Source organism: Panicum hallii, chromosome 2 (assembly GCF_002211085.1).
Source record: "Panicum hallii strain FIL2 chromosome 2, PHallii_v3.1, whole genome shotgun sequence".
In the NCBI taxonomy this organism is placed as follows: Eukaryota; Viridiplantae; Streptophyta; class Magnoliopsida; order Poales; family Poaceae; genus Panicum; species Panicum hallii.
Window position 1 is genome coordinate 50,594,482 of NC_038043.1, and position 124,245 is coordinate 50,718,726.

At 46.7% G+C, this 124,245-nt stretch overlaps 17 protein-coding genes and 1 non-coding gene across 30 annotated transcripts; 8 read left to right on the forward strand and 10 right to left on the reverse strand.

Moving 5' to 3' along the window:
- Positions 1 to 1,503: 1,503 nt before the first annotated feature.
- LOC112879589 (squamosa promoter-binding-like protein 13) lies at positions 1,504 to 4,213 on the reverse strand. The gene is made up of 2 exons (XM_025943924.1): positions 3,737 to 4,213; positions 1,504 to 2,031 (listed from the first exon to the last, which is right to left on the reverse strand). Exons 1-2 carry the CDS (start codon positions 4,192 to 4,194, stop codon positions 1,857 to 1,859), a joined length of 633 nt encoding a protein of 210 aa, XP_025799709.1. The 5' UTR covers positions 4,195 to 4,213; the 3' UTR covers positions 1,504 to 1,856.
- A 5,973-nt stretch (positions 4,214 to 10,186) lies between these two features.
- LOC112881486 (transmembrane protein 184C-like) lies at positions 10,187 to 15,393 on the reverse strand. The gene is made up of 5 exons (XM_025946192.1): positions 15,236 to 15,393; positions 12,467 to 12,762; positions 12,257 to 12,379; positions 11,364 to 11,654; positions 10,187 to 10,718 (listed from the first exon to the last, which is right to left on the reverse strand). The coding sequence occupies exons 2-5, from the start codon at positions 12,755 to 12,757 to the stop codon at positions 10,515 to 10,517; spliced, it is 909 nt and encodes a 302-aa protein (XP_025801977.1). The 5' UTR covers positions 12,758 to 12,762; positions 15,236 to 15,393; the 3' UTR covers positions 10,187 to 10,514.
- Positions 15,394 to 16,764: 1,371 nt separating this feature from the next.
- Positions 16,765 to 17,700, forward strand: LOC112881224. The gene has a single exon (XM_025945903.1). It carries the CDS (start codon positions 16,765 to 16,767, stop codon positions 17,698 to 17,700), a length of 936 nt encoding a protein of 311 aa, XP_025801688.1.
- Positions 17,701 to 17,914: 214 nt separating this feature from the next.
- LOC112881225 lies at positions 17,915 to 19,539 on the reverse strand. Its single transcript, XM_025945904.1, has 5 exons — positions 19,468 to 19,539; positions 19,354 to 19,422; positions 19,024 to 19,276; positions 18,743 to 18,939; positions 17,915 to 18,657 (listed from the first exon to the last, which is right to left on the reverse strand). The coding sequence occupies exons 1-5, from the start codon at positions 19,537 to 19,539 to the stop codon at positions 18,058 to 18,060; spliced, it is 1,191 nt and encodes a 396-aa protein (XP_025801689.1). The 3' UTR covers positions 17,915 to 18,057.
- Positions 19,540 to 26,392: 6,853 nt separating this feature from the next.
- LOC112883179 (filament-like plant protein 3) lies at positions 26,393 to 31,773 on the forward strand. Of its 3 annotated transcripts, XM_025948439.1 has the most exons (6): positions 26,422 to 26,555; positions 27,038 to 27,223; positions 28,942 to 29,125; positions 29,216 to 30,658; positions 30,752 to 31,134; positions 31,276 to 31,773. In XM_025948439.1, the coding sequence occupies exons 2-6, from the start codon at positions 27,119 to 27,121 to the stop codon at positions 31,489 to 31,491; spliced, it is 2,331 nt and encodes a 776-aa protein (XP_025804224.1). In that variant the 5' UTR covers positions 26,422 to 26,555; positions 27,038 to 27,118; the 3' UTR covers positions 31,492 to 31,773. The 3 variants fall into 3 exon arrangements, with proteins under 3 accessions (XP_025804223.1, XP_025804224.1, XP_025804221.1); XM_025948438.1 differs by having other exon boundaries at positions 26,393 to 26,529; positions 29,216 to 31,134; XM_025948436.1 differs by having other exon boundaries at positions 29,216 to 31,134.
- Positions 31,774 to 32,316: 543 nt separating this feature from the next.
- Positions 32,317 to 37,151, reverse strand: LOC112883180 (WD repeat-containing protein 74). Its single transcript, XM_025948440.1, has 12 exons — positions 36,962 to 37,151; positions 36,740 to 36,855; positions 36,609 to 36,638; positions 36,389 to 36,525; positions 36,073 to 36,246; positions 35,893 to 35,956; positions 35,691 to 35,798; positions 34,345 to 34,498; positions 33,711 to 33,800; positions 33,514 to 33,569; positions 33,310 to 33,367; positions 32,317 to 32,824 (listed from the first exon to the last, which is right to left on the reverse strand). The coding sequence occupies exons 1-12, from the start codon at positions 37,041 to 37,043 to the stop codon at positions 32,505 to 32,507; spliced, it is 1,389 nt and encodes a 462-aa protein (XP_025804225.1). The 5' UTR covers positions 37,044 to 37,151; the 3' UTR covers positions 32,317 to 32,504.
- A 348-nt stretch (positions 37,152 to 37,499) lies between these two features.
- On the reverse strand, positions 37,500 to 41,174 carry LOC112883181 (probable protein phosphatase 2C 62). The gene is made up of 5 exons (XM_025948441.1): positions 40,863 to 41,174; positions 39,253 to 39,504; positions 38,535 to 38,820; positions 38,178 to 38,332; positions 37,500 to 37,854 (listed from the first exon to the last, which is right to left on the reverse strand). The coding sequence occupies exons 1-5, from the start codon at positions 40,899 to 40,901 to the stop codon at positions 37,714 to 37,716; spliced, it is 873 nt and encodes a 290-aa protein (XP_025804226.1). The 5' UTR covers positions 40,902 to 41,174; the 3' UTR covers positions 37,500 to 37,713.
- A 1,825-nt stretch (positions 41,175 to 42,999) lies between these two features.
- LOC112881848 (protein TPX2) lies at positions 43,000 to 48,113 on the reverse strand. Of its 2 annotated transcripts, none has more exons than XM_025946743.1 (23): positions 47,719 to 48,113; positions 47,499 to 47,587; positions 47,337 to 47,398; positions 47,198 to 47,234; positions 47,054 to 47,115; positions 46,862 to 46,959; positions 46,570 to 46,756; positions 46,387 to 46,495; positions 46,200 to 46,301; positions 45,956 to 46,051; positions 45,629 to 45,799; positions 45,451 to 45,513; positions 45,283 to 45,363; positions 45,123 to 45,199; positions 44,950 to 45,028; positions 44,740 to 44,868; positions 44,557 to 44,646; positions 44,347 to 44,466; positions 44,099 to 44,265; positions 43,906 to 44,014; positions 43,712 to 43,771; positions 43,535 to 43,629; positions 43,000 to 43,438 (listed from the first exon to the last, which is right to left on the reverse strand). In XM_025946743.1, the coding sequence occupies exons 1-23, from the start codon at positions 47,870 to 47,872 to the stop codon at positions 43,354 to 43,356; spliced, it is 2,322 nt and encodes a 773-aa protein (XP_025802528.1). In that variant the 5' UTR covers positions 47,873 to 48,113; the 3' UTR covers positions 43,000 to 43,353. The 2 variants fall into 2 exon arrangements, with proteins under 2 accessions (XP_025802528.1, XP_025802527.1); XM_025946742.1 differs by having other exon boundaries at positions 46,570 to 46,759.
- A 739-nt stretch (positions 48,114 to 48,852) lies between these two features.
- LOC112882229 (serine/threonine-protein kinase svkA-like) lies at positions 48,853 to 56,724 on the reverse strand. Its single transcript, XM_025947238.1, has 20 exons — positions 56,443 to 56,724; positions 55,167 to 55,223; positions 54,609 to 54,636; positions 54,375 to 54,497; positions 54,107 to 54,218; positions 52,668 to 52,705; positions 52,495 to 52,548; positions 51,935 to 52,003; positions 51,746 to 51,862; positions 51,570 to 51,638; positions 51,242 to 51,321; positions 51,025 to 51,153; positions 50,712 to 50,955; positions 50,545 to 50,640; positions 50,284 to 50,448; positions 50,070 to 50,194; positions 49,841 to 49,967; positions 49,498 to 49,622; positions 49,244 to 49,405; positions 48,853 to 49,167 (listed from the first exon to the last, which is right to left on the reverse strand). The coding sequence occupies exons 1-20, from the start codon at positions 56,535 to 56,537 to the stop codon at positions 49,128 to 49,130; spliced, it is 2,055 nt and encodes a 684-aa protein (XP_025803023.1). The 5' UTR covers positions 56,538 to 56,724; the 3' UTR covers positions 48,853 to 49,127.
- A 2,036-nt stretch (positions 56,725 to 58,760) lies between these two features.
- On the reverse strand, positions 58,761 to 62,589 carry LOC112882230 (protein MAIN-LIKE 1-like). Of its 4 annotated transcripts, XM_025947243.1 has the most exons (7): positions 62,311 to 62,373; positions 61,212 to 61,301; positions 60,474 to 61,127; positions 60,222 to 60,383; positions 59,759 to 60,142; positions 59,409 to 59,675; positions 58,761 to 59,275 (listed from the first exon to the last, which is right to left on the reverse strand). In XM_025947243.1, exons 1-7 carry the CDS (start codon positions 62,356 to 62,358, stop codon positions 59,252 to 59,254), a joined length of 1,629 nt encoding a protein of 542 aa, XP_025803028.1. In that variant the 5' UTR covers positions 62,359 to 62,373; the 3' UTR covers positions 58,761 to 59,251. The 4 variants fall into 4 exon arrangements, with proteins under 4 accessions (XP_025803028.1, XP_025803026.1, XP_025803025.1 ...); XM_025947241.1 differs by lacking the exon at positions 62,311 to 62,373 and adding an exon at positions 62,434 to 62,589 and having other exon boundaries at positions 58,761 to 59,675; XM_025947240.1 differs by having other exon boundaries at positions 58,761 to 59,675; positions 62,329 to 62,373.
- A 158-nt stretch (positions 62,590 to 62,747) lies between these two features.
- Positions 62,748 to 69,548, forward strand: LOC112882231 (transcription factor GTE9). Of its 2 annotated transcripts, none has more exons than XM_025947245.1 (11): positions 62,748 to 63,002; positions 63,341 to 63,385; positions 63,463 to 64,095; positions 64,182 to 64,230; positions 64,338 to 64,384; positions 64,503 to 64,557; positions 64,637 to 64,681; positions 64,826 to 64,947; positions 65,045 to 65,111; positions 68,766 to 68,887; positions 68,976 to 69,548. In XM_025947245.1, exons 3-11 carry the CDS (start codon positions 63,538 to 63,540, stop codon positions 69,243 to 69,245), a joined length of 1,335 nt encoding a protein of 444 aa, XP_025803030.1. In that variant the 5' UTR covers positions 62,748 to 63,002; positions 63,341 to 63,385; positions 63,463 to 63,537; the 3' UTR covers positions 69,246 to 69,548. The 2 variants fall into 2 exon arrangements, with proteins under 2 accessions (XP_025803030.1, XP_025803029.1); XM_025947244.1 differs by having other exon boundaries at positions 63,341 to 63,375.
- Positions 69,549 to 69,902: 354 nt separating this feature from the next.
- Positions 69,903 to 69,974, forward strand: TRNAH-GUG. The gene has a single exon. It is a non-coding gene; the product is annotated as a tRNA-His (tRNA).
- Positions 69,975 to 70,139: 165 nt separating this feature from the next.
- Positions 70,140 to 78,789, reverse strand: LOC112880346 (pre-mRNA-splicing factor ATP-dependent RNA helicase DEAH7). 4 transcript variants are annotated; one of them, XM_025944916.1, is made up of 16 exons: positions 78,460 to 78,789; positions 78,233 to 78,362; positions 77,831 to 78,046; positions 77,368 to 77,435; positions 76,983 to 77,247; positions 76,713 to 76,892; positions 76,458 to 76,588; positions 75,730 to 75,827; positions 75,243 to 75,348; positions 74,582 to 74,759; positions 73,758 to 73,987; positions 73,492 to 73,671; positions 72,725 to 72,973; positions 72,346 to 72,407; positions 72,066 to 72,218; positions 70,140 to 71,975 (listed from the first exon to the last, which is right to left on the reverse strand). In XM_025944916.1, exons 1-16 carry the CDS (start codon positions 78,463 to 78,465, stop codon positions 70,379 to 70,381), a joined length of 3,849 nt encoding a protein of 1,282 aa, XP_025800701.1. In that variant the 5' UTR covers positions 78,466 to 78,789; the 3' UTR covers positions 70,140 to 70,378. The 4 variants fall into 4 exon arrangements, with proteins under 4 accessions (XP_025800701.1, XP_025800702.1, XP_025800704.1 ...); XM_025944917.1 differs by having other exon boundaries at positions 70,379 to 71,975; positions 77,368 to 77,429; XM_025944919.1 differs by lacking the exon at positions 78,460 to 78,789 and having other exon boundaries at positions 70,379 to 71,975; positions 76,511 to 76,588; positions 77,368 to 77,429.
- Positions 78,790 to 80,051: 1,262 nt separating this feature from the next.
- LOC112881226 lies at positions 80,052 to 80,623 on the forward strand. Its single transcript, XM_025945905.1, has 2 exons — positions 80,052 to 80,101; positions 80,155 to 80,623. The coding sequence occupies exons 1-2, from the start codon at positions 80,052 to 80,054 to the stop codon at positions 80,621 to 80,623; spliced, it is 519 nt and encodes a 172-aa protein (XP_025801690.1).
- Positions 80,624 to 81,464: 841 nt separating this feature from the next.
- LOC112882306 (protein FLX-like 1) lies at positions 81,465 to 84,960 on the forward strand. The gene is made up of 5 exons (XM_025947332.1): positions 81,465 to 82,035; positions 83,284 to 83,516; positions 83,903 to 84,066; positions 84,444 to 84,520; positions 84,607 to 84,960. The coding sequence occupies exons 1-5, from the start codon at positions 81,535 to 81,537 to the stop codon at positions 84,700 to 84,702; spliced, it is 1,071 nt and encodes a 356-aa protein (XP_025803117.1). The 5' UTR covers positions 81,465 to 81,534; the 3' UTR covers positions 84,703 to 84,960.
- A 176-nt stretch (positions 84,961 to 85,136) lies between these two features.
- LOC112882307 (SH3 domain-containing protein 3) lies at positions 85,137 to 90,547 on the reverse strand. Of its 3 annotated transcripts, none has more exons than XR_003226639.1 (11): positions 90,399 to 90,458; positions 88,870 to 88,992; positions 88,582 to 88,651; positions 87,764 to 87,912; positions 86,970 to 87,071; positions 86,681 to 86,878; positions 86,529 to 86,591; positions 86,355 to 86,444; positions 86,201 to 86,275; positions 85,454 to 85,868; positions 85,137 to 85,357 (listed from the first exon to the last, which is right to left on the reverse strand). XR_003226639.1 is itself a non-coding variant. In XM_025947334.1 (10 exons), the coding sequence occupies exons 1-10, from the start codon at positions 90,456 to 90,458 to the stop codon at positions 85,752 to 85,754; spliced, it is 1,047 nt and encodes a 348-aa protein (XP_025803119.1). In that variant the 5' UTR covers positions 90,459 to 90,547; the 3' UTR covers positions 85,397 to 85,751. The 3 variants fall into 3 exon arrangements, 1 of the variants encoding a protein (XP_025803119.1); XR_003226640.1 differs by having other exon boundaries at positions 85,168 to 85,321; XM_025947334.1 differs by lacking the exon at positions 85,137 to 85,357 and having other exon boundaries at positions 85,397 to 85,868; positions 90,399 to 90,547.
- Positions 90,548 to 90,833: 286 nt separating this feature from the next.
- Positions 90,834 to 96,904, forward strand: LOC112879590 (mitotic checkpoint serine/threonine-protein kinase BUB1). Its single transcript, XM_025943925.1, has 14 exons — positions 90,834 to 91,107; positions 91,614 to 91,773; positions 91,872 to 92,029; positions 92,127 to 92,220; positions 94,168 to 94,272; positions 94,445 to 94,532; positions 94,743 to 94,846; positions 94,927 to 94,998; positions 95,084 to 95,173; positions 95,305 to 95,462; positions 95,882 to 95,936; positions 96,025 to 96,159; positions 96,263 to 96,384; positions 96,480 to 96,904. Exons 1-14 carry the CDS (start codon positions 90,980 to 90,982, stop codon positions 96,667 to 96,669), a joined length of 1,659 nt encoding a protein of 552 aa, XP_025799710.1. The 5' UTR covers positions 90,834 to 90,979; the 3' UTR covers positions 96,670 to 96,904.
- Positions 96,905 to 115,123: 18,219 nt separating this feature from the next.
- LOC112882694 (dof zinc finger protein 2-like) lies at positions 115,124 to 117,528 on the forward strand. Its single transcript, XM_025947811.1, has one exon. It carries the CDS (start codon positions 115,673 to 115,675, stop codon positions 116,699 to 116,701), a length of 1,029 nt encoding a protein of 342 aa, XP_025803596.1. The 5' UTR covers positions 115,124 to 115,672; the 3' UTR covers positions 116,702 to 117,528.
- Positions 117,529 to 124,245: the final 6,717 nt, after the last annotated feature.

A 124,245-nucleotide genomic window follows, 5' to 3' on the forward strand; every position in this document is an offset into this window, starting at 1 on the left:
CTCCCCTCCCTTCAGGGACTGTACCGCGCCCTGCCGCCATGGCTACGGCGCTAGGTAGGCGGCAAGGACGCTGGGCCGGGGCTATACCCCATAGCCTGCGGTGCTTTTGCGTCGCTGACACGACGGGGGCGAATCGCGGGCAATCGCCGTCGCCAGTCGCCTCGCAGTCGCAGCAGAACTAACAGAGGCCTGAGGCTGTGAATGGTGATGATGATGAGGCCGCCACAATTCCACGAAGAACGGAAAACCACCCGCTTTGCCATCACTTTTGGAACTCTGCGAGATCAGTTTAGTGCCGCCTCTGTAGACACCGGGACTGTAGCTTCGTTGATGAAGGATTCCCCGGAGAGCCGGGGGCACAAGATGAGCGGTGCTTGCTACGTGGCCTCGGCGTTCAAGAAGACAAGAGCTGTCAAAACTATTTAGTTCAAGCATGGTGCAATTTTGCAGCACGGTCCTACGTTCATGAGACGCACTGGACTTATTCGAGGAATTTGGAAATTTGCCATCGTCGTCTCGTCGAAGCTGGGTTTTGTTTCAGTGTCATCATGTCCATGATAAAGAGCATGATAAAATAGTGGCTTCAGACTACAATTTCTCTTATCCAGCGTCGTGCCACAGGACGACGATATGCCGAGACTGAGCGCCAGTATGGCGCTACTGGCCACCACAAACCAGAGCAACTCTGCCGGATGGATTGGACGCATAGATAAACACACACCAAAACGGCACGAAGTAGATTTACCATGATGTATCCTGTGTCCTCGCCAATGTTTGTTGTTGGAACCTTGTTCACCTGCATGTGCTGAACTGGGGTAGCCCCTTTCAGATTCTTCAGTCTTTCCATTTTCCAACAACAACTCCAAGTGCTCTTCTTCATGGAAATAGTTATCTTAGCGCCATGGAGGATCGGGACAATGAGGAATGGCTGCATCTTTAACAATGTCTCACCCACTTCAGAAGGTGCCAAATTCAGGTCTGTGCCAACGATTAGTGACTGGCTAATAATCAGTGTTGCTTCCTAATAGGCACCTGCTGCCTTTCTGCACTTGACTACTTGTAAAACTAGTTTTTAATATTGAAAACCAGTAGGGGCATATATAACCACGTGCCTCTCTCGCCCCCCCCCCCCCTCTCTCTCCAAAAGCAAATCTCAACAGAATCTAAACAATTTATTAGAACTGGGGGGCAAATCTCTAGAGTGTTGTTGGGTACCCTCCAGTTCTTTTATTTACATATCGTATTAGGTTTGTTCTAAATCAAATTTGATCAACTTTGACCAAATTTATAGAAAAAATAATAACATTTACAATATCAAATTTGTTTTATTGAATCCACTATGAAGTATACATCGATAGTGCATATGTTGGATAGTATAATTATTGCTATATTTTTCTATAAATTTGGTCAAAATTAGCTAGCTTTGATTTAGAACAAATCTAATACGATATGTAAATAAAAATGGAGGGAGTATCTACCAAAAACCATGCACAATCGTGTGAGAGCCAGCCAATGTACCACTGGAATAAACAGCAATTGCTACCACAGTTACCAGAGCACATCACATACACAGCCTGCACAGATTACTACTACTGTTTGGCACAGGCGAACGAATAATTTTTTTTTGCGAGAATAATTCCACATCAGAATAATCCATTCTTAATGCTTGCACACACAATTACGTAGTACCCGTTAATTAGCAGGGTCCCTGCTTAATCACCTGCTGGTTAGGTTACAATCAGCATAATCAGCTTGATTATTTTGTGGCAGATCGACACAGCACACACCTCTGGGTGGTGTGTATACCGGTAATGCTAGCTGCGTGACAGAAGAGAGGGAGCATGTTTTAGATAGGTTTATCTGATCTGGAAGTGGTTCCGCGACGGGTTCCCTGGGTGGCTCCGGCCGTCCTGGTCGCCGCCGCCGCCGCCGTGCCTATCCGCCGAGCTCTTCCGGCGCCGTGCGTTATGCCCCGCCAGGCGCCGGCGGCAGCTGTGCTTGTCGCCGTCGAACTCCAACAGCTCATGGAACCTTGGAAAAACGGAGACCAAGATAGGGACGGAACACATGCACCAGACAAAATTAGACAACGGCATCTGGAGCAGTACAGTTTTTACTGGATAATAGTACCCTGAAATTTCTAAGTTTTAACGGTAAACTGTTTTAGCATTCAGCACGTCAAGTTGGATAAGAGCACCATAAGAAGATCAGAACGACAAGTGTTGTGTCTTAGCTGTTTCTAAGTTGTTGTTTTTTGCTTGATGATATACATGGGAATGCTCCTAAACATGTAACTTGCGATATTTGCATGTCTTTCTCAGAGCCTCAACAGTCAACAGCATTAGGACAGCATGAACAGTACTACCAGGGACCAACAAGAGCCATTCATCAGGCACATTAACATCAGGCTACAGATTAAAGGCTACCAAGATGCATGTCCTGCTCGATCATGTGATGCACATGCAGACTTGGAAAGACTCAATATGCTGAAAGCCACAAGAATAAATAGGAGAACGAGATTAAGAACTTTTTTTTTTGAAATGAAGAACGAGATCAATAGTGAAATGAGTCAAATATGAACATCAATAGCCGGCAAGTGCTTGCCATTTGCAGTTTATGCTCCGGAACATAGAGCAAGACAAATGTAGATAAGCATATCGTCAGGGACAGAGACCAAAATTATTCCGTGTCCACACATGACACTGATTAGCAAAGCTCACACATTTGGCAAAGACGTGCAGGCTGTCGCAGCTCAATCGGGAATGCCGAATCTGCCTGGGAGAGCCAGATCGGCCGGCTTGGATCCGGCCGGCCGCTGTTGTTCTGGCAAGAGGCTGGGCGGCCTGGCCACTCCTCGGCCGGTCAAGCTCAGCTCTTTCCATCGGCTTCCGCCATGCTCATCACCCCACCGACAAAAAGCAAGAAGGGGAAAGGACAATCATGTCCAGTTGGCCACCATGCTCGCTCTCATGTGAACGTACGAAACACGAAGGGGGCTTTGGCGCACAATCAAAGGCAAACATAATCCGCTGAAGTGAAAGCATGAAAACCGAGCCTGTCCCCTTGTCCTGCTTCTCCTCTCTCTCTCTCTCTCTCTCTACTACTACTACTACTACTAGCTAGTACTAAGCTGTGCTGGGGGTGAGAATAGATGCACACAAAGGTTAGTTTCTACTACTAGCTTAGTTTCTACAAGTACAGCGTCCTAGAACAGTAACTTCATTTCCACTGATGATCCATTTTTTCAGTGCGTCAGGGTATCAGTTAGGAGGCTCAGGATTAGACCGCTAGCTAAACCAGTGGCTGCTGCAGCCACCAAAAGAGGAACTGAGATACCTAAATTAATCCAGATGTTATGTGACGCTTGAATCTGTAAGGCTCGGGGGTTTGGGGCTATTTTACACTTTAACTAGTTGTTCCAGTTCCAGAGCCAAGAAGCGAACAGAGCATGGTCGACCAAGATCTTGCATGCATGAGAGAGACAGCAAGATCGATCTTGACCTGAAACAAGGACGAGAATCTAACAGCTAGCTAGCTCATCATGCAATCCATGATCCAAGAAAAGCTATGAGCCTTTGAAGATCCATGCACATCAAGCGAATTTTTTTTAAAAAAGAATTATGCTAATCTAATTTAGTAGTACGAACTCAAAGTGGTCGGTGCTTTTGAGCAATTCATGCCGTCTTTCAAATTTTCACCCATGTGCTGCGAGCAATATCGGGAGGTTTCGGCTTACCGGCTGCATTGCTGGCAGAATCGCTGGCGGAGGCCGGCGACGAGCACGGCGGGGGCCTTGGAGTGCGGCTCGCACACCTTGTGCCTCCGGTAGTACCGCCTCGCATCGTTCAGGTCGGCGGCGCACCGCTCCACCTGGCAGCTCGGGCCGCCGCCCGCCGCGCCCCTCCTCGCGGCCACCGGGTCCGAGGAGCTGGAGGCGCCGCCACCGCCTGCCGCAGCCAGCGTCGCGGGCTTCTCGTCCTCCTCCGCATGCGGCGACAGCGCCCCGTTGGCATGGCCGGAGCTCGGCTGGCTGGCCGCGGCGGCGGCGGCGAGCGCGGCCATGGACGCCGGCGCCGAGCTCGAGGGGCCCTTGCGGTCCATGGCGGCGCCGTCGGGGGATGAGGCGATCGAGGAGAGCTGGCGAGGTGGAGGTGGAGCTCGGGAGCCGCGCTTGCTAGCTTGCTTAGCTCTCATGAGCGGAGGACGATGACACGAAGGGTGATGGCGGGGGGAGGTTGAGAGGGATATAAAGGTGGGTGCCGTGTGTGTGGAGGCAGGGCGCACATGTGGGCCCCGCACCACATACAGAGGGTTCGTGTACGAACATGTATGTTCATACACTTGTGCTTGCGCAGAGGGTGTATGCGTATGTCTGTACACACGACCATTCTTACTAGTGTCTTTGTCAAAGAAGCAAAGATCGGCTGGACCGGGCATAATGGTACGATGGATCTGGAGACTTCGGGAGACATAATATCGAGCCATGTCGTAGAGCTAGAAGCCTTGGATGAAAGTTCTCGAATGAAAATCCAAAGCCGTGTAACTAGCCTTGAATTGAAGCTAAGTAGCACAAGCAAAGCGTATATATTGGCGTTTTTTATTAGGCGGGTCTTCCAGCTGCTTGGAAGTTGCAACTTGCAAGCACAACCTTTAGGCTCTTACTAGAGAGCTAGCAGCCAGGACTGGGCACCAGCACCACTACAATCGCGTCGCATCTCGCCATGTTCCCTTCACCGTCGCATGGCCGGCCAGTCGCTCGATCCGGCCTCGATCGCGTCGGAATCCCACGCACCACGGACCACGGCCCAGTCGCCACTCCCCAAGCTAGCTAGGAAGGTAGCCAGCACAGCATTCCAGCTAGTTGTCCTCGCGCGGAGATGAAACGAGACCCTATCATCTGACGGAACGCGAAGACCCGCGTCCCGTGCGAGACCGGCCGGGACTCGGAACACTCATCAGCAGTCACCACCGCACGGCCGGGCGAGCGAGCGCGATGGGGTCGGTGCCGGGGCCGATGGCCGCAGATCGAAGCGTACCACGCACGCGTTCATGCGTGCGTGGGTGGTGGGGCTGGGGCGCATTCCTCGCTGCCCCCTACGCCCGGGAACGCGGCGCCGTACGCCGGTGGCTGCCTCGGCGTGGTCCGGCGCGGCTCCATCGTCGTACCGCGCCAGGGCGCCACCGAAGCTGACGCGCGCGGCCGGGCCCCGCCATGTTGCCGCCCGTCGACTGGGCGAGGGCGCCGTACCCGTACCGTGGGGGTGGCCCTGACGATCGACGGGGTGCAGCGAGGAGAGGCGACGACGAGGGGCACGGGGACGGAGAGGGGCCCAGCCGGACGGACGACCGGGCCTCGTCTCCCGCGCGCCGTGCGCCGGGTGCCGCGGCTCCATCAGCTGGCAAACAATTAGCCACGGTAAATTTCCGGTGAAGTTAACAGCGGAGCAGCGACCGACGACGACGACTGCCGGCGGTGGATGCCAAGCCAAATTTTTGACGTGCATCAGGAAATTCGACCGTCATTTGTTAAAGAACTTAGCCAAATATGTTGAAGTTTTTCTTTAAGAATATAAGTTACCACGTACCTTTTTTTTACTACGACTACAAGTAGATGCTTTACGGTTTTTTTTTTTAAAGTGAAAGGACATGCAGTTGGTCATCGTAAGGCCATGACGATCTGTAAACAGGTTATGCCTTCCCTTTTTCTTCTGTAATAGAATGAGCAACGTCTCGTAGTGTGGCTGCTGGGTATCGTTCTCAATGGCCCATACGTACTATGTGGAATAAAATTGGGAATTATCATGGCCAGAAAGTGTGTAGAGTAAAAGGTCGGAATAAATTCTAGCCTTGCGATTCGTATTTGACTGTTCTAACGGGTATCAAGAGCTATCAATCTCGTACCCCTTTTGTCATGCCGAATTTGAGCCTCTTTGAAATTCTGGAGAACCTAGAAACTCGGTTGCCGGTGCATTCTTTTCATGGAAGTCATAGTCCTCACGAGTTGGTGTATTTGGACCGTAAGAAATGACCTTATTCTCCGGAACATTCAGCCCACCATTTCAAGTTGCAAGCAACAGTTCAACAGACAAATTGCTCTAGTTATTCAGAGTGCAAAAGGAAAGTATTCGCCCCATCTAGAGCAATGGTTAGAGTCGTTTTCGTAATATATAATTTTTCTAATTTTTTATTTGGAAAAAGTCTACTTTATTTGCACCCTTGAAATAGCACAAAAGTCTGGTTTTCAACATTAAATAATAAAATCGGACGTTGAGCACCCTCAACGGTCGAAACCGGACGAAATGCAACCCAAAACCCAATTTAAGGTGGTTTTGTTGTGACGTGGCCATGACATGGTAAATTTGGCCGGTTTTTGTGGTGCTGATGTGGCAATTCCTCTCACCGACAAGTGGGACCCACTGTTCAGTCGTCCCCTCTCCTCCTAGCCAAAACTCATCGCTGCCGCCCTCCGCCCTCCTCTTCTCCGAGCCAGAACTCGCCGCCACCGCCCTCCGCCCTCTCCTGGCTGGACCTTGCTCGGCGGGGCGAAGCCGCGAGGCAGGCGTAGGAGCACATGAGGGCGCCGCCACATCCGACAGACCGACAAGCCCCCTCCCCTCCCGCTCCGAGCATGTTCGCGCCGGCTCCACTACCCACGCCGCACCCGACCCGCTCCACCTATCCACCATTGCTCGAGCTCGGACGCGGCGGCCTCGATTCACAATGCCGCCAACCCGATTTGCTCACCAGCCGCCCCGATTCGAGGCTCCTTCGCCGGATTAGCCCGACGCCAGCCATGATTCGTCCTGCACCCGCGACTCCCCACTCAAGACAGCCTCCCATGGCGCCATTGGAGCACGGCGGCACCCAAGGGCTCAGGGCTGATGGGGTGGCTCAAGCCTTGCCGTCGCTCTGCCCCTCCGTCCCCACCGCCTGCATAAGGTGCAAGCGATTGGGCCACTGCCACCTGGAGAAGGTCGGGCACACGCCGCACACCTCCTACATGCGCTCGAGCCACCTCGCCATGGGGGGATCGGCGAGAGATCAGGAGGAGGGAGAGAGATTGGGAAAGAGAGGTGGACCGAGGGAGACCGGTCAGGAGGAGGACGATGGCGATGGCTGTGATTGGTTTTGAATGACATGTGGGTCCGCTCAAGGTCTTTCTCTCTATCTTGTGAGAATGACAAGTGGATCCTATTATTTTTTTGTGTCTTGATTTTCCAGTGTGATGGACACCTCATCAAAACCATTGCCACATTGTACCAAAATCAGAGCGGTTTTGGTTTAGGGTTGTAATTTATCCGATTTTAATAGTTGTATGGTGGAAGTTATCTGTTTTAAAATTAGAGGGTAAAAATCGGACGAACCTGATGGTTCAGGGTTCAAATATGAACTTTTCCCTTTTTATTTTTCCTTCCTTAGCTTCATCCTTAATTTTCTTCTTCTGTTGGCTCGTACTCTTGCTCTCTTTTGGGGGAAACCCCTCTTGTTTCATAGAAAAACAGTTATGCCCAATGTCCTTTAATCTATGATGTGTATGCATATACTAAGGTGCTGTTTGGATCCAAGGGCAAATGGCAAAAGGGCAAATGGCAAAATTTTTACTCCTGTCACATCAGATGTTTGGACGCTAATTAGAAGTATTAAATATAGTTTAATTAAAAAACTAATTACATAGATGAGGACTAAATGACGAGACGAATCTATTAAGCCTAATTAATCCATAATTAGCAAAATTACGGTAGCATTTGCCCTTTTGCACTTTGGGGTGTTTGGATCCAAAAGTGCAAAAAAAGTGCAAAAGAGCAAAAGTTTTACACTTTCTCTTTCTCTTCCCATTGGATCCGAACAGGCCCTAACTCAGACGATCGAGAGCATACGAGGAGCGATGATTAGCTCCCATCGTAATCATGTCGTGTCCCTCCAATTACCGCACCCGCAGTCCGCACAGCCGATGTGGCCAGGTAACCGTCACGAGTTTACGCGAGCCGTCACAGCCTGCTGGCTATCGGTCTCTGCTGAGCGGAGAAGGAGGAGGTCGGCACACACTGATTAAGTTGGGGCTAGGTATGTAACTAGGTTGATCGACGTGCGGAAAGCAACAGCAGTGGACCGGGTCGATCAGCTAGCCTTTGGCCGGCGCATTTACGCGGAGGGCTAGCAGATCAATCACTGCTTCCAATTCCAAAGCTCCGGCGGCCTCCGGGGTCGCTAGGGATGGCAACGGGTCGGGCTCGGGTCGGGTAGAGCAAATACCCGCCCGCGAGCGTACCCGCGGCCACAGCTCATACCCGCCCGCGAGCGTACCCGCGGGTAAAATCTCGTACCCATGCCCGAACCCGTCGGGTTTTAAAAAACAGCGACCCCTGGCGGCCGGGCGCGGCGGCCTGGGCGGCGGGCGTCGAGCGGCCGGGGCGGTGGGCGGCGGTCGGGGCAGGAGGCGGCGGCCTGGGCAGCGGGGGCCGGGTGGCCAGGGAGGCGAGCGGCAGCCGGGGCAGGAGGCGGCGGCCGGGGCGGCGGGCGCCGAGCGGCCGGGCCGCCGGGGCAGCGGGCGGCGGCCTGGGCGCCGGGCGACGGCCTGGGACGGGGTCACGGGGAGGGTGGGCTGGGTGGCGGGTGGTCTGGTAGTGGGGTGGGTGGTGGAGGACTGGAGGTGGAGTGGTGCTGTGAGAGTTAGTGTTTTTACTGAGCTGCGCCAAATCTAAATATGGGCTGAATTCGGTTACCCGACGGGTTACCCGCGGGCGGGAATTAAAACCCGCGCCCGACCCGATTTTTTCGCGGGTTGGGTTCGGGTAAGACCCACGGGTCAAAATACGTACCCAGATCCGTGCCCGTCGGGTTGGGTACCCGCGGGTAACCCAAATCCGCGGGTTAAATTGCCATCCCTAGGGGTCGCGTGGGGACGGGGACGGGGACGGGGACGAGCGCGGAGCCGCGGGGGAGGGGACGGGCACGGACCAGCCTGTAGCTGACTGGCGCTGGCGCGTGCACGTGATCCGAGGCGGCTTTACCCTACCCGGCCACTGGCGACTACTGGCTGGCGAGGACGGACGACGGCGCCAGGAAAAAGCTGATGCCAAGAGAAAAGTCTGCCCCTCTCCCCTCGACTGTCTCCTTCACATACTCAGCAGCAACGCCACGGCATACTGAATGCTGATCCCTCTGAATCTGTGATCAGCGATCGCCACTGATGCTACGGCCGGGGAGGGAGGGAGGGCGACGACGACGACGGGCTAGCAGCGGCGACCGCACTGCTCGGTCGGTCGCGGGCCGGCGTGAAGACAAGGCTTCGAGTCAGCTGCCGTCATCCTCATCGCCGGGCCGATGCCCCGTCGTACGACCTCCCGCCTCGCCTCGCCTCAGTAGCCTTTGCGGAGCGGAGGGCACACCTCCAAAAGGAACAGTAGCCTTTGCTGCCATGTCTCGTCGGCATGTTCCCTTCACGATCCGCTGTTCCTTGCTCCTTTTTTTCTCACGGAGCCGAACACACACACGATATGCTACGCCTCCTTTTCTGGCTCTACCACTACCACCCAGCAAGCACCAAATCTCTCTCTCTCTGTGGTTTTTTACTCTGCTGTAAGCAGCGCATGACCGACAGCGGTAGCAGCAACATTGCGACAACAATAATCGCCCAAACAAAGTACAGCGCGAGCTGGGGCCTGGGGGCGCAGGAGAAAGTCACGAGAAGACGGTTCTGCCCCTGGTTAAAGTCACGACAAGGGGGGCCGGTGAGTGCCGTACTAGGAATCTACAGGAGTTGCATGGGCCCACGCACACGCCACCACCACCACCACCAGCAGTGCGGTGCAGTCAGTGGGCGGTCCACGGCCTACCACCCCCGCCAGACGCTGGGCCGGGCCTGCCTATGGCTGTAGCTGGCTCCCCGCGCCCCTGCAGACCCCTGCGTCGCTGACACGACGGGGTGCAGCACCACCAACAGCAGCAAAGACGGTGACCATGAACCATACAAAAATTTCACAAAAGAAAAAAAAACACTATGTGCGACCAGATCCCAGATATCTCCATCTTCATGCACAAAATGTTTAGTCAGAGACCTCAGAGCTACTGCATACACCAAAAAAGTTTCCTCAAACAACCATTCCAATAATTGGGGGAGCGTATGAGCCAGCGGGATGCGAAGTCATCGCTGCCAACAGTTGTTGGCAACGGAGTTCAGGGTGCCTCTGTAGGACTGTAGCTTTATTGATAAAGGATTCCCCAATAGTGGAGCCTACGTACAAAGATGAGTAGTCCTTGCCACATGGCCTCAGAGACAGCGTTCAACGAGACAGAACCAGCAATTATTCAGTACAAGCAGTACAACCGTAGTGCGATTTTACAGCAGCGGTCACGTTCGTGTCTGTGCCTGATCATCCTGACTTCTACTAGCTATCAAATATGCTCATCAGATCGTCTGTCCGTCTGTCCGCAAGGAAATACAGGTCCTCCGGTCCAACAGAATACTAGAATAACAGAGCAGCGCGGTATTTTTACTCTTTTGGGACCCTGGCTCATTCGTTCTTCTTCTCGAACTTCGCCCTGTCGGCGCCGCTGTAGGGGGCGACGTGGTACGCGTATTGCTGGATGACGGAGAACACGACCATCTCGAGGATCACCAGGACGTTCTGGATCGCCTCCTGGATGTGCTCCACGTCCAGCCAGAAATGGTGGGATTGGATCACGCCTACTTTAGTCAAAACATCGAGCGCAAGACCCTGCAACGAAAATAGGCAATGGCGGTCCATGAAAAAAACTGGAGAGCAAAAAGGTACTGTAACCAGGTTCCCTCCAAATTCGAATGTTGCCTGATGTACCCACAAGAGGGAGTGCCCTGGCTGACTAATAAGAAAGGTGAACCGTCGAATGTGTCCTTCAGCAGGATAAAAGAGAAAGGATGAAGTACCTAATATCGACTGGTTTGTTTCAAAAAAGTTTTTCAACTTTAGCTTTCTTTTCAGGTACACCTTCTCTAGAGCTCTTGCTTTCTTGTCACAAAGTAACAGGTACTTGTGATACTGTTTTATAACCGAAATTATTGAGTCTGAATATTTAAATGCGATTGCATGGAAACTAAAACTGCAAATGGAGCTCCTAAATTGGCAATTATGGAACAGAGGTCCACAACGTGGTTATAAGCTTCAGGTGAAGGCATGCCAAATTGCTCCAAAGCAACAAAAAGGCCATCCAAAACTATCAGCACCACACTAATTGATATGAGCTTTAGCTTTCGGATAAATCATCTGGTGAGTTGTCTAGATGCCATCATCTAGAGAATCACCACGCAAATTTATAAATGAGAATTCAGAAAAAAAAAGAACGATTATTCTAAACTACATGCCATTCAGGTCAAGATGATTTACCTGCCAGAAAGAGAAGAAGACAATCCCTTTGATGCACAAGAACTTTGCAAGGGGCTTGTGCGGTGCCAGCTCTTTAGCAAACAAGTGGTAAAAAAGAACCAGGGCATAAAGTGCCATGGAGACTGAAAAGTTCAGTATAATTGTAAACGTCCAGCTGACCCAGCTTGGGTACATCCCAAGAAGCTGGAGTGCAATAATCAGAATGGAGCATACTGGCCTAATAACAACAAATTGCCACGTCCAGTACTTCAGAAGCTTCAGTGTCTTGTGCTCCAATCGAACAGTGCGGGGCTGCCATAGTAGAATGCATCAGATTATTAGTTCCTTTCAGCAAAGATAGAAATTCAATCAACAAAAACAAAAGGAACATGTACACTCAAGTACAAACTGAGCAGCCAACAGTTATTGAAATTCAGATGTAGATTATAGGTGCAAGATACGACCGTTTAAGGATTATGCAAAGAAAGGTTCTAGACACAGCATTATTTAAGTATATAGGCTGTGGAAAAACTGGAATTAAAGAACCGGAATTCAAACACACCAAAATTAACATTTAAGTACACCAGAAAATTTGGAAAGCTATAACTGATGAAACTGGATCTCAAATAGAAGATAAAACTGGTGAAAAGATTACTCACCGTTAAGTATATAGTTCAATCAGCCTACCAAAAGCTACACGAATAACTTTGCTAATGGAGAAGTCTAAATGTTCTTATAGTTCCACTGAAAAATAAAAATGCCACATCCTTCAACTACAAAACGTTTCTTATAAACATCTCAGGTATGGACCTAATATAACTCATCATAACACAAGATAAATTGCAAAAACTTAAGCAAAGATTATAAAGTTCAGTTATAGATACGTATTCTGTACCAAGGCAGCAGAAAGGTACCAGGAAAAGAGAAACAGGGAAGGAATGATGAAGAACCCTCCCTTTAATCTCATCAGGGACTATGTTTTTGCTGATGGATATATTCAAGTAGCTGTACATCAGTGCCATAAACTTAGCAATGACCTGTGTAATTGAAAGGAAAATATAATCTTAGTGAAACACCAAGCTTCATTTAGGCCCAAGAATGTTGATGACCAAAGGAAGACTCACCAGTGCCTCATAGCATTCTTTAACAGCATCCAAGAATGTGAAAAATGTCTTGCTTCCTTGGATATCAAGAAGACCCACAAAGGAAGAGACGGCATACAATGGAGCCATTAGAACAATAATAAGTATAGCTTTCTGCTCCTTGGGGTTTTTCCAGTAGAAAAGATGTTGTGACACCAATTGCACAGTAAAATGCATAGACAGCATTACACAACCAGCTGCCCCAAGGAGGGTCAGAGTTGGGGCGTCCATTTTACTTAGATCCATCCCCGGGAATGGAGACATGAGTGACATGGTGTCTGAAAAATATAGAGATTTTAGGTTCTTCATCGAACGATACATTTATGCTAATGACAACTCAAGCATAGCCCTTTGTAACAGGGGAACCAAGGACATTTATACAATATGATACCGCATAAATATTTGATTGAGCCCAGGTGTAGTACACCCCCATTTAAAATGCACTTTGTGCACTTAAAAAATTGAAAGAAAAAAAATACATGTACTTTGTCACAAATGTCAGAAATGCACTTTGTGCATTTTTTTTAAGAGGGTGTCGGTGACCTTGAGCTCAGCCTGCCTACACACTCTACGGAACAAGTGATCAATCACATGTTTTGCAGGCACAATTTAAATTTAGTTAGAGCTGGATTTTGGCTTTTTAATTAATCGAGCTACCATCTTTCTGTAACTATATTTGTTTAGTGAAGACCAAGCACAGAACTAAAAGCCTGTAGGGATCGATTTTGAACAAATAGAAAAAGGTCTAGAGATACATTAATGAACTCGTCCCATGGTAGTTAAAAAGGATATATAGAGCCCGTATATAAAACTATAAATATGTATAAAGAAAGAAAAACAAGAACTTCACTCTATATAGGGTATCGTCTCTACTATAATAGCTGTGTCCTCATCTTGTGTTCCCCCATTGGATACCTAATCTTCTTAAAGAATAGCAGGACTCCTTAGAGGAAATCTAGAGCCTGACTTCTCTTCAGCATGAACACTAGTACCAGCAGAAGCGGTATAGAAATTACAAATTAGCACTACTGTTCAAAACCTGAAATTGAACGCTCCTACCAGCCATGCCCTAAACCTAAATGCTAAAACTAAATCAGAACCGGTGTTGGAATCAACATCATACATGCTAATTCATAATTAATAGGAGACTCAGGCACTACCCTCAGGACAGATCTAGCAAAGGGAGGAGGTGGTGGCGAATTCAAGGCACCTAAAGCTGCTGCAAAGAAAGAGAGCTGGGAGGAACTAACGGTAGGGCACGAGGGAGGCAATAGAAAGGGGTAACTGTGGGAATGAACCACTACACACCGGGCATGTGAATGAAGGCAGTGTCATACAATATGTCCGGTTGTATTATACATACATTTCAAGTAATTCAGTGGTACCGATCTGAAGTCAGTTTCTGGCCTACTAGTTTGTTTACTTAACTCCGGAGTGCAGTAAGAAGACTATTTGCTAAACATTTGAATGGAGGATTATTAAAGGAAACTAAACAATCAAGACAAAGACCAACCTTATGCTCCTTATCTTAGGGAACATGCTCAGTTCAAGTAACCTAATTCATATTCTAAGAAAATAAATAGCACTATGCCTCTATCCATCACCAACTAATGACTTTACACTATCTGCTTAACTAAAATGGGGGCAATTAAGGCACACTGTTTCATTAGTTGAAAGATAAGGAAGCCACCAATTATGTGCAGAGTGCTATAACTTAGAAACTACTGTTTGGAACAAGGATTGCATTCATCAGAGATGATTTCCAGAACGAAAGGACAAGTACTATACAGCTATGACATTTTCTAAACAGCTTTTGCAAACTACTCATCACAATATCAGCATAAGCCTTTCATATATGCACAAGACAGGAGACACCAAAGACAATACTGAGAGTATTCCACTCTTGACAGACCCAAACCTTAGCTTCTGTTTAGGGGATATGGGACGAGGCATTTCCCCCCTATACATGTACAAGGATATAAAACAAAACAGACTGTGTGCTTCGAACACTGATAACTTCTGCAGCAATTTTACTAAAACATAATTTTCCAAAGTCAGTCAAGTAAGTAGGACATAAAGGCCGCGGATGGGAAGGTTTATTCAAGCAAGCAAGATTTCTGCATTAATACAGTGGCATGAGCACTAAACACATATGAAATTACAATACAGTAACCAGAGCCTCTATACATAGAACAGAATCTCCTAACAATTCCAAACAGGAATTGGGACCCAGGGCCACATGATACACAAACCATGGCTTGAATCATACATCAGGCAACACATTAGTAGGGGGATTAGTCAGTTGAAACAGAAATGAAGATCCAAAGGGTGTTCGAGAGAGAAAAAAAAAGATCCAAAGGGCACAGAGTCGTGGTTTGCAGACGAATCACTCTTATAGCAGTCGTGTTGCCACGGCGATTCCAGGAACTACCGGTCAAATGCATCAGCTCTGCAGCGCAAGCAAATCAGAGAACTTATAGCGACAGGTAGGATGCCAATTGGCTGCACGAAGCTCAGTAGCTCACGATTCCTCGCCTCTGCCTCTACCACACTCCCTTCCCTAGTTCCCTCTCTCCCCAAATCTCTGCACGGTCAGGGCGGCTCACCCCCCCCCCCCCCCAGGGAGCCGGATCAAAACCCCGGCGAGAAACCCCAGACCCAGAGCGAGGCAGCCATACGGAACAAGCAGTCCACCGACAAGAGGGGAAGACCAGCGCGCTCATCGCCGGAGAGAAGCGAGGGAGCTCTCACCTGGCTGGAGCAGTGCAGCCTCCGCGCCGGGTCGTTGGAGTCGTCGCTGCCGCCGTCGGATTGAGCTCGCCTCGCGACGCCTGGGCCACTCGGTTCCTTCCGCCCGCCCGCGCCGGTATAAAGGACGAGGACGAGTCGGCCTCACGGCTGTGTGACTCTCACGTGGCGACCTGGCAAGTCAGCAGAGAGAGAGGTTTCCTTTCCTCTTCTGCTAATGATTTTTTTCTCCGTTAATTATAATGATGATGTGGCTGCAGGTGGGCCCTGTGACAGCGAGAGGCGCGCGATCTGGGTTTCTGGTAGCATCCGCGGCTCCGCCCGCGCCGCCGACGCCCGGTCGCCAGCAGCGAGACAGGTGCGCAGGCTCGGGTTTAATGCCCACCGGCGGATCCCCGTCGCACGTGGCTCCGACGAACCGCCCACGAGAAAACGACCGACGGCTGAGGCTGCCTCCAACAATGGGCAGCTATATTGGCCAGCTATTTCACGGTTTACCTGCCCCCTGCATTTTACCTGGCCAGCGATGGACCTCCTGTTTGCAACAAAGCAGGCAAAATAGCTGTGGCTGTTGGCCTTTCGCGCCAATGAATTGAAGCGCCACTTTTTCCCTCGCTTGGACGCGAGTTTTGGTCAAACCTTCACCTGCGTTCTTCCTCGCTGCTGCCACCGTCTTCGATGCATCGACAACCTGACGCAGCATCTTGCCAGGGGAAGAAGAGATTCGTAGCCTCTAGCTCACGGTTCGTTGCACAACCTTCAACTCTCCGCACGGAACCTCTGATTTTGCTCTGATTTTGGGGCATGGCCTAGGGTTCCATCCCTCCCACACGGAACCTTTGGGTCAGGCCATCAACAGACGAATCAAGAGCTCAGTAAGGTTACACGCGTTGCTCAATCCTTGCAGATTTCTCAATCGTAGCGAAGTCTCTATTTACCTCAAGGTCCGATTATTTTCACATTTGCTATATTTGTGGTCGTGCTTTGAATATGGCCCCAATTTCTTATGATTTCACAAAAGCATTTATATTATCTGTGTACTAAAACTCTAGGTGTAATCTTTGTTGTTCAGACTTCTCGAACATGACAGCTTGGTCATGCCTAAAGGACTCACATTTTAGGCAGAATAAACGGAAGAAAGATGAACAACGCATGCTAGCTTCCATTATCGTGGCTTTGGAACCTTCTAAACGTAGGAGGGGTGGTTCAGTTCCAGGACATAAATTTCTGCGTCGCGATAGAGAAGCAGCTTTTGCACAAATCATGAGGGATTACTTTGTTGATTGTCCTTTGTACAGCGAAGAGGACTTTCGGCGACGGTATGCAACTCTTCGCTGTTGTCCCTTTCAATGTGTAAAAAGTCTATAAAGTAGTTGCTAACATACTGTTTTGTCATGCATAGATTTAGAATGAGGAAGTCTTTATTCCTTGACATGGTCCGCAAGATCACCGAGAAGAATTCTTATTTTCGTCAACGATTGAATGCTTGCGGGCACAAGGGTTTTCATCCCATTCATAAATGCCTTGTGGCTATGAGGATGCTTGCATATGGCAGTCCAGCTGATTCGTTCGACGACACATATCGCATGGCTGAGTCAACAGTTCTAGAGACTGTGAAACAATTTGCAAGAACCATCATTTCTGTTTATGAGTCTGATTTTTTGCGTCCACCGAGAACAAGTGAGCTTGAGACCACTTTACAAGTCAATGAGGCTAGAGGTTTTCCTGGGATGATCGGCAGTATTGATTGCATGCATTGGGAATGGTCTAATTGCCCAACCTCATGGCTTGGTCAATACAGGGGGCGCAAAGGCAAACCGACCATAATCTTGGAGGCTGTTGCAACGCAGGACCTACGCATATGGCATGCATTTTTCGGATTGCCTGGCTCCCATAATGACATCAATGTGCTCCATAGGTCTCCTGTGTTTGATGACCTCGCTGCTGGACAGAGACCACAAACTGAGTTTCATGTTAATGGAACCAAGTACAACATGGCTTATTATCTTGCCGACGGAATATACCCTGATTGGGCTACATTGGTAAAAACATATAGTGAGCCAATTAGCCAAAAGGAAAGAATATATGCTGAGACACAGGAGTCAGCAAGGAAGGATGTTGAACGAGCTTTTGGGGTGCTTCGGTCCAAATTCAGGATAATTTATAACCCTGCTAGGTTGTGGAGCCATAGTGATCTAAACAACATCATGCGTGCATGTGTTATTCTACATAACATGGTGATCGAAGATGAAAGAAATTTGTACAGCGATCACCAGGAGTTTGAGAGGTCTTCAGACCCTCCAATTTCTCAGAATAGAGATGTGCCAGAAATTTCTCAGTTGATTAAGTCGTATGCAAAAATTCGTGACAAGGTTGTGTCTAACAGGTTGCAAAAAGACCTCATGGAGCACATTTGGCAGCTCTATGGCAACAATGCAGGACCTTTTACAAATAGACAAGGCCGGTAGTAAGCTTTTGGTTCTTTTGTTGGTTCACCTAGATGGAGTTCCTGGAGAGTGACTTTTGTTGCTTTTGTTGGTTTACCCAGTCCCAGATGGAGTTCCTGGAGAATGACTTTTGTTACTTTTATTTGTAATATAAGTTATCAGTAGTCAGTGAACAGCAGCAGTCTCAGCTCTAAATTATGATTGCACTTACAATATGAAGTCTCACTCACCGGTGCATAATTCAATTTAGAAATGATACATGAGCCACAAACAATAGTATCTGATCAAACAAATCTTAACACTCAAACAAGTTCATCGAAAAAAATGCACATACACAATTCTCATACAACAGAATTAAGCCTCGTCACATACAACAGCTTAGGATTCACTAGTTGGAGGGGTGTTAATGCCTCTTCTCTTCATGATCTCCATCTGTTTCTGCTCATACATCGCACGCAATGGTGGAGCCAACTTGTCAAGATCCTGTGACATGACTATAAGGTCTGCATTCCACTGGTTTAACTCGTACTCATTCTGTCGCAACTTGGCATTGGACTCCATTACTGCCCATTTCTTCTCCCAGGCAGCCCACTTCTTCTCCCAGTTCAGCTTCTGTAGATCGAGCCTCTCTCTCTCCATCTGGAACATTTCTTGCCTCAACTCATCTTCCTTCTCATCATTCTTCTCTCCTCTTTCATGCATTTTCTGTAGCATTTCCACAGCTGTACTTGACGATGAGGTATCAGCCATTACCCGAGCCTTCTTCTTGGCGCTGTCCCTTCCTTCCGGTCGTTCAGGGAATGTACTGTCTGTCTGCAAAGAATTTATTTCTATTTCAGACTGCTTTCGGTTAACTTTTTGACCTGAGTTACATTCCACCATCTTCTCATGCCACTTTGGCTCTCCTCGAAGAATCACCCAACAGTGATGGAATTGCCATGGCTCGGTTTCCTCGTACATCCGGACGGCATCATTAATCTGTCCAAACCAAAAAAATTCATTGCTGCAAGAATCATCATAGCAAAAATGTGTAAAGGTTGGAGTCATGTATAAAATGGTGTACCCTGTCCTGCTCATTCTTGCCGCTTTCATTCCTCCTTTCAATTGCAGCATAGAAACCACAAAATTTGTTGACAGCCTTTTGAATCGTGGTCCAACGATTTTCTATTGAAACCTGAGTCCTCTTACAACTCACTTCAACGTTTTCCTTGAAGTGTTGATGCATTCTTGCATAATAGCCGGCAGCAGTTTGGTTAGTTCCTGCAATCATAACATGAAACAACATGTCCCATAAGGGTTTGAAAATTGAAGAGTGGAGTACTCAAGTCATGGGCCAGAACTTACCTATAATAGCATCCGTGCTAACATGCAGAAATGCTGAGCAAAGTGCTCTATCTTCCTCCTTGCTGAATGATTTTCCTCGCTGGGCAACCTTCTTCTTCCCCTTATTGTTTGAGACTTGACTCCTGTCGACTTCTTGAACCTCCGGGTCTTCAGTGGGTTGATGATGAAACGATGCAATAGCAGCAGGGCTCACAGGCTCAATTGGTACATCCATGTTATGCATTGATCCAGTAAATGCACCAGTAAGATTGTACTGAAATAAATTATTTTTTGATCAATGAAGCATACAAAGTACATTAACCATAACCCAAAATAAAAAACAAAACATACCTTCTCAAGTTCCTTCATGGTTGAGGACATAGGGAGCGTCCACTCTTGGGTGTTGAACTGGTTGTCCATCTAAAATATAAGTGTATCATTTGTTAAATAAGAGAACTCTCAAACTTCAGAACTGCTCAACTTCTTCAGGTCGGAGTCCGCTGCCGTCGTGCTCCTCCTGGAAGATGTTGAAGTCATGACCTTTTACCCAGATGACAAAAGGAAGTCAACACATTTTGTAGTTATGTCATACTACACAAGGAGATGGGCACCCAGGCTAGGCCTAGGATCCAGACTGGAATTAGGGGCGCTTCGATACTTTTGAACAATACAAGAAAGCAACTATTTTCAACCACTGTGATTAAATTAAAATCAAAATTGGGGCTTTTTTTTCAAATGCATCATCACAATTAACCTAGCAGCATCAAGAATCTGGATTTCCGAACCTTTTCACTAAATTGCATGACCAGTAGAAAGTCTGCACAGCACAAATCAAGAAGCCTCCAAGGCTCCGACCCCCAAATGACCAACAAAATCAAATCTTCCTCTTACAACAACGGACCAAAGAGAGTACTCGGGAAGGGAGTCCCGTCCCTATGCCTCTACGATCTCCTCAGATATAAGTGCAACAGAAGAATACAGATCGAATTCGGTCCTTCTCGGCCGGAGCCCACCAAATTCTCCCGACCCCAACAAAGCGTTCGATTAAGGCTAAAAAAATTATCAGGGAACCAGTTGTTGGAGCTTACCAGATCAGAGGATTTCCAAAGGGCGGGGTAGCTCTAGTCGAGGGATCGAGGAGAAGATTCGACCCCAATCCGTTCGGCTCCCCAGCAGACATACAGTTTGACCCTGCTCATGGCGCCGGATCCATGGGAAAGAGGGGGAAGGGATTTGGGGACGCACCTCGTCGCCGACGGAGCCGCGCCGCCGCAGATCTTGTCGAGCTGTGTCCACCGCCCGCTGAATCCCTCGCGAGGTCCCAGGTGACGGTTGTGTGCGGGAGAAATGCCTCGCGTGGCCAAGAGCAGCCAAATTGCCGGTTCTCTCTCTTCCCATGTATTTTGCCTGGGCTGTATAGCTGGCCCATTGGAGTATCTACAGTACCAATTGGCCAGCCAAATTGGCTTTGCCTGTCCCGATACCTGGCCTATTGGAGGCAGCCTCGGAAAGGCAAAATGCCTGCCCGGTCTGGTCATGTTCTAGAAACGGGACGGCTTTCTTCTTCTTCGTGTAACCCGTAATGGTTGCGTCTGGCTCCGGCAGATCGGATTTGGGGTGGGTTCTAGTTCGCGTTGCGCCGTCCGCCGGACCTCTCCTACAACCGCCGGCGGCGGCAGCGGAACACGATGGAGATGGACACGGCGGATCGCGGTCGGACGAGGGCGTGGCGGGCCGCTACTGATCGGCGTTTGGAGGCTCGCGTCAGTCCGGCTCGGGCGGGTGGGCTGTACTTGGTCTTGTTCCTGCTGGTTGGGCCGAAGGCCAGCCCAGTTGTTCAGGTACGACATCCATCCCTAGAGGCCCACGTCCGTGACACCTGCGTTTGGAAAAAGTCCAATTTACCTGCCTGAGGTTTGGGATAAATCCGTGTTTCCTCCTTAGATAATAAAATCATCCGTCTGAACTTCTCAGACTCGCAATACCGGACACATGACCTCCCTACCTGGTTTCACTCGGTGGTTTTCCTTTTTTTCTTTTATATTTATTTTGGCTGAATCTTTAAAAAATTATAGTAAATTAAAAATAATCACAAAATGGAAAATTCAATTTTTTTGAACTCCACATAAGTAAATCTATGCAGTGAACATATGATATAATCTACTAAAAAAATTATTGTACTTTTAAATATATATATTTTTAATTAATTCATAGCTACAGTTTCTGTGGTCCAGTCATGGTGAACTTTTTATAGTGGGCCTGTCATTATATGCTTGTAAAAATTTCATGCTTATTGGATCATGTATGCTTGAGCAAGATCTAATGAGCATAAAATTTTTACTACAGATCAAGAATATAATAATTAGACCACCATAAAATTTCACCATAATTGGACCATGAAAACTGTATCTATGAATTAATTACAGAAAAGTATATAATTTTTAATTTACTATAATTTTTTAAAGATTCAGCTAAAATAAATATAAAAAAAAGAAATACCACTAAGAAAAACCAGTTAGGAAGGTTATGTGTCTGGTATAGCGAGTTTGAGAAGTCCAAGTGAACGGTTTTATTGTCTAGAAAGGAAATACGGATTAGCTCTAAAATTTAGGAATGTAAAAAGTAACTTTTTTTCTGCGTTTTGGGTTCTGTGTGTAGTGTTGTTGATTCGGCGAGTGCGAAGTTGGGCCAAGCTCTGTGCTGCTGGTTCGCTTCCTCCTCCCCTCGGCCCTCTCTTTGATCCCTCTCGCAGTTGTCCCTGTACCGAGAGGTTCGATGATCACCCTCTGCTTTTGCTAACGAGCGACTGGTTTGCCGCTCTGCAGCTTTGGTCCGTGCGGCCTTTCCTATTTTAATTCCAGCGGTTAAGCGATAAGGTAGAGCTATTATTAGTTGATCTTGTTGACGAGTGGGGACTGCACATATGCTATCCGATCCCTAACAAACAGAGTACACACTAGTCACGCATGCGTGGTAGCTGAGAGCCTGCGATGTGACCCGAGAACCTGCCTGCGGCACGCGTCGTCAGTCGTGGCGAGGTGAGATGACCGATCGAGTCCGCTGATCCCGGGCGGCACTCGTATGCATCCGGCAGCAGCAGCATCACTACTAGTCCTGACGTGGGCCGCTCACTGCCGGTACATACGAGAGACAAAGACGCGACGACGGCGCGTGATCCGCGTGACATGATTGGCGGGCGACTGACGGCCGGCGCCGCACTCGATCGCCGCCGCCGGTGGTCTCCGGGCCGGCCGGCCGGGGCCCAAATTAAAGACACCCCCGGCCGAGTCAAGGATTGCTGCCGCGTCATCGTTGAGTACTACGCATGATATGGTTCAAGCAAGCTACAAGCAAGGAGAAAGGAACTACATCAGGCGCGGGATCGCCACCAGCTAGCGCAGCAGCAAACAACGGCGACAGCAGTCAGGCACGCACGGTAGCTAGCTTGCTGGTGCTGGCTGGCCGAGATGAGCTAACGACAGGCATGCATCAGTCTCGGAGACTAATAGAGAGGTTGTTGGTGATCGAGGAACTCATTCTCTCGTTAGGAGAAACGGATGATGCAGCATGATCGACCGGTATGCAGCAGCAGCACCATCACGGGTCGGACCAGGAGAGCCGAGACCATTCGTCGCTGTCAATCGATTTGAGAGATCCTCCGCGTGCTCTCCGCTCGCTTGTCCTGGACCCGTGCGCCAATAATGGCGCCGCAGCAAGCACGGATCCAGCGACTTGGACTGAACAAAACACCAGTACATAGTAATATAATGCACTATTACCTTTTTACGGCCAGGACAGTCACCTTCGGAGCGCACTCTGTTCTCCTTCCAGATCACAACGCATCGCTCATCGTTGGCGCGCGCCTGACACGACGCGGGCTGCTGACCTGGCGCCGACTTCGCAAGAGATGCTCGCGCGGCAGGCTGCTGCCGCGTGGGCGCGCTCGTCCTGGCTCGGCGCGGTCCGTCGCGAGGCTGATCGACAACGCGGCCGCGGGACCACGCAAGCAGGAAGCGCCGCCAATGGCGAACCGATCGGCGACTGCTGCTCTGTCGGCCGGCAGGGGGAGACGGCGATGCCGCGGTGGCACCGGTAAGTGCAGACGCGGGGGGGGGGGGGGGGGGGGGGGGGGGTGGGCTGTGCCTGTTTTGCGTGCAGCGGTGCGTGCGTACACACTGCGCAAGCAATTGAAGCAATGCGCTCGCGACGACGGAAGTGGCAATGGGCTGGGTCGGCGTTGGTGGGTTGGACCTCCACCACCGGGGCCGAGACCACGCTGGGTGACACAACGCAGGTATGCTCTGCTGCTTCTATAATAAAAAAAAAGTCCTGCGTCGCATCCCCTCCGTTCCGGGATTTCTCAACACTTGGTCACCAGAAGCTTTAGTATCACCCCAAGCTTTAGTAGGAGGAGTATTTAGGTTCGAACCACTTCGAAAGCGAATTTCAGAGGAATTTTCCAAAAAAGTTTCTGGACTCCTGCAGCCTCATGTTGGTTGTGTGTGTCTATATGTAAGTTTAAATACTACAACTCATACCCTCGTAAGTGAGGCTATTAAAAAACACTTAGCCGACCAGAAAAATATCTTTCCCATTTTTTTTGCAACGATATCTTTTCACATCCCAATGCAACCTTTTTCAAACCATGGTGATATATGTTAAATAAAATGAGGCATCTAGACTAGGAAGAAAGTATACTTGTACTGTGTGCCACGCAGTTGGGGGGAAAACAAAGAAGCATCGTCTATGCTATGTGCCTTGTGTAGTTGTGTTCAATTAAAACATTATCCTCTCAAGTAGGAGCGGAGCTAGGGGTTTTTATCAGGGTCAGCCGACTCCAATAAAATCTAGAAAATTCAGTGGAAATCACTGTTTTTTTGCAGCTTCGACCCCGACCTTCTAGTGGAGAAGACCCCAATGGTTAGCCGGGCTGGCCTCGCCCCTGCCCTCAAGGCCCTAAACGAGATTACAAAAGTGACGTTCGCCTTCAACAGTGGTTGAGTTTGAATTCAATATCCATACATCCTTTCTTTTCCTCCCCTCCCCAATTTATAAGAAACTGTTACGAGACGGACGTGCCGCGAAATGCATGGCAGCTCTGCAGAATCTGTTCGCCATCGGCGCCGTCGTCCCTATTCTCCGGCCGAAATGGTAGCTCGAACATGCATTTTTTATTTAATATTTTAATTTTCGGCCACTACCGTAAGATGTCTCCATCACACGGAGAAGCATAATTAGAACTTTGGTAGAGTAGAGCTCAAAGTCAGCTAAAAGATCAGTGCAGGATCCAAGGCGACAGGAACCGTGAGAATGGATGACAAGAACCCCAATTTCTCAGCAGGTTTTGTCAGGTTGTCGGAGAACGATGGGAGAATCTACAAGTACTAGTATATATTTAAATATCTTTTAGCTGCATTTTCCAATGGAATAAACAAGTTGGGCGAGGGCTTGTTGTTTTGTGGATTCCTGAGTTGTGGCTTGAAGGATTTTGCGACAGGATGCCACGCCACTACACCAGCACAACTCCAGGTTTAAAAGATGCTGCCTGTAAGGATCAGCCTCAAACGCTTCGACCATCCTAGGGCTACACAAAGCCATAAGATTGCTGAAGAGGATAATCGATGGTTGGCAGCCAGCACACGTCAAAACTCCCGTCACGGATGAGCTACGACGATTAGAAGGATGATCAGAAACAAAGAAGGCTTGATTAATCAGTACATGTCTGATTGTCTCCTTACTTATTACAAAAGAAAAGTTCATAATACGAAAAGGACATTTTGATTGCGACCCTACACTTTTCGACACCATTTCTTCCTCCCAAAAATAAATTCCTCCTCCCGCAGGGCGCTCTCAGAGCCCCCACAAGATGCCAACCTGACGATTCGGACGTCAGCATTCATCAGTTTTCTCTGTCATATATAAATAATATTGGTTATATATATATTTTTCTCGAGCATCTTTTTCTTTGGGGTGTCTTGTTGCAAAGATAAGATGCAATTTGGCGTCCCTGCCCGTAGCATGACAATGACCACACGTCGACACCACTCACCTTGCTTGAGGAAGACATCGGAAGGGAAGGAAAGAAATGCTGCTCGTGTGGTGGCTTGCAAATATTTGCCTGCCGTACCGCAGCGCGAGACGGCGTGTCGCCCTCGCTGTACAGAAGGGTACACTTGCCCATCGTTGACGTTGCCATCCCCCATGACTCGATTGGTTGCAGTGACAGCAGTGTCCAAAGTTTTGAAATTGATTGCTTACATGCATGTATTCCCGTGGCATTATTTGCTGTAGCTAGTGACACGTTTCTTTTCTGTTTGGCAGTGCAAGTGGGAAAGAAGTCACCAAATCTAGGAAACTGTAAATGTTTTGATGGGAATATACAGAAATCACCGTATAATGGCATACTATAATCATTTAGAATTCAATAATCCTGCGAATTTCAATGATCACGACAATTAATTTCACGGGGATTTTGAAGTAATGATATTGTAGTTCATGAGGGAAATAAGGAAACTATTAGGTTGTTTATTATAAAACTGGAGTATACATATATCGGTAATGTTCCCGAATGCGTATGCGCTCTTTAGTGGGATGGCTAAATATTGCAGAAAAAACAGCTTCACTCTTGAATCTTGCTTGTCACCAAAATTTCAGAGGAACACTGCAGTTGATGCAGAGCTAGGAAATCTTATGTTGTGAACGGTACCGGCATCTTTTGCGGCATTAAAGTGGGGCGGCTAAATACTGGGAAAGAAAAAGAAAAAGAATTCAACACTCTTGAATCTTGATTTTTCTTCAGACTTAAAATAATGGTAGAGAACACAATAACTCGCCATAAAACTGTCATGTGCCCCATCCTGTCAAAGTAAGTACGCAATGCACCATCAAACCAAACGCTTCCGAACAAATTTTTTTTTCTAAAATATCTTTACCATCTTTATGAACGTATGGTCTGCCCACCACATCGAAAATCTTCTAACTCTCCCAATATATATATATCTATATAAAAGCAAACAAACGTTAAGGCGACCGTGCAAACAACAACACGAGCGCTGCAACGAGAGAAACGGAGGAGGCAGCTGTTTGTATGTGTACGATGTTTTTTTATCTGAAATAAATCTGTATGTGTATGTGGTCACTGGACAGTATACGTACATGCAGACTTATGACAGCACACTCGCCTGCACGACTACCGATACGGCCGGCGTCGCAGCGAAGCCTCCATTCCTGAAACGGCCACGGCTTCAGACGCTCTGTCGCTCTGTCCGCCGGCCTGTCCGAGCAGACGGGCGGTTTTAAAAGGGTCCGTGCGGTGCGGCGTGGTGTGGTGTGGTGTGGTGTGAGAATCTCGGAAGCAACCGCAGAGGAGACGAGACATGCCCCCTTGCATCGGGGTCGCGCTTCGTGCGCCGCGCCGAGCAGGTGGTGCTGGGGGAGGAGGAGCGGGGAGGCGGTGACGGAAGCGAAACGGAAGGCCGCGGGTCTTGCGGGGCGGTCTGGTTCGTCCTCGCGGGTCACGGGGTTGAGGTGAGCCTCCTCCCCGTTTCGTGGAGGTAATCCTGCTGGGTCCTCTCTTCAGTTTCTGCGATTGGAGTTGCTTGCCTCTCTGTTCCCGGATGTTTTGCTCTGTTCCTTGTCCCTTTTCTCGGCGATTTATGCGCGGTGGTCTCTGAATTGCGCGGTTTCTATGTGATTTTGGCTTGTTTCCTGGGAACCCAAGTGAAGTGATTCTGGTTCTTCAGCCGACGCAATTTCGGTTCCGATCGACGGGTAAGGTGTTCTAGGTGAATGCGATCGATTACGATTCATCGGCAGTTCGTGTGGAAGGGCGCACAGCACACCGAGTCACTGACACACATGAACATAAGAATCGGTGTGCAATTGAATTTGGGTGATTAAATTTGAAAAAGATTTGATAGGACCATTTGAATTGGATTGCGTGTAAGTTGTGTTCTTTAAGGTCCGGCTTCTAGCCTTGTGTTCACTAATTGTTCTTGAAGGTCCGGCTGAACTCTTGTCCCTTTTCATTTTCCAGCGTGATCATCAACTCTTCTGGAGGTCGCGCTGAACAAAGGAGGAAAGGAGACCGCATTGGTTGGTGTAGGGGACTCCGGGGATGGACCGCCGGAGCTGGCTGTGGCGGCGCAAGTCGACGGACAGGAGCCCGGCCGAGACCGAGACCTCCGCCTCCTCAGCATCCGAGAGGATCACTGGTGAGCAGGTGCACAGTTCCTCCTGGCCTCACCATATCAAGCCTCACATTCTTCTGAAATTCGATTAGTATTATCAACTATGCAGAAACGTTCATCATTCATCTGCTCATATTCTGAATCCTGCATTCATACAATGCTACACCCAATTTCAGAAGAAAACATGGGGAAACTCATTTCCCCAACCTATGTAGTCAATGCTAGATGGTTCAGGGAGAAGAGAGGTGTAAATCAGACAACAGTGTCAGTCTTCACATTGAAGAAGAATAATCCCCAGTCTAGGAGTGAACCGCAAGCAAGCATTGCTGGGCGTTCATTTGACTTTCAGAGCCCTGCAATCCTTCAGTTAACAGGTCATGTAGCATGTGCAGTGCATGTGAGGTTTCATCCAGCACCAGATCCGTAGGGCCTCTCTCTGAAAGCCTGGTAATCTACCGCCAAGTTGCAGCGCGAACTCTCCAAAACCCCAGTGCTCCGATAGGGTTACACCGGGATTTCCGATGACGGGTCAGTTATCCCATACAAATTCCCTGCCGTCCCTGGCCCCTGAACCCTGACGCTGTGAGCTATAGGAGCCTTGTACCTTCAGATGTTTCGGCAGTTCTGTATGGGCGTAACTCCCTGTCTGCCAAAAACAGGATAATTGCGCGGAATACGGCGTAGACCCCCGAACAGCAGATCAATCATTTTTGGCAAAGGCACACCGACCGTACTCATCACCTATGCGCCCACATGGCGCCGAGGGCCAGTAAGATTCAGTTTCCCATTCTTTCCTCCTGCATTGCTGTGCTGGGCAGCAAGAGGAGGAGCGATGCTGACCAGATCTCCCTGTTCATGATCATGTGAGAAATTCCATGCCGTAATGTGGGGGTAGAGACGGCGACCGAGGCTGTCCTGGTGGCTTCCATGCCATGCCAGGGAAGGGAAAGCCAAGCCCTACCTGGCCTCGCCGCTGCCGGCCCTGCCCATGGACAATGAGGATGTGGGTGTTGGTTGGGACTCGCTTTTCCTCTGACACCATCATGGCTGAGCTTAACAGGATGCAATCTCTTGGTTGGTTGGCTGGCCGTTCGGCCGTTCCATGTGCATGTCCGTGGCATGGCCTTTGGCCCAACCCAAATGGCTCATCCTGTTGCTGCTGGGTGCTGGCACGGAGCAATCAAGATGCCCCCCTCTCTCTCTCTCTCTCTTCCTTCCAGCTCTGGTCCTGCGCTGGGCGGTGCATCAGTACCTGGCGCCATTGCTCCTCTTCTTTGACCGGAGCTTCCATTCTCCTCCATGTCCATGGTAATGTCAGTAGGAGCTTTCAACACTCTGAGCAAGTGCTGAGTGCCCTGCCGTCTAGAAGTTACTCCGTGAGTAATTGGGAGTTATGGAGTAGTGATGTGTGCTGAAAGCTGGGGCTGACAGCAATTAGGCTGTAGGCTACCATGGTCTCGCCAAAGTACCATGCCGTGCGTTTCGATGCGACGGTGTTTGCCTGTTTGGTCATTGGTGCCTTGATGGCGATTCTGACAGAACTTTCTGATGCTTCTGGTAGAGCTTATTGTTATTGCATTGCTGATATTTCAAACATCTCACTGTTGTGTAGTACTGCTCCAAGCATAATACTATTTCAAATCTTAAGAACAAAATCATGGTACTGACCTACGTTTGAGATCGATTAGTTTCTGCAAAATGAGAAAAGTTAATCTGCAGGATGTTTGACAGTTTTGGGTTTCTTGATCAGGATACTGCCAAGAGTTCTCCGAATTCGACGCAATCACCAGAGATCTCGTCGAAGGAATTGGAGGAAGACAGCAATGTAAAAGTGAAGGTGTTGAGCGAGAGGCTGTCATCCGTGGTTCAGGATATCCGTGCCAAGGATGATCTCGTGAAGCAGCATTCCAAAGTTGCAGAGGAGGCTGTGCTAGGTACGGTCTAACACAACAGTGAATCAGAGATTTGCAGTTTTCCGGACATAAAGTTCAGACAAATCTTAACTGTATTACCCTCTGTAATAGGATGGGAGAAGGCCGAGGAGGAGATCGCGTCACTGAAGACGCAGCTGAACGCTGCAACGGCCAAGAACTCAGCGCTGGAGGACCGGCTCGTCCACATCGACGGCGCCCTGAAGGAATGCGTCCGGCAACTCCGGCGAGCCAAGGAGGAGCAGGACCAGACGGTGCAGGACGCGCTGGCGCAGCAGGCCCGGCAATGGGAGTCCCATAAGACCGACCTCGAGCTGCGCATCGTCGAGCTCACGGCGAGGCTGGAGGCCAAGTCCGAGCGCTCGGTGGCCACCGACGGCGACACGGGTTCCAAGTTGGCTGCCCTGGAGAAGGAGAACTCGGCTCTGAAGGTGCAGCTGGTCGCCAAGACGGAGGAGCTGGAGCTCCGGACGATCGAGAAGGAGCTCAACCGGCGGGCCGCGGAGACGGCGAGCAAGCAGCAGCTGGAGGGCATCAAGAAGGTGGCCAAGCTCCAAGCCGAGTGCAGGAGGCTGCAGGCCGCGGCACGGCGACCGTCCATGAACGTCGAGCTCAGGCGCTCTCCGAGCTCGGCCTGCGCCGAGTCGGTGACGGACTGCCAGTCGGACTGCTCCGACTCGTGGGCCTCAGCTCTGATCACCGAGCTCGATCAGTTCAAGAACGACAAGAACAGCGCGAGCACCAGGGCCGCGAGCATCGCGGCCGCGGACATCGGCGTGATGGACGACTTCCTCGAGATGGAGAGGCTCGCCTCCGCGAACGATTCGTCGAAGGGCGACGCCGCCGTCGAGGATGCGAGCGGGCAGCTGGCGAAGCTCGAGGAGAAGGTCAAGAAGCTGGCAGTCGAGAAGGCCGAGAGGGAGAAGGCGCTGTATGAGGCTCAGCGCGAGCTGAGGACTTCACGCCACCGGGTGATGGTGGCCGAGGAGAAATCAGCTGAGCTACAGCGGCAGCTGAACCTTGCTAATGGCGAGAAACACGCCATGGAGGCCGAGGTGGAAGCCGCTGAGGTGAAGAGAAGCGAGCTTGAGGGTAAGCTTGAGCTGGCCCGCGCCGAGATCGCGGGCTTGCTGGACAAGGGGCACATCCTGGAGGAACGGCTCGAATCGGAGAAGGCTCTGACGCTGGAGCTCGCAGCCAAGTACCATGATATGGAGGCCTTGGGAGCGGAGAGGAGGGAGATAAGCGCTCAGCTGGAGGCATCGCGGTCCGAAACCAAGAAGTTAAGTGACAAGATCACTCTGCTCGAGAGGAAGCTGGAGGTTGAGAAGGCCTTGTCGATCCGGCTAGCCACGAAATGCCATGGCATTGATGCTCTGGAAGCGAAGAAGAAGGGCGTAGAGCTCGAGCTGGCGACGGCACGGGAGGAGATTGCATCGCTGCACAAGAGAGTGAGTAGTTTGGAGCTGGAAGTTCAGGAAGAGAAGACGTCGTCTACCGAACTCGCAACACGGTGCGAAGAATTGGAGGCATTGGGTAAGCACAGAGATGATCTTAGAACCCAGCTTGATTCTGCAAATTCAGAGATTGTTAAGCTGAATGAGAAGGTTAAAATGCTCGAGGATGCAGTGGAGAAACAGAGGCCAGTGACAGCGGAATTGGAGTCTCAGCTTCAGTCGAGGCAAGCAGAAATTGAGAGTTTGAGAGAGTGTGTCAGCCTGTTGGAAAAGAAGCTGGAGAGCCAGAAGAACCTGTCATCGGCTTACATATCTGCACTGGGTGCTTCTGAAACTGAAAAGAAGGAACTGGCTGCCCGTTTTGAACTCAAAGAGAAAGAAGCCGATGAGTTACTCAGGAAGATGAGTTTTCTGGAGGAACAGATTTACGAAGAGAAGGCGCGGTCGTCGGAATTTGAAGCAAAATGTGTGAAGATGGAAGAAGAAGTGCCAAGCAGATCTCTGGGTCACCAACCAGTGAAGCCTACGGCAACCGAAGATCTTCAGACCAGAAAGGTAAATTGTACAGAACCAATTGACATTTTATTACTGTCCATTTATGTTTACCTTCCATCGTGATAAATTATGGTAGTGGATACAGTAGTTTCAGAACTTTCAGTGGTGTTGTGACTCATGAAAACCCAATCCTTTTTGCAGGAGAAAGAGCTAGCCAAGGCCGCCGGGAAACTAGCTGACTGCCAGAAGACGATAGCTTCACTGAGCAGCCAACTGAAATCCTTGGCCGATCTCGACGAATTCCTCCCTGGAACCGAGACCAGTGGCGCCGCCTCAGCCGACACTTGGGACGGTGATCTGAAGCTGCTCCATCCAGCGAGTTATCCCGCGCAGATTGGCTATTTGGCAGTCACATGATCCTCGTGGCAAGTGGATATTTTTGTTTGGCTTTTGCCGCATGATGGCCTGATGAGATTGCCATGATCTTCCCCCCACATGTCATATAGAGTTAAGTTAATAGTCTATAGGTGAGCAAAAATGTTCATAGGGAAAGCTGTTTATAGAGTTGGTGATGAGCCTTAAGGGAACTCATATTGAAGATTATCTTTGATCTCCCTGTCCCTTGGAAATGGCTTTTTCCCCCAACATGTGCTGCATCTTGATTACCGCTTGCTTAGGTTGGAAACATCCTCACTGTCAGAAGACTCCAGAAATGTGATCAGGCTCCAGAAATCGTTAATATTTTACCCAAAAAAAAAAACAAAGCTAGCGTTGCTCAAACCGAACTAAACCCTCATTGCCTAGATAAGGAACTTTGAATGAAGAGAACATGTGGGGACAGGTGTCCATGATGGCAGCAGCCAGTGGAGGTAATCTAGTATTCCTTCGGGTTATAAATACTTAACGTTTCAAATAAAGATCCAATAGTATTTCAATATTTCTCAAGAACTTCTGCCTACTGAGACGAAATCACCGTCGTTCAAGGAGTGTCATCCACTTCATTGTGGCGATCAGTCACCATAGGGTGTGATCTGTTGCACGGGCAGCCTTTTAGCCAGCCTAGGTCCTAAACTGAGGCAAAATACAGAGAGCTGGAGAGAGACAAAAGAGAAGTGGATGATAGGAGGCAAATTCTTAGCATCTTGAGGGTAGTCTGACTTCAATCTCAGTTAGTAAGCTTTGTTGGATTAGGTCTAACAGAAATAGAGCAAAGGTATTGTTTCAGGTGGCAATCAGGCGTAATGACGTATATGCAACAATTCCCCCTTTTTTCATATTAATAATTAAGACGAATGGATGGTGAAATTCCCTCGCAGAGTTTCAAGTGGGTTCACTAAATTATATTTCGAATAAACAAAACTACAAATCAAAAAAATGCATGATTCTACAAAATCAAGTGAAAGGCAGGTTTGAGACCAAAGATACTTGTCCTAGGCGACATGCTGTTTCTTGCTCTTCTTCATGCATTTGCTTCTCTCTCCAGATTTTCTTCTCTTGGTAGTGCACATTTCATCGCTGTCTCGCTCCTCATCCTCTTCAGTTGTTCTACTCTTTTTCTTCTTTTCTTTCCGGACTTCAGCCACATCCTCTTCAACTGTTTTACTCTCCTTTTTCTTCTTTTTCTTCTTTTCTAATTGGACTTCAGCCTCAGCCTCATCCTCTTCAATTGTTTTACTCTTCTTTTCTTTTCGGACTTCAGCCTCAGCCTCCACCAAAAATTCTGGTTGCTTGGAGTTTGTCTCTACAGGCGCTGGAGCATAACAGTGTTAGCATATGACCACCCAGATGTCCTTCGAGGAAATGCAATTTGATGAGTAATGCCATTTCAGGTCTATGAGTTTATTGTTCTAATGATAAGAAAAATAAAGTGCTGTTCTCACAACCACTATATTGTCCATGATTAACATTGCCCTATGTTAAACTTCATCAAAACTACTCCCTCTACCTCATAAAGAGTGCACTTTTAGCTTTGTCCTAAGTCAAACCATCAAAAGTTTGACCAAGTTTATAAAAAAAGTACTAATATTTATGATACCAAATAAGTATCACTAGAATCATCATAAAATATATTTTCATAGTATACATATTTGGTGTCATAAATGTTGATACTCATCTCTACAAAACTAATCAAACTTGAGACTTTGACTTAGGACAAAAATAGAAGTGAGGGAGCATGAAATGCAATGAATAGGAAACATTAGGGAGCAGTTACAGCTGTTGAGAATAGATAATAACCTTCCACAGAAAAATGTGAATCAATAACCACAGTTGTAAGATGCTGCTTCAGAAATACCTGCACAAGAAAAAACGAGACAAGTTAGCCATAGAAATAGCTCAACATGCACTACGAACAAGTCATGAGGCCCAAAATTATTTTGCAGTGCAGTAAAGAAAAATTAACTCCAAGATGTGCTTGAATTTTATGAAAGCAGTTCTTACCGCAGAAAGCAACTGTCTTGTGTTTGTGTCCCAGATACGTAAGTAGCTATCCAATCCTACAAAGATGGACAATATCCTGAGTTATCCAGAATTCTGAAACTTGATGTTTTAATTTGTAACAGAAGCTATCTGGAATGCTAAGTGAAACCAAAGCACCCCCAATGGACAGAAACAGGCCTCTCTGGAGGTAGTCTCACCACAAGATGCTATCAAAGGTAGCTCCGGATGCCTAATAATTGATCTAATACTTCCACTGCATTTGCCAATATAGCATCCCAGCAATTTTCCTGAAAAGGGGGGAAATGTTGATTTTGCAGTCCTAGTAACAAAGAAAAAGGAAATGACACTAATAATAAAGCTGTCAATTAGTAGCTCATCATAGCTTGCACATATGATTCTTTTAACAACACAAACATAAGGACATCTGAAAAGCTCAGCTAGTCATTACATGTATCAAGAAATTTCCTTCCTGTTACTGATAGCATTTGCCTATAATATCTATACTTGAACTAGCATCTGAAAAACAGTTTGACAAATAATAATCCATTTCCAGCCTGACCACAATATGTATCACTAGACTTGTAGTCAGCATGGTTTAGTTGCAATAGACCACCTTAGCTGCATATTATTGGTTAACTGAGATAACAAACAAATAAGTCGACCAGAACCTAAGTAGGAACAGTGAACAGAAGGCACATTTCAGTTGAAACCATCCAAAGCAAGTTGCAAAAAATAAAAACTAAACTAACATGACATTCTAAAGAAGGAAAATATGATCAAGTTTTCAATTCTGTGTGTAAGCAGAAGATAACATATAGCAGCTTATGATACCTGTTCTCATGTCAAAGGAAGCAAGGTCCCCTGTTCCTGTACCGATATAGACATCATGTCCATTAGGATCAGCAGCAACTGCCTTGATTGGTGCCTCCCTAAAATCAACAGAGATTGCAGGTCTTCTTTGCAATGAAGTATCATATAGGCGGACCTGAAAAAGTCAAACACCATTTGCATAATGTGTCCAGTATCATCATCATTGCATTAAAAAAAGGGAAAAGTCTGATTTACACCCCAGAACTACCACAAAAGTCCGATTTCCAACCTTCAACTACAAAACCGGATAACATAGGCCATCCAACTGTCGAAACTGGGCAAATTTGTCCCTCTGGGTGGTTTTGAAGGTGGTTTTCCATTTTGTGAAAATTAAAAATATTCAAATTTAAACTAAAAAATTCATAAGTAATTCATTTTAAATAAAAAAACGAAATGGGTATCAAAAGTTTTCAAAAAATGTAACCTATCTATTGACACTTTTCAATTATACAGATCAATTTTTTCATGTTCATAGTATTTGATTGCTTGTAGTTATGCCTATTATTTTTGAATAACTAAGATTCAAATAGAGCAATAATAGATAGGTTATATTTTTAGAAAAATTTGGTACTAGTTTCATATTTTTCTGATTTAAAATGAATTAGTTTTGATTTTTCTAATCTAATTATAATTTTTTTAAAAAAAATACAAAACCGCCCTAAGGCCCAAATTTGCCCGGTTTCGACAGTTGGATGTCCTCTTTTATCCGGTTTTGTACTTGAAGATTGAAAATCGGACTTTTGCGATAGTTCGAGGGTGTAAACTGAACTTTTCCCTTAAAAAAATATGGAGAACTGGAGATGCCAATGTCTTTATTAGAACATGCCTTGCAAATCTACTGCCTAGAAGACTGCAATGACATAAGTGCAACAAATTGTCTTTTAGTCTATAACCTAAAACGAAACTGCAGTATAACACCTGTCCGTTAATAGGCGCCCTAGCAGCCAAGTGTGTTGTGAAGGATAGTCCCACTACATTGGAAGCTTTAATGCAAGTAGTACTATCATATAATGCCATTTCGAACAAACATGGAGCTAGGTTGACAACTTTATGCAAAGCAAGGATTAAAGTGTAAGCAGAATGGTAGCTGTTTGTATGCCTGTCCATTTGGGGTATGGCTTTGAGCAAGTTTTGGGCCTAGCATATTAGATATTGGAAAAATAGCATGCACCTAAACCGACACACATGAACTTAGAAGTTTACAAACATCCTTGTAATTCAGGCACATGATCAGCTATTCAAAACATGTTCTATCTGTCAGGAATTTCGAGACATGTCAAGAGATATAGGCATCAAGCTTACATTACCTGATGATTGTTTGTGCATGCTACAATTTTACGATGATCATCCTTGCACAAGAAGGTTCCAGCAGTGAACCAAGGCCGAGTGAATATACCAAGACTATTAGCTCGGGGCTGCATACGAAACAAAGAAAGAGAATCATTCAACAAACTAAGGGTTTGCTGCATTAGTATCAGAGAGAAATTAACAAAGTCAATGAGTGCTTACAGATTTAGCAGACCATGTCTTACTACAAGATGCAATATCCCACAAGTTCACTTCTATACCTTTCCTACAACAAAATGGAACCGTTATTTTCTGGAACTTAAATTGCTTACAGACTTTCATGTCACAAATAGGATTTTTGAACTAAAGCAGATTACTCCATTTCAGGTCATTTAAACTCACCCTCCAAACATTGCGTAGCTTTCACCATGATCCACTGAGCAAAATTGTACACCCCCACTGCACACATCCCACGTGGTTGACGGCCCAGCATCCGAGCCTGAAGCTGCATTTTCTTTCATGATGGACCTTATAGAAGCTTTCCCCTTGTCCGTGCAGGCAATAAATGTGCCTAACCTGTTATCCACAATCGGGTCAAACAACTCGGTCACTACAAACACAATGGTCCATGAATTTTACAAAGTATGTGTAATCATGCCACAAACTATAGAAATCTAGAATGACAACAGATGGGAAAAATATCAGGATGAAAAATTACATTGAGTCTGAAGCCTGTCTTGTGAAAAGGTGCAGCGTGACAAGGGGATCACCTTCAGCACTACCATCATCTGAAGCTGGTCCCACGGTCTTGACAGCAGCCAGAGCATCCCCATTCAGGGGATTCAGCAACTCAACCTACACGAAATCATCGAATCATACACCAATAGGAACATTGCAAGAAGTGAGCGCCTCAATTCGGAGGAGGAGGAGCTACTCACCACGCCGTTCTTCCTCGCCACAGCCAACACCTGCAGAAGAGCGACATCGAACGCAAATTAGAGGAGAGCCCTGTTAATCAATGAATCTGATAAAGCCTCAGCCGGCAAGGAGGCGGGAAAGGGACGCTCACGGGGTCGGCCGCACGGTCAGCGAGGGAGGCGGCGACGATGGCGCGGGAGGCGTCAGGCTCGCCCCATGTCTCGACGACCTTGGCGGCGCCCGCCGGATTCGTGCGGGCCTCAACGACTGCAACCAGCGGGAGACGAGTGGGGTCAGTGCTAAGCAGTATAGTAGCGCGCCGACGACGTGGGGCACGCGGCAGAGGGGAGGAGAGAAGGGTCCGTAGGCTAACCTTTGACGAGGCCAAGGATGTCGGTGGTGAGGGCTCGAAGCGGCGGGCAGCCGGGGCTCTCCAACACCGTGGTCCGCGGCATCCTTCACCTCCGTCTCGCCGCGGCTCGCCGGCGCGTGGGAAACTTGGGGGAGGAGGAAGCGAGGGCTAGTTCTTTTTTCTAGGGTTTTACAACGTGCCGTGCGCCGCCGGCCCGCCAAGCCGTCAAGCCGCCCGGCGCGGGCCGGGGGCGCGGGAGCGGGCTTGTTGGGCTGAGCCTGCGGTTCCGGGAAAGGAAAACGGGAGAATAGCGCCCCGGCCGGGCCCAGGGAGAAGGCCAGTCGCATTGAGCTTGAGCCCACCCAGCAGCCAGCCACGGATTTGTCCGGCCTGTTTGAATGAACGAGGTAATGCTCCAGGAAATTTATTGTTTATATGATTTAAATATCAATTTTTTATTTAGTCACGTAGTAGAAAATTAGATGTACATTAGGTAGGAAGTTGCTTATTTTTTGATGGAAACCCGGACCTTAAAATCTGATTCGATCAGATGAACAAATACCAAGTGAAATGATGACATCATGCTTTATTTGGAGCCTTTAACAAACAACAATATGTTACAACTTACAAGCCTTGATCCCCTTTGCGGGGTGTCCCCAAAACGAACGAAGATTAACACAATATCCGACACCATTTGGAAGGCCAGCAGCCTGACAACATAAGACCGTTTTAACACTGACATACAATTGGAAGGCCATCAGCCTGACACTGTGCTAGCACAGGAACTTGACGACGATGACAGAGATGTCGTCCTTGCTCTTCCGGTTCACGGCCTGCTCCGTCAGGTGCTTCGCGGCTGCCTGCGCGTCCTTGAAGTCCTTGATCTCATCCACCGCCTCCTGGTTTGACATCACCTGCGCATGTGCCATTCTCGCATTGTGATCATCACTGGAAATGGTAAGCACAAACTCAAGCGATCTAGGCACCCAGCAACTCATCCATAATGCAAATGCTATCGAAGAATTAGAAGAATCACTGCCCGCGTGCTTAACAAATTTCATGGCTTAATTTTCAAGACAAATGTTGCTGACACAAGGCCCACGTAAGTTGCATATCTCTCATGCATATGTGCATACATGCATACAACGTTACATGGAGAGTTAGCAGAATACACTATGCTGCAGGTTAACCCCATAAATCCATCAGGAACAATTTGTATGAGATTCATATTCATTACCTTCCATAAGCCGTCGCTTGCTAGAATCAGAAAATCTGAATTTTCAGTGATAGTTTCGTCAACTACATATGGTTCAGAGCTGAGGTGCTTCTTCAAGCTCCGGTCTCCAAATGCCCTCGCAACAGCCAGCTGCCCATCAACACGTGGTACATCACCTGCAAGGAACAAGTTTCAGATTGAACTCTACAGACCAAGGTCATATGCATGCAACTGTAACATGAAAGAAGTCCACAAGCAGTTAATGAACGAATTCCGAAGTCATCAGAAAACATCTGATTAGGAAACTCAAGTCATGACGAGAAAGTTTTACTAAACATACAGTTCAATGGAAGGCAATGACAATGAGATATCATTTACCTGGTAGGTTTGATACGAAGCCACCCTTTTTCTCGATCATTGGTCGCTCCATGGTTGGTTCATGGTCAACTGAAAGCTGCTCTGCCACACCATTTTTGCTAATAACTGCACGTGAATCTCCAACATTTGCAACCACTAGCTTCACAGACTTGTCACTTCCTATTAAGATGGCAGTAACAGCTGTGGAGCCTCCTCTTCCCAACTCTGATGCATTCTCCAATATTTTCTCATCGGTAAGTTGGTATGCTTTTCGGATAGCATTTTTCGGGTTACTCAAGAATTCTGGCTGAGGAGGCAGCATTCAATAAAATAGTCAGCACGATTGTGACTTAAACTGCACTCTACCACCTTAGACATGATGTATACGTCAAGCCATCTGCTTTCTTGCTCCTAATATGGCTGTTGCATGGAAATTGTTGGTTGCAGAGCTACCATCACTCCCAGTATACATTTTCAACCTACACTAAACGCTCTTTTTTATCTTTTTATAGAAGCAATCAGCATTTGGCACATCACTGACAGAAATTATTCATGCTGCATTAAGTCATTATCTTCATTCCCTCCCCATAGGTCATAAGTATGAAGCTATCATCTACAAACACTTGAAACAGAATGCATAAAAACTAACATCATTTGAAAATTCTAGCAAAAGGAAGATACAACTGACATTAGTTAAGAGTCTATAAAGATAAAAAAGGTAACTGAAGTGGAATATTACCTCACTCAAGATGTTATCGAAAAGATGGGACCGCAGAAAGTCTGGAACTGTGTGGCCCAGGTGACCATCAAATATTGCAAACAAACCCAAATCATGTTCACCCACTTGCCGGTACTCTGCCACTAGATAGTCCTCCATTGGATGATTGGATTTCCCCTTCACTAGATGGTAACCATGCTTGACTCGCTTGCCTGATAACTTTGTCTTGCCTTTTCCTGTTTCTGGTCCTGATGAACTAAAAGCATCTTTGACCTGTCAGAAAAATACATACTCCCATGTCAATTATATTGTACTGTATTAACACAACATTAAGCAGAGCACATAAAACGAGCATGTTCAGGACATCCAACCAGTGCATGTTAACATGATACCAACCAGTGCATGTTAACATGATACCAGCAGAGTACATGTAGCCTAGCAGTAGTCTTAATTCCACATATCCAATTCTTATACAATTCAGTCCATTCTGATCCTGGCCTATTTGTCTCTGGTAAACTATAGAATTGACTTTGTTTCGAGCAAACTGTGAACAGTATATAGCCATGATGTAGCATTCAGATTCCAGAGAACATATTTACATGCCAAAGCTAAAATAAATGCTTAGGCACATCCATAAGCATGCCAACTTAACTATCTCCATCACCCAGTGTTAACAAGCTCTTTTAATTCTTAAAATAGTTTAGAAATAACCAGGACCACAGTGTGACAAATGTTCTCCAAATTAAAATAGTAGGTAAACAGGTTTCAAATGATGCAAACAAAGTAGGAAATCCATACAAACAAGCAAAGATACATAAGCCTCGACTAATAGCTTGTGCTCTGCTATCAGGGTCAGGTGGCAACAGATTGAAAAGCTCTGTCTGACCTGCATTCTATGCTTTCATCTCTTTGGCTACAAACAGTACAAGGAAATTTTTTTCCTTTAACCACTAACAAAATGATGAAACACAAATCAGAACTCCCAACATTTTCACAAATTTTATAGCCTTCTAGCTTTGCCACAAGAAAATTATACCTTCCACTTCTAACCTTCTGCTATCTTGATTGCACTTTATTCCAGAGCACCAGCCCTCAAAATCATATCCATTAAAACAAACTTCTTTTTAACACAGAAACTAACCAGCTTCACGCAGATTGCCAATTTCACTCTTTTAAGGTGATGCTGCTGAACAACACCCCCCCCCCCCAAAAAAAAGCCTCCTTTTACTTCAAATATCAGCAACAAATATAGTTAATCATCAATCCAACCATTCAAAGTAGTGAAACTATGACACTTGCATAAGATGCGCCTAAAACCCCCGATTACCGAGCACGGCTTAAAGATTCGTTGAATCAAGGCCCAGCTACTACGATTTTCATTTGCCGGAATCCAGTGAGTCCCCAACTGGATCACCATCGCTCCAAAAATTCTCATGAAAATCTAATGAATCGGCCAGTTGACCCTCTCAAGTCTCGGCACCCCATACCTTGGTGCAAGGACCAGAAAAGGAAGCTTACGGAACAATGAAAAACCTATCTATACAGCAAAACCAGGAGACAATCAATAAGCAGGGAAAGGGATGCCATAAGCGAAAGAAGCAACAATCCCCTCCTCTTCCATTTGTTATTACCTTGTCCTTCACTTTGTGGTAGATTTCCTTGCCAGCCATTGGTCGCCTTCCCGAACCCAAGATTCAGAGCTACTGCCCTGAGGTAGTAGAAGAAGCAATGGGTTTCTTGGGATTCAGTTCCCCTTCAATCACTCCTTCCTTCGATCCCGCCCACCAAAACTAGTCGTTTCTTGGATCAGCTTGGGGTCAATGATAATATTTTATAGGTTTATAATTGAGGGAGGTGGGTTGGTGGTGGTGGGGGCTGCTGGTCTGTATGAAGGGAAAGGAGCGAGGCGGCCTGGTCGCCTGGATCTCGGATAGCCGTCGGTTGACCCGAGGTTGGGGCAGATGGGCAGATTGGGACATGGACTTGTCGAGTAGGGACAAGAGGGAGAAAGGGGCAAAAAGCTCTTGTTTCTGCCGTCTACGGTCTACCTTCCCATGTTTCACACTCAGCAGGATCGCCTGCAAAAAGCAAGATGATAGATGAGGATAGATTTCAGGTCTCAGGAATACGTATAGTGCCCGATTTGGCATCTGAAATCTGGAGTTTCATGTAGATACTTCAACAACTGGGTTGCCTTTTATCACCTTAGTGATGATTTAGCTCAATTATGTCATGGTATAAACCGGCACCACTAGTGCTCATTCGATCAGAATTTTTTTATGGAATGGTACGTCGCAATATTGATAAATAACAGTTGCAATATTAGAAATTAACGTTTGCAACGTTAGAAAATATATGCATACAAATAATTCTAACATCCAATTTTAGGATAGAAATTTCCACCGCAACATTGACACCATGTTTCATGCAACATCCATTACAAAATATAAAAAAGATAATTGCAACATCGGTGCTTGTTTCTTACAACATGTGTCGAGCATCCGATCGATAAACAGATATCGGACGTCTGATCCGCAGCATTACTGTACTAGAAAACTTAGAAAATTTTGCTAGAAACTGCATTCATAGTTCATAATACAATTTGGATTCGGCGCATCATATTCAGGAGAGCATGTCAAATATTTTATGATGTACCTTTTTCCCAAAGAAACTATATTCATTTTTACCGGCTTCTCGAACTAGTTGAAATAACCTTCCGCACGTCGAGTTCAAAGTTTTTAAAACAGTTTGCAGACCCTTTTTGCGAATTTATTGATTCGAGTCACTGTTTTTTTTTCTCACATCATTGATGCTTCACACAAAGGTTTGCGTAGAAAGGAAGTAACAAGTGGTCTTGACCATGTCGCATTACTCCTTTGCCAATAATATTTTGCACCGAGGCATTCCATATTACGGTATGACACGAGATGAAGCTGATTGTTTCTGACAATTGTGGCTCAGATCACAACATCAGTGTATTTTATTCAGGTAAAAAAAAGGTGGTGACTAGATAAAAAATGATAGTGTATTTTACCCGATTTTGGGAAAGCGAATTTCAAAGAACAAGTCAAATGCTAAAACGTGGTGCTAATCAACTCAAGGCAGCCAAAGTCGTACAGAAAATACATTTTAATAATCAACTCGTGAGGAAAAAGGAACGAAAGGCCTTTTGTTGAAAAAGAAAAAGATGATAAGTAGCCAACTTTGCGGTCAAGAATTACCTGTTCAGACTCTACTCGTGAACATCAGTGAAAAAGCGTTTTTCTACTTAAGCAAGAAGTCGATGCTCGTGGCATCTGAAAGAAGCAAATGCTGAAATTCCTGCAACCTGAAATCACGAGCCAATCCTTCTATTCCTACCTTGCGATTGGCCTACGCCCAACCTGGTCAAGTTGTTTGAAAAAAAAAATCGTACGCGCACGCTACCTGCAGAGAATTGAACAAGTCCATCGCATTTTTCAGGGCCAAAAAAAGGGATGGCGACGCGTGAAGGCGATGGGAATGCTTGCATGATGCTTCAGAAGTCGGCAGTGTTCCCGTTGGTTGGGTGCAGGTCAAATTCATTTGCCAGCAGGGGGGAGGCATGTGACTGTGCGATACTTAACGATCCACTGCGAGATTCATGTAAATGCTGCCTACTAGATTGTGCAGTCCTTTTTTTTTCCTTAAAAAAAGCCTGTCCGGATTGTGTTCAGATGAAGCACAGATTTTAGGAGTTTGCTAGTAAGCTTAACTTTAAATCCCAAGTTCCGTGACACTGCTACTATCTAGATCCACCAATGAAAGCGAGTTCAGTGGCGAGACAAAAAATCAATAATAGTAGTAGTAATCGAGATCACAATACACAGACTCAACACCAACACACACCAATCTACAAGATGAACGGCAATCGCCGATCCTATCTGGCCCCCTCCCTACAGGAACAGCATACACTGTGTCAGCTGTCGCGACTGACAAGATTACAGTTATTACAGCTCTTCGCAGAGAAAGAATCGTAGTAGCCCGGGCATCGACGGCAAGATAAAGAATCTTGGCCGTCAAGGAAAGAAGCAAACAGCAAGCTGTGAGGTACAACAGTTACAGCTACAACTACGGACTGAGCTTGAGGGGATGATAAGGTGATCATCTGATGAAGGCATGCCTCCTCGCGCCTCGCTCGTCCACCTGAAGCTGCGGGGACTTCGGACGGGTCACCTGCCTCGTTGATCTGTGAAAGAAGCAGCAATCGCCAGTCCATCATGAGTTCAAGTTCATGAGGTTGAACATACACTGTGGATGACAAAGTTTAAATGTTTTTACTCACTTCTGCGGTCGGAACGGCCTGTCGAACTTCGGGAGAGGCCGGGCGTGCGGCACCATGGATCTCCTCAGCTGCTTCAGTGCCTTCTCTTCCTCAATCTTCAGACATAGGTTGCCATCAGTCGATCAGCAAAAGCAGGTTCAAGAATGAACCAACCTGGGGAGCAAGAAAGATGTGTACCTTTTGTGCGAATTCATTCTCCTCTCTCAGCCTTTTGTAAGTCTTTTCTTTCTCTTTTATCTGCATCGCGCAAAAACATAAGTAAAACTTTTTCACATCTGAAGAGCTGTTTCACAGGTGCCAACAAAAATAGCAATACCATGCTCCAGTAAATAACTAAATAAAAAGAAGATCCATATGGAACATCGACTGACCATATTATCAAATTCTGATCGCTGAACTGCTCTCTCATCAACATGCAATGCAAACTGTTGAACTTCGGTGAGAGGCTTCCGCTCTTTCTCTGGAAGTGGGATAGGATCCCTGTGACAAGATTACAAAACCTGTTTATGTATCTCGCTCACAAAATAGGGAAGAACTTTTAGGAGAAATGGCTGCATGTCCTACTCTTTCAGTATAGGTTGAGCTTTGACGATTCTCCTTTGAGCCTCTTCCTGCTCTATTCTCTCCCTCTCTTCCATCAGCCTTTGCTGCTCTAGTTCATGCCGCACTGAACTCTCCAGTTGAAAGCCTTCTGGTCTTGTACAAGGCTTTGGTTCAGGTTTAGGTGGCACCTGAACAAGGGTTTTGTTTAGACAGGATGAATCAAAAAGATGACTGCAACTGAAAATGTTCGTAGTAAAATTTTCACATACCACCGGATAGTCTGTGGTGTATGGGTATGGGTTAGCTTTGTGAACCCTGGCCTTTTCTTCCTCCATCTTCTTCTGTAAGAGCTGTGCTTCTAGCTGCCTCTCTTTTAAATGACCTCTTTCCTGCAAAAAAAGGTGCATATTATTTTGTTGCAGCAAACATGATGAGAAATGCCACGAGTGCTTTGAATCGAAAGTTCATATTTCACAAACCTCTGTGTGAAGATTGAAAGGGTTTGGTCTGGTGAGTCTGGGCACATCTTGCCTGTTGCTCTGTGAAGAACAATCAGAGTACAGAGAGAGCTGCAAAATAGGAAAGAATTAATAAGATTTGAAAAATGCCCTGATCAGAAAACAGTTGAGTCGTTATGCCACAATGTGACATTCGATAACAACCTTATCGAATAAGTCGGCGACTGAAGGAGGGCCCAAGCGAGCATCAGTAGAAAAATGGAACTCCTTGGGAGCTGTCACTTGAGGCTTTGGGTGGGCAAACACACCAATGTCTCCCTTGCTCTCAAGAATCTGCAATGAATGAAGCCAAGAAATGAAGATCCAAATTCATGATCTAACAAAATCTATATGCCACTAAGAACTGTATAGTACCTTTTTGTTCAGTGGCTTGGCCTTGAACTTGGGGGCCTTCTCCAGTTCTTCTAGTTCAAGTTCCTGAGAACTTTTCACACTGTTGAAAGATGATGTTAGAATCAAGCATTATTAGAAAAATGGCCAATGTCTAATTGAAATGGTATCATTGCTTCTATGTGGCAAAAGCAAACCTTGGAGGCCGAGCACGCATTGCTGTATGTAGCTGTGGTGGCTTGGGTTGTGTCAATTTGAGTGTCTTACTTTGACTCTGCAAGATTGAAGCACTGAACTTAGTAAAAAGAAAAATAACTGCATCCTTATATGGCAGAGCTAGGCAAGTAGCAACTTTACCCGAACAGTATCTGCGGACGAAATTTCTGAACAGGTGTCCGCATATCGTGTTGCTCTCTCCATTGTCTTAAGATGGAACTCCTATAGTTGATACAAATAATCAAAATAATCAACCGATGAAAATAGTGTCTTTCATTCATGAATTTGCCATGATGATAGAATACGCACATTGAATTCAGGGACATGCGGAGTTTTCCTTGGAAGTGGAGGGAATGATGGGGCTTCAGCTATCTGATAGCAGAAAACAACTAGTCAGCATGCGGTTAAAGTTAGACAAATCTTCTTTCAACTAGTCAGCATGTAGTTTAAAGTAAGAATCTTCTATCAAATGTAAGCAAATTATTACCTTTTTGTTGAATGGCCGTGCTCTGAACTTGGGGATCTTGGCCAGCATTTCCTCCTCTAGCTCTGCAGTGCTCTTCACTCTGACTGCTCGGACTCTGTGGGAAGTCTGAAGCTCGGGTTCCTTTGGTCTGGTTAACACAAGCTTAGGCCTTCCATGTAATGCTGCATCCTCCTGCATAAACAATCCGGAGGTCAAGCTACTTCCCTTAATTAATTATCAATGCTGTTTTCTTGATTCAGTATTCCAGTTGTAATAAATATACACAGTAAAATGGAGTTGTGCATGTGCAATGACAATGTAATGACAGAAATGGGATGTGATACTTACAACAGAAAGAGATCTGTTGTTATTGATGCTCATCTTTCTGGTCCCTGATTCAAACTTCTTAACCAATTCTGCTGCAGATACATATGGAGTCACTTCCTGTGAAACGCCCCAGGAATCATTTATCAGATTCACCAAAAAGAGAACACGCCACACTTTAATGCTATCTCAATCCAATCCCCCACTAAACTTTAAAAGCAAGGCTCTCATTAGTGGCAGCCTGGCAGGGGAGCAATTTTGCAGATACCTTCACGGAGTGCACATCCTCATTGGCCCTCCTCATTTCAGAACTTCCTGCTAAATCAGCTCTCCCCTTGTGAGGCAGCACCCTGGTCTTGACATTTAATATCTGAGCACAACAGCAACAAATGAATTATTACAACATCACAATGGCATGGACTTTACAAGATCCATATTCTATCCCATTCCCTTACCTGTCTGACCCTTCCATCATCGAGCTTTTGCCTCTTCACCGCCTGGTTTTCTTGCACAATTTCGGCAGCAGAAGTGGCTGCCTTTCCAATCCCCAAATCATGACCACCCCTGAAAGCCAATGACTAAGACAACGGAAACAATCTCAGGATTGCAAAATATATACAGGTGAGCTTGACTCTTACTTGACCATGCTCCTCTTGACGCTCATCGAGCCCATAGGACCTGCTTTGCACAGCGCCTGCGTCTTTGGCGTGCGTGCCTCAGTCTTCAGTGAGGATCTCGCACATGTTGAAATCGCGGGTGCAACTTTGATGGCAGGAGGAGGAGGAGGCCTCTGCAGCTTAGGCGTGCTGGCAGAATCACCATCTGCTGCTAAAGCCATGCAAGTGTCGAAGTCATTAAGAAATCACAATTCCACCCACAGCGCACTGATCAAAGAACCCAAGGGTAAATAGTTAGCAAATAGCAACTCACATTTTGCCGCGGGATCTCTGGGAGGGAGGAACTCGAAAGATTTGGGCGATTCTTCTTGAGCTGGCGGTGATTCTAAAATTGCCTCGGAATATGAAGCACTGGCCAAAACAAGGAGGGCAGAACTCGTTCAATATGCAGATCGCGGAGCAGGAAATGAATATGAGACACAGATTCTTAGTCAGAAGAGGTTACCTTTCCTCCTGCTGCTGGCTCCCAGCACTGGCACACGTCCCACCAGGATTGCCCTCAGTGACCTGAAGAAAACTTCAAATGTGAGCAGAACTTCTACTGAAAACTGCAGAGAGAACACTGGGAACCAGGAAGCAAATCACGTACAGATCCGAATGATGGGTCCTTCTTCTCCTGCGTACTCCTGAAGACATATAAGAAGAGGGGAATAAGAAATTAGAGTAATTAACTAGCTACCCTGATGAATCGTAGATGAATTTCAGAAAGGGATGTCTCCGGCGCTTACCCAACAGTAGAATCTGCTGAGTGGACGGTGACGCCTCCTCCTACCGCCTCCACTGGCTCCTCCTGCACAGTTACAAATACACAAATCGCCGGATGAGAAGAACGGAACGAAATAGCCAAAATCGGGGCGGAACCGACCAATCTCCTCCCGTTTTTTTTTTACCTTCAGAGCCGGCTCCTCGGCTTCCGCGAAATCGCAGAGGACCGCGACCTTGGACTCCACCCTCGACTCCCTGATCCTGGGGTTAAACGCTGCAATCCGGAACAAGGGGGGGAATCAGGAAAAAATCGGTGAGGGAAATCAGGGCTGAAGCTGAGGCGGAACTTGGAGGGAGGGAGAAGGCAATCGACTAGGAAGGCCGCGGCGGCGCGCAGGTACGTACGCGATGGGGCGTGGCTGCGGGCGGCCTCGAACCAGCTTTCGGCGGCGCGCACGGCCTCCTCCGTCTCCTCGTTGATGAAGTCGAAGAACCTCGGCGCGGAGAACTCGTACGCCTCGTCGATCGCCGCCGCCGTCGTCCCCGCGTCGGGCGCCATGGGTGGATGGGGAATCGTAGGGTTGATGCGGAATCGCCGCCTAGAGCTTGTGGGGTGGGGGATCAGACGCTAGGTCTCTCTCTCTCTGTCTCTCCGCGATTAAGCGGTGGGGAGACACGAGTGAAGAAGAAGGGGAAGCGTCGGCGGTTGGGAGGGATCGGGAGCCTTGGCGGCGGGGAGATGAACGTTGGGGCTGGTGGGGATAGGGGTAGGGGTCTCCAACGGTCGGGAGGTTTGAACACTGTGCCAAAGGGGCAAGGCTTTAGTGAGGGATTGCCATGGTGGGTGGGTCGGGTGCACGCGCCCGGCGCGCAACGGCTATTTTCCCGGTGAGGCTGCGGGTGGGCCCGGGGGATTAGCGGTTGTGGGACACAGATTTACTGGCGGGTCACGGAGGGGGCCAACCAGCCCAAGGGCAGAAACAGAAGCTGGCCGCAGAAGGAAAGGATGTCGTCAACCCGGCGTCCAGCTGTGCGTCTCTGACAGCGCGTCGGCCGCTCTGTCCCGGTCGAGCGTCCAAGTCGGTTCGAGTCGCTGGATGGTGGGACCCGGCCGAGAAGAGGTACCCCCGATCGACGACAACTTCTCTCGGACCGGTCCCGTTCAGTAGCGAGCGATACACCGTTACATACCGATACAGATTGACCAGACCATTCCAGCAACTAAACCGAACGTCGCATACTGGGAAAAGAATGCAAGTTTCTACATTGTTATTGTACTTGGCTACCCACGGAGTCGGAATGCTTCACCAGTCCGTCGATCGCAACGTCTGCCTCTGCCACAATCAGCAAGTGATTAGCAAGTACTAGCCGGCAGTCAACGAGGAGCGCAATTACAGAGTGCGTGCCAACAAATTTCACCGACCCATCGTCCAAGCTTCAAACCAGACTCGCGAGCACAATCGCCACTTTCACTAAATGTTCCCGCCTACCCCTTGAAACTAGTAGTAGTAGTATAGGTAAAAACTGAAGACAGAATTCTGGTCCAAAAAGTTCACGATATTTTAAATAGATGGCAACTGGTAAAATTTTGGATATGTCGGCGTTGTTCTTGAGATGTTATACAAGTACAGCGGTGGAAGTTATATCAGAAAATGAGCAGGAGAAATGTTAATTCACCATGAACACAACAAATGAAACAACAGATGGTTGGGGCCATCTAGCAGAAAGAGTTCTAAAGATTGCATTATGTACACTCAAAATTAATTATACACCGAATCAAAGATGAAATATCTCTTCTTTTTGTATCGCATGAATCAAACGGAATTGAGGTCTTGTGAAACTTGGTTTTGCCACCTGCAACAACAGCAGAAACTCAGTCCTTGTTATGGCTATACTATGTAAGGGAAAAACACAGGAACTGGGGACCAACCTTGTTAGAAGGAACCTTGCCAGCGGGCTTACGGTAGGAGCAGCCAGTGGTGGCGTACTAGCTAATTTCTTGTAGCTTGCTTGTTCGGAGGGAGGTTCAGGCTTCTTTGCAAAAACTGAAGCTGCCGTCTCCTGAAGGCCTTGCAATGAGGACTCCTTTGAGCTGCATCAAAAGGAATCATGAGCAATTATGAGCTGAGAAAATGAGCAGGGTCTATTCTCGAGAGACAGAATGAGAACAAGTGATGGCCCAACCTCCCTAGCCGGTGTAGCAATCTGCCAATCAGTACTTCGCATGATCCAGGTATCTCATGTTCTAGATCCATCAAGGAATCAAGGAAAGCATGAACAGCGGGCCGTTCAAACTTGTCACCAGTAGCCTGCAGCATAATTGCAAGAAAGTACCGAGTTGGAATAGAAGACTGGAGGGATTCAAAGTTATAAGACTTGTCTTATCAAATGCACTAGCACTACTAAACCATTGTCAAAAATGAGGATGAATTAATCAATGTGGCAATTTGAAAGGTAGAATGAACATGTCAGTAGAATCTAACTGAGAAAGAACTAAGAGAAAGAGGGAGCATGCCAAACACATTACCTCCTTCAAACAAGGGATTATCAATGACGAGATTGTAGGTGAAGCTACAGAACTAGAAGCTCGAGAAGCTGATTGTCCATCTGGTAACTGCCGTGATTTACGACCTTTTTGCATGTCTAGACTCTCACTAGGATGAAGAATATAATTTTGTCAAAGAACACTTAAACAATGGGGCACAATGTTTCTACTTTCGAATTTAAAACACGGATATAAGTAAACTTGGAAGTACCTTTGAACATCTTGACTATTTACTCCAGAAGATCTATGCGCATGTGATTCTTTTTCATGCCTGTTGACAACAGGTCTTTCTCGAGCATTTCCCTTTCTTAATCCAGCCTGGAGAGCAGCCTTTGCCTGTACGTACCGAGAAGTACATTAAAAATTATGCATTTATTAATAACCACATACAGAAAATAGGAAACAAAATTATTCATCCATGTCACCTCTGCAAGGTTAACAGCACTATCCTCTAGTGAAGCGCTTGATGCTTTTTCTTGGATCCCCAGCCTTGACCTTGAAGATCTTGGAGTTTCTGGGTCTTCAATTTGACTCCGAACAACTGTCCCACTGGAAGACGTATCTTCATATGAGGAGAATCTGCTGGGAGGCTAACAAATGAGGTGTATCAGTTGCTGCTGCTCACAGGATAGTAGGCCTATTAATTATTTAATTTTACAAATCTAACAATGACATTTTTAATTTACCTTGGAACTGTGGTTGCTAGCTGCTGCTGGGTACAGCTGAGATGTTCTTGAAGTCCGTAGCACAACTGTTCCTGACCCACTTACAGATTGGTCATTCTGGCAAAGAATTTTAGTTAGTAAAATCATCAAAACTTAACGAAGTTGCATGCCACATATCAAAATCTCACATCATCAGTAGAGCTTTCTAGTCTCCCACGATCATTCAGAGATTCTTCAGACCCAGTATATGATGACCTCCACTGATTTTCTCGATCAGCTGTACGTCTTGGTGTATTTGGACTTTGAGGCACATCAAATCTACTATCCTTGGTGGAGGCAGTCTGAGGGGGCCTTGAAACAACTCGGATAGTTCCCGTGCCCTCTGATCTATCAGGCAAATCCCAGCCTGTAGCTTTTCTGACTGTTCCTTGACTACAGTAGAAAAATAATCAGGTGTGTAAAGACGGAAACGAAGTTTACTTACTGTTTTCTTAAATCTACCTCAAAGGTGGAGCTGCATCTTTTGCCCTATCAACCTTGATAGTACCTGTACCAACATCATCTTCTTCAACATGTGTTTGGCCATTTTGTGTGGCATCCATGCGTTTCGCAGCAAATTTTGGCCGCTCTCTGCCCATGCCGGCAATAGAAGCATACAGCATGAATGAGATGAACACTGATACAATAAATTATCAGTTCAAACAGTTTAGCAATTAACCTTATTCTCTCCAGAAGCTTCGAAGTCTTTCGGGCATTTTTTATGAAACGATGCTTAAGAAGGTCCTTGGCACTAGGCCTCTGCGAGAAAGTGACAAAGAGAACATTAGGCACAAGTGAGGAAGAATATAAATTTAAATGTCATACCAGCTTACATATTAAATTACCACGTTAATTATTGCCAAATAAGAAAGCACGACATGAACTCAGGATTTTAACTAAAGCACAGTATACTAACTAAAATGGTATAATATATATGCAAATCAGGTACATAATGGTGCAGAGAAATGGCTCATGTCACGGATAGAAATACAGAACAAGGGTTTTACCTCTGCTGGATTCTTCCTTAAACATAGTGACACAAACTCTTTCATTGGTTTAGAGAAATGCTCATCAAGCTGCATATTAATAAATATCATTTATCCTCTTGCACAGAAATGCATAGCAATGCTTTTGGTAAGTTGCAACACACTTGGTAACGATTGTTGAAAATGAATCAAATGACCTGTGGAGGATTTTCACGAGGTATCATGAAAAGAACTCTCATGGGATGAATATCTGCCAAAGGGGGTTCACCTTTTGCCATTTCAATAGCAGTAATACCTAACGACCAGATATCTGCCTGCATTGAGACACAACTTTGTCTAAATAAGCGCTCGATAAGAATAAAACTGCTTAACAAATGCACAATTACCTTCTCATTGTACCCTTCAGAATTTTGAATAACCTCAGGTGCCATCCAAAAGGGAGTTCCAACAAATGTCTGAACAGTTCAAAATCATTAGCAGCAATACAAAGGTTCGCTCTCTAATCTATCTAAAATTGTAAAGTGCAAAACAAAAAAAAATCATATTTCTCAAATCTAGCCACAGATTACACAGGTTATTCCTAGCTTTACAGTGAACGATGTAATGATTAAAAGATGCTACCGTACCTACATGCTCCATTGAGCTGAACAGGATCATATACGAATGTCCAGCAGCACAGCACATATATAGAACAGTCAACAAGTATTGTTTTCAATAGGGACTGACAGTTTAGTCATCTGGAAATGATAGCTAATCAGTTTACAGTAAGTAACAAGGGGATTTGATTCTATTATCTTTTGTTCCAAGGATTTCATTAATGAGTAGAATGTAAAATCGATCATCTAGGCCAGTCAATTTGAGCGATAGTTGAGGTTTAAAAGGTTCCTGATGCATACTCAGAAGTATTGAGCAACTTGACATGATCAAAGAATGGTTAAGATGGTACCTTTCTCCTAGACATTGTTTTAGTCAGCTGTGCAGAAACCCCGAAGTCTGCAACCTATGTAATACACATGGTAACATCACAATATGTATTGTAGGCTGGATATTAAGAATAGCAGTCACAATGAAAAACATTCCTAAATGTAGAATCTTCCACAAGTATTAGGAAAATTATACCTTCACATCTCCACTTTCAGTGAGGAGGATATTTGCCGCTGCAAAATATCAAACAATTTATCATTGCAATTTACATCATGCTGGGCATTACATGAAAAAACAGCATTGGCAACAGCATATCCTGATTAATTAGTCCTTGCACAACAACAGGATCATCTGTGTTTGTGTAATAAGCTCTATGTTTAACAGTATCAAATATAATGAATCCTTACATGTCACACTGAGTAAATGGTTTGGATTGGCAACCGTATTATTGCATGCTAACCCTCATCTTTCCACATAGAACTTTTAAGGTAGATTTATTTGACCATAACCCTTCGCATCACTATACCTGTGGAAGGACATTACCAACTGTCCACTAAACATGTACCCTTTAGATTTGTAAATAGGGTGGTTTGGTATTGGTGTTGCTCTCGTTTACATCCACCAGTACCTCTAAGATTTCGAATTTATCCGGTCCCATGCTACTACCAGCAGTAACGATTCTCCAGCCACCCCTTCAGCATCTTAAGTTCTTAACCCAACCAAATTTTAATTGAATAGCAAATAAGATCCAAATGTTTTCGTACAAGCAAGGAATTTAAATGGAACAATTAATAAAAGGTCAAGTAACTTTATTGTATCAATGAAGTCATAGTCAACTAATTTGATATGCAGTACGCCCTCCGTTCCAAATTGTAGGTCGTTTTGGCAAATTTAGATACATAATTTTTGCTATGTATCTGGACATAGCATACATCTAGGTGTATCGCAAAAGCTATGTATCTAGATTTGCCAAAACGACCTACAATTTGGAACGGAGGGAGTATTAGATATGTTCTACACATCCCAGGACGGGAATGGAGTGACTACTTGATTAGGGTAGTTCGAATGGAGTGGATAGGTTTCCAGAAAAACATTTTGTAATGCAAGAGTAATACAGAATACATTTAATTGTTGAGTGGATATGTATCAACCAAGCAATTGTTGAATCAGACTCGGTTCTTACAGAATACAAAAAAAAAAGCTTCATGTCCATTGGTTTTAGTTTCTTATAGTTAACAGACAGTCAGACAGACAGTTAATGAAGGTGTAATACACTGCTTATGTCTCTGTGGCTGCTATCAATCAACTGGCCGCATAGCCTCCAACTAGATAAATTTATTTCCATGACAATGATATATACCTAACTAGCAAAGGGATTACTAAGACCAAAGGGAAAAGATCTATCAAGATATATCACATACACTATGCAACAAGGTAAGTCAATCTGGAAATATTATCCATTACCACCTAAAGTAAACACAACTTAAGGGAAGGCTCATTCCAGTTTACATCCTCCTAAGATTGATGTGGCTTGAAGAGTTCGACTGCTATTGGGTTGGTAGTTGTTCCAAATAGTTGCAGGTTTTCAAGAGAAACATCCAGATAAGAAAAGGGAAAGGGGGGAGAAGTAAGACCTTTAATATCACGGTGGATTTTTCCTTCAGAATGCAGATATTCAATTGCATGTAACAAGTCCCTCAGAATACATGCGATAGACATTTCATCCAGAGGAGGGCCAGCTTGAAGCTGTCAAAGAGATGAAAGCAACAGCAACATTCAATTATCACCCAAGTAGTTTATCTGATGCTTGGCAAATGGCAATGGTATAACATTAACTTCACTTCTATCTGCATTGTATTAAGCATTGTGCTGGGTCAATTGAGAAGGATATACAAAACATACAAGATCAGCCACAGAACCACCAGCCATGTATTCCATTACTATCCACAGTTTAGTCTGGTGAAGATAAGAGCCGTAATAATCAGTTATATAAGGGCACCGGCATTGTGACAAAACAGATATCTCCTGCAACAGGAAATAAAGCCTTTTAGGGAAAGAATTTTCCATAACAATGCATGTTAAGTTGATCCAATGATAACGTAGTATCCAATATAGAGCACAAGGTGAAACTACAACCTTTTGTATGTCTTCAATGTCATCCTCACTGCATGGAATTGGTTGAAAAGAAATTAATAAATTGGAATAAATTCTTGGCGGAAGAAAACAGACCAGAAAAAAACAAAGAATCTATAATGAAAATATGTGCCAATTAGTTAAGTATTTTGCAAGGAAAATTTAGTTACAGATGCGCAATGAGGTACAGGGCCTGGTAAAGTTTGCAGTTTCACGGCGAGTTTCTTTCCAAGGAAATCTAGTGGTGATATAATTATATGGTAGTTTCTGACATTGATTAGAGGGAGTGGTCAATCAAAAAAGAAATAGAGGGAGTGGAAATGCATGCAACCATAAGGCTCGACATGGGCATCCATTTCACAGAAAAGCAAAACTTCTCCATTCCTTCTCCATTTTTTAAAAACATACACACGCACACTCATTCACTACAATCATTTTTTTTATTCAAAACAAATAAGCATTTTTGGGAAAAAAATAGAGGGAAATATTACAGGTGGAGTGAAAATAATAACTAATATGTTGAAAAAGGAAGTCAAGGTAAAATCGATGTTTTGAACTCACGCTTCTTCCAGATCAATGACTTTTATAGCAACCTCCTTATTCAATTCCTTGTCAAACCTACCAAAAAAATAACACAAAAGAATATTGAGCAAGCACTGAAATTCAACATAAAATGAGGTAGGAGAAAGGATAGAAGTACACAACTCATGTGCGAAATTTAAGGGGACCTAATGCCTATGGATATGAGAGAAAATATTCAATAGCTTTTAAAGTGAAAGAAGAAATAAGGAAAATGTTATGTCATTCTCCATGCAAAATTGCAAATAGCACACCAACTTTGATGTGCATTATATGTGAAGTAAACAGTATAAATATATTGAGGAACGATACAAAGTACATAGCGGAATTTCCATTTCACATGCTAACTATTGTCTATTCCAAAGGTAAGAATTTAAGTATAGAGGAAACAACATATGGAAGTTGCCTAGGCAGTGAGTTACAAACAAATTATTAACCAGTTTCCCCACGTAACATGCACACCCTTTATTTTTGAGAGCACGTGAAGCTCGCGTATCTTTTCTTTGAAAATTCGAGGAAAGAAACCAGTAACAGCCTACCCCTCACTTAAGTGTGTCGCATCATAAAGCGCTTATGTTCTACATGAACAAAACAATTATACCTTCAGTCATGTGAGCAAGCATATTCCTCAGTCCTCACAAGAATGGCATTTCCCCACATAAAGATAGCTATTAATATATAGAAAACAAGTCGGATAACATGTGATCAATATTTCAAAGGTCGGTTACGTAGCCGCCTGGGTGGCGCTAGACGCCACGGCTAATGCCGAGCCCCAAAGTTGCTGCCTAGCCTTCCTAATGGGCCACTACTCACTAGGCGACACCTGCATATCGGTTTTTTAGAAGCAAAGCTGCCATCCAATACTAGAACCACCCAATTAAAGCTGCCATGCCCTGCAAGCTCATCTTCGTTAGCCACTATACCAACCCGTGTTCGCCAAAATCCCTCACCCAGCACTCACCCCAGATCCCATGAAACCACCAATGCCACCGAACAAAGGTGGACAACATCACGAACGCCACTCCGCTGGCCACTCGATCACCTAATTCCCAAAACTCAACGCACGAATTCCCCGCTGGACCCAGCCCCGCCTCGAGCCCCAACACTCAAATCCGCAATGCCGCTCGACCGGCAGCAAAACTAGCGGCTCAATCGAGCGCGGCCACCGCCCGCCGCGCATCAGCTCGGAAATCCGCGCGATGTGATAGGAGGCGAGAAGGAAAATTTGGGGGCAGGAGTAAGAGGGCGTCATCCGTACCCTTTGTAGACATCGCCGAAGGAGCCACGGCCGATGAGGTCGCGGCTGCTGAACCGCGCCTCGATGGCGGCCGCCATCGACGCCGAGTCCGACATGCCTTGCTACCCCGAGATCCGGCAGCCGGGCTAGGGTTTTGGAGGGCCGGGATCGCTGCTCGCCGTCTTCCTCCTGGCGCTAGGTTTTGGATTCGGGGCGGCGTTCGTCTCGCGCTACTCGCTGCCTCCGGTTTCGCCTATTTCGACAGGTCGCGAGATTTGGCGTTGGTGCCTGGTTTGCGTCTGTTCGTCCAGGAGGGCTGGGCTGCCTGCAGAAGGTGGGGGCGGGGAGGTCAGGGACGCGATAGACACTGTCGTGTGGGGCCCCCTATAATGTCCCTTCCTCAGAGGTCTGTCATCCGCGAAGTACTGCACAGCTCGCTCAAAAATTATTTGTGGAAATTCGTGATTCCCCGCTGCTGATGAGTAAGGTTCGCGGAGTGGGTGAATGTTCGAGAAACGAAATGATACCTTAATACTTTGGATCGGAGGGAGCAAGAATGTGAGGCACAATATAACTGGAGTGTGTTTCAAAAAAAATATTTATTTGGAGAAATAAAAATTATGTTTTTTTGTTACGCACCAAACATCGTATTCAAGAAAATGTTGCATTAATTTTGGCCTATCGTGCTTTGCTGGTGAGGGTTAATAGGGATCGCTGTTCTCGCATGCTTGCCAGCAAGCGTGTGATAGTGAAGAGTGGACTTTGAGAACAAATGGAACACAGTACAGTCCTTTAGCATGAAGGCTGGGAGATGTTGCATAAACAGGCCGTGAATAGTGCAAGTATCAGGGGATGTGATCCATCCTTCCATCTAGCACTAGCACGCATCTGCATCCTGGTACTCCTGGTTGCCGTCATGTTAGGCTCAGCCAGTGTCAGCGATGATCCCAGCTCGATTGGATCGGACGCGTCGGACCCTTTCCCGGGCCGGTGCCTGAACCTCTTGACCTGAACGCAGCCGCAGTGCCTGTTGCTCCTCCGGAGCGGCTCGCCGCCGCCGCCTCCTCTTCTGCCTCTCGCGTCGGCGTCCTCTTCCACCTCGCTTTCCACGCGCCCTTCCCGCACTGCCACCTTCTTCCTCGGCATGCCAGCGCGCTCCGCCAGAGATTAGGTGCTGGTCAAGTCGCCGTTCTGCGCCGCAGCATCAGGTGCAGGCGTGCAGCGTCTGGAGCTGCTTCAGTCTCTGGATCTTGTGGCATTTCTGTTGTTGCTTCTTCTTGTGCCAGTTCTGCAGGAAACCTGTTCGTGAGGGTCTGAAGACCCTTCTCTTCGAGCATCGAAAGCGGCAGCAGCATCAACTTCTTTGGGGTGGGAAGACTCGACGAGTTCATGGATCCGAGGAAGGGCCCGATCTACCTCGTCTGGGAGTGTCTGCTGCATGAGAAAATAGCCGATAGGGAATTCCTTCGTGATGCCTTCCACCTGCAAATGAAATGGCAATGCCACTATAAACGAGTAGAGGTTACTGTATTCATCAAACTGAGACTGTTTGTGCGGTGGTTGCGCGCGCGGGGTGGGGTGGTGGGTTTTTTTTTTGGGGGGGGGGGTGTTGAGATTGAAAAATTGGGAATTCAAACATGTGGATCTTGCATTCGGTGCATTAGGACGGTGCTGGTGCTTCCAACCAATCACACGGTGCAAAAACGGCAACTGAATCAGATGGAGACATAGTACTTAAAAAAAGCAATATTCCTAGCTAATCAAGCGCACAGCGGGGGAGCTATGCATCGTCTATGTTACAAAATCCTGATCCATCGCCTGAAGAGCTCGCGTTGGTTATTTCAGCTCATTAAACGGAATTGGCCCAGGTAAGCTTCTTCCTCCTCGCGTTTGCGTCGCCGCCGCCGCTTGCTTCTTCCGAGGATTGATGTTCGGGAGGTTTGGGCTTTGGATTCGGGTCCTAGGTTGCTGGGGGTGGGATGTCTCCGGCGTGGCCAGCTGTAAAGAGAGGTCGCCGGCAGCAGGGTAGCAGGTTGTGGGCGGGGCGGCGGAAGTCGCCGATCGCGAGCAGTGGAGGACAACCAATGGCTCGTGGTTGCAGTGGGGAGGCACGGCGAGCTCCCATAGGTGCGGCCGGCAGCGTGGGGGCGAGCAGGGTCGGTGGCGACGGTTCCACCCTCGGAGGCGGAGGTGGCTGGCCGCGCGGGGAAGAAGATAAACCTTCCTTGCTCGTGGGCCGGTGCTTCAGGTGATAGGATGATTTTCCTATCACCTGAAGCGATGCATAATCGCTCCCAGCGCACAGTAACCATGCGTAGTGTCAAGAAAAACAACCATGCTTGCAAAACAAGGGCACTGAAGCTTAGCATCATCATCATCTGGAACCAAATTTGTACAGCTGCAGATTAACTAGGGCGGTCATCGTCCAGGCGATAGACTGCACTTTGTGGCGTCTGCCTTTGGCGCTACATGCTGAGATATAAACATGGGAAATCATTGCTAATCGCACAGACAGATGGCAATGGCTCCGTGCTGTGCTATGCACAGCCACATTAATCCACACTATCAGGAACCCCAAGAAACCTAAACAACCAGCTAACTGTCAGCACTCAGCAGGGCAACAAACTAAGTTTTCTTTTTCCACTACTTTGTACAATAAGAAGGCCAAGAGCTGGTAGTCTCCCTCAGAGAAAAATTGGATTAGCTGCCTCGGCACCCACTCCATCACTGTGCTTGAACATTTTCAGCTGCACGCAGAGCCTTCCACTCCTCCGGAGGTCATCAGTGTCCCTTGGAATTTGAGTTTCGCCCTCATCTTGCCGACCCCGCTTCATTGATTCTGGTGAGCTTGAACCTAGAGATGAAGATGACGGGGTCATTGTCAAATGGGAGGTTTGCCATGGCTCCATGGCCTCTTGTTCCTTGTACTCCTCACCCCCATTTAGTAGAGGAACGGTGCCATCAAACACCATGTCACACTTGCTTGCCTGATATGGGACTAGCGCGCCTGGATACTGATGAGGGTTCGAAGGATCCTGAAAGAGTGAAGGTTTCCCCCTTTTCCTTGGGTTCTTCGATCTGACAGGGCCAGTTTGGCCCTGAGCTGCTTGATGTTTCCTTCTGTTGCCCTGCGGTGGGGAGTAGTTCTTGATCATTGTACCCACCTTCTCTAAGAAGCTTGCAACCTCTGCAGGAAGCAAGTGTCCCTCAAGATACCGATCAATTACTGGGAAATCATTCTTCAAATCTTCAATCTGCAAGTCACAAACAATAAGGACACCGAGGCCCACCATGTAAGCAAAATGCACAAGAGACCAACTTTCTGTGAAGGCCTTACCATTGAAGAAATGTCATGAGAGGTATTCTGACTACATCCAGTAGCATTCTGTCCAGCTACAGACTCATCTGGTGGTAGGGAGTTGATATTGGTTTCTGCAGAAGGGGTGAAACGGCAGCCAACCAATTGATGGAACTCCTCAATCTCACGAGCATACTCAACCCTCCAGTCTTTCCACTTACTCCATGTTCTTCTTGCCCACATTGGTACGCCGTGGAGGCGACCCTGGTCCCTTCCAAACTGCCTAGCAAACCTGTCAGGAACATACACCTCCTTTATGTTAAAGCTGATTAGCCAAGTCCGTGAGTAGCAGATGTTATCTGCAGCAATGCAATATTCTGGAACAATTGCTGGATTCATGTCCTTGTAAGGGTTCCAATTGACCTGAAAACATAATTGGGATAGTATAACATAACAGTTGAAACATTGGAACATGATTACAAGTAGGTAATTTGGGACTTGCCTCAGATAACTGAAGCTGCTCGAAAACTTTTCTCCACTCCATAACTTTTTTTCTTTGTCCACGTGTTGCTCCTCCAAAGTTCCACCGGCAAGCCCGGGGCAGCAAGGTGCTCTGGTTCTTCTGTTGTGGTTGAGTTATAGGAAGGTACTCATAAATCCAAGCCTTGCAGGAACAAGGGGAAGCCCAGATTAGTGAGGCAGATAATACAAAACCACAGATAATAATCAGAAATCATTCAGTTAAAGAGCACACCATCAGCAAAGTTGCACTGCCAAGAAACTGTGTTGTGGCATTAGGTGTTACTGCAACAGACAATCCCCTATACAGATGAGCAAGGGCTGCAGCCCCCCAAGCATACTCATGGATCTTCCTAAAATCTGCCAACAGGGGTAGATATCTTGGGGATACAAATCCTCTCATTGTGTCAGGAAATAAGGTGGAACCAACCAGGTATAGAAGGTATGCTCTGGTGCTATATGCAATCTCATTAATGGTCGGATTTTCTGGTAGTTGACTGAACTTCCTATACAACCAAGTCAACCTAATTAAGCCACACAATTGCTCCCCATTTCCAGGGCTCTCTCCAAGATAATGCAAGCACATTCGATTCACAGCTTCATCACCAATCGGCTCTGCGGTCACCACATGACCAGTCACTGGAATGCCAAGAATGTATGAAACATCACGAAGTGATGGTGCCATTTCAAATCCCATGAAATGTGCAGTATTTGTCTCATTGTTCCATCTCTCACAAAAGGATGTAAGCAAAGAACGATCAATGGTAAACCCAGTGGTAAGTGCAAGATGTCCAAGACCACTAGCATTAACAAGCTGTTGCTGCTGATCAGTCAGAACCCATTCCTTTAGCTTTCGAGTCTGCTGGCTTGGAAGCAGAACACCGTACCGCTACAAAATTTAGAGTACCTCAGTATGTAACTTGTTTAAGATGCCCAAGTAATAAAAGGAGTAAGGAACGAGAAAGAGACGTACTGTCCAAATCTGTGAGCTACCAACTGGTCTTCGACTATTTGCCTTCTGCTGTTGTGCTGTCAAACCTTCTGATACAAGGTCCATTTTGTCCTGGAAGCATGATTGCAGTGGTAAGATGGCAGCAGCAACAGTTAACACATGAAAACAAAAATGGGATACAGGATAAAAGGATACATGCCATACATTCATAGCTTTTCCATTCTTCCATTCTCTGGTACTTTTATTTTCACTATATTAAAAATCTAAAAAATATGACAGTTGCGGACTTGGGGAAATAAAACCCCATCAGAGTCTCTTGCGAGCAGTGGTATATATCTTGGGTGACTAGAAATATATGGCCAGTTGGCCACTTTCCTGTGTTATACAGATAGTCCTTGGGGAACGAATGATTGTGTCACTCCCGTGAGGAAGTGATTATATTGGGCAGCAATGGGTGGTCGCCTGGCTGGTTTCCTGCCCTTAGTTGGGCTGACACCAAGGTGGCATCAAGCAAGCAATGGGATGAGAGAGCAGACAACAAATTGATTCTTCTTACTTTCTTCCTAGTCTGGCCAGATTACAATCTGTGAGCACAAGCTAACAACCCAAGCTAATGAACTAGCAAACCAATCTAAACTGACTAGGAAACCAAAACCTAAAGATAAGGGATCATGGCTGATCCGGAGTTCCAGACACCTGTGTGTGACACTTCTTCCTGCGATACTGAATACTGCACATAACAGATTGAGTATGAATTGTACATGGTAACCTCCTTAACAACAAAAATAAAAGGTTGCAACTGTAATAGTTTGATTAAGATATACTACTCCCTCCATCCCAAAATATACAGACCAACCAGAGCCACAGCAGATCAGGGAGGCATCCCTACCTGAAAAATGCTGCCAGTACTTTATGCAGTACGCTCACCCTAATTTTGCACAACATTCAGCATTCCACAAATGACCTCCTACGTCCTACGGTCCTACCGTCCTACATTCCTACCACGGCCGGGCCTTGCCACACGAAAAAACAGTGTCTCGAAAACCAGGGGTTCTCAGAAGCTAGACTATGGGAAGTGAAATCGGTGCATTAATGCCTCAATCAACTAAGAATCACCAACCAAGGCGCGAAATGGTACCCCGGATGGCCGGATCTGGGCTTGCGCCATGCGGCTCCCCTCGACTCCAACAATGATGGGGTAAGAGCGACAACAGAGAGGAGGCGGTGGCGACTGCTCACTCACCAGCGAGGAGTCTGAGCGCGCGCCGCGCTCCTCCGCCTCCGGGGGCCGGGCGCCTCCGATCCCGTATTTCCCTCGCACTTTCCTGGTGGAGGTTGGAACCTGCGAAGAACGAAGCGACCGTGGGAGAGAGAAGAGACGAGAGGTCGTCAAGTGAGAGGGCGTCCCTTCCGCTGCCACGCGGGGCCCAGTCCTCAGGTGTCTACGTGGGGCCCATCTTTCAGTGGATCAAAGCCATTCGAGCCCGACCGAGCGAGTGAAGAACCGGGTCGGTCGGGTTCGCTTCCCACGAGCCCGAGTTAAAACCCTAGCCTCCGCTGGTCCGCGATCCCTTTTCCATTTCCCCTCCCACGGCCGCTTGCTCGCACGCTCGCTGGTGAAGAGCTGCAGCTGCGTCAGCGGCGGCGGCTGCTTTGCTGGCGCGCGCGTGCCTCCGACCCACCCCGCGCCGTCGTGGGATCTGAGGAGGTCCGGGGAGCGCGAAGAGGGAGGGGGCCTCCCGACCCTTGGGGGGGGGGGGCAGGACTCGCGCGGCAGGCCCCCGCTCTCTGCGACGGCAGAGCGGACACCAGGTTGGTTCTTCTCTCCTTGCCTTTTGTCTCGAGAGGACAGAGTAGGCGCTTGGCTCCAGGGTTTCGAAGCTGCCCTGTGGCTTGCTTCGAGTTTGCCGTTGGGCGTCGGTGTAGTTCTGTAGATTGGGTTGGATAATTGGGCAAGTTTAAGTGTTTTCATGCAATCTTAGAAGAATTATATTCTGTCAGAAGTTATGTAAAACAATTCCTGCTTAATATGGGCCATGTAACTTCGAAGCAATTTCTGTTACTGTTCCTCTGTTGTTTCCTTTTTGGGCATACCACTTTATTTGGCACATGGTATGTAACTTTGTTCTATATCATTCTTCTATTTTCAGCCCTACAGAGGATGTGCTGTGTGGCTATCTAAGAGGTAACGACAGGTCTGAAGTTACTGGTCCTCTGTCAAAACCAGAAAGCATGTATTCTCAGTTTCTCACCAAGCACTGTGATCTCACAGGTGTGTAAAAAGAGGAGGGCAGTTTGTATAAGCAGTGAACCACTACGTTCTAGTACAGATTCAGAGGTTGGAGAAATGAACTTCCAAGAATCTGAGGTGACATCAAATTCTATATTTGAGCACCAATCATTCCCTAAGAGCATGGCTGAAAGCATGAATGTTAGCAAGACAAGGCTGTGTGGGAAAATTCTGAAGAAGCTCATGGATCACAAAGGTGGTTGGCTTTTCCACAAACCAGTTGACCCTGTTCTTTATGGGATTCCTGATTACTTTGATGTTATCCGTAATCCAATGGACTTGGGTACTGTTAAAAAGAAACTCTCAGACAAGAAATATGTTATGGCTAGTGAGTTTGCAGCAGATATGCGACTTACATTCGCAAATGCAATGAAGTATAATCCCCCAGGAAATCATGTCCACGCAGTTGCTGAACAGTTAAATAGAATATTTGACTCAGAATGGCGATCGGTGATAAGAAAATGGAATGTCAGGAACCCAGTACAAGAGCAGAAACTGATGAAGGCAACAAAGCCTCAAGCTGCCATGAAATTGAAATCTTTGATTACTGAACGGCTGGTCACATGCTCAAATTCACTGGCAAAGGAGCCATCAATAAATGCAATATCCTCCAAAGTAGGATAATTATATACCTATTCACTTGATGGCATTTCTTTCTTAATGACAATATTTTTTAATATATTGCCATCTGCTGTCCACAGGTAAAAATTAAATTTTTTGTCCGAGGCTCTGAGAACACCTCTCTCAAAGGTTTGAATGATATATCTTCTCTCAATTGTTGATTCTCATCATATAGCACATCCACAAAAGGATTTATAGTGGTTTGCTTTTTTTTTGGGGGGGATCCTTTCATGCAGCTGGTAGCCAAGAGTGCTCTATAGATAATTCACTCGCTTCAACCAAGGTTTTTGGCTTGACTGCCCTTATTTCTGTTTTGACTTGTACCTATCTTTGTCTGATAATACCATCAGTAGCTGAATGATTGTCCATTCACTCTCTTATGCAATATCTTCTATCTTCAGGAGAATGATAAAATATCAAGAACACAATCAAATGAGAACAGGGTTTTATCAAATGGTAGGTTGATGCTTTCGGCCAAATTTTATGAACTTATACCATGTTATCAGTTATCTAACAAACTTGCTTGCGACCGTAGGAAATGAGTCAGGGTCTTGCAATTCTGTTGCTTCTTCTGAACAAGGTAGATGATATCAATTATTTGATGCACCTGCTTGTATTTTAGTTTTACATTCTTACTTTATAGTTATAACAGCTTGAACTTAAGGCACTATTTTCTGCATATAATTGTTTCCTAATATAGTGCATCTTGTTATGTGAATTCTAGGAGAGGAAAGTTATGTACACCTTGAACCTTTGTCACCCAGTAAGGCCCTCCGTATAGCGATGCTCAAGAGTCGTTTTGCTGGAACAATCGTGAAGGCACAACAAAATGCACTTCTGGATCATGTAATATTTCTGAATACATAATCAACATTGTACACAGCAACTTTTTCAGAAGACTTTTCTCTGTGGCTCCTTACTGAATGCCGTTTTGATTTTCTAGGGGAAGGAAGTAGACATTGCAAAGTTGCAGTTGGAAAAGGAGAGACTGGAAAAAAGGCAGCAGGAAGGTAGGAAATCTTCTGATGGTTGCATGTGCTTGATCTGTTTGATTACCTCTGTCATGTTTGGTCAATTCAATTGTGCCTTAATCTTCATGAATAGCTCTCACTAGTCCTGTTCCTTTTTCAGAACAATAATATGTGTGATTAGATTGTTAGTGAACTTGATATTCTACTCAATATCCTAAATTTTGCATTACACCAATTACTATATAGAATTTCTGTGCAAACAATGTTCCCCCCTAGATTATGAGGGAAAATTGCAATTTTTATGCTAATTGAGGGGATTAGATCAAAATGGCCCCTATCCAGATAGGGCCCTAAGTGCCAGGTGTGCCCTATGTTTTAATATGGTCTCAAGCATGTCACATAGTAGCACGATGCATGATATTTATCATGGGTAGGAATGGATGGAGGTGCCTTTGAACATGCCAGTCAATTTTAAGACCATTTTTTTTCAACTTTCTGTGAGGATATTATAAGCCAGTTTGTTGTTCATTGAATCATTCATGGAAATGATCTTAGTATTTGTGGAGTAGTTCAAAGAAGCTAGTTTAAGAAATTATCTTACAACATTTTGGATTTTGGAAAAAAAGAACTGGAACAGTGGAGCTATGTATGGATAGTGGGGGCGTAGACAACATCTGGTGAGATGCAATAAAAGTTGTAGAGCATTGCATATGACTGTCAGATGATGTTCTTAAATACTAATGGATCTTCAACTTTGTCCATTTTCATAAGGAAATAATTTTTAAGTTACCTCTTATTTCGAGTCAGCTGCCATGGTGAAATTGGTAGACACCCTGCTCGTAGAAAGCAGTGCTCATGCGTCTCGGTTCGAGTCCGAGTGGCAGCATTCTCGAAAGAAGTATAAAATAGACTAGACAAGTAGACATGGTGGGGAACTTGCTTTAGGAAAAAAGTGTTTTTAGTAGCTTATATTGCTCTGGGAGGGTTACAATTTTGAAGATGCATTTTGACCCATCTTTCTCTAGCTACTGGCAATAACCAGCCTAATCAATGCCTGGTGTGCATTAACTGGATATCAATAGGAACTGGTTAGAGATTTTTTTTTTTTTTTACTCATGGCATGTTAGAAACTGTAGCTTTCTACTTAAGAAGGTCGATAGAATAGATAAGGTTGTGAGGTCAGGGGATAGTTTGTTTGAAATGGTGAGCTGATTTGGGGAGTTTTAAATTTACCAGTTAGTGAAGTTATGCACGTAGAACCTTACACTCTTGAAATTTATCAGTATTCAGTTATAAATGCTAGGAAGTTATATTTTATTACGAGTGACATAAATTCTCCAAACTTGCGAGGAAAAAAATCTGAGTTTTCAGTTTGTGGTTTTAGGTTGTAATTTTTGGGTGCTGTCTGTTGAGTATATTAAACAAATGCATATTTTATTGGGGGCATTTATGCTTTTATTGCCCTGATATGTAATTAAAAATAACGTGACCAACCTAGGTGGCATTGTGAATATAAGAAGAAAGTCACCTAATTCAACTCCTTTAGCCATAGTGTCGACATCAGGAACTGGACCGGAACCTGACCTGTTGCCACCCTGGTGTCACCCCAAATCCTTCCCATCCATCTTATTCACGTCGCCAAGCTCAATTGCTCCCACCTATTATTTTTCCAATGTCCTTTTTTGCTCAGGCACTGGTGGGGATAGCAGCAGCACCCTGCTTCATTGGTGCTGTTGCTATACCTTTGATACAGTCATTGTCCCTCTGACAGCTGCCTCCAGTGTCTATGTCCTGCTTCTTTGGTTGGATTACCTGAATATTTTCATTCCCATCAATCAATATTATAGTACCTCTTGGAGCTCCATGGCAGAACCTTGTCTGCCATGTTCAGCTCTACTAGTGGCACTACCTTTTCACCATGTGACTAGCGCGGACTATGCCATCTTATGTACATCGCCCTTTGCAAAATTTTCCAGTTCCATTGAGAGCAACGTATTCACACCAGTATTACATGGATACGTGTGCCAAAAATTTTACATATCGACATGTATCAGATATGGTGTGATACACACCAGACTCTTATTCTCTAGTCTCAACTTTGACGTGGCTGGAGAGGCAAGAATAGAGAGAGAGAGATATTTTGTTTGCATGAGGAAGAAGGAAAAAGTGACTCGCCTATTGGAAGATTTAATACATGATCATAATTGTTCAGATATGGCAATGTCACCTATTTTGTCAACTTGTGTGTGCCGCACTCCCTAGGCATCCGGTTCCTTGTGTCGGTTGCTCACGGGATCATTGCTGCCCAAAGTGCCCCTTTGCACACACCTTGCAAAAGTCTTCATGCTTGCTGTTCACCACACCGCCAGATCTGGAGCTTGGCCTGTTCGCTCGCCTGCCTGTGCGTGAATATGGCGCACCAAACACACCCACATCCACCCACTGCCACAGGGGCCCACATGCTATCGTTGCATGAAGGAGAAGTGATGAGAAGTAGATGGCTGGTGGGGTTGGAATGGAAGAGATGAGAGAAAAGGAAAAGAGAGAATCAAGACATGTGGGGTCAATGCCATTGTCATTGTCCACGTAATGTGCGGGAGTTAACTAGACAAGCCTCGGTACGCTGGGGAATGCATAACAGCACCTAAGACATCTTATTTATACTCAGTTTAGTCTTATTAAGTATACACCTATTGAATAGTGGCAGGGCGCCGGCCTGTGGCACCTGTGGTTGGTTTGGGCCCTCCTACCAGGGGGTAGTTGCAGTGGTCGCTAACCCAGTGGGTTGTGGTTGGCCCAGGTTACGGTGCGGCCCTATAGGGTGAAGCTGGGGTTCAGGGGTATTCTCGGCCGGTTTGGCTGAGATTTCTTCTTAGTGCAATGCTGTGGGGACGGTCTTTCCCCACCGGTCGAGTTTTTTTTTTTATTCTATGATCTTTCTTGTCTGCTAGCTCTGTCAACAGCAAAGAGCATACGCCAAGTGACAGTTAAAGTTTGAAACTTTCGAGTCAAAGATCTCTTTCTTAGCTGGACATGAAGAATATCTTCGGTAATTGTGGGCCACAGAGGTGCATGTCACAGGATAAGTGATGGTGGTGGCCTCCTGGATATCTGTTCCAGAGGGCAGGGTGGCTAGAGCATTACCGTGGTGGTGCATCTCATAAGTGTCTGGAAGCTTCATGACGTTGGGGTTGCTAAAATGCTGTGTAACGGCATTTGTGCAAATTCGTGATTGAGATAGGGTATGGCGAATTGTCGATGGCTTGATGCGGGGTGGGGCAAGGGGGTTAAGGATAGCTCTAGCATAAACATTTGTTTTGAGCACAACTGATCGTTGATGGAGGTGTGATCAACATCACTCATGATCCCTTAAAATATTAGCTGGCCTTATAAGGTGGATGCTTTTTACTATGAATTTATGTGTAGATCAGGATGTTAGTTGACATCTTCTTGAAGTTCCAGGCTAGAGCAAAACATAGCTTATGTCTCTCTAAACTTTGTTGCAGTTCTACTCTAAACATAGCTTGTGATAGAGGCATTTCTTTCTTGCTTGCTTCTGTCGTGTTTATTTATTTCACTATTTGGCTATTGGCCTTATGTTATGCTAGCTACTTTTCGAAAAATATTGACAAGGTTATGTCAGGCCTGTCCTGTGAATGTTGGCTTCATTTTCAAAAAATTTCCTTGGTACAGAGAAAGCAAGAATTGAGGCCCAGGTAAAGGCTGCTGAAGCTGCTGCGCAATTAAAGGTAGAGGAAGAAATAAGGACGAAGCGCGAAAAGGAAAGAAAGGCTGCACGACTGGCACTGCACATGGTACTTCCTGCCTGCCAGTTCCTTACCAGAACATTTCTATGCTTGATGCTGCACTATGGTTACTCAAGTTGTTCTCTTTGGCATGTAGATGAAGAAGACTGTTGATATTGACAATAGTGACTTTCTGAAGGACCTGGAGAACTTGTGCCAAAAGTGGCAATTGAATCCTCCAAGCAAATTGATCGTAGATTTTGTCAATGGGATTGAGTTGCCAGAGGGCCTAGGGAGCCCACTGGAGGCACTTGGCCTATTCATCAAGAAAGATCTTGAGGAAGAGGTTGATCATGAAATGGAGGACAGTGTATCAACCTCCCTGAACGCTGATGTTGAGGAAGGAGAGATCAGCTGCTCTCAATAGCATACCTCTATCCAAACTGTGAACCTGGGATTGTAGGATTATGTGTGTGCAATGTAATCTATTCCGCCTCCACGCAACCTCATAAGCAGAGTAAAATGTCAGTTCATGTGGTCTGCTGTGTCATCTAACCTAGTTGCCCCAGAATCTCTGCCGTATGCTGGAGTAGAATAATTTGGGCATCGCCATCACTTTTGTGGTTGTCATGCGCCAATGTATGTTATAGGTGGTCATAGGCTATTCAGACAAGCTACTCATTGGACTTTCTATAAAAAAATAAAAAAGAATAGTATCAGTGTATAGTTATATGGTGTTAGCTGTTTATAAGCTGGATGTTTTCCATTCGTTTTGCTCTTTTTTCCCCGTTCTGTACCCATTTATGAATTAGCGGGGCACCGTTTATGGATCCAGTAATGTATTGCCTTGCAGTAAGTCAATGGGCAATTATTATTTTCTATCAATCTGCAAGGTCAGATTCTCTATAGCTCAACCATATGAATAATTATGAAATCAGCTCTATAAACTTTATTACTGGATTAATTAGCATGCAGTCGTGTAAACTTACAAAGTAGTACAAGTGGCAAAGCAGGAATGGGGTTGGTTCCAGCTGATGCTGATCACGTGCCTATATTAATAAACAGCACTGACTCATACAACTAAGTGGCTGTAGTTTAGTGGTGAGAATTCCACGTTGTGGCCGTGGAGACCTGGGCTCGAATCCCAGCAGCCACAGTTTGTCAATGTTTTTGCCTGATACTTTTCTCAATTTCCCACCACTATTTTTAGGAATAGTTTTCAATCGAAATATATAATACGACGTTCTTTAAATCAGTGTATAATACTGACATCGACATAGGAGCATTCAAAAGTACCTGCCCCCTGGATTTAAGACACGGAGATGCTAAAATCAATTGATGCAAAATCTATGTCCGATACTACCCTATTTTTTTTTCACTTCTCCATGTTGCAGCTGTTACATTCAAGGTCATTTGTGTATTGCATTTTACATGCTTCATAGTGCGGACTACAGGCTACATTAGCCCACGAATCAGCAAGGGTATTGTACAAGTGATCTCATGATCTCATCCTAACAACAAAATCACAGTTCACTGTTAAAAGTTTCCTCGACCTCTTATCTACAAACCCATCTTTCTGGGCCTCAGATACGTTGCGCCTTTCTTCAGACCGGGCATGGCAACCTGCTGCTGCTGCTTAGCTCTCTTCTCCCTCTCCTTCTCCTTCTCGATGCGAGCTGCCTCAGCCTGCTCCTGCCTCAACTTCTCCATCTCCTCCTCCATTGCCGTCTTCTCTTCCTTCTGCCTCTTCTTATGGTCCAGAAGGGAGGTATCTGTCTCCTTCACCGAGAAGAACATGGGCCCCATCTCCGCTAGCCATTGCGGGTCAACCGCAGTGACACACTGCATGTACTCCTTGGTGGTCAGGACGAGCTCGTGGTAGACGACATAGTCCGGAGTGTAGCCAAGGCCGTAGAGTGCACTGCTGGGGTGGAGGTGGCAAGGCATCCCGTTCCGACAGTTGACGTACTCCCCAACACCCTTCAATCGGGCAGAGTTGTGGAAGTACGCAGAGCAGATAGCTTTCCTCACCACATCCCATTCCATATGGCATGATGTTAGGGGGATCTTCAGGGTTTTCAGTATGTCCAGCAGCTGAGATCTCACTTCCCGAGCCTTACGGAGACCCTTGACATGGAGGAAGTGATCATTGCACCAGTCTCCTCGATATTGGTTAGACTTCCACTGAAGATACACATTCAGGAGCGTTAGGTGGTCGGATTCTGGGACGAAGAACTTCTCCCGTGCAGCATCACTCTCCTCTGCTCGATCTTTGGGCCGGAAAAAGACCGAGGGTACCGATAGCATGGAAACAATGGTCAGCACCTCATCAAGGCACCCTAGCTGCTCCCCCATGAGAAGCATCTTTGCTAGAGTCGGATCCAACGGGAACTCCACCATCTTCCAGCCAATTTCTGTAAGGCCGCCAACATTGTTCAAGGCTCCTAACACCCAGAGTTGATACATGGAGTTGAGGATATTCTCCTGGGGAGGAGGGTCCATGAAATCAAAATCGAGCAAATTTTCAACTCTCAGGGATTTCAGTAAAAGCACCACATTCCCCAGGTTGGTCCTTTGGATCTCAGGCACAGGGTTAGGAAGCATCTCATTCTGGTAGGCTGATTCTGTGAACAGCCGGTAGCAGGTGCCAGGGCCAGTTCTTCCTGCTCGACCTGCACGCTGGTCGGCAGCTGCCCGACTGACAGGGAAAACCTGGAGCGCGTCCATACCCATCCTTGGGTTGTACACCTTCATCTTCCCATATCCAGTATCGATGACGTAGAAGATACCATCCACTGTCAATGAGGTCTCAGCGATATTGGTAGCAACAATACATTTGCGAGCGCCCTCTTCAGCCTTCTGAAAGATCTTGGCCTGCAAATCAGCTGGCAACTGTGAGTAGATGGGCAGAATCTCCAGTTTGGGCACAGTCTTGGTGGATGATGATATCAGCTGCTCCATGCGTTCAGCAAGAGCATAGCAGGTAGCCTCGATTTCCTCCTGCCCAGTCATGAAGATGAGAATATCACCGGGGCCACTGGTTATGTGGATAGTCATTGCTTGCTTCACTGCCGCTTCCACATAGTCCTCACATGGCGTTTTGCTGAACATAATGTTAACTGGGAACGTCCGGCCTGGGATATGGAATACAGGCACACTGCAAACAAAGGAAAGAGTTAGCGGGCTTGCACATGTAAGCATGGCCAACATTTTATTTGGAATAAAGATACCTATCAGGTTATCTTACCCTCCAAAGAACTTGGAGAACTTGTCTGCATTTAGGGTTGCAGATGTGACGATTAGTTTAAAATCCCGTCTGCGTGCAACAACCTTCTTCAATATACCAAATAAAACATCAGTGTTGAGTGACCTCTCATGTGCTTCATCCATGACGATAACACTACAAAAGAACAGGGAGAGGGGAAAAATTTTAGTATGGCAAGTCGTACTCAGACCATCTAAGGTATATTGTGACATCCCAAGCTATATCAAATACTGAGAAAGGAAGGGAGAAGTTAGCAACATACCGATACTTGTCAAGGTCAGCATCTTTCAAGGTTTCACGGAGCAGCACTCCATCTGTCATATACTGCAAATGGCCAACGATTAATTTTGTTATTTGTAGGAAGGCAGAACCATACAAAGCAACTAAACTTGGCCAAGGTTAAAGTAACATAATAATTTACAATGTAAATCTGGCCCAAGTTTCAGCCAAGTGGTCAGATGTGATCACAAATGATAGTGCTAAGACCTATAATATGCCCTCCTACAAGGCTGTATTCGAGCAGAAACACATGCAGTTCCTAAACACGTAATGACAATAAAGAACACCAAAACCTGAGATAGAAGGACAAAGGTCTAGATGTGCTTGAACACGTATAAACAAACAAGTCACTAGCAGTTTACCTTTATTATAGTGTTTGGACCAGTGACGTCCTCAAATCGTATGGCATATCCGACTTTATCTCCCAACTCGGTCTCCATTTCCTCACTGACTCGCTTAGCAACACTCATGGCAGCCACACGCCTTGGTTGGGTACAACCAACAACTCCTGTGCTAGTATATCCATCCTCATGCAGATACTGAGTTAGTTGAGTAGTCTTCCCAGAACCAGTTTCACCAACAACCACAACTACTTGATTTTCACGCACAACCTGCTCGATAACATCAATAAGACTAGGTTATTACTTAACCGGGCTACTATCATTTCAAATAAACTAAATGCAAAATTAATTGTTCGCCTCAGGCATGATGTACACACAAGGAATCCCAAAGGCTGTTTAATATAAAATTATCAAAGCTCTCTAAATGAAAGAGCAACAATCTGCATCATGTCCTTTCTCCTTATGCATAGGTGTTACTTCATTCATCAAAGCCATAGCTCAAAGTTCCAATCCTTTTGGATGTTGATCATTTACAGTATAGAGAACTTGTGGTACAACTTGTGGTACAACTTGTGGTACAGCTTTCAATATACTACTCCCTCCGTTCCAAATTATAGGTTGTTTTGGCATTTCTAGGTGCATAGTTTTTGCTATGTATCTAGATACCTAGAAATGCCAAAATGGCTATAATTTGGAACAGAGGGAGTAAATTCCTTGAAGCAGAGGAAAGTAAGACGGAAATCTCGATACAATAAAAGCTCGTGATAAATACAAACCCAAATACATACCTGTAGCAGATCATCCCGGACAGTAAATATGGGAAGATATTGTCTTTGTTGAGCTAGAGATTTTGATTTGGCAAAATCACTGACAGCTTCTGCTTTTTCCTTTAAATGTTGAGAAAACTTTGCTTCTTCTTTAAAATTAATCTCTCCTTGGTCGCCAACAACAGCAGTATCTGCATCAACCTGAACTTTCGAAGGTGAGTAACATAAAGGACAAGGAACTGTAGTTTTCAAAACACATAGATACATGTAGAAATGTGGAAAGATACCTGCTCAGCCGTTTTCTCAACACCCAAGATGTTCCCAAGCTTAGATCCAGCAAGCTCCCAAAATCGTTGCCTTGATTTATTCATGCTCTGCTTTTCACGAATTTCCCTAACCAGAGTAGAACCTTTGCGTGCAATAATAGCCATATCAGATGTAGGATCCTTCAGTGGCATTACAGGTTCTGCTTGTTTTGTGAATACAACTCGTCCATCCAGAAACGGAGGCTTTGTGTCTGCCAAAGATTAAGCCAACAGCTTGTCAACTTCAACTGCATCAGGATACTGTAGATAGGCAGAAAGCCTTGTCCAATGTGTGTTCGAGAAAAAGAAAGAAAGCCTTGTCCACAAGTAAAAGAATCAATATTCACACACATGTTACTTTATTTTCTGTCTTATGTACAAATAATGACATAAAGAAAATATTGATGGGCCCCAGATTAAGATATAGTGTAAGTTTCAGGTTGACAGAACAATTGGAACATGTGTGCTGAAAATTGTGTGCAATACATCCCATACATGTTAACAATAGCCACATCTTGCTCTGAAGGATTATCATGGATGAGCCATAATCTGCTAGCCATTAATACCAACTAATACGGAGACAAACAGCTACATGGGTTGATCAGTACAATAGCACTATCCTGGTGACATCCCCATCACAAACATACTTAATGATCTTCACAGGAATTGTTTGCATCCATCGCAACCTTCCATGAGAAACAAAGGGATGCTTTCTAACATGTGTGGTGTGATTAAAGCTTACTGAATCACAAATCTCAAACAACAAGATCAAATAGATAGAAGGAAGCCTTGATAGGCAAACATACCATGGACAAGAAGTATTACTTTCCGCTCCTCCTCATCATCAAATTCAGTCTGGACTTCTGTTCCTTTAACAGCTCCAGATCTCAACAATTGTCTATCCTCCCACTGAGCATTATCAGCAGTCATCTGTGACAACTTTTTGCTCTGAGCAAGGGTCATCAGACTACCATCTCTACGAGTCTGCAACCAAGAGACATAGCTGTCAAAAACAGAGTACAAGTGCATCGCATACTGCAAAAGTTAAGGCTACAAAAACTACAATTTACTGGAAATAATTGAAGTATTGGAATAAAAATCTTGGATTATCTTCTGTTTTCTGCACGCACAGTTTGACTATACCGAAAAGAAGTAATATGAAATTATGAATCGTATAAGATGAATACAATTTCCTTTGTTGATGGTGCACTGCACTTCATATGCTATCAATGTCATCAGGATGTGAATTTAGTAGGGGTAAAACCTAACATGTTGCTAGAAGATAGGAAGTCGAAGAATGACCAAGGAAAACAAAGCATGTCTCTAATTGTGGTTGTATTATTATGCCCTACTTTCACTTCTTGCAGGCATTTCGCTAGTAGGATACCAGGTGGTTACATGAAATGTCAAGCCAAAGTACATGATGTACTTGGAAGTATCATATCAGTAAACAAACAAGGAACTTACCAGCTTCTTCGGCATCGGTGCTTCCTTCTTTTTGTATGAACTTTCATCTCCAAGATACATAGCATTATCACCGTCAAACATGGTTGTGTGTTCTTCACAGTCATACCTGAATAATTTGCAAAGGTTAGAGGATTGGTTAATTATATTTGGTGTTCTATGACTATAAGACTGTTCAGTCATTGTATTGATTCTCCTGCACTAGAACACTGAAGAAAGCACGCTAAGGTACAAGAACTTAGGATTGTATGCTAAATACAAATAGAATATGTTCACACTCAGGATTTCAATATGTAAACTAATAAATATATAAAAAGTATACTTTGCCACTTTAGCAGATGGCATTGCCATACTTTTTGGAAGCAAACATTGCAAAATGCAGAATCGGAAAGCTTTTGCTTATAATTGTGATGCCAACAAAGATCATACAGCACTACAATATTGCCATTCTGTAAAACAAACTAAACAAAGTTTATTTAAGGAAAATTACCATGCACGGTCAGCATTATAATCCATCTCTTGCATCATTTCCTCGGTTATCTCATGGTTCCTATCAGGATTTGAGGGGCTTCTATCGGCATCGATGACCTGGGATAACAAGGTAGCAGTTATAAACTTGTAGCTTATGATAAAAACATGTTGAGGAAATAAAATGATAACTTTTTTAGAGTCTAAACGGCAAACTAAAGAAACATGGAATTCAAAGATCATCAACTCCCCAGGTTGCTATTAGTATGTTGATTGACTATACACAGTAAAGTTTCACAATGTTGATTGACTAAATGACTACATAAAACAAAAAATGATTCCTAGAACGAGAAGTCATCCTAAAACACATATGATTATAGAACTTTTTAGATAGTAACTACATCAACTAAATGACAATCCTAGCTCATGACTCACTGTTTATTAAATTTAAGTATAAATCAACCTAAAGAAAGAGGACCAGCATAAAGCAGGCAATGAGGTGTACATGTTCAGCCAAACAAAATAAGTATATCGTATAGACCCTCCCATTACAGACATCTAGAAGTAGCCACTGACCATTGTCAGAACACTACAAAATTGGATGGCTGTATGGCTGGACAAAACCATATGGTTGATTAAATTATGCAGTAGAAAATAGAATACAAAATCACATTTGATAGCATGAAGTAAAATTGTGTTTTCCTCAAAAACAAGTAAAATAATGTTGTATAAAATCAAATTATAGCTTACATTAGAACCATTTGGTGATGAAAAGGTAAGCTGGTGTGATCTTCTACCGGAACCTGAATAAGAAGACCCTTTTGAGGAACCAGAAGCGCGTATGGGGGCAGGTGAAGGGGATACATTATCCCACGGGGATGCTGGACATTCACAACATCACGTTATGATTAATTTAGTGATTTATTCAGGTAACTGAGATGTAGAGTATATTTACTTCATAAAAACAAAGCAGTCTTGCAGATATTCTAGCTGAGCTTGATTTACCTGCTGAACGTGGCGTGTTCCCACCCAACCAAGGAGACAACAAACGAGCATCTGGGGATGCAGCAGCAAGCATAGGAGATCGTGTTGGATGCTGCCTTCGGGAGCCAGGCCGATCATCACGGTAATCTCGACGAGGTGTATCTTCCCATTCCCAGCGTCCATCATCCCAATCAGATCTTGCTAGCATTCGCAATGGCAACCATACTCATATTAGTAAAGTGTCAAGCCAGTGAGTAAGAGTTAAAAAAGAATGCCAGGCCAAAAAAGTACCAGGTGTTCTTGAGCTTCTTGAGCCATGCTCATGTCGACTTCTCTTGTTAACATAGTCAATGGATGTAGATCTCTCACGCTCATCACGCCTAGTATGAGATTCTCTATCATCATGGTATCTTCGCCTTCCACTACTGCTATAGCCAATGGATGCAGATCTCTCACGGTCACCTCGTTTATCACGGGATCCTCTATCATCGTAGTGGTCATAACTACGAGGCGTGTCATAAGCATGGGAACCTTGAGAGCTTCTAGAGATGTGGGTCTGTAAAGCAACAGGCATAGCAATTCTGACTTGTTAGTAAGGTCAAGATAAAAGTAATGAAATTATTGATGTAATTTCCAAAACAAGCAGGTGGGAACGTATTTTCCATGTGATACTGACCTCTTGCCGGTGAGCCTCATCCCGACGGCTGGGTGTTGGGACCCGTTCATCCTCATCAGCAACTGTTGCTTCCAAAAACGAAGAGAAAGATTTAGTTACAATTTACAGATGAATGCAAATGAATTTCCATAAAAACATAGCACTAGAAGGGTCTATATATCAGCTAACAGAATCACTATTAGGTCACGCTTCCGTAATTCCCTGATATGACTTCAGTAGACAGCCTTGACAGGGATTCACCCCACACATCATCATCCTCCCATCACTGGCGGTGTTCCCACTGCCAGATTCACAGCAGCTACACCACTCCTCCCTCACTAACCACTCGATTTTATCACTCCCCTGCAGTCAGCACTGCTGACTGGCACCTGCCCACACCACAACACTGCTGGTGCAGTTGCCCTTCCTCTAAGCCCTACAGCCACCAGAAACTCATGTATTTTGTTCAAAGAATAAGACGCACCATTTGAAGATGATTTATCATCAGAAGCACTTCCTCGATAGCGACGCGATGAATTACTGCGACCCGCTGCAGACAGGCTCGTCGCATCATTCTCGACAGGTCCTGGCTTCTCATCTTCATCAACGGAACTGGCAGCAACAGCTACCTTGGGAAGGGGAGGCTTAAACACATTGCCGCCTTCGGATCCCCGCTTCCTGCGAGCGAGGTCGTCAAGACCTGCAAAAGCACAGACCTAGAGTTAGCTCACTGAAATTCTATGGACACAATAGAACTGTAACCACCAATCAATTCACAGGCCTGCACGTTGTTAATCAGGGAAAAGCAAACCACAAGCAACATGGGTCCATACTGTACCCAAGCATTCAACGCACACCACACACCGCACAAGCACCAGATTCATACCTAGGATGGACTTCCCAGCCTGCGGCCGGTACATGACCTTACTCGGCAAAATGAGCCCTTGTGCCGTGTCGTCCTCCGGGCCAAGGGTGGCCATCGTCGCGTCCATATCGACCTCCCCGTTCCCGTTCCCCTGCAGACGGAAAGGAAGCAAACACGGAAGCCGTCTCGACGTAAGCGCAAGGACACAAACGGACTCGAAGCACGCACGAACTAGCTCAGGGGACGACCTCCATGGTGATGGTCGACGGGAGGACTCAGAGAGCCGGAGGTCGTGGGCTGGCACTGAGTCACCACCGGTAGGAGGCGACCCCCGGCGATGCTGCTGCGGCGGCGGCGGCTAGGGTTTGGCCTTGATTCGGCAGAGTGCGAGTAGTGTGTGGCTGGGGAACCGAGGAGGCGGGCGGGCGGAAGGGGGAGGCGGGTAGGGAGAGCGCGGGCGGCGGTGGCGGCGAGAGATGCCGGGGGAGGCGGCGAGGTCGCTCGAATTGGGGCCCCAAATCTGGAGCCTGGAGGGGGGAGTGGGGATTGAGAAATTTTTGGATAGGCGGGGGTCAGGGCGCGAATTGTCAAAGCCGCAGGCCCGGGGGCAAAGGTCGGTTAGTCATGTCGGTACTACAGGGGGGACGGATTTGAATTTTAAATCAAGTCAAGTCGGAAAACATTCAGAAATTTGTATTGCCGGGTTTTTCAAACCAGGATTTTGTTCATTAATTTTATAGAAAGCAGCGCGACCATGCAGGAATCAAGAAAAAATTATTATGATACCCCAAATTGGATTATAACTTCTTTTTCCGTAGAGTGATCTATGCACATTCTGCGAATCCAAGATATCTAATTGGAGCTTTTAAGTGAGACACTAAGAATAACTCGAGTTAGCTATGTGCCAGAATATCAACTCAAGCTAGAATTTAGTTCCTCAAATCAAGCCAAGCTTGAGTTTGCTTTTTAAATTCATGAGCTCCAAGATATCTAATTCGGATTGGTATTTTCAGGTGAATTAGACGAACGTGTAGGGAGGGAGGGAGAGGCGGATGGGAGGAGTCGCGAACGGAAACAAGTGAACGGCCTGGAAAGGACCCACCTGTCGAGAATGAAAGTTGGACCCAACCGATATTTGAGATGGGAACCAACTTACTTTAAAAATGAATGAAGGTAAACAAAATAATGAAAATTAATTGTCCAGATGTACTTTTTAAATCAATTGTCCAGATTGAGTATTAAATACTACCATGTTACTTGTGAAATATCACATGGTCATTCTTAACCGATATGTGTTTTTGATCAGATAATTTTTTTTTCTTGTTCTCCCATGCTGCCGATGGTGTTGTACTTCAGAAAGAGATGTGAAGCACAGCATTTTCGGACCATTCCCTACTCGAAGTCTTTTTTCATCCAACAGGAAGCAGTGTTATGTAAGATCACGTAGACATATAGTCCTTTTTTTTTTTTCCTTTTGAACGGCGTAGACATATACTCCTGCTTGTCTTTCAGCAGGACATCATACTTGCCGTCGTGTACAGGGATTATTACAACTCAACTTCTCCGTGTACCTTGGAGTATAATGTATCTACGCAATCCTACCCAACTTTCTGAAAATCTAACCGCGACTCCTATAGTAAGTACACGAACTCGATCGACGACACCGCTGCCGTGTTAAACGCCGCGCCGTCGTCGCACGTCCCGGTAGCTGCCGATCATCAGCCAGCCCGCCAGCAGCCGTGTCGCCGACCGGGGTCTCCGTGTCCACGGTCGCCGCCACGGTGTCGGCCACCGAGACGCACGTGCTCAAGATCGAGGGCTACACAGGCGCCTCAAGGCCATGCACGGCACCTGCAAGTGCCTCGAGTCCAGCCGGTTCCAGACTTCCAGGTGGCCGGCCACACGTGGAAGCAGATCTGCTGCTACCCCAACGGGGACTTCAGGGAGAACGCCGGCTTCGTCTCCCTGCACCTCGAGCTCGACGAGCCCGCGGCCGCCCCCGCCAAGGACGTCCTCGCCGAGGTCACGTTCTCCCTGGTCCGCCACCCCGGCGCTCCGGCGTCGCTGCTGCCGCCGCACAGCGGGAGCTTCACGACCACCTATAACAGGGTCGGGATCAGGCGCCGGGGCTTCGGGAGGTTCCTCGCCAACCAAAAGCTGGACTGGTTCTCGGGGTACCTCAGGGACGACTGCGTGGCCGTCCGGTGCGACATCACCGTCGTCGAGAAGTCGCCGGCGAGGGAGGAGGAGGAGGTCGCTCAGGCGCGTGTCGTGGAGATGCTGGGGCTACTCTGCGACTGCAAGGACGAGCTGTGCAAGCGTCGTCACGCTAGGGCCGCGCGGAGGGCCTTCGTCGGCTTGGGGCTCAGGCAGGCGTTGGTCAAGTTCTTCCTAAGGTGCTTTCATGTTTGAAAAAAGTATGCCGATCAAAAGAATTAGTCTGAAGAAGAATGTAATCTCTAGTCGTATGGTTATGAGCTAGTGTATTCCACCTTTCAATAATCTGATAATGCATTGCCAATGCATCAATTTGTTGTCAAATTTTTATTAAATTATTTGAGAAAAAAAATCGTCTTTCATAGCCGCTTCGGTAAAGATTATCGCGGTTCAAAAAACGAGCCAGAATGTACGGACTTTGCATCATGGATCTAAGAAAAGGCATATCATTGATCTGGTCACGATTAGTGTAATAAATGAATCTTTTTATGCGATACATTTCCTGATTTAGTAGGAATTGAACGGTTTTAAAATAAATTCATGCAGTATTAGGCGAGTCTCAAGGGGATTTCACTGAAAGTTTAATGGCACTAAATTTTACGCCACATCAATTTTGCATGGAGAGGAGAGAGAGTTTCGTTCTCATGACCCACAGTAGATACAATTACCTAGTTCTCAGCTTTAATATTAATACAATAGTGTTACGAAACTGTACACTGAGACTGACCTTACACAAATTTGGCAATGGCGCTAGGCCAGTTTGTTTCAGCTTTCGACTAATTTTGAAGGCTTGATTATGGAAAATCTAAAATTTGGATGACCTCCAAAATCGATCGAGAACCGAGAATTCAGCTCATTATGGATTCTCCACTCTGGATTCTTGAAATTATCTAACGAATTTTTCAAAATCAGAACTTCAAAATCAGCTATAAGATAAAGCAAACATGACCCTATTGTAGTAGCACTGTTTAACGCAAGATCCGAGGTGGTTTGTGCAAATTCATCCTTTCCTGACTTCCTGAGCTCCTGAAAAACGTTTTTGGGGAAAACAGTGTACCCTCACCACCCCATCGGTAGGGTTCTCTCCGGGCTTCCGGCGACTCGCCATGGCCGGCCGCCACCGCAACCCACTTCCCCACTCCTACCCCCGCGGCGGTGGCGCTGGCAACCACCCGCATCCTCCTCCGCTCCGCCACCCGCACCACCCCCACCTCCCGCCCCACCACCACATCGACGACTACCGCGAGCCGCAGCGCCTGCCCCCGCGCCACCACCCCGACGACTTCCGCGACCCGCCCCGCCTGCCGCCCGGTCACCCCGACAGCTTCCTCGAGCAGCAGCAGCCGCCTCATCTCCGCCATTTTGCGGGCTACGGCCACGGCGGCGGCCCCCTCCCCCTGCCGCCCCAGCCGCACATGCTGGCGGCGCTGGAGGAGCGGCTCGGCGCTGAGATCGACGAGGCGCACGCGCTGCTCGCGCAGAACCAGCGGCTGGCCGCGACGCACGTGGCGCTCGTGCAGGAGGTCGCCGCCGCGCGGCACGAGCTCGGCCACACCGCGCGCGCTCTGGCCTCCGCTCAGGAGGAGGGCGACCTACGTCTTCGCGAGGTGCGGATGCTCTCCCCCCACGAGCTTCAGCGTGCTGAAGCCTGAATGTATCTTCGTTTTCTACCCATTGCAAATTTATGCGCAAGCGCAAATACATACTTATCTGGAAACAGCGTGCCCAATTTAACCTAAGAATTGAAGCTATGTTGAGCTTCAGCCCTGGCCTAGAGGCTCTCTTGTGTTTGTTTGGTGTCTATAGAGACCTAAGTTTCTCCCACTCTTGTAGATTTAGGGCTAATTTGACTTTTCAGTGTATATTTTGTGTCGCAGTGGATCTATTTGGGACTGGCCATGTGAACTTGAAACTTGTAATGCCATTAAATCAACATTCTGTATTGTTTAGTTTATTACACTCCCTTGGGCGCTGTATTTGGAGACTGCCACCTTTCATGATAAATTTGTGCATGACATCCTAGGTCACTAAAATCTCCAAAAAACAATCAAAACACGCATGTGCACCCATTTTTTTGGCTTGTATAGTACCAGCAGTTGGAAAATATGAAAGAGGATATAGAAGTGCAACCTGGGCACACATGTCCTAATCTTTTTGCCTAGTCAAACACCCCAAACAGTGTTATTCCTGGTGATATTTGGAGTGTCCCAAAATAAAATCTGCAGTTCGCACACCTGCACGCAGATTAAACACCGACACCCACACCTGTGCCAATGAAACACTATATATAATTGAAAAAGAGGCAAGCTTGCCTCAGGTTTTGGCTGCCTAAGTGGGTTTGGTGGCTGGCAAGGCAAGGAGGGAACTAGGTTGCAATTGGGTACTAGACAGGAGAGCCGCCTAGTGCCTTGGCAGGCTAGGCGGCTGCCTTCCAGAATAATGGAAGAGACAAGCCACAAAATTAGAACCCAAGTTTATTTATGCTATACTTTTTATTAGTTACACTTGTATGTGCGTTTTCAAGAAATTGCATTAGCTGTAGGTTTGAAAATTGAAACTGCATAACTTGAATAAGTGGGATTTTTATGTTTTAGCTTGAGGTAATACCTCATTTTCAGGTGACATTTTCAAATACTTACATGCTATATTATCATGTAAATTCATGTATCTTTGAGTCTATGACCCGCCTGGCTTAGTTGAATAAAATAGCTCTGCTCCCTATCAGGTGGTAAAGAGAAGAGAGTACGGAAGAATTGTAAACAGATTAACAGAGCAGACTGCCAGAAAGATTGTAAATGTGTCAAATGAAATTAATTTATGGTTCTTTTGATTGTAATGTCCAAAATGATTTATAGGTCTATGAGAGATCAATGAAGATGGAAGCAGAGCTTCGGGCAGTACATGAAATGAGAGCAGAGCTTGCACAAGATCGTCTGTACATTCAAAACCTGGGTGCAGCAAGGCAGGAACTCATGGGCCAGGTCCAGGGGTTAACACAGGATTTGGCTCGTTCAGCAGAAGACTTGCAGAAGGTGTCTGCACTAAAAGCTGAGATCCAGGAGATCAAACACGAAACACAGCATTTGAGGTAGATCTCTATTAAATCTTTGACCAATCCCCTTTATTTCAAAATAGGTCTAAGGTTTTTCAATCTGTGGCAAATATGAAATTTGCATACAGACTTATATGACGCTCTATCTTCTCTTCCCTGGTTTATCTTTATTTTCTCCCAATCAACATTATTGGTAATCATTGTCTTAGCCATTTTGTTCTTCCCTTTCACCTGGTCCTGTAACCATCTTGGCTGTTCTGCTAGTCAAAACACACCTCACTCCAAACTGGAATGATATGTTCATCAAGTAGATTCAATGGAATTTTGATCATCTGTTGAGTAATGCAGAGAAAGGCAACTTTACAATGAATGCCTTTGCTTTCTTCAAATTGTATGATACTTAATTATGGATCAACATGCAGATCTGGTATTGAGCTTGAGAAGAAAGGATATGCCGAGAGTTATGAGCAGGGACAAGAGATGCAGAAGAATTTAATTTCAGTGGCTTCTGAAGTGGAGAAACTCCGAGCTGAGGTTGCTAACGCGGAGAACAGATCACGGGCCGTTATGTCTGCAGGAAATCAAGGTATGATCTGAGTAGGAGGAAGCTTATATTTTTATCTTTTCTGCCCAGAACGGTAATTCTGCAACTTACGCGAACAATAGGCGGGATTGCCTTGGCAATAAATCTAGCCAAATGTTAAGATAATGTTTTAAAAGATGCTGCCAGAGTGATATTTGAGATGTGAAAAATCTGTGTGCTAAATCCTGACCTATCTGTGTACCGTATTCTTTAGAAACTACCATCCTGTTGTGAAACTTAATGTTGTGTTGGCTGTTCAGTATCAGGCATAATAGGTTAAGCTGATAGTCTGTTGTAATAGGTGATTCGGTGAATCTGATTAACTAGTTCAATCTTTGTATGTGGTATGTGTGATATAATTTGTGCTGACTACCCTGCAGGTTATGTTGGAAGCTATGGGAATCCCAAGGGCAATTTTGCCCCAAATCCTTATAACACTGGTTACAGCATGAATCAAGTATGTCTCCTGGCCTCCAGTTCATTTTCTGCAGAACCAGCCCTCACATCCCTTAATCCTCATTTAAAGGGGCGTCTCTATTGCAGGCAAATGCTGCTGATTCTGCCTCCCAGTATGGACCTGGCGCAACACATGCTTCATGGGGTGCCTATGACATGCAAAGGGCATCTGGGCGGAGATAAATACCAATTTGCTTGCCCATTCACTAAAGTGTACACACATAACTTTGGCCGTGACTTCCATGTGAATGTTGTGGTAGATAGAGCACAGCTTTGACAAATGGCACACAGATTTACTTCCAGCTTATCTTCCTATCGGCCTGTATAAGTGAATATATATACTTTCTGCCGATGAAGTCAATGTGGTGATTGTTTGTGTATGAATCGAGATATTGACTCGAGCGCGAATGGTTATCAGTGGGGTACGAGCGATGTGATGTTCAATTGTGCATAACGTTTGACTAGTTAGGTCTAAGTTGAAAATTAATCTCTTATGACATTGGGATGCCCATTGAGTTACCCATGTATTTATGTGCACATTTTAACATGATAATCATGCACAGCATATTTGGGATATTCAAGCGCGCAAAACCCAACTCAACAGTTGATAAGAATTGGATTGAATTTCCTTGTGATAACTGCCGTATTGCCAGAAATCTCATACGCCATTTCTTGCCATCCAACGATCTCAACTACCTGTTGACCCTCCAATGATCTCAACTACTGAAGTCGAGTAAACGAAAATAGTTTAGCATGGCTGGAACTGGTGGAAGACAGCTTACATGAGAAGCATTCTGAAATTCTGCAGGTTGAGCAAACAGGTTGCAGGTTCACGGCCCTGATGCACGATGGTATCAATAGAAAAAACATAGAACGACAATCCATTGATACATGATAGCAAAAAAAAAAAAGAAGAGAGCAAGAATCACTTTACATTCGAAAGGCGTCAGTAGCAGAGGAAGCGATAAGCTCAGTCTTCGACCCATGCTACCGCGAGCACATACGCAAGGCGAAATCATCAGTGTGCTCGCAGGCACAGTGTGCGGACAGGTCTTATCTAAAGTCTAGACCACCACAAGAATATAAGATGTACAAGATACAAGCATCAAACGGTTCACAAGTTACACACAAACTTACAGCTCCCCTAATGCCAAACTGTGCATTGGCGTCATGGAATGTTATTTGCTACCAGTAAGCACTGCACAGTGGAAACAGATGACACGCTTATGATCTTATGCTTGTGGGAAAACTTTATTGGGTGGGATATTTTCACGCCGCTCAACATAGGCGGCCGGGAACCACCCGGCCTTCCCTCGGCATTCTCCTTCAGCCCAACCGTTGGGAGCAATCTGTTGCAGGCACGGAAAGAATAAGCAATCATACAGTAAAATAGTACTGAGTCAATTAGTTGAATAGTTTCAGTGTTTATTATTGGTTGAACGGGCAAATTCATCCCTATATTGCTTCCACCAAAGTATGATTATTTTCTTTAGTAACTGATAGACTGATTCATCCATACAAGCCTGTAGGCAGTCATTCTGCCCTCACTACAGGAGGGCAAGTGCCCATATGCTAATTGGTTAATCTTTGACCTGATAGTTTCTTATGATTACGTAACAATTCTGAAAGACAGAGGGAACTACATTACTTCCACAGATGAAATTGCTAAGAACACACTAACCTGACGAACAACAACATAATCGCCAACAATTAAGCTCAGTTCCTTCTCTGTGGTCCCATTGAAGTTATGCACTGCCTGCAGCACAAAGAAAAATTGGTCAACATAAATGAAAGTATATGTATTTTTTTCTTTACTACTGGTTACTCCATTTCACCTCAGCAAGGAAATATTGGGCTTTCTCAGCACGCTTATGAGAAGATATAATAGGTGGTGCAGATTCTCTCTTCTGCTTCTCAGAGGACATCTACAGAAAAAGAATTCATAAAAAAAAAGAAATGCAAGAGAACTTTCATAACCTACCAATCAAAGTGAAAAGTGAAAACTCTACCTCAGCCTCAACGTCATCAAGTATTGCAGCTAATCTCAGATAGAATAATTTTTCTGCTTCTACCTTCAACAAGATGAATGGCCAAGGATAAGAAACAGATGAATGAAAAAAATGCAAATAGAATGACCATTATTATAAGCAGGCAATCTCACCATGCCAACCAGCCGCTGAAGGGTTACCCGTTGCTGCTGAGATTCAACAGCCGCAAGTGCAGCTGCTGCTTCCTTTCCTAACACAGCCATACTTGCTTTGTGCTCTATCATTTTAGCTTCGGACTGTTGAAGCTTTGTAGTGTGCTCCGGAATTGGAGCTTCTCTGACCCGTGCCTTTCTTCTGGCAATTTCAGCAGACTGTTGCACAAACAAGAAGGATCAGGTGCATGCAAGTAACAATAATTGAAAGTAACTCCTTTGAAGCAAGGATCAAGTCACCAGTACATACAAGGATCTCAGCTTCATGTCTCATCCGGCTATAACGCTGCGCAAGACCACGAGCATCTTCCAGGGGTGTGCCCATAGACATTGCCCTCAATGGGTCTATAATCTGAAACGCCAAAAATTGGAAGAATGTATCTAAATGAAATCAAAATATTTAACACATACTGAGGCTCTTATACTTCTATCAAACAGAATATATTTCAGAGGCAGAGCTCAAATTTGAATTGATAAACACTGTTCTACAACCACAATATTTTCAAAATTATTGTGCAACGTGCATGGTTACCAACTCCATACAGGAAGTAGTGAAATCACATGGAAGTAAAGGGCAAACATATACAGAATGATATAATTTTTAACATTTTGGTTTTGACAAAACTAGGCAATTCTATTTATGGGCTAATTGAATCACCATGGGCTTGCGAAAATTTTACTAAAAGAAATCCAACATTTTCGATATTCTGGGGCTGTCAGGTACAATCTCTGGTTGCCAATTGCAACTTCCAGTACAAAATGCATCCATCAATAGAATTTCCAGAAAGTAAATCCATGCTAAAAATAAGTCACTTTAAAGGGCTGAGATGTATCTATCTTCCATTAAAAAGTTACTTGGTTCCATTCCAATTAGCAACCCTACCCATAGTTTTGTGGTAGTTATACCCTCGAATATGCATTCCTCATACCACCAGGCAACCAAACAAGAGACTTCAAAAGCCCCTACCCCTAAATTCCAAAAAAATTCTTCCAACCAAAGAGGACATATGTGGAAAATTAATCCAAAGAACAAACAACACTTACCTGGGAAGATAAAGTTCTGTTGAAATCTTCATACTCTTTCTCAATATTTCTCAAAGCACCTCCGTATAATGATGCTGCTTTTGCAAGGGCTTCATCACTCGCATTATTTTCACCTCCATATCTATAGCAGTCCTCTGAAAATTTTGTTCCTGTGACCAAAAGAAGGAACAGATGCAACTGTTTCACAAACCATTTCACTAGATCTGCATTTAGAGGTTTTGCATATGAGCTCCAAAGCAGAATTGGAGCAACTAAGCTGAAAAAAAAACTTTATAAATATCCTGGCAATAACTATGAAAAGAATTAATTCTTCTCAACCTCAGGTTAGCAAGGCATAGCAAGAACTCCCTCAATTCCTTTTTATAAGACATATTAGGTTATGAGGAAGTCTTCCGAGTATACTTTGACCATTAACTTATCTCATGATATATTATCAATTGGTATGAAACAAATCCTATTCAAAGATATTTGAAATACGAATCTAACAATACATCTTTTGTATACTAAACATGTGTAAGATTTGATTTGTTCAAAATTTGTAATTTTGAATCCTAATACACCCTGTATTTTGAAATGGAGGGAGCATCATCCATGATAACTACAGGCAGAAGTTGTTATTCTAGCTCATAGCAACATACTAAACTAAATTCTGGAAGGTGGACATCCAATTTCAAAATTCAAACCCTAACTAATGGCTCTACCATGTGGGAAAATGTAAATAAGACAAAAAAACAATATCGTTTTTCATATTCTGTGAGGGAATCTTATCTTAACAGAATAAACCAAGGATAAGTGACATGAACCACATAGGCACCTACCCACTTCAATATGCTTGTTTCCAATAGATACCAAACCTTCAGCTGCTCTAACAATGTCCTTCTGGAAATCCTGTTAATGTGTATACATCAGGTAAATTTAGCAACTACCATCATGAAACTCACTAAAGCATATATTGCAATCATATAGTTTTCACTTCCATATTCAATGACTTCGAAAAAGTATTGTCTAATGCATTGAACCGCAATGCTAATATAACATCAATTTTTGTCCACGTGTTCACATCACATAGGTAGGTCTTATGGCTATCTAGAATCTCCCAATCTTACCCTTCCAGAACGAGTAGAGCTATAAAATTTGTCGAGCTGTTGATGTCTCTGTAGTTCAACCTCATCAATTACAACAGAATCTGAGCGCTCATAACCAGTAGTACTGAACTGCTTTATAACAGCCTGAAAAATGTAAAATCACAAAATGTCAGCAAGGAAAGAATTAATTTTAAAGCACCAGTAAACATTGCATCCACAAAATTTTTAATTTCAAAACAATAGCATCAGCTATAAGGCCATAAGTGAGGTCATTTTCAAGTTCTCTACAGTTAATGCCTCAATTGAGGGAATATACAGAAGAACTTGAGTAAACTACACATAATCAAACTATAGAATACCCTCTTTAGTCAGACTGCTTCAGATTTATAAGCACGGCTTTAGGCAACAAGTAACAATATAGCAGGAATTGTTTATGTTTATTGCCTTCTTGTAATTAACAAAGAAAAAAAGGCTTGGAAAAAGAGACTGCAAAAATGTGGAAAAAAAGCTGTAAGTAGTCAATTCCATATGTAGTAGCATGACAGCTTTTCTATTGATACCATTATGGTAGTATAAGTTCGAAAAGTTGTGTTGTTAGAACACATGATTGTTCAAGTACAAGAGAAAACTATAGTGCAGGCAATTTACAATATAAAAAGTGACTACTAGGAATGCGATCAATACACGGCAATGATTGTAAGAAACAAAACCATTCATCATCCCATGAAGCTAGGCATGCCATTCCTGTCTATTTGTGTGAATATGAGGTCAATCAGACTACCACAATGCAGGAGCCAAAGGTTTTGCATACACATTACAAAATCGGCACATATTTCTGATTCCTAATGCACACATGGTGCCTCAATTCCAAACATAATGAGATACTAAATCTTAATTTAAAGAAGGGGCATGTTTCACATAACTACTCACAGAAGTCAAATCAGCGTGGTATGGTACGCTTCAACTAACATAACAAAATAATCATCCAATTCGTCCTTACCACGCTTCCATCAGGTAAGGACTTCGCAATCCATACAGAGCCATGATTATTACAAGTGCCTCGGCTGAAACTAGAAGTCTAGAACTCCAAGTGCCGAATTCAGTGCCTACTGAAACACAAAACCTTATCAAAACTGGTTTTTTCCGCCCTCCGCAGCCATGGAATCAATTAACTGCAACAGCGGTTTCACACTAGAGCCACAATGACCAATTCACGGTCCATCCGAATTCTCAAGATTCAACAGGACAGAAGAAGTCTCATTCATCCTAAAAACGCAGCCCGTGGGTCCAAGCTCCAACCCCACGGCAAGCAGATCCACTCGGCCCAAGAACCGCAAATTCGCATCGAAACACAAGATCCAAGCACAGGACAGGCGCGACACCCCCTAAAACCGGTAGCAAAATCTCGCTGCCATATCCTGGCGGCAGCCTCGCAACACATTGCGCAACTAAACGAAGCGAGATCACGGCCATTTTCTTCGCGCACCGGCGGGAAATGGAACCGCGAGGCGCAAGGAAGAATTGGGGTGTTTCGGGTGTGGGATCCTGACCTGCTGCTGCTTGGCGACCTGCTCCTTGAACTTGCTCGCCTGCTTCCTCAGCGCCTCCATCTCTCCCCCAGCTCCCTCTCGCTCCGCTCTCGCTCTGACACCCACGCACAAACCGCCGTCGAAGCAACTCGGACGGCGGCACCGGCACCAACACGCTGCCGTTCCAAACGATCACGGCCGTCCATCCGTCGCTTCTAGACAGACGTCAGACGGGACGCCGTGCCCGGCCCATGGAAGCCCAACTCGACCTTTCTTACGAGGGAAGAAAGAAGGCCCACCACACTTCCTGCCCATGGAAGCCCATCTCACTGACAGATAGCCCAACGAGGGACGCCTCGGGCCCGCGCCCACAGCAATAGCCGGCCGGGGCTCCTCCTCTCTCAAAAAAAAAAACGGCCAGGGCGATTCAAAATTTCCCCCATCTTGCCAAGCTGCCAACCATTTCTTTTCCAGTCATCTCCACTCTCGCCGTTCCCCGCTTCGACTCACACGCGCGAGAGAGGAGCGGAGAGCTCCTCGTCACCGTCTCGCGTGCGGCGATCACCACAGGGTTCGATCCAGAGGCTTCTCCGTCGCCGTCCATGGTGATTCTGGACCGCACGCCGGCCGCGGCGCCGGGGGTCACCTCCAGCCCGCTCCAGAAGTCCTCTCTTAGGGTTCTTCGGGAGGCGGCCTCGCCGCCCTCCGACCCCATCCTCCCATGCCTCAGGTAGTCCCGAATCCCCCTCGATATCTGCCTCCGATACTTGGATTTCGCTTAGTGTTTGTGCTAATCCGTGCGGAAATTTGCTTCCTAAGTGTGTTTAAGTGAGAGATTCCGCTGAACGGGCGCGTGTGCTTGTATCTGTGGCTCCACCGTTGACTACTTAAGCGTGTTCAGTTTGGGCGTGTGATTTAGCTTGCGGCTCAAGCTCCGCGATTCCGCCTGTGGTTGCTCATGCCTACCATGTGGGATTGAACTGGGATGCCAACTATGGAGACTCGGGACTCAAATGGTTGTGAGGCGGCAACGGTGTGATAGCTTGATTTCAGCTCCGATTTAGATATATGAACTCACGCTAATTGTATGCCACTCTTTGTTTTTTTTTTGTTGGTTGTTCGTACATAGTTATGAATCACGCACAACTTATCAGCGTGATGTGCTTCCCTGTTGGCATGAGCTTCTTCTATACATGTCCTTGGTTTGCTTAGGTTGGTTTATGGGTTTGTGTTCAGGTCTATCAGCATGGCCATGGATGAGCTTGGGACAGGGCCACAGTGTGACCCAACAGCTTTAGACCAGCTCAAGTGTTACTTGACCGAATGCATTAGAAAATATGGGGATGAGTACCAGTACTCCACTGATCCGCGCCTCCTGAAGATCTGGATTCTCTATGTAAATTTTAAATATCAACTCTGATCTCATTCCTCCAGGGTTACTAGTTGTTCTCTTGCTTATTTTTTCCGGGGTCTTTTGTGATGCTTTCTGTTTAGGCGGATGTAACTGAGGCCTTCCCCAAGGTTTACAAGCAGCTGGAAGAGAAACAAATGTTCTTGGAGCATGCACTGCTCTATGAATCATATGCATTGTATCTATGTGCTGAGGGGAAACTGCAGGAGGCTGATAAGGTGTATGCGATCGGTATCTCCAGGTTAGTGTTCCACTAGAAGTTCACTTCTTTCTGAGCAGATACAATCTGATGTTCTCATGTCGATGTGATGGTAAATTACTTTTTGTGGCTTAACTAGGAAAGCGGAGCCCCTTGATCATTTGAAGAAAACACACTTGACATTTCTGAAACATCTGGAGCATTTTGTAGAAGAGGCAGACGTGGATGCGCAGGTATGATAACTATGTGATGTGATTTAGTTGTTTCTATCCTGCATGTTGAACACCACACTTTTGTATTCATCGAACCTTTCAATATTTCATATTGTTTGCATCCACGAGTATGTTGACCATTGAAATAGCTCTTGGGTATGTTGGGCATCACATTCCTGCCTATTTCAAATAGCTCATGGACTCTGTATTCAATTGCAACCTTCATATCAGGATCTCATTGTTGCGCTGTGCCATTTTAATCTATGGTCACTAGACTGTCGGTTCTGTATTGTCACTGGAGCTCTCAGCACTCTCCAGCAAATGTTCTTAACTGCTGTCCAACCAGAAAATTCTACATTGTATATTTTAAATCATGGCCATACATTACTTTCAAGTCTATCTATACATTTGTATGACCAGAAACTGGACTAGCTTGCTACTGTGAAAAACTTGCTTTAATTTCTCTGCAGGGTTCATGTGAACCTTGTACTACAGAGAAGAGGTAATATGGTCTGTCAACTACTTTTCATTTGATTTGAATTGTACTTTATTTTGCGACTATGTGGTATGTACACCTGTAGAAGTCTTTTGCTCCTGTCCTGTGCAAGGTAGCTTAGACCTTAGATTTCCTAGTAACGTTAACTAAAGGGTGCTCCTAATATTAAGCCCCTTTCTACCAAGAAAACGAAACCAATGTGGGATATTTTGTGGAGTTTATAAACAGGGCAGTTCATTTTTTAGTTAGCTTGGTCTGCATGAAGTTTCTCAGATAATTTTATCACCTCACTTAACTAATGAATTGCTGGCCTATCAGGCAGTCAACAATGTGTTAGCTTATATAATAACTGAATGTGAGCGAACGGGCCTCTAGCTGAATTGGTTAGGTGGCTCTAGTAGCACTCCTCAGGTCCTGGGTTCGACTCCCTGTGGGAGCGAATTTCAGGCTGGGGTTAAAAAAATCCCCTCGTCTGTCCCACACCAAAGCACAGTTCTAAGGCCCAGCCCAGGTCGTTGGTCGTCTCACACGGGCTACGGTGCCGCTGTGTAAGGGTGAGGCAGGGGTTTGGGGGTTTTCTCGACCCGTGTGAGAAGGTCTTCTTCTTAGCAAAATGCCCGGGGGCTGTCTTACCCCCCGCAGGTCGAGTTTTATTCTATAACTGAATGTGAGCCATACCTCATTATTTTTTTGGAAGCCCTTTATATCACAATAAGAATGTTTCCTATTTCTAGTGCGGTGGAATGTTTGGGTTTGCACACAGTTGTTAGCTTCACATTCCTGTGCTTGTGATTCTTCTACTTTCATTTTTCCGTTTGTGTGTTGCTTATCGCTTGAGAGTTGAACATGGGTTGAGGCTAATGTGCATTGATGTCTTCACTCATACTTGTTTTATTATGTTGGCTTATACATCAATAATCTGTTTTCACCTAGATCCATGTTAATTAGCTGGAAGCTTTTCATTTCAATTCCTATGGCCTGCAGTATAATAAGATTATAAGAAAAATAACACACCTCTTATTGCTTAGACTGGTAATCATTTTATGAGTGAGAAATACAGTTGATTCTGGATTAGTCATAACTGGGAATGAATTTCAGAATGCACTTTTCTTTATTCATACCGTTCATATGTTCTATCATGAATTTACTAGTGTCTGCTGTAGAAATTTTTGTTATATGGTAAGATGGAATTAATTCGCATAGCTTTAATGTACCAAGAGTTATGGAGTATAAACAAAGAAAAAGGGATATGTGAGTTTTTTTGTGTAAATATATAGCACTCCACAAGCCTGTGAAGTAATCTATTCAAAATATATATTTTTTCTATTAACTACACATACTCTCTGTTTAAAGGTTTCATCGTTGTTCATTCTTTTACATAGCATTATTTTCATGCATATAGTTGCCTCATGCCTGTCATCCTGGTGGATTAATATACGTTTTTAACTCTGTTTTTTGTTTCTTGTCTCCAGCCATCAAAAAAACAGAAGAATGAACCTAGTGTGGTAGATCCGTGGTCCGTATCTTCTAGGAACAATTTACTGGAAACAATTAACGATGGCCTCAGGACGTTTGCTGTAAGTTCACATACTAGCATGTAAAGTTTTTCTATGTGTCATTTAACTCTCCTGCTTTTTTGTAATTGGACCACTCTTTCTCTCTTAATATAAAGATACGCAGCTCTCCTGCGTGCTCGAGAAAAAAAATGTGTCATTTAACTCTCATCATGGTTTGACAAATCCTTAACAGGGCTACCACAAGAGCAACAAGGTCTACTACGGAAAGGTTGCCTTAACTTCTTCACTGAATATTTTAAGAAACAAGGTCATTGAGTTAGGTATAACTCAAATTATTTTGTTTCAGTCTTGCACAAAGTTTTCATACATTCTGAACCATGTTCCTAGTTTGACTAATTGATGATTGGTACTCCCAAGTTGCAATGAATAAATTAATATTTCGCAGATATATCCTCTTCTTTTGTTTCAATAAGCTCATTTGTGTTGTTGTTATTACTAAATGCAACTACAATCCCCTTTTTCGTGTCAAGGTGGCAGGAAGTATCAGATCAAAGGATCTACTGGCACTGGTGCTTTTGCCAAAGTATACAAAGCCACTGTTGATGGTAATGCGGAAGAAATGGTTGCTCTGAAGGTGAACAATGTTTCCATTGTCTTAGTGAAACCTGCCTCTCATAGTTTGTTGCACTGTTAAACATCGTTCATCATTTGCAGATTCAGAATCCCCCATTTCCTTGGGAATTTTACATGTATCGCCAACTTGATATGCGTATACCTGAAGTTGAGGTACAAAATTTCGGTTTTATATAAGCCTCGACATTCTTTCGTTATACAATAATGATGTTTATACTATGAATTGTTTTACTTCCAGCGACCAAGCTTTGGATACGCGCATGAAGTGCATATCTTCTCTGATGTCAGTGTACTAGTCTGTGATTACCTGCCATACGGAACCCTTCTGGTATTACAATAAAAAGTCCTTTAGAAATCAGCTCTATCAAAACGACTTGATTATCTATGTTAGGGAATATGTAAGTACAGACAATCAATGTTTGCAAAGATGTGATGAGATATAACTCTAACCTTCTGCAGGATGTCATAAACTCCCATTTAGTAGTTGATCGGCATATGGATGAAGTTCTATGCATGTATTATACCATTGAGATGCTGGAAATGCTGGAAACACTCCATAGCGTTGGCATAATCCATGGTGATTTCAAACCTGACAACATGCTCGTTTGCTACCCAAGGTAACCATATCATTGCTGTTGCCACTTTATGTGCCCCCTTTTGCTGTGGTATCTGTTTACTTGGTAAGAAACATGCAAAATTCATTTCTTTCCTCTAGTATTAAGGGTTCAAACTGCAAATCCCCAAACATAATACCTGTACAGTTGGACCGTTGTTGCCATTCATGTTCTCGGAGACTCTTGTTTTGGGCATATCATGGTGCTTGTATTCTTAGGAAGTTAGGATAAAATTTAGTTATGAGACGACCTTTCCCCCACAGGTAAATCATAATAAAATCTTCTTAATAAGTCTATAGCCCATTCCTCGACCCTTCTCCCCATGTTTCAGTTCAACATGTAGCCTTGGTCAAGTCGTTTTTGTTAACTTATTTCTAACCATTTACTAACCAATGTCTTTCTTCTACTCTTGGCACGTGAAGTGGGGATATCACAGAAGAAACCTTCAGAAGCGAAACAAGAGACGAGCAGAATCAGGTGAGCATATTCATCTGAAACACATTGGGCAACTTGCTTAGAGGGCATCGGAGCCCGGTTTTGATGCTTTGTGAAATCTGCGTCCCAGGGGCTCTGCCTTGTCGACTGGGGCCGCGGCATTGACCTGAATCTTTTCCGCACCGGCACCGAGTTCCACGGGGACTGCGGAACGTCGGGATTCAGCTGCGTCGAGATGCAAGAAAATCGGAACTGGACGTATCAGGTCAGGAGCCTGTGGTTTCCTCTGCTGCTCGAGCAGTCACTGTCTCATTGAGTGCCGCTCCCTGATACGAGTGCGCTGGTCTCTTCTGCCGTTGTGCGTGCAGGTCGACACGTACGGCCTCTGCGTCATCGCGCACATGATGCTACACGGCGCGGCCATGAGCGTCGAGAAGGTGCCCAGGGCAGGGGGAGGCTACGAGTACCAGCCGAAGCTGCCGTTTAGAAGGTGCGCCCCCGCCATTCCGAATTCTTCCTTCGCCTCTCGCGCGCGGCGAACGATGTTAACGAGGAAGACGCGTGACCCCCCTCCCGTCGTCGCAGGTACTGGAACGTGGAGCTGTGGAGGAAGCTCTTCTCCACGCTGCTGAACGCGCCCTCCAACGGCAGCGACGTGGCGGCGCTCCGCGGCCTGCGCGCGTCGTTCCGGGAGCACATGTGCGGCAGCCGGCAGCTCGTCGGCAAGCTGAGCCAGATGCTGGCGAAGCAGAAGGCCTCCCTGTGCTCGTCCTGAGGCGCGCCGGCAGATCGATCGTTCCCCGATGGCCCCGTGTCGTGACAGTCGAAGCGCGTCCGGCCGGGCTCCCCCCGCGTGTTCCCGAATCCCGAGCACCGCTGGTGCCTTTCTGTGATCCCCGTGTACTGTATCTCCGACTAGTGTGGACGGAACAATCTGTCACGTCACACTAAGTTTAACCTGGTAAGTTATGTATGTAATCAAAACGAAACAACAGCGCCCAAAAGTCAAATGAGCTTCCAAGTGAGGCGAGGCGCGCTTGGCGCTCGCGCCGTCGCTTCCCATGTAGTAGGTAGAGATCGGTTCCGCCACGGAAAGACGTGGCGTGGCCGGCGCGGGCAAGCAAGCGACGGCCACGACGGACAGGGCTCGCTCTCTCGTGCCGGCGGCGGCGTGCTCGCCCGGCTCGTTTGCCTGGGTGCGCGTCCCGATCACGCCAGCGCGCTGTTCCGCCCCCGGCCATTTCCCGGGCTGTGTGGCTGTGTGGCCTGGTGCGCGTTGGGTGGAGTCGTGGGCTCGTTGGACTTGCGCGGTGTTGGTTGGGCTTTTGGCTCTTGGCTGTGGCCAGGACTCTCTCCCTTCGCGCAACAGAGGAGAGGGAGATTCGCGGGTTGATCTGATCAGGATTCAGGAGGAGAGGCTTGGAAGCAAGGGTTTGAATTACGTGCAGTGCAGGCCCCCTGTTGCCTGTATGTATTTCCTGGATGATGGGGGGCAGTCGAAAAATCGGGGAAGTCCATGCCGTCCCCGGAGAAAATCCTCGACCAGATCTTACGAAAATTAGTGGCAGGGCCTCCGGGACCGCCTCGATGGTTCTCTCCTGTTTCTCTTATATTTATCCTTCTGCAAAAGGTAGTGTGGTAGTCGTTGTAGGCGTGTCGTCGCCGAGACAGTAACCGAGGATGGCATTACCGGAAAGATCGTGGAAATTCTACAGTGGACCGAGGGCGCGGAGCCGACACATTCGGCTGGTGTTTGGACGCCCTCCAAACTCTGGCTCACCCAGCCCACTCCGCGCCCACACTAATTTTTTTTTTCTCGCTAAATCACTGGCAGACATGCAGACTTGATTAGACTTTCGGTCCTGGAATGATTATTACAAAGCTACCTGGCCTGCGCCTCACCATAGTGGTCATAGTAACAATGAGCGGTGAAAAGTAAAATATAGGGATCCTCACCGCGTCGATCGCCTGATTGCCGAGCTGGCCTGGGTTCAAACGGTCCAAACTGTCCCTGACCAGATTACCGACTTACCGTCCGAGTTGACTTGCGTCAAGACCCGTCCAAGCTCCCTGCTGTAGAGTAACAGGGGTGCAGAGGGGGGAGAGAGAGAGAGAAGCGGCACGTACGAGATCAGACCGCCAACCTACCTGGTTGACCTGTACGCGTGTCGCCGGTACAGGCCAAACACCCTGCGGTAGTTGTAGGCATGTAGCGACAGGGCGTACAGAGCAACAGCTCTAGCCCCACATCGATCGGCGCCAGGGAGAAAAAGTAGGCCTTGGATTCTAGCTAAGCTACCCCCCGGCGTCTAGGCAGCGTACCGTCGGAGCTAGCTAGCACGGCAACCGCGCGGTAAAGTAAAACCGGCCGGCGTCGTACGGCCAACGGCGGGACCAGGCGGCGGCGACCGGCGACCACAACCAGCTATGGCTGGGGCCAAGCTCTGTACAGCGCTTCTTCTTCTTCTTCGCCGCTGCAGAGCAGCAGCAGCAGCTGCTGCTGCCAAGGCCGCGATGCAAGCCTGTCCGCTCTGCTGCTTCTCTTAATTTCGAGCCGGCTGGCCGCGCTCCTGTTGGGGCCTGGCGCCGGCCGTACCGTCCCAGCCGGGCCGGGGCCGCCGGCGTGGGCCTCCCGTCCCGTCGTCGACCGGCCGACCGATCGCCCGGAGACCTAGAGGCGAGGCCCCTGCCTGCCAGGACGGTCGGGGTCGGTGGCTCGCCGTCACGTGGCTGGACCCCGGCCGGAGTCCGTGGCGTAGGTATGTGCATGCCATGCCAGGCCCCGTACGGGCGGCCGCGCGCTGGCCCTGGTCGAGCCCCTGACGCTGCTCGCTACCTGCGATCCTACCTACCTGCATGCATGCACGCCGCGCCCGCATGGACCGATCTGTCGTTGACGTCGGGGGCGGCCCATGGGGCCCGGCCGTCGTCGTCGTCTCCGCCTGCGGCGTGCAGCAGTACAAGGCTGTCTCTAACGGTGTCCTCTAAACCGTTCTCTACCCTATATATAGAAGATTCCGTTCTCTATGGCTCCAGCAGCGTTCTCTAAATGGTTCTCTAAAATAGAGAACGCTACAGGTTTCCTCTATATATAGAGATTCTCTCTCCTCTTCTCTATTTTTTCTTTACGTTTTAAACACTGAATTAAATAAAAATAAAATATGTACATAGCATTTGAGGTATGATAAATACGTACGTACAAAAATTTGGAACAAAAGTACGTTTCTAATATAGGGTTTAATGTATAGAGAACGAGATTTAGAGAACGTTGTTGGAGACAAATGAGATATAAAAGAGATAATCTTGTAGAGAATTCTGTTTAAATGAAGGATATAGAGAAGGATATAGAGAACGACGGTTGAAGATAAACTGCAGCTGATTGCATGCATGTGGGCTGGATCGGCGAACTGGGGCGTACCGTTACGGCTGCTGTATCTGCGGCGACCAACTGATCGGCGGCGAAGCATGGGTGGTTATTAGTTGACGGGTCACTGGAGTTAGTCACCTAGCTTCGCGCGGCTGCTAATAATCTCTGCTCAACCTGAGGCTTTACCTAGTTTTAGTGACCGTCGCAGCTCTTACTATGGATTCCTTGGAAAAATATCTTGGGTGAACATGCACTGCTATTAAGCATAGCTTTGTTAGATTTCTTATGGCGAAGGTTGTTGTACACCGGGTTCAAGTTTTCGATTCAGTCAGGGTGACTGCCGGGATCTATGACTAATTATGTTCTTTTTTGGAAGAAACTCGTCTAGAACATCTGTTACTACATACTGAAATCTACTACCATGTGAAAACATCCCGTCTGAATTTTCCCTGGGAGTGACGAACGGACGTTACGCTAGCTATAAGAACAGCCAGACGTCTGAAGGTCCTGATGATGCAGAATTGCGGAGGAAAATTGTTGACCTTCTTCCTCTACCTGTCGGTTGGCCCGTCGTCTCCCACACCAGCGTGCATGATTGCACCACCAAACGTCATCAGCCCATCAGCCTTCGTCACCTGTCAATCCCATCGTCCTACAGGCGAGGCAGCAGTATGCTACGATGCACACCGTGCATAGACGCTCACCCGTGCACGTCCGGTTGTTCTGCATTGAAGCGGCATGCGACGTCCGGCGGCGGCGCCGTCGTGGTGCCTGACCGTGGCTGGAGCTAGCTCGCCGTCCACCTCGCGCGGTGGCTCAGCTCAACTGTACATCGCCACCGCATCGATCGGGCCACTGCAAGATCGCCACCAACGCAAGGCACAAACGTGCCTACGTGACTCATTGCTGACTCTTTATAATCAAGCGATTGCGAAATGAGCCCCAGTAATGATGAGCAGTCTCTTAATTGGTTTCCTAATGACGTGTTTGTGCTGCGTCGCGGACGTAGTCGATCAGATCAGGGTACGATGAACAAGCTATGACCGGTTACTACGCAGCCCGAGACAGCTACCCGGTCTCCCGTGGAGCACACCGAGCCCCGGGCAGGCTACCGCCCGGCTGGCTCGCGAAGTCGACCTCTGGTGATCGGGATCGATCGGCCGGTACCGCGTGGCGGTGGTTTCCACCGGCTCCGGCCGGCGATCGCAACGGTTAACCACCGATCGATCGGTGGTGCAAAGCATGTAGCACGAGCACGACCGCCACCGCCGGCCGGGCCGGGCGGCGCGGACGGCGGCGGCGGTTGGAGGGCGGTCGCCTGTCAGGGGGCTTGGCGTGTTCGTGTCGGCTGCCGCCGCGGGCACCTATCGTCGACCAGCGTTCGTTGAAGCATCAACGTTGCGTCGTCTTGTGCCATGACCCGCGCTTTGATCTGCGTCCTGGCGCGAGGACACCCATGGCTATCGGGTATCGGCGTCAAGGCGATATTGCTGGTGTTGGGGAACACTGCCCCTTTGCTTGTACCAGAAGCATACAGATACAGCGGCATCTCCATTGGTGTACGTCTGCAGCTGATCATGAGTTGTAACTTGTACGTGGCACGTCCCGGAAACATGGTAGCACTAGCACATGGCACTACTGTGATCGCATTCTTCAACGATCATGGGTGCCACCGTTCAAAAAAAAACATGGGTGGCATGAAACCTGATAGATCCTCTACTCTGTGAAGAAGAGAAATAGTCGGATGCTGTTTCAAAAGGAGCAGCACAAATCTCTCAGCTGGTTCCGAGTTGCTTGCTATCCTAGCCAGTACTAGTCCTATTCCTATCTCCTACGAGGAAAAGAGATGCCTTGTGAACGGGGCTCCGGCGAGCTGCGGCGCTGCCATGCATGGCATGGGATGCCGCGCTCCGGCTGCTGTACGTCTGGCGGGGGGGACTGACACCGGGCGATGCGCGACGGGGACAGGCCGATCGGTGGGCGCGGCGCGGCGTGGCGCCGACCGGCCGCGCCCGGCCGACATTCCTTTCTCGAGTCCCCAACCAACGGATCGGATCGGATCGATGGAATCGGATGCCTTCTCGTCTTTTCACCGTACCCCACTCTCCATCCCCTCCGGCCGATCCCCCCCTCCACACGCCACGAATAAGATTAGCAGCTCACACTGATCGATCCACTAGCTACTAGTACTTGCAGATCAACATTGTTTTCTTCTTTTAAGGCCATGCTGCTGCTGCTGCTGCTGTTAGGCTAGCTAATCCTAGTCTCCATTGTTCGTCGATCTCCGATCTCGGAACTCGTAGAAATGGACTGTACCATCGCTGATCTCCAATCTCGAAGCAAAGCAGAAGAGATTTTTAAGTACAGGAACTAGCAGTGCTGTACTGACATGCACAGATAAAGAGGCCTTCTTCCAGATCTCACTTGGTTATTTATATATATATACATGTATATATATATAGATATATGTATATATATATTCTCGTCCAATCCAAGGATGCACCTGGCCGGCGGTTTGACAGCTATGGTTGGGTGGTGAGCTCAATCGATCTTCGGAGATCATCGACCGATATGTGTCTCTGAATTGAAGTAAAGAACCGGGCTTCATCATTTGGGTCCCAAAAACCAAAATATTTGTGCGTGAAATAATGAATTAGGATGGCACAGCTACCGCGACCAACTTGTGGTCATATCAAGTCAATCAACTTGTCTGTATGTAGTATGACGTGGGAAACGACAGCTAAAGGACAAGGTCAAGCTTTCTTAATCAGCTGAGAGGCCAGTCACCTAATACTAAAGTCAGCTTTTCTCTTTCCAATTTTTGTTTTGCGTTCCATCAGGTTTAGCCATGACAGGTGGAATTACTTACTACTCACGAGCATGTACATGTTTCAGTGGTCGATGTAGAAATGCATGGAAGCTAAGAGATACTAGCTACATCTTTGTACTGAAATTTTCTGAGCCTCTGGCACAGTACGTGACTATATTCCTTGGCATACGCTCTATATACTTTTCGCAAACTAAAGCTTGAACGTCCACAGTTCCTTCTCCATGAATAAAGTCCAGCTCTGACGCATGTATCAATGATAGAAAGTGCAAAGAGACAAGAACGGAATGCTTAGCCAAGCACACACAGCTCGATGCTGCAAGTGCGGCAACCCTACTACCCATAATTGGCAGACAGGGCATCCTTCCCCAGGAAGCAAAGCCACAGACAGCAGTCAAGATCAAATTCCCAGAGGGGCTAGCTAGCTAGGGCCCTCTCGCTCCTTCTCCCTCTGTCTGGAGCCTGGCCTGGACACTACTACTCGCCTAGAACACTGCACACCTCGCTGGCCATCTAGCTAGGTGATCTTACACTATACTTAACAGTAATCAACCACTATCTACAGCAGCATGATCGAAGAAGAACAGCTAGACACATGCACACTGCTTCTACACCATCTCCCCATTCATAACCGAATTTGCCCATCCTGCTCATATAGATCTGGTGCCCACTGAGTATAGTGGCCCTAGTTATTTTTTATTGTTTTTATTTCTGCCCTGTCATTTCTAGGGCATCTTTGTTCCATCATTAGGCCATGGGAGTTGGCATTCCATGTGAGGCATGCGAGCATCCAATTATATATATGTAATGTGTGTGGCTTGCATGAGGAGCAGCGTAGGGATGCGTGTGAGATTCTTGGCACCAAGAACCAATCCCTTTGTTGGGGCCACCAATTCTTAACCATTTCCCCCCTTGCAAGATGAGGATGATGCATCACGTACTACTCCCCTTTAATTTAGAATGGAGCTGATCTTGCGTTGCGTCAAGTAGTAGATTTGGCTGTCGTCCTCTAACAAAGTGTACTGTTGCGCGACACAAAAAATCATTATGGATGTTTTGTGTGACCCATTTTCCACACTATTATAAAGAGGGCCCTTGATGAAAGTAAGAATATCAAACTATTGTAAACATGACATGTAAAGCTGCATGCATGTTCTAATGTGTATATTTTTCTACAGTTAGACCCATTCAAACCTTGACTAGTATACCCATTCACATGAATTATAACCTTATTATTTCGGTGAATTGTCTATAGACAAAGAATTTATAGATGGGATTGAACGATGGATTTTTTTCCCCACCTAGTTTGTAGGAGTTTTATATTAGCCATATATAGTAATCTAATTCACAATCAAAATGTTAAGAGGAAAAAATGAATCAATAGCATTGTTCTTCATTATGCTCAAAATAAACCCACTCTAGACAACAAGAACACGGCATCATTATGTGCACAAACTATAACTAATCCAGGAGGAAGATGCACATATTTTAAAAATGTGCCCCGGCCCAGCATTGGTCCAAAGGGCAGGCAGCATCCAGTACATGTTTATTTAACCTTTCAACAAAAAATAAAATCACACCCAATCTCGATCAGGTGATGGCATGGACCCAGAGCTGATTGCGATCGGCTCCCAACGCGAGCTGAAAAAAAATTAAAGGCCAGGAGCAGCGGCAAACAAACATTCCCCTCGCCCTCGCTCGGCGGCCGGAACAGCAAGAGAACAAAGCACAAGTGACCGACATTCCCCTGGGAACCCGCGCCGGTTCGCCATCGCCGGGGACTAATAAATAAACGGCTTCCGTGCAGGCAATTCGCGCGCAGGCGCGGGCTAAACAATCTCATCCGCACAGCGCATCCCGGCCCGGCCGTAAACAAATGGCACGCGTAGGGAGGCGGCGCCCTGGCCTGCTGCTGCGGCTGCTCTCGATCGGCATGCATGTGTCCGCGTACCTAATCTTGGGCTGCAGTATTTCTTTTTGGTGGCTGTCGACTGCTATCTACGTACTCGCTCCGATCCCCGGCTTTGTATATTGCTTCTCACAGCGCATGCACACTGCCCAAGCTCTGATCTAATCTCCCCCTCTCCCCTCTCTCTCTCTCTCTCTGCCAGGAGAGAGAGAGAGAGAGTTGTTTTCATGTCGAGTTGGATTGGAACGTTAGGAGAGAGAGATTGAATAGTAAAGAAAGGGTTTTATTAAATAGTTTGATGAGAGAATGTTTTGTAGGATTTGGGTGGTTGCGAGGACCATCAGATCCACCTGTTCTTCTCCCACACGCCATTGTTAATTTAGTCCCTGCAGTGCATGCTAGACCGCCGTGGAGAGAGAAGGGCGGTCCTATTGTATAATCCTAGCCTATGCGCTGCGTTAGGCAGGCTGCACTGACATTCCTTGGGTCCCACAGTGGCAGCTCTCTCTCTCTCTCTCTCTCTCTCTCTCTCTCTCTCGGCCAATGGTCGGCCATGCGTCGGTGGCAGCTGGTCCTCGGCATGGTGCATCGAGTAATTTTTCATTCAGTTTTCAGTAAAGAAGCATGGCTTTCCTAGTATGTACCAACGCAAAGCAGGAAGATCCTTTACTGAAGATCGTTACTGTATGATGTGGCCACTCTTGTGCTTCCTAATCAACATTGTTATCTGACAATCTCGATTGATGACAAATTCATCAACAAAATCCTGATTGTTATCTTACTTCAACAAAAAAGGCCTGATTGTGACAGGCAGGTGAATGACGGCATATTTGGTGTCTAGAAGTTCCAGCGTTACTACGCAGGCCAATTTCTATGGGAGGGTGAAGCTTTCAGGCCGGGGATTTATTATGTTACATATATGTTGCAAGAAGCGACATTTCACTTCACAAATGCGCACTACATCACGAGACATGACACTTGTTAGGGCTGCTGTTAATCTTTCGTTTTATTTACCTAAACCCTCCAGAATTAACCGCGCAATGAGTTCCACGTGACATGTGACTTGTTTTGGCATTAAGTTTGGCTGCTCTTAATATTTCGTTTTACCTACCTAATAAACTTCAGAATTTACCTCGCTCGTCATGTGATCCAGAGGACACCTACCAAAATGACATGAGGTTGCTTCACTTACAGGATCACTTACATGAGGTTGATTCAAAGGACACCTACCAAAATGACATGGTGAACTCTCAATCATTTTCTTACTACCAACAAGATGCGAATACACTCAAAACACACCTGGAAGCAAACACTCGCGGTCACATTCTTTTTCACTGAAAGTGATTGTGCATGGGTAAAAAGTGTGCACAAGGATTGAACCTTTCTAGGGCGTGACACTAGACCACACAGCAAGATGAGGCTTCCTAACCTCGCAAGACCGAACTGTTTGGAACAAAGAATTTTTTTTGATTTTGAAAATTATGGTTGTATGTGATCCTTTCATCACGCACTTACATATGCACCTAGCAGTTTTAACCTGTAATAGCCGTTTTGAACATACTGCGCTAGTTAATTTTTATACCTGAACAGTAGTAGTATTATATTTTATTTGAATTAGTGTAAATATATAAAGAATATTACGTTTCTAAAAATTACTGACGTCCAAAAATGACATGTATTTGCGACTAGAGGGAGTATGATGCAAATATTTACACATTTAATTCATGCCAGCATGAATTTAGAATTTTCGCGTTTGGGATTTGGGAGCTTTCAGAGAAAGTTACCTCAGATCACCTGCAACTTTTCCATTGCACTGTAGCTGTAGAAATGTATAATAGAGCTCAACTAGCCGTGGTATATATAAATTAAGAAGATCCACAGATATATCAATTTAGGGACAATCACTTAATCATTATTGATCAGCTACTGCAGAGTAATTATTAACTGACATGCATGAAAACGCATCTAATACATACGAACATCGTACAACATGTAGGGTTTGCCTACATATGCATACAAATTAAGAGTGGACCACTATAGCAAGTGTTTATGAGGATTTTGCAACAGAACAATTACCAAAACTAAACTCCATGAAGTATCACAATCCAGTGTCTCATGTACTGGTACTTGTGGCCGCTCCACTCCAATATTTCCACCCATATGTGTGTTTAGAACAAAATAGCTATAGCTAGGCTCTGTATTATGCCACCTCTCCACAGGCAATTCATTTCTCTACTCGAGCTGCACTGGACCAATCAGCATGTGCCCCAACTCCCAACTCAGAGAGAGAGAGAGAGAGAGATTCCAAGGAAACAAGCATGGCAGGGGCGGGCCAGGGGCAAAGGTTCCTCTGTGATGCGAGAGCGAGAGCAAGAGGGGTGGATGAGAGAGAATAGAAGAGCTGAGAGAAGAAGGATTGAAGGAAGCTAGCTAGGGCATGCATGTGTGGTCCGTCCCATGCACTGGTCCATTCTGGCCGCAGCACTTTGGGAGGTGGGGGTGATCTCCGCCACTGGGGCAGCAGTGTTGAAAATCACTAGACACATGCAGTTGATCCCCCACACGGTACTGTACCGCCACTGACTGTCAGTTGGGTGCTGGCCATGGTCCATGGCTCTCCATGCCGGCCGGCCTCCCTCCATGGATGTGGATGGACAAGTGGGCCAGCAGCAAGCAGCAGCAGGAGGGGCCATATGGTCCACTGCATGCATGCCTGTCAAAAAAAAATCCACTCTCTAGACGCTCCTATCTTGAGAGGCAAAGAGAGGGAGATGCGTCATCATGGCTAATGAGAATTATTAGGGCCTTGACCATGGTGGCTTTGTGGAGAGGAACTAATCCACATGCCGCCCCCTAATGCAGGGCATCATGATATGGCATGGCAGTGCTCAGCTCAGCTGGGACGGGCGACGATTAGTCCATGGATTGGAATGTTGGAGCATGATTAGCACTGACATGCAACCTTGACACCTCACCTAATCAATTATTAATAATTAATCAATCAGCAATCAGCTAGCTAGCTAAGCTATCACACTGTGTGTTGTGCTATATTTTAATTGCCAGGGATAGAAAAAAATTTCCTGCTGGAATGATCCCTTTCTTAGCAGCACAGAAATCTGTTTGGGGTAGGCAGATATATAGCTAGTCAATTAGTGACATGCATGCATCATGTAGTCATCAGGGCCAAATAAAAACATAGAGAAGCATGCTCCGAGGAACTCAAAAGAAACAAGGTTTCACTGCCTTTTGGCTGTGGACGTATTGTACAAGTTAGCTGCGCCATGGAATCTAGCCAGCCCTCTATTATCCGTGAATTGTTACAGCTCAACAATTCTGTTGATTAACTAACTAAATTACACAAGAGTGCATACGAAGCCGCAGTACAGCGTGCACTGTCCGTGGCCACATACATGTACACCTCTAGCGAGTACAGCCAACATGTAGCTCAGGGGGTGGGTGCACTGGTCCCTGTCACTATGTGCTGAGACTGTTGCGGGCGACGGCCAGATGTACATGCATGGCGTCTACTTGCCCACCGATGCTACCTGTACAAGCATACTATACGCACCCTGCTAGGTAGCGCGCGGTAAAACTAGCAAGCTAGAGCAGTGCGCACGCCACTCGGCCGGCCAGGAGCCCCCGCCGCGGACACGGCCATGTCGCGCGGCGACGACACGCCGGCGGAAATGCGCTCGCCGGACGGATGCGCCGCCACGCACTGCACGCCGCGCCCAGTCATGCATCTCGGTCATGCATGGCCTGTGTGTGTGTGTCATGTGACGCTGCACCAGCTCCCTGTTAAAATAAGCGCAAGCTGATTATTGGCCTGTTAATTAGAGTAATCGATCGGATGGAGCTATCAGCTGCTGCGCGCGGTTGTCTCGGTTCGCGTGGATCGCAGGGGAATGTGCATGGAATGGAAAGGGGATGGAAGGAGGAGCTGACGAGACGGGTCGGCGGGGAATTTGTGCGTGCGTATGATGGCCATAGGAAATGCGCGCATCGAATGCCGCGGCGTCGGGTTGGAGACTGAGATCGTTGTCGCCGCGCTGTCCGGCTTGGAACATCGCGTGTTGCTTTCCGTGTGGCCCGGCCCAGCCGGTCGTCCGATATAAACTAGTACTACTAGCCCTTGCCTGGTTTGATTCTCTCTCTCTCTCTCTCCCTCTCTCTCTCTCTGAGCATCTGGGATTGTTTACTTGCCAAGAGGGAGAAACTGAAGTACTGTGCGCCTCTCCTGATCGATGATCCTTTCCTTCACGAGCACGGGGCCACGGGTTTAGCTAGCGAAGAGAATCTCTCTCTCTCTCTCTCTCTCTCTCTCTCTCTCTCTCTCTCTCTCTCTCTCTCTCTCTCTCCATCTCTTGGTCCCTCCATGAGCTATCACAATCTATCTAATAAGTCTCTCTCTCTCTCTCTCTCTCTCTCTCTCTCTCGCTAATACCACCCACCAGTGGCAGCTAGCTAGCTAGCAAGTACTCGTTCTACGTGTAGCGCAGCGCATACACGGCCGATGGACGATGGAGTAGGCGTGGTGGGTGGTGGCGCCGTGGAGGCCACTAGCCAATGCAAGTAACGATCGATCGGCGGATGGACGGAGCTAGCAGCCCGTCCCCATCCACACGGTTTTGACCGGACCCGTACATCCAACGAATCGTCGTCGTCCGCGGCAACGATGCGCGGCGCCGATCAGTCGCCGGCCGGCCGGCCGGTCGCGGCCTCTCAAGTCTCACCTCGTGCGTTCGCGCGCCGCGCCCACACACCCCCTATCCGGCCCATCTTCGGCGCGCGGCCTCGCTTTCGAGCCCCGTCGTCTCCTGCCCGACGCCGTCGATCCTTTCCTTCCGAGCAAAGACACGGGCAGATGCTCGCTAGCTAGGCTCCAATGCATGTGGCAGCGACGCCTCCGGCGCCACGCCGGTGGCGCGACGCTCCCAGCCGCCGTGCGTGTGCGTGTGCGTTCGTAGTACGTGACCGTGCCGTGTGCCACGCGAGTCAAGGGTCAGTCAGTCAGTCGGTCAGGTGTGATAGCGATCTCCGGCCGGCCGTCCGGTTTCGATCAGGAAACGGACGGCTTCCAGGCCGGTTCGTCACGACCGGACGATGATGATAAGGGGTGTGTGTCGGTGTGTGACTGTCAAGTGTCAACGCCAGAAAATGTGGCGAAACTAGAAGGCACCAGCTAGATAGGTAGTGCGCGCCCGTCGCCGTCACAGGCGCCGGTAGATCTGTACGTGCCCGTTCACCGGAGAAGCTGTGTCGGAACGAACAAGTGGCTGCTAGCTAGTGCTCCTCAATCCTCATGCCGTACACGAACACGGAGACTAGCTAGCTGACAGACACCACTATCTACCAGTCACAATGCTTTACTACTGGTGCCTCGCTCATTAGAACGACGCACTAGCTAGCTACCAGCTACTACTAGCTAGCAGGTAGCAGCTTGTCGTCTCTAGCTCTCGACGGCGTGCGACTTCAGCGCGAACGGCCGGCCGGTTCCGTGCGGAGTCCATGAGGGAGAGGGCCCGGAGAGAGCCGAGTCGCCGGCCGACACGTCCCGGGCTTGCCGGACGACGGGGCAGGGGCCGCGGCCGCTCGCTGGCCGTCAATCGTATCTATCGTTGTGACCTAGACCGCCGCCGTCGCGTCGTGCTGCGTGCGTATGCGTACGTCGTGCGTGCGTGCCTGCGCCGCCCCGCTCGCGCTGGATCGCCAGTCGGCCGCGCGGCGGCGGGCACGGGGCAGGGCAGGCGACGCCGGCGGGCCGGCCGCTCCGTGTTGGTTTCCGGCTTGTCCGCGAGCCCGGCGGCTTTATTCCGGCCGGCGCCTGCTCGCGTGCCGTAGCGCTCCTAGGAGGGGAGGACGGACGGACGAGGATCGGGGCGCGCTTGATTGCCTTGTCGGCTGCCTCTCCGGGCACTGCACTCCTCTCTCTCTCTCTCGCTCTCGTGTAGTGGAACAAATGATTGCCGGTTGGTGGTAATCGATCGTCTCGGGATGCTACAACATGCGCGCCATCCATCCATCCATCCATCCATCCATCTCTCTGGTTTCTCTCTCTACGTCGCTAAGCAATTGTTCATCTCGTGTTACTTTGTCCATGAGAGACACCGAGCAAGGCTAAACAAATCAGAAGCTTTTGCTTAGTCATGCTGCTCTCAGAGACTGACCAGCCTCTCAGAGACAGGAGGCGGCAGTGGTCAACCATCAATCAAACTACCGAGGAGGCAAAGAGGATCGGAGTAGGAACCGGACAGTGGCCAAACGGCGGCCGTACGTCAAAGAAGGACGTTCAATTGTCGGTCACAAACTATGGATATATGTACGTGCTTTCAAACTGAGATTAGGATTGGACTGAGATACGGTCACATTTGGACACATTCCAACCGATTAACTACTCCACACATGTAACGAAATAGCCGGTACTCCCTCCGTTTTCTTTTTGCATGGTTATAGGGTTTTAAAAAGTCTTTTCAGAGGGAGATGCTAGATTGACGCATCTAAATTCCCGGATTCCCGTGAGATTTGCCTTTTTTTCCCCCCTTCCTCCTTGATCAGTAGTCTTCTATTTATCCTTTTCCTCACTTCGTCCATCCTCGCGCCTGGTGTCCCCCACCTCACACATCTACATCGTCCCCGCATCTCTCCAATCGCCGAAGCCACGTCTACCCCCCTCCCTTGCGCAAATAGATCAATTTTTGCCTCTTCGCGCCGCCAATCCTGTTCACCACTTACAACGGTGGTGTGCCGTGCTACAACCTCTCACCATTCTGGTTGCAAGCCCAACTTTTCATCTCGCCCTGAGGGTCATCTGTGGACAAAAAAAAAAACCCTAAACCAGAACACTCCGCATCCCGTAACCTCATATGGTCGTCAAAGATTTTCCGATCAATCAATTCCTTGACTAATTCAGATGCGTGCTTAATATTTAATATGTTATCGTTTGCTAAAAAGACTTCTTAAAATATTCATGGAATACCTACCAATACAACTAACTTTTATAGTAAAACAAGATTATTTGCTCATTGCACCGATTGATGCAGGAGTTGAAGAGGTTTGGATGTAGAGTCGGCCCCGGACAAGTTAATGTGATAAGATATAACTAATGGAGCACTTCAAGGGGTCTAGATCAGAATTTTATTTATTTTATGACGGAAGGAGTACAATTTATCTTATCTGTACCCAAATGTTCTTTTTTAAATAATAAATTTGTACCCAAATTTTACACAGAAAGGAAGTGCGCATCCGCCCGGGTGAACGGTAAAAACGTAAAATCTTGACCGTTTACCGCGCCTTGCCTATCTGCTGTCGCCACCTACACACTGGTGTGAGATACGCTGTGGCAGGGGCTCTGAATCGAGGGATTGTCAAGCGCGCAGAGAGAGCAGCAGGAGGAGGACGAATCGGGCGAGGCGACCTATCGGCCATTGCCCGCTAGCCGGAAGAGGGTAGGTGCTGGGTAGCTCGCTCGCTATGCTAGGCTAGGCTATCAGGCTAGGTAGGCCGGCGGGGGCCTCCGATCCCAAGTCGCAAGCGCGCGCTCGAGAGACGAATCGATCGACGGCGGCGATCGACGGCGATGGATGGAATCTTACTGTTATGTCAGCGGGCGAAGCCCTGGTCGCGCACGCGTACTCTCCCCGGGTCGATCGAGAGCGAGGGCAGTGCACCAACCACCACTGCCGCGCAGCCCTGCAGGCGCACAGTGCACCGGTACCCGAACGGCCACGCACAGTGACGGCTAGCTCCAGGACGCGCACAGCACCCGGTCCTCTCTCTCTCTCTCTCTCTCTCTCTCCAGCTCTTTGGCTGTGTGGACGATGGCTGGGTAACGCATGCATGTACGCAGCAAGACTTCCACGCACCTGGTGCGTTAACAGGAGGACGACAGGAGAGAGAGAGATCGGAGATGATGGATGGAGTTGGGGAGGCTGGTCCCGGGGCGGCGGCCCTGGTTGCTGCGTGCCAGCGACAAAACTGGTAGATACCAAACTCACTGTGCCTCCCAGTAGCCCCCCTGCCCTGCCGCCTCACAATAATCCACATCTCCCTCTCACTCATCATCCGATATGGTGGCCGGCCGGCCGGCCGGGGCACGCAGACGCCGCAGTGCGCGCAGCAGCCGAGCGAGGTAGCTGGAGCTGCAGAGCGAGCCTGCGTTGAGACGGGCGCCGGAGATAGATGTAGCCGAAGCGGCGCAAGCATGCTGCGACGCGGGTGACGAGCGAGGCCTGGCGATCGATGGAGGGAGGGAGCTGAGAGTGAGCTGTCCACATGCGCTGTCTGTGCGGCCGGCCGGCCGGGCCACGCATGCACGCACGCCTGCTGCGTGCACCACCACCGGCCACCGCGTAGGCCTAACGGCCGGCCGGCCCCCCTGCCCACCCCTCGCTCCCTCCGGACCTCCTCCACCGAGATCCCATGCGCGCTGGAACCAACCGCAACCAACGCCGCGCCGGCCGGCCTACTCGTACGTGACATCGTCGATCGCGCGCGGACCCGGCCGCACGTCCGTCCGTTCGTGCGTGCCACCGATCGATCTCGGCGTAGTAGCAGCAGCAGCTGTAAGAACTAAGAACTACGTACTCCGCCAGCGCCCGGGTAAATTCTCCTGCTGTGGCTAGTTTCACCGCCAACAGTGACTGACAGATCGGTGCTGTCTCGCGTACGTAGGCTGCCAAGGCTGCATGCAAACACGTACATGATCGGCCGATCTACCGTCTCCATCGACTGGTACGAACGTAAGGCCTGTTTGGTATCCTGCCTAAGGCGCCACAACTTGCCTAACCTTAGTCGTCCAAATTGAAGAACTAATCTTAGGCAGAAAAGTTAGGCAAACTGTGGCACCTTAGGCAGGATACCAAACAGGCCTGTAGTGCCGCAGCGATCGGACGGCTCTGCCGCTGCTGCCGTCCCCAGTAGTAGTCCGCACCGCACAGTGCCTCGCTCGCTCGCGCCGGCCCCGGCGTCACGTCGTACGTGCTGCGCGTCCGTCCGCCCCCCGCCGACGTGGACGCCGGCGACGTCGTACGCCGACGCCGCCTTGTCGCTTTCCCTCCAGGGAATCCCCGTCTTGCATTATATTGATCGTCCCCAATGTTACCGGGGGCCCCGCTCGCAGTCGCAGCAGCGAAAACTAACCATGCACGCCAACCGATGGGTAAACACCGTACCGCCGGGCTCCATCCACGTACTAGTACTACGTGTAAAACAAGAGCAAGGACGGCATGAGCAGGAGAAAAAAGGGTCAGTGTCACACTGAGTGAGAGTGAGAGAGAGAAGGGAAGCGGCCGCGCGCGACAGTGAGGGATTGTTCTTCTCGGGAGCCGCGAGAAAACTTCGGCCCGGGGCGTCGGGATTCCCACCGCACCGCGTGCCCGGCCACCAGCGCAAAATTCCCTCCGCTCTTTCGATTTCTATATATCTTGCAGCTACCACTACCGCCGCTCGCATACCGAGGAGCCAAACAGCTTCAAATTTAACCAAATTGCATATAAAAATTTACTAATATCTAGATCTCCAAATAAATTTAGTATAAAAATATATAAATATTAATACTATTATATATAAATTTGGTCAAATTTGAAACTATTTAACTTCTTACGATGCGAGTTGCGTTCCTTTTAAAACGGAAAGAGTAGGTACCAATGTCTATTCTAGCCAGTACATCTGGATTACTCCCGCTAGTACTGGTGTACGATCAGGCTGATGGATGCCCTGCTGTTTATATATTTATATATATATAGAAAGTCGTGGCGTACTGTACTCTGTGTGTGTGTGTGTGTGTGATCAGACTGATCATCAGTGTTTCGTGTATGTATAAGAGCGAGCGAGTAGTGGTCCTATATAACACTAGTACTAGCTACTAGGATTATTGTGCGTGGCGCAGGACACTGCAGGGTGCAGCTAGCGCACGCAGGACAATTATGTGCGCGTAACATCTGGGCTTGAATCGGCGGCAGCTTTCCGGCCGGCCAGGTTAAGCGAAGCGTCGTACCCTGCTGCGTAGGACGCATTCAGAGGTGAAAAATGTGAGGTGAAACATGCGTGCGTGCGTGTACACAGGCACAGGTGGGATCACGGAGGGAGCTGCTGGTGGTGAAGGCTGACGAATCGGTTCCTTTCTCTCTGCTTTTGACCTCCCGATCGAGATTCGGTGCACGCGTCGCCGGCGAGGAGATACTGTAACCGTCGAGCAAATTCGATGATCCACCCAAGACCGTCGTCCCTCTCGGGCAGTGGCGGAGCCTGACCAAAGAACCAACCAATGGACAGTGTCAAAATTACTGTTTAACTAATGGAAATTTCGCACGACAGGGGAGCCATGGTCCACCATGGCCTGGCCGTAGCTCCGTCTGATCCGATCCTGATGCTCCGATCTCTGGAATATGCATTATAAGGATTTAAATTTTATGTGGTGGCAGCATAAACATACTAAAAAGGTGTAGGAGGAGGCTAATTCAAAAGATGACTATATCTTGTGGTTTTTGTATGTCACGTGCGTATATACCCGCTTCATATATGTTTGTATCACTAACCAGTAGTTTTGTAAGTTTACCGAGTTTTGTCAAAAGTTAAATAACTCAGACTTTTGTGAAAGTACATAAGGCACAGATTGTTCCTAAATCATTAAAAAAGATCCAATTAACCAACAAAAAAAACAATTTGCTAAACTGCATATATATAGCAGGAAATAAAATAGTTGTACCCATGATCTATGTAGTAAAATGGAAGGCTAAAGATACCAATTTTAACAATTCTACAAGAACAATGACGTGCTTTTAATTACAGAATGTATCAGAGTTATGTAGCCATTTCCATCCATATTTCTCAGATGCTGCCACACGATTGCGGCCTACATACTGGTTCACAATACTTTGCTCCAGCTTTAGAATAGAAAAATTTAATCACATCCAGGCGCACTATTTCCATGCATTCCCAACCCCCACAATTAACAAATATGCGAAACTAAACCTCATTCCTTGCTCCTAAATCCAACTAGTGCTCCAGTCAAATACACTCGAAGCGCGTGTATTTTAAAACAACGAAACGCGCCGCCACACCTGTCACACATACACTAACCACCCCGACATTCCATATACGCATATACACATATATATATCTATACAAACACACGCATACACCACCGGGTATGGCACCACTATTCTATACGCATACGGACCTGCAAGTAGAACCTTATCACTAGCTTGTTACGTCGTCGTCGTCGTCGTCGACGGCGTCGGCGTCGGCTATAAAACTGGCTAGGTTAGAGTGCGTGCGCCCCCTTCTCTCCCCAGCTCTCTCATCTCGTCGCGGCGCTTGGAGCAGCGGAGTGGTTGCTGCCGGAACCCAAGCCCTGCCCAGCCGGTATTTCTAGTGCGTAGTATCGCCATCAGCGCTCAATAATACCGCACGCCCGCTTTGTTTTCTAGCCCTTGTCAGCGAACCTTCCCCCTGAAAACCCCACCCACCCTTCCTCCGATCCCCCTCGCCTCGCCTCACTTGCTTCTTCCATTCTTTCCACCACCCATCCCTCTCTCTCCTCTCGCCTCCCCGGCCTTCCTCTCTTTCTCTCTACGCGGATCACCGGACGGAGGCTAGCTAGCTGCGACCTCGACCGACCGGCCGGCGGCCGATCTGTGCGGTGAACAAGTCAAGAAGCAAGCTAGCGGAGATACATGGCTGGCGCGGGGGGTGCGACGGCGGGGGCGCCGCCGGCTGGGGCGAGGAGCAGTGCCGGGGCCGGCGCGGCCGGGGCCCCGGTGGCGGACCCGCGCGCCGAGGCGCTGCGGTGCCCGCGCTGCGACTCGGCCAACACCAAGTTCTGCTACTACAACAACTACTCGCTGTCGCAGCCGCGGCACTTCTGCAAGGCGTGCAAGCGCTACTGGACGCGCGGGGGCACGCTCCGCAACGTCCCCGTCGGCGGGGGCTGCCGCAAGAACAAGCGCTCCAGAAGCAGCAGCGCGGCGGGCGCCGGCGGGAGGACCGGATCCTCCGCCGCCGCCGCTGCCGCCGCCGTCACGTCCTCCTCGGCGGCGTCCACGCTGTCCCTGCCGCCGCCGGCGGGCTCCCTGCCGTCGCTCACCTCGGCGCTCGGCCTGCCCGGCGGCACCTCGCTGGCGTCGCTGCTGCTCGGCAGCGGCACCGGCGGCGACCACCTCGGCCTCTTCCAGGCGGCCATGCAGTCGGTGGTCTCCTCGGAGGCAACCGCCTACGAGATGCAGCAGCAGCAGACGCAGGTGGACCACCTGCTGGGCCTCGGCTACGGGGGCGCCGGCGCGCAGATCCAGCAGCTCAAGCCGTGGATGCAGGAGGCCGGGGCGGGCGCGGGCGGGATCATGGACAGCTTCTACGCGCCGCTGCTCTCCAGCTCCCTCGTGCCGGGGCTGGAGGAGCTGCACGTCAAGGCGGAGGCAGCCGGCGCCGGGGACCACCAGCAGAAGGCGGCGCCCGGGGACCAGCAGAGCGGCAGCTGGGAGCTGCCGACGCCGTCGTCGTCCAACGTCGACGCAAACATCATCGCGACGGACGCGCTCATGGCGGCGGCCGCGTCCATGAACCCCGCGGTCAGCTCCACCTCCACGGCGGCGACCACCACCGCGCCCTCCTCGTTCATGTACTGGGGCAACGGCGGCATCGGAGGCGCTGCCGCGGCGTGGCCAGACCTCGCCAACTGCGGATCCTCCATTGCCACGCTCTTCTAGCCGCCTGCCTGTCCGGCTCTGGCTCGTTAACTTTATTTTTTTCACCTTGATTTTCTGGTTATTTTTTTCTTGACTACAATAACATGTAATTTGTGGGGGCAAGCTGAGATGAGAGAGAGAGCACTGTGGAAGAAGAGAGATCATCTCACCTCATAGGGCAGAAAATTAGACAAATCAAACAATGATCCAATATTTCAAGAGGATTTCTTCGCCGAGTCGAACGCTGAATCCATGATCTTTGCCGTCGGTGGATGATCAAGGCGGTCGGCAACTAGCATCCATGGATTTAGTAGGATGAGGAGGAGGAGACCATGAGACCATGGGAGAGCAAAGAAGCCAAGAAGTGTAAGTGCAGTGCTGCCATGACACTACTTGATATTTGCGTCTTCTTGGCTAGCTTCTCCTTGGGTGTTTTGTAAATAGGGCATATGGTGGGGGATACAAATAGCTAAGGTAGCCCGTGCGAGATAGATCATGGTGCAAAGTCATGAGCCTCTCTCTCTCATCTCGGCATTTTAAATCAGTGTGTTTTAATTGGTTACTCTCTCTCTCTACCATGGATTTGGGAAGAGCTCTCTAGATGTACAAGTTAATACTAGTACTTTTCTACCCTTTTACAGCTGAATTAGAGAACTGTTTTTGAGTTCCCAAGCATTAGAGCTGTTAAGGGTTCATGCATCAACTTCTCTCTTTCTTCCTTTCTCTTCTAGACTGGAATTAATTTCTCTTTCTTTTGGGGAGTTTTTGTTCAAACCTGGCTTGTACGAATTATGATGACTTTGTGAGTTATGAGAAATTTAAACACATCTGCAGTTCTCATGATGGTACACAGATATGCTCCTCTGAGTTGTGGTGCCACACTGCTGCGGGCTGCTACTACTACTGCATGCTGTGTGCTAGTTACTCCATCACTTTTAGTGCATGGATGGGTGTCTCACTTTTGGTGATGCGCGGCAGCTTTACCTTTGCTCTCTTTTTCATGCGCGAGGGTGTGAGTGCATGATCTGATCTTTGAATTCTGTGCTCCTTGCTAGGGCTCTATGGAGCTTTCTTTTTTGTTACAAGATCATAGGATTCCAGTGGCAGTGCACTCAGGTTAGAGTTATCATGTTTGTGTGATGCAGAATCTTTTTGTGCCCTCCCTCTCGTTTTGTTGCTGCAGGCATAAAAATATGGCTGCTGCGCTTGTTCTTACCTGCGTGTCTTGTAGCAACTTCGAGCTGCATTTTGATGCTAGCCATTTTCACACTGGTACTAGTACTACGAGGATCACAGAAAATGAAAAGGGAGAAGGAAATCGAATAAATTTGGAGCATGCAAGAGGAAAAAAAACTTATAGTTGCATGTCGCGTTTCCATTATATATAGTTGGGGATTTTCGTTCGTTTGAGAAATTTTATGTGTCAAGGTAGCCTTTTGTAGTAACATTTTTGTTCTTTTCCCTGTCCTTTTTATGCTTGTTTACCAATTTGGCTAGTGTTCTTCGACAATGAATTTGCCGGTTAGAAACATGATGGTCCAAATGGTATTTTGATGTTGACAGATTTCCTCCTCTTATTTTGGAAATGAAATACATGAAAAGTAACAATGAAGAACTTTTTTTTTTTGCCAAATGAATCTTGATATATAGTACGTTTGACGATTCATGCACACTCAATCCTCGCTAGATGCAGAAAGTTTGTATATATGCTGATTTGGAACTATTAATTGGAAAGGGGGCGAACACTGATATGATATCTCTCGATATCTTTCTGTCAGGATGCCTAGCTAGCTAGCTTAGTCATCAAAGTTACTGATCTCTTCTCTTCCAGAGCAGTTCCCATGCATGCGCAGACGTTTTAATTTCTCTTAATTAATGTCCCCAATCTGGCCTATTTCTCCTTGTGTGGTCCTAGCGCATACACTCCTTAATTAAAGAAAAACGTGTGTTATGTGCAAATCGAGAAATTGCCTTACACAATTTTTTTTTGAAAAGGGCCTTACACAAATTAACACTGCATGCTATACTATACTAGTATATTTGTGGTGTATCCATGCTACTAGACCCCCTTCTAATTGCTCAAAGTGAAAAAATAGAAAGATTTGTTGCACCAGAACTATTAAGTATTTCGGCTCTACAAGTGATAACTATAATATTTTCTTTGAAAAAATGGTAACTATAATATTGTTGATGGTACAATAGTCATATATTCACATACATCAGGTTTAGCGCTGGATATATATTGGATGCATGCTGTGTTAATGCTTCGAGTTGTTGAAACAAATTTGGCAAATAGCAATTAATGCCGATAATAATCTGAACTCAATGATCGACTAACATATTGGGCCGTCAATGTAATCAACGAATATCATTTGATGCACAGCGTGATCCCCCAAAACGTAGGTACTACAGGTATTTCAAGGCTACAGTACTGCATCAAGCGCCCTAGTCCTTAGGTAGTAGCATGCATGTATAACTATCAAGCAGTGCGGTACCTTTTGGATGCTTTTACTCATACTGCTAAGATGGTATAAGTAAATAGTAAATCCATTTAATCTTTCTGCTACGGCAGTCAAGGATCTAACAATAAATTTCTCAAGCTCCCAAGCAACTAAGTAATTGAGGTACAAAAATGGTTCAGTGTACTATGTTCTAAATTAAGTAAGACGACTAGTGCAAGCATGCATGTATACATTTTGCATCATGTATATATTCAGTAGACCGATTTGGACAGTTTGTTTCCAACATATAAAAAGTTTGCCAAGATCTCAACAGCCCTTTCATGGTATTATTATTTATTTGTTGTAGAAGTGATTCCTATGCATAGCTTGTCAGGTTGACATTGTGAGAATAAATGAAAACAGAAAAATCAGGAGAAAATGTTTCAGAATGAGTAGTGCAGACAAAGATTCTTTTAACTTCATGCACTCTGCTCTTTTGTTTCCATTTAAGGGCTAGGCAAATAGATATCAGGCGCCAATATTAATTCAAGCTCAGTATCCATTGCAAATGCATATGCCCATCTTTATAGCAATATTAAAAGTACCGATATAGACCGTTGGATTGTGTGACAACGATAAGATATGCATTGATTAGTGCCCATCGCACTCCGCCATTTACAAATAATCTATCCTTTTGAGTTTTGAGGACATTATTCCTATTTTCCCTTTCATGATGTTTATTGCAACTACACATGCCCTATATAAGCTCCAAGCAAGCCATTTCAGTCATAGGAGTCCATGACTAATTTCCATCTATCATGATATGTATGTTGACAAAACACAGGAGTAAAAGCTAATATAGATAGCTCCAATGTAAGTGAGTGTGGGCTGTCGATTTTGTGAGTATTGTGAATAGTAAGTATTACTTAATATATGATTTCCATGCAAGAAAGCTAAACATTACTGCATATTAGTGGTCAAAGTTCAAATAAATTGGATTGTCGCCTTTATCCCTGAAATGATATTTGTTTCTTTGGGCTGGCATAATATTACGTCTGATCGCAACAGGCATAAAAGTTGGAAGTAATGCATTGCTTCTGACCTTTTTAAAATTCTCTAGTTTCTATGTTGAACATTTTGCCAACACACCCTACACAAAAGAAGTACATTGCCGTGCGCAAGAAATTTATCAGTGTGTGGCATCCTTTCCCTACACCCCACAGTACATACTATTTTACTTTCTTGTCACAGTTAATTATCCTCTCTTCCAGTTAAAGAGTGGCATTGTATGCAAACTATCTCGTCAAATTACGTATAATAGAAGTTTCTTCTTGTTCTTGATGATGAAACTTTTACCTTTCGTTTCAATGACCCATAACCCGGTTGAACCTGCTACTCTTCATCAGCTTTGTCAAAGAGACCCCATTCAACCATGCACACTATTTTTCTGCAAGCAACAACAACAACAACAACAACTTAGCCTTTTGTCCCAAGCAAGTTGGGGTAGGCTAGAGATGAAACCCACAGAAAACAAGAATAAGAAACACAAAAAGTACACAAGCCGGCTACTGTTGAGTACTAACACCAGCTGATAGTGCAATTAAGGTGTATGACAAACACAGTGACAGTACAACGCACGCAGTGGATAAAGAACAAGATACGGTTCAGAGGCACATAACGCACACGCCGCATGCGACGCAGGGAAAGCTACAAAGCAGGCGGCCGCAGAAAAAGAAAACTGCGGCGAGGGGGTAAATGATAAATTTGCCACTGGTAAAAGTCGCCGCAGCGGCGCGATGCGCAATCCTTGCGGCGTACGGCCGAATAATTGGAGCTCTGAATTTGATGTGTGACTAGACATGATAGCAGCTCCCATCTGGCCGTGTCAGCCAGCCCAGGCGGCCGGCCGGCCACCACCGCGACTGTTGCAAGTCCACCGGCCGGCCGGGCTTCGTCTCAGCAGCGGCAGCAGCTCTGCGGACCTGATGGTCATGTCTCTGCCGGTGCGTACGCCATGGACGACGACACGTAAACGCCCCCGTCTCACTCACCCATAGCATCGCCATGAATAGCACACGTACAATACCGCGTATCACATGCACACGAGCTTGGAGCGTAGAAAGCTGGATCTGGATACGCGAGTGTTGTTTCAAAAGAAAAAAAGAAAATTATTTGGAGATCAGTGAGTGTTGGAATCCCAGCAGGAGCCCGCTCTATAGCCTGGCTAGTAGCTCCTGCACTGTGCGAGCTTCCACTCATTTTGTTCTGGGATGGCGCCATTGATCAGCAAGCAAGCTGCAGCTGCTGGGGGCTAGCTCGCTCGCCGAGCTAGCTCAGCAGCAGGCCACTGAACAGTGGCTCTGCCATGTAGCTGCCGGCCGGTGCAGCTACCACGCTGCCACGATCGATGCAGCCAAAGCCCGGTAAGGTAAGATCCGCCTCCGCGCCCCCACGATTTACTGCGCCACGGCCACCGCCGTGGGCCTGCCGCGGTTTTTTCCTGCCACGAATGATGGGGGTCGGAGACGGGCTGGCCGGCCGGCCGCGGGCGCAGAAGATAGATGGCCGCAGCAGCTTCCAGCTGGGGCCACGCCGGCATGCATGCCGCGCCTCCTGTACGGCGGCGAGCCCTGCTTTGCCTGCCCGGGCTCAGGCAGGCACGGCAGCGGCCTGGCGCTCGAGCAGTAGAGATCGCGCGGCGCAGGCACGCGATCCCCATCCCAAACGGTAAAATTTGAACTCGATCGACTGGCGGGCTGCTCCTCCCCCGGGTCGTTCTCCGTTGGCGGTTAGAAATGTTCATGGTGCTCCGGACTGTAGAGCTCTGTTCATTGTTGCAGTGCTTCTTACCGTGTCAGGGAGGGATTGAAGCAGCTCGTGAACTCCTAGTGCAGTGTTCATATGACTCATTTTTTTTTACTTCAGCTGAATATTTGTCATCCGGTATATGTACTTAGGCGCCTTAATACTAAGCCACTCTTTTTTTACTTGATGTTCGGGATTTAACAAAGATATTTTATCTTTAGACCATTACCTTTTGCAAGCATTTTTTGTTCAAATTTATTGGCAATATAGTCACTTGAAGGTTGTTTTCACCACAAGTGCTGATTAATACCATTTCTCTACGCCAGATCTCAATATCGATTGGGTCACAAAAATACTTCACGCTAACCAAGACCTAGTAATTAAAAAAAATTAAGATTTCAACCATCAAGAGCTTCCAGTACAATATTTAGTTCGGAAACATGTAGTTTTTTTACTTGCCAATTTGACAAGGGCTATTGAAGTACAGTAAATTGCAACTGCATTCTTGTGCAAGATTTACACACATCACTCCCATTTATCCAACTACAGATCACGTAACATTTGTGGGGAACAAACAGTATACTTTAGTCTGTCAAAAAAATTTATAAGATCTAGTAATACACTAATATATACTAGCTATAAAATACAGTACCTACGGATTTAAGGACTGCAGTATCTGTACCAAATAATCAGTACAGTTGTAGTCTGTCATCCGTTGTAACCCTTATTTTCAGTACAGTTGTAGTCTGTCCTCCGTTGTAACCCTTCTTTTCTCTCTCTTTTTTCGCAGATGATGAAAAAAAACTTCCGGTTTTTGCTTCTTTTGAACTTCGAAGGATCACATTGTTCACTTGCTACAAGAGTTCAACACCAAGCTGATGGTATCCACAAACATGATGAGAAATAAAGAAAGTATGCGACGATGAGATATTATTAATAAACAGTTAAACACCCATCCTACTGACAAACCTCCATCCCTGGTTAGCAAAAAGCTGGATCACCATAGTTCCAATCGCTAGGGATGCATGATGAATTTGATATTTTTTTTTTCATATATCTTCGTTACTCGATGTAGGAAGAAATGAATTCCATGTCCATGCATGTCTTCCTTCTCTGCTTATTAATGTGGAAATTGAACTTCTAGAGCCCAAGCGAATTTGTCTTTACTAGACGCATGAACTACAACTATCCATGTTCCATGATTGATAAGTTTAACAAGCACGCCTGATATCTAAGGATATCCAAAGAGGTGTGCTCTGAATGGTGGTGCGTAGTTGTCAAACTCGAGTAGATGGAGCAGTATGGACATCATATCATGGACGACTCGACAGGAGCACAGGCTAGTGGATGGGTTTTTTTTTTCTACTCGTCCCTCACACGTACTCCCTCTTGCCGTAATTTGCTTTCCCATCACTTTTTTTTTTCCCGAGAAGCGTGTATTTGATTTTGGGAGCAAATTGATCGCTGCCTCTTTGCACAAACAAATGATATTGTTTTCTAAAGAAGTAAGTAAACTTTTTCGGTAGAATCCGAATTCTCTCCGAAATACGGAGCCCGTCTTGTAACATGTCTGCAACTGTTGACAAAAGCAGGAGAGGGGAACAAGGGGTACTGATTCCTCGGGCGACATGCACCCTCGGCCCCACATGCTCCTCTCCTCCCCCTCCCCTCCCCTTCGCTCTCCACTCAACCACACGTGTCACACCAACACACCACCGCAAGCAATTTTGGGCCAAACGGGATGAACGTGCTGCTCCACTCGGAGGCTCAATCACCCCTCCACTGAGCACTCGCACAACCAAAAAAAGAAGATCAATCACCCTAATCCCCGCTCCGTCACCCTTGATTGCCGATCCCAAGACGCTCACGGCGAGTAAACAACGGCCGCCACCACCACCATCAATCATCAATCCGTCCACCAACCCGTCGAGACGACAGGAAACGGAAAAATGAGCAAGGGGAAGCACCGGCGCACCTGTCCCTTTCACAGAAAACACTGGGAAGAAGCAGCGCGGCGGACACGCCGTCCCCGGCAGCCGACATGTCAATCCCGGCCGGGCGCCCCTGACGCGGGTCACCCATCACCTCACCCAGCCCACTAGAACCGGTCGCGCGCAGGCCTCCAGGTCTCGTATTTCCCGGAGATTCTCGCCAGAGCCTGACGCAGCCACCACCATCCATCCATCCGCCCCGCCGATCGCGATGTGATCGGGGGGGCTTCGGCTCTGCAGGCACAGGCAGCACAGCACCACGCCGGCCGCGCGTACCGACACGCACGAGCGACACCAGATTAGGTGCGGGAGCGGGAGAGGACATCAC

What these genes read in the sequence shown, in the direction of transcription:
- LOC112879589 (XM_025943924.1), bottom strand. Translation starts at nt 4,194, where the DNA reads ATGAGAGCTAAGCAAGCTAGCAAGCGCGGCTCCCGAGCTCCACCTCCA. An exon ending in TTCTGCCAGCAATGCAGCCG is followed by an intron (nt 2,032 to 3,736) that starts GTAAGCCGAAAC and finishes CGTTTTTCCAAG; the next exon opens with GTTCCATGAGCTGTTGGAGT.
- LOC112881486 (XM_025946192.1), bottom strand. Translation starts at nt 12,757, where the DNA reads ATGTCACTCATGTCTCCATTCCCGGGGATGGATCTAAGTAAAATGGAC. An exon ending in TCCCTGTTTCTCTTTTCCTG is followed by an intron (nt 11,655 to 12,256) that starts GTACCTTTCTGC and finishes CTACTATGGCAG; the next exon opens with CCCCGCACTGTTCGATTGGA. An exon ending in TCTTCTTCTCTTTCTGGCAG is followed by an intron (nt 10,719 to 11,363) that starts GTAAATCATCTT and finishes TTTTCGTTGCAG; the next exon opens with GGTCTTGCGCTCGATGTTTT.
- LOC112881224 (XM_025945903.1), top strand. Translation starts at nt 16,765, where the DNA reads ATGAGGATGCTTGCATATGGCAGTCCAGCTGATTCGTTCGACGACACA.
- LOC112881225 (XM_025945904.1), bottom strand. Translation starts at nt 19,539, where the DNA reads ATGACTTCAACATCTTCCAGGAGGAGCACGACGGCAGCGGACTCCGAC. An exon ending in AGAAGTTGAGCAGTTCTGAA is followed by an intron (nt 19,423 to 19,467) that starts GTTTGAGAGTTC and finishes CTTATATTTTAG; the next exon opens with ATGGACAACCAGTTCAACAC. An exon ending in TAGCACGGATGCTATTATAG is followed by an intron (nt 18,940 to 19,023) that starts GTAAGTTCTGGC and finishes TTATGATTGCAG; the next exon opens with GAACTAACCAAACTGCTGCC.
- LOC112883179 (XM_025948438.1), top strand. Translation starts at nt 27,119, where the DNA reads ATGGACCGCCGGAGCTGGCTGTGGCGGCGCAAGTCGACGGACAGGAGC. An exon ending in AGAGGATCACTGGTGAGCAG is followed by an intron (nt 27,224 to 28,941) that starts GTGCACAGTTCC and finishes TTTCTTGATCAG; the next exon opens with GATACTGCCAAGAGTTCTCC. An exon ending in TGCAGAGGAGGCTGTGCTAG is followed by an intron (nt 29,126 to 29,215) that starts GTACGGTCTAAC and finishes CCTCTGTAATAG; the next exon opens with GATGGGAGAAGGCCGAGGAG.
- LOC112883180 (XM_025948440.1), bottom strand. Translation starts at nt 37,043, where the DNA reads ATGCCGCGGACCACGGTGTTGGAGAGCCCCGGCTGCCCGCCGCTTCGA. An exon ending in AGACAGGCTTCAGACTCAAT is followed by an intron (nt 36,247 to 36,388) that starts GTAATTTTTCAT and finishes TGTGGATAACAG; the next exon opens with GTTAGGCACATTTATTGCCT. An exon ending in ACCTTTGATAGCATCTTGTG is followed by an intron (nt 33,570 to 33,710) that starts GTGAGACTACCT and finishes CCATCTTTGTAG; the next exon opens with GATTGGATAGCTACTTACGT.
- LOC112883181 (XM_025948441.1), bottom strand. Translation starts at nt 40,901, where the DNA reads ATGGCTGGCAAGGAAATCTACCACAAAGTGAAGGACAAG. An exon ending in CTTCGTATCAAACCTACCAG is followed by an intron (nt 38,333 to 38,534) that starts GTAAATGATATC and finishes TGTTCCTTGCAG; the next exon opens with GTGATGTACCACGTGTTGAT. An exon ending in CAAGCGACGGCTTATGGAAG is followed by an intron (nt 37,855 to 38,177) that starts GTAATGAATATG and finishes GCACATGCGCAG; the next exon opens with GTGATGTCAAACCAGGAGGC.
- LOC112881848 (XM_025946742.1), bottom strand. Translation starts at nt 47,872, where the DNA reads ATGGCGCCCGACGCGGGGACGACGGCGGCGGCGATCGACGAGGCGTAC. An exon ending in CGTCCGCAGATACTGTTCGG is followed by an intron (nt 45,200 to 45,282) that starts GTAAAGTTGCTA and finishes TCAATCTTGCAG; the next exon opens with AGTCAAAGTAAGACACTCAA. An exon ending in ATGCGTGCTCGGCCTCCAAG is followed by an intron (nt 45,029 to 45,122) that starts GTTTGCTTTTGC and finishes ATCTTTCAACAG; the next exon opens with TGTGAAAAGTTCTCAGGAAC.
- LOC112882229 (XM_025947238.1), bottom strand. Translation starts at nt 56,537, where the DNA reads ATGTCGGACTCGGCGTCGATGGCGGCCGCCATCGAGGCGCGGTTCAGC. An exon ending in TTCGGCGATGTCTACAAAGG is followed by an intron (nt 55,224 to 56,442) that starts GTACGGATGACG and finishes TTTTTTTGGTAG; the next exon opens with GTTTGACAAGGAATTGAATA. An exon ending in TAGAAAGCTCTACTGATGAT is followed by an intron (nt 50,641 to 50,711) that starts GTGAGATTTTGA and finishes ATTCTTTGCCAG; the next exon opens with AATGACCAATCTGTAAGTGG.
- LOC112882230 (XM_025947239.1), bottom strand. Translation starts at nt 62,358, where the DNA reads ATGGCGCAAGCCCAGATCCGGCCATCCGGGGTACCATTTCGCGCCTTG. An exon ending in GGGTACCATTTCGCGCCTTG is followed by an intron (nt 61,302 to 62,310) that starts GTTGGTGATTCT and finishes TCATGCTTCCAG; the next exon opens with GACAAAATGGACCTTGTATC. An exon ending in GCAGTGCAACTTTGCTGATG is followed by an intron (nt 60,384 to 60,473) that starts GTGTGCTCTTTA and finishes TGTTCCTGCAAG; the next exon opens with GCTTGGATTTATGAGTACCT.
- LOC112882231 (XM_025947245.1), top strand. Translation starts at nt 63,538, where the DNA reads ATGAACTTCCAAGAATCTGAGGTGACATCAAATTCTATATTTGAGCAC. An exon ending in TGAGAACACCTCTCTCAAAG is followed by an intron (nt 64,231 to 64,337) that starts GTTTGAATGATA and finishes CCTTTCATGCAG; the next exon opens with CTGGTAGCCAAGAGTGCTCT. An exon ending in AAAATGCACTTCTGGATCAT is followed by an intron (nt 64,948 to 65,044) that starts GTAATATTTCTG and finishes TTGATTTTCTAG; the next exon opens with GGGAAGGAAGTAGACATTGC.
- LOC112880346 (XM_025944916.1), bottom strand. An exon ending in ATGAGGCTCACCGGCAAGAG is followed by an intron (nt 77,248 to 77,367) that starts GTCAGTATCACA and finishes GTTGCTTTACAG; the next exon opens with ACCCACATCTCTAGAAGCTC. An exon ending in GTCCAAACACTATAATAAAG is followed by an intron (nt 72,408 to 72,724) that starts GTAAACTGCTAG and finishes GGCCATTTGCAG; the next exon opens with TATATGACAGATGGAGTGCT.
- LOC112881226 (XM_025945905.1), top strand. Translation starts at nt 80,052, where the DNA reads ATGCACGGCACCTGCAAGTGCCTCGAGTCCAGCCGGTTCCAGACTTCC. An exon ending in AGCCGGTTCCAGACTTCCAG is followed by an intron (nt 80,102 to 80,154) that starts GTGGCCGGCCAC and finishes CGGGGACTTCAG; the next exon opens with GGAGAACGCCGGCTTCGTCT.
- LOC112882306 (XM_025947332.1), top strand. Translation starts at nt 81,535, where the DNA reads ATGGCCGGCCGCCACCGCAACCCACTTCCCCACTCCTACCCCCGCGGC. An exon ending in GCGACCTACGTCTTCGCGAG is followed by an intron (nt 82,036 to 83,283) that starts GTGCGGATGCTC and finishes AATGATTTATAG; the next exon opens with GTCTATGAGAGATCAATGAA. An exon ending in CTGGTTACAGCATGAATCAA is followed by an intron (nt 84,521 to 84,606) that starts GTATGTCTCCTG and finishes TCTCTATTGCAG; the next exon opens with GCAAATGCTGCTGATTCTGC.
- LOC112882307 (XM_025947334.1), bottom strand. Translation starts at nt 90,458, where the DNA reads ATGGAGGCGCTGAGGAAGCAGGCGAGCAAGTTCAAGGAGCAGGTCGCC. An exon ending in GCTCTACTCGTTCTGGAAGG is followed by an intron (nt 88,652 to 88,869) that starts GTAAGATTGGGA and finishes ACACATTAACAG; the next exon opens with GATTTCCAGAAGGACATTGT. An exon ending in AAACAAGCATATTGAAGTGG is followed by an intron (nt 87,913 to 88,581) that starts GTAGGTGCCTAT and finishes TTTTGGTCACAG; the next exon opens with GAACAAAATTTTCAGAGGAC.
- LOC112879590 (XM_025943925.1), top strand. Translation starts at nt 90,980, where the DNA reads ATGGTGATTCTGGACCGCACGCCGGCCGCGGCGCCGGGGGTCACCTCC. An exon ending in TATGCGATCGGTATCTCCAG is followed by an intron (nt 92,030 to 92,126) that starts GTTAGTGTTCCA and finishes TGGCTTAACTAG; the next exon opens with GAAAGCGGAGCCCCTTGATC. An exon ending in TGCGTATACCTGAAGTTGAG is followed by an intron (nt 94,999 to 95,083) that starts GTACAAAATTTC and finishes TTTTACTTCCAG; the next exon opens with CGACCAAGCTTTGGATACGC.
- LOC112882694 (XM_025947811.1), top strand. Translation starts at nt 115,673, where the DNA reads ATGGCTGGCGCGGGGGGTGCGACGGCGGGGGCGCCGCCGGCTGGGGCG.